Genomic DNA, 104,324 nt, shown 5'->3' with positions numbered 1-104,324 from the left:
GGCCGCCATTGCCTCACTGAACTCCCAAGGCCAGAGCCACCTCACACTCTCTTGTTCTTTATGCTCACCCCATCAGGTTGCTAGAAAACTGATCCTAGGACAGTTTTCCTAGGAAATAAAATTTGAAGCCTACTAAATTTCCAACTTAAATTTGAAGCCCACTAACCTTGGGAGCGGAGAAGGCGATGGCACCCCACTCCAGTACTCTTGCTTAGAAAATCCCATGGACGGAGGAGCCTGGTAGGCTGCAGTCCATGGGGTCTCGAAGAGTTGGACATGACTGAGCGACTTCACTTTCACTTTTCACTTTCATGCATTGGAGAAGGAAATGGCAACCCACTCCAGTGTTCTTGCCTGGAGAATCCCAGGGATGGGGGAGCCTGGTGGGCTGCCGTCTATGGGGTCGCAGAGTTGGACACGACTGAAGCGACTTAGCAGCAGCAGCAGCAACCTTGGGATGTTAGTTCTACTTCCAGATACCATGGACTCAAACCTCAAGGTAAGCGGATCTCAGACCCAAGTTTCCCTGAGGACAAAGGTAAGGTAGTTTATGCTGACTTTACACAATTTCAAGTAAGCAGGCTATGTTCGATGCTTTAAGGAACACCGTGGCACACCCTGGGCACCTCTGAAGATGGCATATTAGTTACCTACGGCTGCCTTAACATGTAACTCCAAACACAGACAGTTATCTGTGAGGATCAGGCATTCGGGAGCGGCTTAGCTGGCTGGTTCTGGGTCTGTCATGAGGCTGCCATCAAGGCGTCACCTGAGAGTCTGACTGGGGTTGGAGGATGTCTTCCGAGCTGGCTCACTTGCTGGCAGATCTGAGAGTCCTCTCCAGGCACTGCCCGATGTCCCCACGAACGGCACTGGTCTCCCAGGGAAGGGATCCCAGACACGGTGAAGAGGAGGTGGGGCCTCTGACTATCTCCTGAGAGGGACACACAGCACTGCCATATTCTACTTGTTGGAAGAGAATCCCTGAATTCAACCCAAACTCACAGGGAGAATGAAGCTCCACCTCTCAGAGGCAAGAGTATCAGAGAATCTGCAGACAGATTTTAAAACCACACAGACACAAAGCATTACTTCCCTATTTGTTAAGAGCAGTACCTTCTGTTATCTTCAAATTATTTTTTTTTAAAGCAGCAAGATAAACACCTGTCAAGTATCCAGGCAGAGAATTAAAAGTACACCAATTTGAAGAAGCTCAGTGGTAAAGAATCCACCTGCCAATGCAGGAGAAGTGGGTTGGATCCCTGAATCGGGAAGATCCCCTGGAGAAGGAAACGGCAACTCACTCCAGTATCCTTGCCTGGAAAATCCCATGGACAGAAGAGCCTGGAGAGCTACAGTTCATGGGGTCTCAAAGAGTCGGATATGACTTAGCAACACAACAACATTTGTGAAAAATAATGTGCTTATTAGTTTTCTACACTAATAAACTTCACATTATTAACAACCACAATAATATCCACCCCACCTTGAGACCCCCTCTATTAAAAAAACGCTCAAAACATTTCTTAGGCAAGAGGCTAAAATAATAATTAATGAAGAAATAAAATATAACCACTATGCCAACTATACTTTCCCCCAAATATCTTTTTATATGTTTATTTCTTTCTTATGCAGAAGCCAACTGATGGTTAAATACTTAATTTCATCCTTATTTAAGGGATATATACTGAGTTATAAAACCTATGTCTTCAGTATAACGTGAGTCACTCAGTCATGTCCGGCTCTTTGCAAGCCCATGGACTGTAGCCTGCCAGGCTCCTCTGTCCATAGAATTCTCCAGACAAGGATACTGGAGTGGGTAGCCATTTCCTTCTCCAGGGGGCCTTCCCACCCAGGGATTGAACCCAGGTCTCCCGCATTGCAGGCAGATTCTTGACCATCCAAGCCACCAGATGCTTGTCTTCCATAAAGGCCGTACTGTGATTGTTTCCATCTAGTGGATAAACATGGTACTAAAAGGGTATGAAAAATAAAACTGGCTTCATAGCTACTTCATGAGATACATCTTTCTGTAGTTATAACTTTTTACATTTATATAACAGACTTGAGGGTCTATGGGTAGCTTCCATCTCAACAAATCCTGCAGAAATCCTTTGTTTCCAAAATATTTTTTTTTCATGTCTGCTAGCCACTTCTGGAATTCTCTAGGTTAACAACCTGGTATATTGCTAAGAACCAGGAATTAATCCAAAAAGTCTCCTAGGAGCCAACAGGTGTCCCAGGTCCACACCCTGAGAACCCCGTTAGACTGACAACTAAGAGCAAAGAGGAGTCAGGAGCCTGGCTCGTGGGCCTCAGTGGGGTTTGTTACAGGAACCAATTAAGCCCAAGCATTTTATTCCAAAGGGGAGTCCTTCTTGTAGAACCTCCTTCCTCTTTCCTACCTTAAACACTGCCCTCAAAACTTCCAATCTAAATTCTAATCTTACACATCTGAAAAGGCAAAAAAAACTGATCCAGCAAGTTCATTTCTGTCAGGCTACTGAGACTGACAGCAAGCAAGAAAAATGCAGGCAAAGAGACAAACCACATTTTTCTTAGGGTTAGTGCAGGAACAAGCAATGCAGCACAAGTTGTGATAGTTAACTGTCAAGTTATAAAGACAAAAAGTTACCAAGTTATTAAGAAAAAAGTTGTAAAGAAATGGTTATGTTCCTATACACTGTTTAAGAATGAAACGTATTTTGGAAATATTTCTGATAAGACATTTTGTAAAGTTTTGTGACCTAAAAGGATGTCCTTAATCATTTGGAAAACATAGCTATTCAGAAAAATTTATTTTCTAAGGGTTCCAAACAATTAAAGCTTAATAGATACTTCAAGCAGACATTAACTAAAAACATAATTTTACAACTGTCACTCACATTAAACAGTAAGTGTCCTCAATTTGTTGTGTTACTTCCTCTTTATTTTTGTAGCTTATTTCTAAGAGCTCAAGGCAGATTCCTCCCCAGCCGCATCCCACCATCCACATATTCTCTGTTGGCATGAAATAAATGAAAGTTAATACCCTTGGCAAGAAATCTCAAAATTTACAGAAAGATTAAAAAGTGGAAGTAGCAGCCTCCCTCCTTGCTTCTGCCCACTTCATGCACCTCTGACAGGTGTTCAAACACTGGGACAGGTGCAGACACATCCGGTTCCGCAGCCCCTGTCCTCAGCACGCACAATCCTGCACGCATTCTTCCACAGCAACCAGTAAGCGTATAAACGTGCGTCATTTAGGACCAGACACTGCGGAATGGATCCTTTCCTCAGGCATCTGTTTACAATTTAATATGCAGGGGGGTTTCACTGTTCTCTTCTCCCTTCAAATCTGAAAACTGAACTTAAAAAAAAACAACTCAACAAACAAACAAACAAAAACTTCCCCAAGTTCTGCTTCCTAGGTATTCTTTTCCTCTTATTAAAAAAAAAAAAAAGGTTATCAAGAGTATCCCAATTTCTAATATCAATGAATGTCCCAGCTAAAGAGAGCAAGAACCATAATTTCTTTTTCTCCTACAAAATTCTGCTTTTATTTGTAACTCAGTCTATGAAAGGGCACATTATTCACACAGTTGTGTTTTTTTAATTAATTTAATTGGAGGCTAATTACTTTACAATATTGTATTGGTTTTACCATACATTGATATGAATCCGCCAGGGGTGTACACGTGTTCCCCATCCTGAACCCACCCCCCACCTCCCTCCCCATCCCATTCCTCTGGGTCATCCCAGTGCACCAGCTCCAAGCACCCGTCTCATGCATCAAACCTGGACTGGCGATCTGTTTCACATATGATAATATACATGTTTCAATGCCATTCTCCCAAATCACCCCACCCTCGCCCTCTCCCACAGAGTCCAGCAGACTGTTCCTTGGGGAGGGAGGTGGGAGGGGGGTTCTGGATGAGGAACACATGTGCACCCGTGGCTGATTCATGTCAATGTATGGCAAAAACCACTACAATACTGTAAAGTAATTAGCCTCCAATTAAAATACATTAATTAGAAAAAAAAGTCTGTTCTTAATCTGTGTCTCTTTTGCTGTCTTGTATATAGGGTCATAGTTAGCATCTTTCTAAATTCCATATATATGCGTTAGTATACTGTTTTGGTGTTTTTCTTTCTGACTTCACTTAGTTTAATTTGACTCAAAATGGAGTTGAATACCCACCGTGTGAGACCCAGCCCTGACTGAGGGAGAGCCTGGTGCTTACTGGTAGAGTGAGGGCAGGCAGGAGGGGAGAGAGACACAGAGAAGCAAAGCCTGTAATAACCCCCCAAGGCTGAGGAAGGTGCGCCCTGCCCCGGAATGAAAAGCGCGGCAAACGACTTGGCAGCAACTGGTGACAACACACGTGACGTCACTCCCGGGCACCTCCCAGCATCGCCCCCCCCAACCCCCGCCCCGCCCCGCGGGCAAGTGCCTTCCTGCACCTGTTCTACGCTGCTTCCGATCATTTGGATCATGACCACAGGATGGTGGGCTTAGATCAGAATGCGGTGCCAGAGGCCCGAAACGGCAAAGTCAGACAGCACTGGTCCTCACTGTGCAGGTACCTGACACGTGATTCAAAAATCCTCTAAAAAAGGACTTAGTTAAGTTCTCCTCTTAACTACCTCGGTAGAGTGTGAAATGATGGGACTCTCACCCAAATGGTGGAGGTGAAAAACAAACAAGATCAGAATTCTGATGGCTATAAAAAGGCAAGGAAGGATTCAAGAAGACACTATTCCAAACTACAAAACTACTCAATAGCTCTAAAGAGGTTCATCATCCTCTGTTTCTCTTTAAAGAGCAAGGAAGACAGTACACAAATAATTCTAGCTTAAGTATCTTAGAGTAGTTGTTATAAAAGTCTACAATTTTATGCCAAAGAACCAGAATACTAAAGAATCTACCAACTTGTCCTTCCTCTCATCCCCTCATCTCCATTGCTAATGTCCTCTCAAAGAAATAACAAAAATTCAGACAGAGGGAAAGGTACAAAATGTTAGCGCGAGTGGTGTTTTTCTATCAGGTCAAGCATTTATATACATGAACATCTTTGGATTTTTCAGAGATACCTTCTTGCTTTTAGGCTGATTCTGCAAACAAGTCTCTCAAATTACTAGATAATAATATCCATATTAAAATAGAAAACATGTGAAATTGAAATCACTACTAAATATAGATGGAGTATCAGGTGATTCTAATTATGAGAAAAATCTGATGGTAAATAGCTTATATATTGCTTCTTGCTTCAGAATGCAGTAATTTTAGATATGAAAGTTACCAATCACTGATGAGAAGTCTGGACTACATTAACATTGAATAAAATATTTATTGTGACTTCTTCCCTTGTGACATAAGATCGTTTATTTTTCCGAGCTCTCCAAACGATACTGTTGCCGAACCTCTTTCAGCTGGTCTCGCCTGAAAATAATAAACAGGAAGGATGTTACGAATACGTACCTATAGCTCTAATTAAACCCTTTAATGCTGTCTTATATTAAAAAAAAAAAAAAATCCCCCACCCTAAGTAAATAAATAAAAAGAAAATGGAAACATCAACCCAGGAAGAAAAGTGATCAATATTAATACCTGTGAATCATGATATTTCCATCCTATCATGTAATAGATCTGATATGTGGCAGGCACAGAACCATCCTCATTTCTGTACATTTCTATAAAAACAAATCACGGTTACAGTCTGAAAAAAATGCAAGTAGGAAAAAAAAAATCTATTCAAAAAAAGTATGTTCTCCAAAGAGAAATGAATATTAGAATACTCATGGGATTCTGAGAAAGGCTTTTGTGAAAAAATCCTCAACACTGAGAAGCTGACAGTAAAGAAGCACGGCTTTGGGGGAAAAGGATACACAGCCACAGGATCTGTGTTTTGAGAGAAGGACAAGAAATCTGAAGGTGCCTTAAAAAGGACAATGCGATTTTAGGGGATAAGGATGACAGGGACGGTCAGCGAGCCTGGCTGGGAGAACGGGCAGCCTCCTTACCTTGGTACACTGCTGCAGCTGCCAGCATCGTGTCTCGGTGCAGGAGGGCTTTTCTATTCCAAGCACAGTTACTCTCACCCATCCCTAAAAACACACTAGAGGTTTGAAATGATTCAGCAACACCCGAGCAGCTCAATGGCCCAGATTTAATCTTCTCTCATCCAACGGAATACCTGTCCCCCCATCTCTGACAGTCACGTAAGATAAATAATCTCCTTTTGCTCTCAGATCATAGTCAGTGACCTGCAGGCAAAGCTACTTGGAGCTTCTGGGTAGTGAGACAAGTCAAATTCCAGGAGGCAAGCCCCATAAGCACACTTTTTTTGGCAGCAGGGGACTATGGGAAGTCAGCTGGGCCAAAGCAAGGCCACAGGCCCTGCACGCGAGTCATCAGGAGCTGGCAAGGGTCTTTCTAGTGATGCCACGTTTCACGCCCTTTTCAGTGGCTCTTTGAAGGACAGGACATTGGCGAAACACCTCACTCCTTCTAAGCCATAAATCTAAGAATGAACGTGAAATCTGCAAGGGGGTTTGAAGACTCATTGCACTGGGGTCTTCTGCGTTGCAGGTGGATTCTTTTCCAGCTGAGCTACCAAGGAAGCCTGAAGACTCATTAGGTTGTACCAAAACTACAACGTGTTTTCAGATTTTACAACGTTTTACTGATCCCAGATTAGGAAAGAATTATGTGCATTCTCTTCAGGGGCACTTTTCTTAATGTTTTAAAAAAAGAAATTTTTAGATTTCTTTCCTTCAAACTGATAGCTAAAAGCTAGGATTATGTTATCTTCTTGTTCACTAAAATTTAATGTTATATATTTAATATTTTTAATGCATACAGTCAAATGAAATTACTTTGAAAGCCCACATTTTAAACTAGCTTGCAAAATTAAAAGAATCAAAATTAAAAACCCTTTACATTTAGTCTCTATATATGATCAAAAATCAGTTTCTTAGTTTGGTTTTTCTACTTTTAGAAGAGATACCAATAAAATTCCCAATGTCAATGTTCTTTAGTTTTTTAAAAGTAATAATCTCCCAGGTTTCCAATGGCCTTATGAAAAACAATCAACAAATTAGATGGAATGAGTAAATCTGTTTGCTTTCTCCAATCCCAAAAGGTCCTTATTATTCCCTAAAATAATGAAACTCTGATACTAAAAGCAATGTGCCATATCCTGTGAGTAAAACAGTCCCAATTCATTAACAACAAGAGACATATTATACAAACTAGTATCAAGAGATGAATCAACGTGAAGAGGGTGGATCTTATTCTTGCAGTCATGAAGTAGCTAGATGACCTTAGGTCCATCGCTCTGGGGCCTCAAGGTGGCCAGGCTAGATGATCTCTGAAGGCTTCCAACACTAAAATTTTAACCCATTACACAATCCAATATAAAAAAAACCTCCCACATAATGACTATCAACTGCAACAAGAGACCAGAGGCAAACCGGGACTCGTACTGGAAGGATTTATTGCTGATGACAATAAATGGTGCAGTGGTGCTTTCATTTAACTTCCCATTTGCTATGACTTACACAGGAGAGGCAACACCAGTGAAAAAAGGGTTTAATTTTTTTACTGGAAATACTTAATGCACCAGAAATTCTAAATGCCTTCTACATAACTGGTATCGTGCTGTGCTAAGTCACTTCAGTCATGTCCAACCTCTTTGTGACCCTATGGACTGCAGCCTGCCAGGCTCCTCCGTCCATGGGGATTCTCTAGGCAAGAATACTAGAATGGGTTGCTCTGCCTTCCTCCAGGGAATCTTCCAAACCCAGGGATAGAACCCAGGTCTCTCGCATTGCAGGCGGATTCTTTACTGTCTGAGCTACCAGGGAAGCCCAAGAATACTGGAGTGGGTTGCCATGCCCTCCTCCAGGGATCTTCCTGACCCAGCGATCGAACCCACGTCTCTTACATCTCCGGCATTGGCAGGTGGGTTCTTGACCACTAGTGCCACCTGGGAAGCACGAAGAACCGATATACGGATATACTAATTAAGATTATTAGGCACATTGATTTCGGATACAGAAACCCAAAGACACTAATGCGCTACTAACTGTTGCTAGGGACACCTACCCTTCCCTCACATGAGAACCTTCTCCTTTGAGAAGCAGTGTCATGTGGCACACAAAGTCTAGTCTTTGGGATCATAATTCCAGCTCTGGCCCTTAAATAACCTGGGGCAAAGTCATTTTTGCTCTATTAAACTCAAGTTTTAACACCTTTATAACATAGCCTGGTAGACCTTTCCTGGAGACCACCTGGGAAACACATCTGGGGACTTCTGACCAGCTCTGGGCTTTGAGATAACAGAAGGATTTGGGTAACTGTTTAGACTCTCACAGTGTTTTTAAGGTTAAGTTCAATTGCTTATTTAAAAAAAAAAAGGTCTAATTTATTATGGTTTACTAGGAACAATACTGAGTATTGTCTAAAAAAATAACAACTGAACTTACCTTAAAACTACTGTGAAAGCCTCCAAAACTTCTCATGTGTTCCTCAGCTGATACGCAACTTGTTTTGCAAAATTAGGTCAATGTTCTGGACTTTCTTCTGTGAATGAATAATAGCAGCTTAAATGAGAAACACCACCACCATCAAGAAAAAAGTGTAACATGATGTAAAATGCCGAAAACCTTAGGGACAGTAGCACCGTCTTCCAGTCTGCAGAGCAGCACCTCCGGGAGTCTGCCAAGCGTCCCCTCGGGCACTCGCCCCTCGACCACCCTCCTTCCCCCGCCAGCTGCCTCAGGGCTCTCCAGGGGACAGTGGCCGACATCTCAGAATGTGAGTGAGGCTGCGACCCTGGGCTTAACCCCTGGCTCTAGCACTTACCCAAGCACTGCACCTTGGGCTAGTCACTCCTCTGTGCCCAGTCTCCTCACGCAAAACAGGAGAGGTGAACCGTGCTAGCCGGTCTCCCCTTCCTCACGAACAGGCCTCATAAACGATGCTGGAGGGTGAGCCTGCTCTCACATCAATCTGACTGTCCCTCCTCCGCACGAAATTCTCCCAACAGACTGCAGGGCTCCCCTGATAAAGTCTAGAAAAGCCTCTGATGGACCCGCCTACATCACTTCCCATCATCCTCCTGTTCTACCTATTTGAGCAATGCTGAATTACAATGCAGTTTCCCAGTTAGGAAAGTGGAGGCTGAGTGTCCCCTCTGGAGTCTCCGTGAGTTTACACAGGCCTTTCCCTTGGCCTGGAATGCAAGGCCCGGCCCTCAGAGGGGCACCCACCCCTTCCTTCTTCCAGCATGAACTCACTTCAGCTTAGGTGCTGCCTTTTCTGCAGAAGCATCCCTGATTCCCTAAGCAGACTTAGGGATTTTTCTCTGTGTTTCTGCCTGCACTTTTTAAAAAGAATTATCTCACTTTACAGTTAAAAGCATATGTCTATCTGTGCGTGTCTCTTTCTCCACTAGAGCATATGTTCCTTATGATCAGAAACTGTTATTTCCACACTGGCTCAGCTGGCTGTACATGGTAGATGCTCAATAAACAGTAAGTGAATGAATATAAAATCAACCAGTTAATGTTTCTATCAATGTTGATAAACATTAGTTTTACAAGTTATCTTTAGATAATTCCTCTTAATCCTCTTAAGAATAAGAAACTTTATTAAAGACTAAAAGACATGATTTGTGTAAAAGGCTTTACAGTAAAGACAAACACTGGCAAAGCCGCTTACAGGTGAATATTAGGCAACAGTTCCTCAAAATATGACTGACTGAAACCAGCAGGGGGAGGGAAGGCGGGGTTATCAACTGGAAAGGGGCATGACGCAATCTTCGAGGGGCTGAAAAGGTACTAGTCTGTGGTTTATATAATATCTGAAAATACAAGCAGCTGTACAGTTACAATTAGTGCATTTTACTGAACACCTAGGGTAATGCCTATGCTCCATGAAGACCCAGATCATCTGGCTGACACCCTCTCCCACTCCCGCTGTCAGACACCAGGCTCCCAGGCCCTCCTCTGATTGAGCGAAGGGTTTGGCACCTGGCACAGCTTCCCTCTGTACCCCAGGTGGTGCCACCATCCTGGAGGACTTAAAGGTTAATAACTGGCAAGCACCAGGGCCTCTAAGACTTCTGAGGCTCCTTACGACCCGTGGGATTCTCCGTCACGCCACCTGCCATCACACCTGTAACGTGTCCTGGATGAGTCAGCACTTGTAACTGCTTCACTTCTAAAATCACCAATCCAAACGTCCCATTTTCTGACCATATCCTCCTTCCTTCAAGCGTGTTCATATATTTCAACTACGATCATCCTCTGACCTCCTCTACTTTCTCCCAGTCCATCAGCTCCTCCTCCCCCTTCTTTTTTTTATTACTTATTTTTTCTTCCAGCTTAGATTTTTGCCCTGTTATCTCAGTTACACTCTTGGAATTCTCTTTTGCCTATGTCTTCTTGTTACTCTCAATTAGTAAAGCCCCAAGCCAGACTGATGCAACTGTGTTTTGTGCCAGGTCCCCAACTGCCAACTATTGTCAGAGAAAGTCACACATGCATCTGACCAACTTCAAATGTGTCCTTCAAATTTGATAACTCTCCCTGATCCATTCACCTTCCTATTCTCTACAGTGACTATATCAAATCTCTATGCTATGCTAAGTCACTTCAGTTGTGTCTGACTCTGTGTGACCCCACAGACGGCAGCCCAACAGGCTCCCCCGTCCCTGGGATTCTCCAGGCAAGAACACTGGAGTGGGTTGCCATTTCCTTCTCCAATGCATGAAAGTGAAAAGTGAAAGTGAAGTCGCTCAGTCATGTCCCACTCCTAGCGACCCCATCGACTGCAGCCTACCAGGCTCCTCCGTCCATGGGATTTTCCAGGCAAGAGTACTGGAGTGGGATGCCATTGCCTTCTCATTTGCAAACCTCTTACCTTTTGAGTCTCACTCTGCTTGAAGGAGAGCATTGATCCATCAGACGGGAACCTCCTGCTATCAAACCAAACACCCATGACCACTGCACCGTCCCTCTTCCCTTCCATGTGGGCCTGTCTGCTCTTGTCCAAGGGCAACCGTCCTCCTCTTATCTCATCCCCTTCCACCTTCTCGGGTACCTGACCTGATTAATTGTCCTCTCTCTTCTAGAATCACTTCTTCTATGGAAGCACTTAGGTTCTAATCAACTGTTCAATAAATTCAAGTCTTGAGATGAAACATAATAAAAAACTTCAGCCCATCTCCCATTCCTCTCCCTGACTCACACCTGTAGCCTTGCCGTCTCTCCCCTCTTCTTCATAGTCAAGTTTCTTGAGAAGACGGATGCCTGCCGCCCTAGCCACCCCCTCCATAGGCGTCAACCTACTCCCCTTCCCTCCGCCTCTCCCACCAAGCCCATGCCAACAGCAGAGCGCTCTCTGTGGTCACCAAAGCCTCCTCATCCTCCGTCAGTGGGCTTTCCTCCAGTCCACATCGTGCTTCTGAGCAGCATTTGACGCTCCCTCTGCTTTGAACTCTTTAGGGTCTCTTAGTCTAGGTAATACGATCCCGTTCTGCTGTTTCTCCTTAGCACCCTGCTAGCTACACATCCTCAGTCTCTGCAGGCTCCTCCTCTTCTTACGCACTCACCGCGCGTTAGGTTCCTAAAGGCTCCGGACCAGGCCACTTTCTCTTCTCACTTCAGGCCGCTGCTTCTCATACCACCTATTGCCAGTGACTCACAATGTTTACCTGGGCCACTTGCCTCCTCCGAGCTGCACAGCCACACACTCAACCCCTACCTCATGTCTCACCTCGGGGATTTCAGAAGCACTTCCCACCCAACATGCGCAGGTGTGAATTCAAGAGCTGTCCCTGCTCATACTTGGCTGTCTTCCACTGTTTCTCTATCAGTGAAGGGCACCATCTATCTGGCTGTGAGAGCTAGAAACTCAGTGCCAGGCTGGAAACGCCTCTCTCCTTATCAGCCCACATGTAATCCATCAGCAGGAACTGTCACATTTCTCTCCTAAATGTCTCCTGAATCCAAACCATTCACTTCTCACCATCTCTACTGTCACCACCTTAGTCCAAACCACCGTCACTTCTCAGTAAGCTTTACAGCAACGTCTCCCTACTAATTTATCTGCCAATCCACCTAAAGATACAAAATCTGACATCATGACCCCTCCCCCATTAAAATATCTCAAGGGGCATTTTAAGAAAAAAGACAAACAATCTTAACAAAGGCTACAAGGCCCCCATCTACCCGCCCATTTAATCAGTCCTCTCTTCTTTCCACTCCCGATATTCCAGCCACAATGCCCCTCTTTGGGTTCTCGCCATGTTCTTTCCCGCAACAGGGCCTTTGCACACGTTGCTCTTCCTGCTTCACCCAGTGGCCTCACCTCATTTTTCAGGGCACAGCCATCGCTTCCTCAGACAGGACTTCACTGACTCTCCCAGACCAGGACCTAGCCCACCTAACCCTCTGGCAACCCCCAGTCCTACAGTAAGCCAGCTACTTGCTGTCTTGTGCCTGGATCCGAGCTGCCCAGCACTGCTTGAGAAAGTCACTGAGGTGTCCTACCATCCTCACACGCTCCTTCAAGATAGTCCTGCTGGCCTTTCGTGGGCAGTCACCAAGTTCCCCTACTGCACAGCGCCTACCACAAGCCTAGTTTAACATTTATCGTTGTGGCTGCTGCCTCATGTCGGCTGCACCCAGCTTGTATTAAAAACTCCATCAAGACAGTCTACTTTCTCCTTACCCAGTGTATCTCCAGGGCTTGGCCCCAGTGCCTGCACAGTCAGCTCGCAAAATATGACTCTTAAAAGGGGTCTACAAATTCCTTAAAGTGTCTTACCTTGTAAATCTTCCATCAATTCAAACATCCCAGGATAGTTAACTTGAATTTCATCAGTGTCCTATTTAAAAAGAAAGCAGAATCTTCATTTGGCGTTCATTACCAAGGATCCAGATCAGAGAAGAAGTCGCAGAAATGCCCCAGACTGATCTCTCACAGTAAGCAGGAACCTTCTTTGCAATCCTCTTTGCAGGTATTATCTCCCTTACACTTGATTTACAAAGATTTCAAATTGCAGGGTACATGCTTGCCATTTTAACAGTAACCTTCCTATAACGCCATCAACTGTTTCTAATTCTCTCCTTGGGATTCACACAAATAAAGTCTGTTCTGTACTCTGTAAACTATCCTTTTCTTCCAGTCTTTGAAAAGTCTTCTAGGACACTGTAACTTTCTAGGGGGAGGGTTAGGCTTCTAGACAAAATCCTTACACATGCCAACTTTATTTTTCTCTACATAGTCAATATTAATCTCTCTCTCTTTAAATGTGACACCCAGAGTCAAATAGGGTCATCTCCCAAGATGCTTCCATCCTACTCCCAGTGCTGCAGCAACCTCCATGGACTAGTTTAGGAACGGACACACAGCTGGACAGACACAGTTTATTTCTTGAGTGACCTGGTGAGCAATGTGTCCCACTCTTTCTCAAGTTCGATACAGGAGTTCACTGTTGGGACAGTGGCAGAGAGCACTGATGCTCCCCAAATATCCAGGTACTCCTGGACATTTCACAGCCCCACACATGTCTTTTGGCAAAAGAAAAATGAGGTGGAGGCAGGTAATAAATAGCTAGGGAGCCTTTTCCAGGGCATGTCTGGGGCAGTGACCTTAGGGGACACAAGGCCCAGATGGCACAACTACAGGATGGAGATGAGCTGCCCAGCCAGAATGGCTGGGATTGATAAAAATTGTGTGTTAGCCACACAGATGTAGGAGTTTTTCTACAATGGAAACTAACCCTGAATATAAAACACTTCCTTTTTTCCCCGTGATATCAAAATCCTGCACATAAGTCAAACTTCATCACATTGGCACTACTTTTGAAGCATCCAGATCTTTTTGTGTTCTGTAGCTTTATCTAATATCTGTCCAATTTTGGACTTAATCTTGCACAGAATCAAGTACAAAACCCTAAAGAACAGTTATCGAAAATATCCATTTTAATTCCTAAAGAAACGTAAAACAAAATGACCAATTACCTTTTTTTTTAAACATTAGAGACACAGAATTACTTAGAAGCAGGAAATTAACATGTACTGTTGATGAGGCATGTCAATTAATGCTACCTTATAGATAGTAATTATACATGTCAAAATCTGAAATGCATAGATTCTTTGACTCAGCAATTTGACAGACGTGCAGAGATTATGTGTAAAAGAAAATTCATGGCAACACTGTTTGAAAGAATATAATAAACAAACTGAAAACAATCTAAATGTCCATTAACAAAGAAAAGGTTAAATAAAGTGTACCTGTTCAATGAAATACTATTTGAAAAGTGAAAGTGAAAGTCGCTCAGTCATGTCCGACTCTTTGCAACCCCATGGACTACACAGTCTGTGGGATTCTCCAGGCCAGAATACTGGAGTGGGGAGCCTTTCCCTTCTCCAGGGGATCTTCCCAACCCAGGGATCGAACCCAGGTCTCCTGCATTGCAGGTGGATTCTTTACCAGCCGAGCCACAAGGGAAGCCCACAATACTATATAGCTGTCAAAAAAAAAAGAACGTGGTGGGTGTATGTTTGTAGCGGAAGATCTCTAAGACAAGCTATTGACTGGGGGAAAAAAGACTATGCATATAAAAAAAAGGAAAAGAGTATATATATTGTTGTACATGTATGTTTAAGCAATATAACTGCACTCCAATCTGTGAGGAAGAAAGTCTGAAAGGACATACATGACAGCTGACAGAAGGCATCCTTGTGGAGAGGGACGGGGGCGGGGAGGGGAGGTGTCAGAAGGCAGGAGACAGCGGCTCATCTTAGACCTGCAAGTTACTCTCTCTCTCTGTCTGGTTTTCTTTTCTTTTTTTTTAAACATATGCGTGGATTAAGACCATCTCTGGATAGTCCATTTCTTCTATATATTTTTCTACATTGGGAAACTATTTTTAAAAAGAGATTTTAAGATGAAAAAAAAAAAAGGATTCCTTCTAGGCTGATGCCTACCATTACACAATACCCTGTGAAAACATTTCAATGAAACCAACTAAAAGCACCATCTCCTTCTCAATCAAAAGAGCACCAAAATAGCCTTGTCAAAGGTCTTATTCAAATCAAGATGAAGGACAATATTCACAGTTTTCTCCTAATATACTAGTCTGGAAATGATTCTGAAAGGAAATGAGTTTCACTTAGAATGGCAACTAATTAAAAAAATAATTCATTAAGAGGGTCAAATGTGTAAATATATGATATTAATTTAACTTGATTTCACTTTAAAAATAAAAATCCATTGCAATATAAAAGTAGTATACTAACGTTATATGCAACATAAACCTGCATAATTGATTATATAAAAGCTTTTTTGCATAGGAGTTTTTGAAAATTATTCAGGATGCAATGTTAAAATAGCACTTTGGAGACAATGTATATGTCTCCAGGAACAAATCTGCATAAATTTATTATTAAATTACCCTCTAATTTTATAAACTATAGAGAAGATCATACACCAATGGGAATCTTTCTGGAACACATAACCCACTTTACAACTTAGAAAACTGCATGTTGTTAACATAATTTAGCTTTCTTTTGATGACTCAGGATAGAAGTTTCATCTTTTCCCTCACGGGCAACAACCTTTGAGTCCCTAACATTCCTGTTGAGCTGTCTGACCAGGCACGAGCTCCTCACACGCCCTGAGGGCTGTGTCACCTCCTGTCTAGTGTCTCTCCCCTTCCCTCCCAGCCCCTTCCCAACATCAGAGGCCCTGCTAGTCTGCGCCCCTTGCTTTCTGTCAGATCGTGGACGGACATGACCAGCCATTTTGGTGGGCTGATTTTATGACGTATACTCACACTACACCTCCTTAAAAAGTTATTTTAATTTTAAGCCTGTCTAACCTGATCTAACCCTGGGCCTCATGAAGGCACATTCTCTCACCTCCAGCTCACATGACATCACTTTCCTTGAGAGCTGGTGGGAGAGGCTGTGCTGTGAACACTCCTGACACCTCCTTCCTTCCCGTCAGGGATGCTCTGTCTCTCGTGGTACACCCAACTCTGGATTTGAAGGGTGTGATGGACAAGCAGGTCTTAGAAAATAGCCTCCCTGCTAAATGAGGTACTTTTCTTTTTGAGTTACTCATTTAGGTAACAAATAACTAAAAATTTTACATTCCTACCTTGTGTCAATCAAGATAAAAAGAGAGAGAGATTATTTCTGAAAGGTGTGATTAATGGGTTACTCGATTCTCTTGATAGTTACCACAGTCAGAGTATTAAAGCCAGCTCTCCCAAGCAGATGTCCTAAGTCATTGACAGCAGTGAAAGGGGAGACGTGCGGAGAAAAGCCCCCTTCCCTCTCTGTTTCCGCTAACTGTAAGGAACACCGGAGTTCAAAGAGCGTGTCACCTCCAAACATTGCACCAATGAACACGCCATCTGGTTTTAAAACATAATGAATCTGTAATAAATACAAACAACAACACGATTCAAAATTTCAGACACAAAACTGTTAAAAGAATAAATACATGGAATCAGTATTTCATGATTACCATTCTTATTCTGTCAAGTTAAAAACCACATGATTTAATAAATAATACGTAGACAACCAACTATCAGAAAGGCTCTGCAGGATATTATTGTAAAGACAGATAAACATTTACTGATAGTGTTAATATCTATAAGATACGTTACATGCTTTCAAACTTTTTAATAATAGACAAAACTTACTTTTTCAATCAGTGAAACACTGAAAGAACAAGATTTTTGATGTGGTAGGTTACAGAAATCGCTGTCCTCCCTGCATCTGTGCCCTTAGACATGTCACTTTGTAACAGCCCCCACTGGGAGAATCTGGAGCAGCCCCACGACTTGCTCTGACCAAAGAGTGCAGAGCGAGTGACAGTACGGCAGTGCTGAGGGCTCGATGGCCCTGCTGCTTCCGCCTGCTCTCTAGGGGCCCTGTGTACGGGCCACGCTGTGAACAAGCCTGAGCTGGTCTGCTGAAGGATGACAGGAGGAGACGTGGGGATCAGCCAGGAGTCCAGCTGCAGCCATCTGACAGCTCTGGGGCAAGCCACCCCCAGGTCAGACATGTGGGTGAACCAAGCCAGACCCAGAAGAATCTCCTAAGTCCGGCCCAAATCCCTAACTTACAAAATCGTGACTTACTTTTTTAAAACACAAAGTTGAGGTGGCTTATTAAGCAGAAAAATCTAATTTATAGGGAAGCCATGATGACTCACAACTAAAATGTCTAGTAATATCTTAGTTAAATATTAACATATCAATTAGTTTAGTTACACACAGAATTAAGGAGAAGTAACCAACTTATTTTTCAGCTGTAAAACAAAAACCATTTTTAATTGGTAACTTAAAACAGCAGCGACGATCAATTCCAGAATCATAAATGTTTTATTCAATGACTCTTGGAACTACGTCTGTAACTAGTTTGACTCTACTTTCATATAGGGCAAGGTGAACTCCGAAGTAAATCCGAACCCACATCACGGTAGGCTACTCTAATTCAAGTGTACATCTTGAATGCGTATTTAAAATATTATGAAGCAATTTTATATAAAACAGTATATAAGCAAACTGACTGTACAAATCTTTTTCCTTCAGTCCCTTCAGTGTTACTTCCTTCTCTTGCCACCAAACTCTCATAGAACTAAAGTACCTAAAATTATCAGTTTGTTTCTACCTTAGAGGGCTTATCAGTTCCTGTGGATTTCACAAGAATGACTTCCCAGTCTCTACCTTGAGCCTGGACAGCTTCCCAGGATCCTATATTTATCTTTTGGCTGCTGGTGCCATAGACATTTGTCTCTTGGCAAACGTAACCCCCATCCTTCCCCACGGCATCCAACATACACAGAACACATATTCTCAAACCAACTCCCCTTTCCAACTGCTATACTTCTGTTAATCACCATCTTCTAGTCCCTTTATCTGATCATTACCATTCTTTCCCCTACTCTGACTAATTATCTCCAGTCACCTAGACTCAAAACTTGAAGGCAAGCTTTCACTCCTGACTGTCTTCAATCTTCAGTGCTAACCAGCCACCAGGCTGTTGACTCTTACTTTGCAGAGTCCTGAAGACCTCTCTCTTCCTTTTATCTCCACAGTCCATGGGGTCGCAGAGAGTCAGGCACGACTGAGCGACTGAACAACAACTGCCACCTAGGTTCAGTTTATTTCATGCCTGGACCACGGACACAGTCTCTCTTCAACTTAACTGACTTTCCGCATCAGTTTTCTATTTAGCAAGATGCAGCTGTCTTGCAGAGTTATTTCACACATACATAAAAGAGAGCAGAGTGGCTGGCAAACAGTACGTGCGTAAGATACGGTAGTTATTCTCCTGCCCAGCAGCTTCTTAATCATGTCACTTTCCTCTTCAAAATGCGCTAGTGGCTCTGGATCGCATAAAGAATAAACTCCCAGTTGCTCACCCTGTCACTGAGTCCTCTAACGTTGGTCCCGATACCCCTCATCTACACCTGGCACTATCCCCTCCTCCCCCAGGCTTCCTCTCTGTCCTTGTGGGCTTCCCAGTCGCTCACACTTCCCATCTATCCCAGGATCCGGCCTTCCTGGAATGCATGCCCACTCCAAATACGACCTGTCCTTTGAGGCCCTGTTCAAGAAATTTCTTCCTCTTGAAGCTTTCCTAGGCCACTCCAAGCCACAGTGATCTCCTTCTCTCCTCTGAACATAACTCACCCCTTCCTTACCTGTTTGCTGATAAATATCAACCAACAAACATTTATCAGCCCTGTCTTAGTACAAAGCATGGGTGAAGTACAGACGGGTTCCTACCCAGAAAAAATTTATAGACAATTAAGGAAGAAAAGAAAGCCACACATAAAATTTCTCACGATAGCAATACTATTTTGAATAAGTTTTAAATATTTATGAAAACTTTAGTAACATCTCCATAATTATGTTTATAGAATTCTCTGGGAGCGGGGAGTCACTCATATACTTCCTAATATGGCAAAGGGGTACCAAGTGTGTCCAGCCCACAGAAGATAATATATTTTTTATTTGCTTCCATTTCCAATTGTCAAAAATGTAAAACAGAAACCATCTATCAGTTTCTGTGTAAAAACAGGCACATCTATAATTTGCTAACGATAAACAAAATAACACAGGCTATTAGAAACAGCACTAAGTTTCTTACCTGTTCAAGTGCTCTAGGAAGGTCATTCACCCAGTGCAAACTAAAATACGAAAACACATATCTGTTTTAGCTTAATCTGTATAATTAATTAGTACAAGAATCACTAACATAGCAAGCCACAGAGAAGGTGTAACTGTGGGTGTTTGAAAGTGCACATCAAAATTCACTGCTTGTTCGGATTTCCCTGGTAGTCCAGTGGTTAGGGCTCTATGCTTCCAATGCAGGGGGCCTGGGTTCAATCTCTGGTCAGGGAACTAAGATTCTGAATGCAGTGGCCAAAAAATAAATTCCTTAAGGAAAATAATTCACTGTTTTCATATAAGTTTTAAAATAAAAATATTAGGGGATAACCTTCCTTTTGTCACAGGATAAGCCTTTAATATTACCTTATAACTTTAGAGCATAACATACCTATTTTGGGGGCTTCCCAGGTGGCACTAGTGGTAAAGAGCCCACCTGCCAATGCAGAAGACTTAAGAGATGCGGGTTCGATCCCTGAGTCAGAAGAACTCCTGAAGGAGGGCATGGCAGCCCACTCCAGTATTCTTGCCTGGAGAATCCCATGGACAGAGGAGCCTGGTGGGCTACTGTCCGTGGGGTCCCACAGAGTCAGACATGACTGAGGCGACTTGGCACACACACATGCATACTATTTTTAACACACATATATTTTTTTAAGTACAAATGGATTACCAACCTTAAACTGCTAACCACCAGGTCAAACGTATTTTCTCTGAAGGGAAGAAATTCTTCGTCAGCTAAAACACTGACAGTAGGAATTTCTGTTTCTAAGGCATTTTTCTAAAGGTTAAAAATAAAAGTTCAAAAACACATTTATATAACACCTTAATTATTAACACAATCATTGTTTGCTAAACATAAGTCATGTTATATTTACTTGACAGTGTCTAGTTCTTAAAAATTAAAAAAGCAGCCAAAGAGAAAGCACTAAAAAAGTATATCTTAAATGACACCTAAGACTGGCCAGAAAAAATGGCTAGCTGGTTGGAAAAACAAATGGGATGACCACATCACACCAAACCAAACCTCAGAAAGCTGAGAGTCTCAGTGGAATAATCAAAGCCAAAAAAAGTACTAGGAAAATATGGGTGCACGCTTTAGACTCTTAGATGAAAACGCCAAAGTAAGTATGACTCAAAAACCAGAAACTACAAAAGGAAAGATCGATACACTTAATATAAACTGATCAAAACTTCTAAAAAGCAATAAACAATGTAAACAACATGTCTGAGAGAAAATTTATAAAATACGTGAAGAAAAATTAATATCCCTAGAAGACACGTTCTTACAAACCACCTAGAATAAGAACAGCCAATAGAGGACCAAGAGACAGGCACGTCACAAAATTACTGACAAAAGTCACAGATGAAAAAGCACTCACAGCCAAAAGGTATCAACAGCTACCTGGTTGCTCTAGCAATCGGAGAAATGAAAATAAAAAGGACGAAACTCTACTTTCCACCTATTGGACTGACGAAGACAAAATAACTGGCCTACTGTTGCCAACAAGGGGGAGGAAAGAGGGCTTTCGTTTAACACTGTTGTTCAGTCTTCAAAGGGCAGGCTAGAGACGGATGTTAAAAACTGAAAGGTGAACATCAATGAATCCAAATACTCCACTCTTGGGAGTGGAGTAAATGTAACTGTCAAGTAAATATTCCCAGGGAGAAAAATAAATCAAGCTCAGAAAGTTGCTTTATACAAAGATGCTCACTGCAGTGTTGGTTATTGAGAAGCTAGAAATTTAGTAAATAAAGCTTGGAATATTCCCACACTGGAATACTACATGTGTGTGTGCACCCATCACTCACTGATACCAAAGAATGGCATGTCAGCATAATACTGTTTGTACAAAGCTGTGATGGGGAGACAGCTATATGTCTACAAAGACACAGATGAAAATGTCACCAGCAGTTGCCTGAGTGGTGGGATTAATGGTGATTTTTCCTTTCCCTTTAGATTTCCCCTACTGTTTAATTCTTCTTTATTTGTAGTATAATCAGAAAAAAAAAAGAGCTCATTTCATTCTGAAGGAAATAATGATAAAAAGTACAGAACTAAAAACCAAACCAGGAGGTCAGAAATTAATAGCACTGAAAAGCTACCTACCAAAGCATTTTCTGCAATGTCTGTTTGGAAAAACTTTCCAACAGTTTCCTGCAATGCAATAAAGTTGATCAGAACCCAGTAACAAAACAACTGCTGAAACTGCTGAAGGAAAAAGTGATAATTTGATTAATTTTCAGCTCTGTAAGGGTATTTTTCTGCATATAATTAGTATGGTACACAAACACCTTTAATAACACATATTATGTTACATAGAATTAAATGTATGTAGCCAACCATATATGTAATATATTTAACAGTATTTAATAAAATAGAGAACATAGGTGTGAATAATCAGCATCTTCAGTTTACTCCACTGGGCTAAGGTCTTACGTGTTAACTTTTCCATAATGCGCTAAGAGCTAGTCCTCATTCTTGTGACACAGAAGATCTGGAATGGTTTTCCTGCCTTTAGTTGTTATTCAAAGAGATTGCAAAGAGTAAAGACAGACCTAACAAACACAGATGCGTGGGAGGGCCTCAGTGGTTTCTCCCCTCTGTTTCACGCATCCTTTCTTCCTTCCCAAAGCAAAGGGCATCCCGATACTTCCTGCCCAGAGGGCACTTTCCACCGTGCCCTCTCTTCTCCAGGAGCCTGCTCTTCCGTCCACTACCTCTCTAGTCTTCAGTCTCTACCTTCTGCTGCTTCTTCCCTCACCTTACAACTCCTCTCCTCTACCCACCTTACGGCTGTCTTGTTTGTAATCCACAGCACTCCTTCTCGCAGAGTTCCCCTCGATTCTTGGTGCTCTATTTCCACCCTCACTGCTCTACTCACATGCTTTATAAAAATCACTCATAACCGACTCATCAGCTGCAGCCGTCTGTTCCCCCTGCTCTCGGTCCTACGTCACTTGACCTCTTAGAAGCTCGGCGCTGATGACGAGCTCCTAGAAACCTCCTCAGTACCGTTCTGCCCTGCTTTCCCTTCTCTGTGAGAAACCCCAGTCCTCTCTCCTTCACCCTGACTACTTCGTGAAGAAGGTGCCTGCCCACAACATGGAAAGGCTACCTTCCCTCAACACCCTACCACTCTCTGGAGGCTGCTGCTGACCACAGGGCAACTGGTATGCGGTACGTGTTTAACTACAGCCCTCAAAAAACAAAAACGTGCCCTGAGCTGCAGGGTTTGATGATTTCCACAGTGTAACCACCCCAACAGTGGTGGGTTTCATGCAAGCAACACAGTGCTGTCCAGCAGAGCACTGGGAAGAGAGGCGCACAACCATCTCTCTCGAAAGCCAGCTCCAGCACATCAGTGCGAGGGGTGAACGCTAGGTGGGTCAGATCATCTCTCCTCGTCTCTCACTTGAAAATGTCAACTAAGAGACTGGGAGATGGGGCGGCCGCTCCCAGGCTTGGAGGAGTGTGTAGACTTCAGGGAAAGGCTGGCGAATGCGTAACAACTGGCTTTTGGCGGGCCCTGCTTTGTAGCGTTTGCCAACTTCCATAAAGTATAACTCCCACCATGGCTGAGTTTAGGCTGTTGAAACAACGTCACTAACACAGAGTTGGGAAAAGATGCTATCAGCCAGTGCTCATGAGTCAGGAGGAGGCAGCTGCAGCACACTCAGAGTCCGGTTCTCACATGCGCATCTCATGCTCTGACTGAAGAACACCAGGGTCAGCCCTGGGGTCGGGGGGCGGGCAGAGGGAGAAGCCAGCCATGTAGTATGTGAGCAGGACCTCCATTCTGATGTGTCAGAGTCCCCACCCTCGGGAGGCCTGGATGTGCTTCCAGATCCTTGAGTAGTGTAATAGCCTCTAAGCAATGAATGTCCTAGTGTTTGAACTGGCTCAGGGGATTTCGTCTTACAATCCACTGTCTTATTTAGGCACTTGACATCTTACTTACTGGGCGTCCCAGCTGGCGCTAGTGGTAAAGAACTCGACTGCCAATGCAGGAGATATAAGAGATGTGTGTTCGATCCCTGGGTCGGGAAGATCCCCTGGAGGTGGACATGGCAACCCACTCCAGTATTCCTGCCTGGAGAGTCTCATGGACAGAGAAGTCTGGCGGGCTACAGTCCGTAAGGTCGTAAAGAGTCAGACGCCCTGAGGCAACATAGCGTGCACGCCTATCTTACTTTCTTCCAATACAAGTGTGGAAGATTCCTTTCTATACACTGGCCCCGAGAGCTTACCTATCACCAAGGTCTGTAGATTCTACCAGGTCTCCTGTACACCCTGGCTTTATATCCTGCTGTCTCCACACTGGCAGCTGGCCTTTCTCTCTCACGCCCACACTTGCCTTTGACACAACCCTCTAACTGGTCTGTTTCTCTATACTCTGTCTTCTTCAATCCCTCCTACACACCATCCCCAAACTAACCTTCCTTAAGCATCACTGATCACACCCTACAGCTTGCCACTTCTGCCTTCCCTCCAGCCATGCCTTACATTCCAATCGCTATAAGCACCAGTCCAGAGTCTATCAAATCTCGGGTCAGATGCTATGCCTTTCAGAAGTCTCTGGTCATATGAACTCCACTGATTTTCCTTTCCCTTAACTACTGTTGCAGTTTAATGACTGTATCAATTCCATGGCATTTATTATTATCAATGACAGTGTTTTCAGAGACTTATCACATACCCCTCCCCTGTCTTGGCACAAGTGTACACTTTTTCGTTAAGTAGATTTGATATAGAAATCCCACTTTGATCTGTGTCCAGCATAGTGTCTATTTAGAGAGGCTAAAACAATTAATGAATATTTTTTGATCTGAATTACAAAATGAAAAATAAAATAGTATATACATTAATAAAGACTATTTATACTTAATCACACACAAAAGTTTCTAACCAAATGATAAACTGAATACGTTCCATAGATTAAAAAAAAAAGCTTAATCACACGTCCCAGATGAATGTCAATGTGATTTTGACTGTGATTTATAAAAAATATTTGAACAAAGTGGAAATAACACACAACATATCGTATATAGACTTAGAGAAACTACCAGTGGGAACGCTGTATAAAATGGATTCAAAGAAAAAATCATTGAAGAAAAAACACAGGAGTAGACATAAAACCTTTGGTTCTATCACTTAAAAAATAACAAATGAGCAATTCTGATGTCATCAAAATCTAAATATGATACAGACTGAATTAAGAAACTTTTTCTTTAAAACTGGCCAATTTTATCTCTCTAAGTTAAGTCATTCAATAAATATACCTTATTCAAGTGTTCTGCTACGTAACCTCGTCCACAACCAACATCCAACGCAAGACGAAAGTCTCTGAAAAACAGACACAGAAATTATGCTTTGTCTATAATAATACAGCCCCCATAAAGTGATTATTAAAAACAAATTTTTCTTAAGAAAAAAGATTCTCGTGAATACAACTTTCAAACAAGTCCTATCATCTGCCTGCTCCCTCACATCACCAGATGTCTCCATCAGAGAACACACCGGGCATGGCAAGGCTGTTCGGCCAAGCCACTCCCAGGGCCTCCCAACCAAAGGCTTTCCACAGGGCTGCTCCACGACATGGATCTGAAGCACTGATTTAGTGCAGGTACTTAAACAGATAGGGAAACAATGGGAACAGTGACAGACTCTATTTTCTTGGGCTCCAAAATCACTGAAGGTGGTGACTGCAGCCATGAAATTAAAAGATGCTTCCTCCTTGGAAGAAAAGCTATGACCAATCTAGACAGCATATTACAAAGCAGAGACATTACTTTGGCAACAAAGGTCCATCTAGTCAAAGCTATGGTTTTTCCAGTGATCATATATGGATGTGAGAGTTGGACCATAAAGAAGGCTGAATGCTGAAGAACTGATGCTTTTGAGCTGTGGTGTTGGAGAAAGACTCTTGAGAGTCCCTTGGACTGCAAAGAGATAAAACCAGTCAATCCTAAAGGAAATCAATCCTGAATATTCATTAGAAGGACTGATGCTGAAGCTGAAGCTCCAATACTTTGGCCACCTGATGTGAAGAGCTGACTCACTGAAAAAGACCCAGATGCTGGGAAAGCCTGAAGGCGGGAGGAGAAGGGAACAACAGAGGATGAGATGGTTGGATGGCATGACTGACTCAATGGACATGAGTTTGAGTAAGCTCCGGGAGATGATGAAGAGAGGGAAGCCTGGCGTGCTGCAGTCCATGGGGTTGCAAAGAGTCGGACATGACTGAGTGACTGAACAATTTTAATCTGATAATATACTCAGACAAAGAATGAAGAGAAGTTAATGTAATTAACCTGAAAATATGTGGCATACCTATCAGGAACTTACTACTTATCCCTATTTCTCAAATTTGTTGTGGCAGCAGATAACTTAGAAATTACTATGTGAAATACTATGAAATATAACATGATAAACTAAAACCCAAATAAACCATCAACTAAATAACAGCTTTTACTGAAATCTTATCAGGTTCAAATCACTGGGCTAAGTGTACAGTTAAGTATGTCAATCCAAGGTCATTCAGCTAATAAGCAGCAGTCAGACTTGAATTCAGTCAGAAAGAATCCTGACCAGAACTCCTATCCACTATGCTATGCTGTCTCCTCCAAACGTATCGTCTCATACTAAATCACTTTACACATCCAACTGTGGATCACAGGTTTATGAAAAATTTGTGACAATTTTTAAAGAAACTTCATGCACTAGTAAATTTTTTCCTATTGGAACTGAGAGTCCCTTTGTAATTTCTGTTAAAAACCTATGTCACAAATATAGAACACCAGTACACAGCTGGAGAACCACTGGGGAGAGAACGTCTAGTATACCCAATGCCCTGTGTCTTGACTGTGCACACAGGCAGTGTGGCCTGGGAAAGCATACAGCCTTTGCAATCACAAAGACATGAGTCAGAATTCTAGGCTTGCAATTTACTAGCTCTGTGAACACAGACAAGAGATTTAATCTTGCTGGATCTCAGTTTTCCCATCTATAAAATGGGTTGGTATGAGAATTTTATCCAGCACGTAAAGTATTTAGCACAGTACAAATGTTCAACAATAGTTAGGAGTTATTAATATTATTACCATGGATTCTAACAGTATTAAGTGAGCCTCAGATAGCACAAATAAGACATCTAATAATCTGTTGTGTTTGTTTTAAAATATAAACATAAGATCAGCATTGACAATTCTTGCTAATAATAGAAGATCAGTGTAAGACATTTTAGATTGGTATTTTTAATAATTTAATTCCAAAGAGTTAACTGTTATTTTAAGACATGATTTTGTAGCTGCAATCACAGTTTTCTCCACAGACTTGTGTTTTGCTGAGTATAATGACATAGAAAGATTACAAAATTCAATCTGATTTGGAAAATTTAATGTTTCATTTATTAAATCGCAAATGATCTAAAATCCAGGCAAATGAATGACTATATCACAAAGAATTAGCTACTTTTCAGATTTTTAAAATAATGAAACTAATGAAGTAGATGAAATGAAGGTGGCTTTCGCAACAATGAAGAATTTTCTTTAATTTTATGAAACTGATTCACCTCATGACTCTTTCAAGTAGCCAGGATATATCTAAAATAAGATTTTAAGAGTTTGTGATTTTACAAAATTTTCCTTTTTTAACACAGACAAATGTAATAAATTCATCCCATATTGGTCTAATGTAATGGATGTCTTTTACACAGAAGAGCACAAAAAGTGATCTGCTAATATCACAGAGCAGTTCTATAGCAAAGCCATTATTTAACTGGGGTTCCTGATACCTGTGCAAGTGAAAGCACTTAACTTTTTAAGTCTCCAAAAGTTGTGTTGAAAGTGAAAGTGTTAGTCGCTTAGTCATGTCAGACTCTTTGTGACCCCATGGACTGCAACCCACCAGGCTCTCCTGCCCATGGGATTCTCTTGGCAAGAATACTGGAGTGGGTTGCCATGCCCTTCTCCGGGGGATATTCCCAACCCAGGGATCCAACCCCGGTCTCCCACATTGTAGGCAGATTCTTTACCATTTGAGCCACCAGGGAAATTGATTGTGTATTTTATTATGACAGTCATCACTTACCTGGCTATGTCATACACTCGATCTGCAATCCGACTTCCAACCTGACAGATTACAAGAGGCAATGATGTACAAAAGTAAAGATGAGTATGTTTAACAGAGAAATAACACTTTTCCGAGTAATCAACAATCCATAGGTTACTTATATTTCAACATGTTGAGTTCCCTTTATCCCTTTTTCAATTTGACCTCAGCAACTTTAAAAATTCTGAATAGGAACATCATAAATAAAAATAATCAAGGAAACACATTGAGTTAATTACCTCAGAAGTCAATTTAAGGAAAGAAGACTAAATTCTGTATATCTATGACTTTATATTTCATGTGCTGCAAGAGTGCAAAGACAAAAAGCAACAGGATACCCTAATTCAAAAAAAAAAAGGCAACAGAAACATAACAAGTATATCATCCACAGATATTAGTGTGAGGTACGTGAAAGTGAAAAATTAGTTAGCTGGGGATTATTACAGATCAATGTATAAGTGATCATTTAATAAAAACTAATTATTTGTTAACTATTAACAAATTTTGTGGAACTCCTAAATGAATAAATAACTTTTCTGAGCAACATCTGAAAATTAGAAGTCAGCCACATTTAAAGAAACCTCCTCAATCCCAATCCAATTTAAAAGAGGTCATAAGGCAGGTGCCTCCTTTTGCTCTGCTAGGCTTCATACAGCAGGAATAAAGATGTGGGATACTAATATTCCCCACATTCCACTCATTCCCTGGTAAACATCACATAGTTTCTACTGGGACTTGAAAGCTCAGAACAGAATATATGTGTATTTTCTTTGGGAGGTGAGGTGGGGAGGAAGAGTAAGGCAGAAGGGACAGCAGAAGTCTTTTCCCAGAGGAGTCCACTCTGTGCATCGTTACTGATATGAATACCTTTTGTTTATTATTTTAAAAGACTGTCGTATACTTTATCTTATTTATTCTAGTCTTAAAGAATGGTGAGGCCTCAGTCAAGTTGTAATCCAGGTGCCTTTCCTGGAAGAGAGTGTCTGAAAACTCACATCTTCTAAATATTTATATGTGTCACCCTGAGAACAGAGTCAGTCATCTGATCTAGCCAGGACCTCCACAAAGTTCTGCCCAGAGTAGGAGCTCAGTAAGTGTTGGCTGCAATCATCACACTTGATTTCAATTTTGGTCTATCCCTGAACAAGCACTTACACAGGCCTGAGCTCTGTGCTGCCTATTCAGAGAGTAGAACTGGCTCAAGTCCCTAGTCCACCTGGGTAAAGAGAAGAGGTCTTTCAAACCAGCACAGATAAATCAGAGATCTTAATTCATCTTAATGAATCTTCCTAAAAGATGAATCAGATCCCATCACTTCACTGCTGAAAACCATTCAACAGCCTCCCATTCCTCTAGACTTTAGAGCCATGTTGGCCAATAAAAAACAATCAGAGCCACATGAGCAGTTTAAGATTTTCTGGTGCAAGTGTTGAAAGCGTTAGTCACTCAGTCGTGTCCGACTCTTTGTGACCCCATGGACTGCAGCTCACCAGGCTCCTCTGTCCATGGATTTCTCCAGGCAAGTAGATTGCTATGCCCTTCTCCAAAGATTTTCTAGTAGCCATTTTAAAAAGAGTAAAGAAGTTGATTTTCACCCAAAATATCAAAATAGAGTTTCAACGTGTAATTAATATAAAAATATATTAAGGAAATATTTTACATCCTTTTTCCATATTAATTCACTGAAACCCACTGTATTTTACACTTACTGCACATCTCAAAGGGACATTTCAAGTGCTCAAAAGCTGCATGTGGCCAGAAATTACCACATAGAATGTACAGCTGAGATAGAGAAGAAAATCCAAAGTTCTTACCCATTAAGGCCCTCCTGACTTAGGCACTCCCTTACCTCCCACTGGAGCTTTCCTGGAGGCCTTGACAAGGTCCTTTTGACTTCAGGGCCTCTGGGTTCGTCTTCCCTTTTACCTGCAAAGCCTCGCCCCGACATCCCCCAGATCCCAGCTTGATTAATTTCTTGCCTCGTCGTCTGCCCCCGACCAGCGCAATGACTTTACTACTTCACTTCACTACCTGGCCTTACTTCATTAGCTGAAATTACCTTTTCGGTTCACTGTCTCGTCTCTCAAAAGAATGAAATCTCTTGAGGGCAGCGGTCTTGCTTTGCCCCAGGTACGCCTGTAACTCAAGTATTAATGCTATCCGCCGAGGACATGAATGAATGAATGAATCGCACCTTGCAACCACCGGCGCCCGGCCCCCGCGCGATTACAGCAGAGGCCCAGACAGGCAGGGCGGCCTCTCAAGGTTACACGGCGAGGTGGGGGCGTTCGGGTCCTGGCCGGAGATCCGACACCCGAAGTCAAGGCGCTGAGCCACCCTCCGCGCCGTCTCGCAGACTCACCTCCTCCTTCAAGTAGTCGAACTTCATCGGCTCCGGCTGCCGGGCCGCCCAGTTCTTTTGCTTTCTCTTCAAATCCCGATCGAAGATGTTGAAGGCTTTGGGCGAGGCACCACTTGGGGAAGAGGCGCCAGAGGCCACCGTCCTGAGGCCGAGGTTCTTCACGGGGACACCTGCCGCCGGCAGCCGCCGCCACGAGAACCGAAGCGGGGTAAGCAGAGGCATCTCCAGCGCATACACCCGCGGCCGGCTCGGCTATCGAGCGCATGCGCCGAGGCTACGGCAAGGACGCCGGAGCACTTCGCGGAGGGAAAGCGGAGGAAGTTTGGCCCAGTTCGCGTGCCTTCACGGCGGTGTGTCTCGCAGAGGATTGTGGGTGTGGGGCCCCATGTGACGCCGTGAGAGGATTCGGAGTCGGTGAGTGGAGTCGGGCTCCAGGAGAAGAGGGACAGAGCTAGCGTACGACAGATTGTCTTTCGGGTTTACGAGCGCCGCGCTCTTCCTCCTTGCTTTTCCGACCCCTCTCTTCAAGCTTCTTTGCTCCTCCTCCAGGTCGTGTTGAGGGACTTGAGCCCCAAAGTGGCTCTCTGAGGTTTGGGAGCTGGGAAGGAGGTCCTAGTTCCCTGGTGTTCCCGGCGTTACCCGGTGGGTAGGAGGGGCAGGTGGGCACCGGAGATGAGGGCGGGCGACCGAGGTGAGGTTAGGTCGCCTTCCTGTCTCCGAATATCTGGCGTAGATCAAGTGCTTTCGTTCTAAACATCTATACGCTTTACCTCTGATAGTTGAATGAAATATTGTTTACCCCACAAAGCTGTTCTGAGGGTCAGATGTTTAATGGTGCGTCATGGTCAAGCCTTGCTTTTGAAACAAAGCAGTGCTTTGTATTTGTTAACTCGAGAGAGGCTTTACCTGGTTCTCGAAGGGTGGTCAGATACAAAGAGGGGGAACTTTGTAAGCTAAACCTGAATTCATTTTGTTCTGTTACAGCCTGGTCGAAGTAAAGGCTGTTCGAATAAAACGAAGTCAGGGTTAACGGAGATAATAGGACCAGAATGTGAAAAAACAAGTAAGACCGACAGAGACTTAAGGATATTTTAATCATATTAGCTTTTACTTGTAACACATACAAATATAAAGTAGAAATATGGGATATCTAAGTGAGGGCAGTTGGCTAGTAATCATTTGCCTCCCTTCATAAAGACCTGGAATTCTGCTTGGTTTTGCCTTAAGTTTATTTCTTCAAATGCTGTACTCAAAAGAAAATATTCTGATAGTTTTTCTTTTCTGCATGTGACTCAAGATTCGTTCGGGAAATGAAATTAGACCTCTTTTATTTTACTTAATGTAGCTTAGAATATAGTATTGTGAATTAATATTTTCCCAAAGCATCTTACTTAATTCTGTTACTAACCTTTCATTATGATTTTATTTTTTAGTATTTGATTTCGTCAGGCATTTGTCCAGTTACACATTTAAAAATGGCATCTAAACAAGAAATCATGAGTGACCAACGGTTTAGGCGGGTTGCAAAGGACCCAAGATTCTGGGAAATGCCAGAAAAGGATCGAAAAGTCAAAATTGACAAGAGATTTCGAGCAATGTTTCATGACAAAAAGTTCAAATTGAATTATGCTGTGGATAAAAGAGGACGTCCCATCAAACACAGCACTACAGAGGACTTGAAACGTTTTTACGACCTTTCAGATTCTGATTCCGATCTCTCTGATGAGAATAATAAAACATTAAGTCAAAAGAAAATGAAGAAGAAAAAACCCCAGACTATAAATGAAGTAGAATCAAAAAATCTTGTTGAAGATAAAAAGAAAAAAAACAAGAAAATTCATCAAAAGGATTCTGGAAATAATGATTTAGATAACTCAGAGAGAATTCAGAAAATGAAAACCTCATGCAAATCTAAGAAGATCAACTTAGTAAGTCTTGAGAAAGATAGCAAAGAATTTACACAAAAAAGTACAAAAGGGGAAAAAAACACTGTTCAACAGAGCACAGACTTGTTTCCCAAAGAACAACTAAGAATGGTAGCCTCAGGCACCTCTGAGATTGTTCAGTCTCCCAAGGTCAAGTATTCTGAGACAAGAAGAAGAAAAATGCAATCAGGTTGGTTTGAAAGAACTAAGGAATCTTTGGTATTACTTATTCTTATACTGGTCTTTTAAAAAGGAAATATGTATAATAAGTGTTTTCATAGTATCATAGGAGTGGTCAAATACTTATTTAGAAGTATAAAGCTATGAAGGATAGTACACCATAGCTATGAAGGATAGTACACCATAAGATAATTTTTGATTTGAAGCCATAATGGCTAGAAGAAAGACAAATAAAAGTATGAGTCTTGAGGCTAAACCAGTGATTTTGATTTATGGTGAGCACTAGAGACAGCTGTGTTCTCTAACTAGATAAAGTGTCACGTGATCTCATGACGGGGTAAGAAGAGATGTATCTGAAGAAAGAAAGTAGAGTTGGGTACTCAGGCATTGCTTCATTTATTCAACTACTTTTAGTAACAAATATGTGGCAGATAGAACATCAAGACATGATTCCTCCCATCTTAGGGCTACTGCTAGTTTAAATGATGCCTGTACAAAAATTAGAAAAACATACGCCCTTCTGGACCCACAGGGCTTCCAGAGCTCACAGTGTGGTGAGGACAGTACCTTTGAGGGAGGCACAGACTGTTTTCCCCGAAAAGACACACTGTTCCTGCAAGGTATGTGGCTTGGTGATTGAAGTTTGGTTTTGATTGTAGCCCTTCTTGACCCTTTGAAAATCAGCTTTTGCAAATAATGGCTTGCAACACTATGCAATAGCCCTGATCTGAAGCACTACTGTCCAATAGAAGTCTGTAACTTTGAATTTTCTATTGGACACATTAAAAAGTAAGAAACCAGTGATTAATAGATACATGAATGTATTCTGCTGCTGCAAAGTCGCTTCAGTCGTGTCCGACTCTGTGCGACCCCATGGACTGCAGCCTACCAAGCTCCCCAGTCCATGGGATCCTCCAGGCAAGAACGCTGGAGTGGATTGCCATTGCTTTGTCCTATGAATATATATTCTATTTAACCTAATATATCAAAAACTATTTCAATATGTAATCAATATGAAAATGTAATAGGATATTTTACATTCTGTTTTCTTAGTATATCTAGTTGGACGAGCTGTTTTTCAGGTGCTGTTACCGTATGTGGTTGCTGGCTACCATATTGGATAGTGCAGATACAAAGTGGAAGAAATCAGAACCATAATACATAATAGAGTAATTTTAAGTGCCGTAGAAGAAAAGGCCTCTGAGACTTTGGAGGAAGAGGTCACTCAAGATACAGTAATCAGTAAAATTCATAGGTGAAGTGCTATCTTGGTTGGAGTTTAGAAGAATTAAACTTGGAATCCAAAGTATCCTAAATGGAGAGAACTTTTTGAGCAGACGTTTAGTTGGGCTTGTTCAGAAGAGATCAGTATTCCTATTTGATTAGATAATAAGATGTCTGAAGGAGTGAGTGAAGAATAAAGCTAGAAATGATTATTTGATACGAAGTAAGAAATGTCTGATTCTAGTTCACGTTTACAAGTTTTCTAAGCTAATTAGAATTGTCCTGTCCAGCAGCAGGAAATTTTGAGTATTGGTGTTGCTGATCATTGGTGTTGTAATTGAAAACTGGTGATGTTCAGATAACCCAGACAAAGGGTGGTTATGGTTACAGTACCCTAGCAGGGTAGGCATCCATAAAAGACAGAGAAACGTCTTGACAGGCCATGGTCACATTGGGCAGGTAGGAAGTATCAGGCAGTGGACAGAATTCTAAATAACAGGGACTAAGGGGTTAGGGGTGAGATCTCATTCCATTTGTAGAGGAACCAGGCAGCAAACTGAGGTATAGGGAGAACGGATGCAAGTCTCGTTACTGAAAATGGAAAATAAAATCAGATTGAAACAGTAGCAAGGTTGGCCTGATGCTACATTTGTGAGCTACGTTAGTCTAGCTTCCTTTAAATTTCAGTAGATTTAGGGTACTGGGTTAATATTAATATGTCCAGTAATCCTTTGAATTTATTTTACATTATCTTAAGTTTCTCAATAACCATGAGAAATTAGGTTACATAGGAAACAAGGTTAAAGTGATTTCTGTGAGGATACACAGACCTCTAACTCAAGTCTTTTGAGTCTTTCTACCCCACCTTGTTGCTTGCTGTAATTTTCATTGGTTCCTCAATCCAGAAAAAGCATTATCTCTTAGAGATTAAGTGACTCCACATATCACCATCTTTTGCTCACTAGTATTCATCACTCACCATTCCAGCAACTACTGTGTACAAGGGGCTTTTTAAGTGCTGTGAGGTAAAGGTGATGTGAGGAGCTGCAGTTTGATATTACATGTCATTTTAAAATGTTGCCCAGCACTGTGTGCTTAAGAACTTAAGTAAATAATTAGACACGTGTGCAAAGAACGTGGACTGTAACCCTGTTTTGAAATTTTAAAATGGTAACATAAGTCATTAGTGAAAGACCATGAAAGTGAGAGTCTCTCAGTCATGTCTGACTCTCTGTGACCCTATGGACTGTATAATTCTCCAGGCCAGAGTACCAGAGTGGGTAGCCTTTCCCTTCATGGGATCTTCCCAACCCAGGGATAGAACCCGGGTCTCCCACACTGTAGGCAGATTCTTTACCAGCTGAGCCACAAGGGAAGCACAAGAATACTGGAGTGGGTAGCCTATCCCTTCTCCAGTGGATCTTCCCAAACCAGGAAGTGGGGTCTCCTGCATTGCAGGCAGATTCTTTACCAACTGAGCTGTCAAGGAATCCCTTAAATGAGTTCCGATATCTCCAAATATGTCTGTGACATATGAAGTTTTAAAAATAGATTATAAAATTGAGTACATAGTATAATTTAAGTAGACCAGCTACTTAAATTAGTGGGCATGTCATAGAAAACAAATTTACAGAGTTACATACCAAAATAACCACCCAGTTACTTCTAAATGAAAAGTTATTGGTCATCTTTATTTTCTTCATTAAACCATATTTTTTTGTTTTTCTTTTGCAATGAGCAGTCATTACTTTTGTAATCAGAGGAAAAATAATATAAGCATTTTTTAAAAATAGGTAAGTAAGTAGTAGTATTTGCAGTCACCACCAGAGCATTGCCATCTAGAAACAGAGGCAGTTAACTTATTTTTGTATTCCCTCATTGTTTATTAGCTTATTTTTGTTTGTTTCTTTGTATTTTCTCATTATTTAAAATAAGGTTTTGTACACAGTGGGCCTTGAACAAATATTTAATGAATGAATAAATGTTATGAGTATAGTTGATATTGTCAAAAATATTAAAATTTGTTCAGTTTGTTATACAACTGCAAATGTGATATGTGTACCACTGTTAACTGTGAGACGATGTCTTATCAGGTGATATTTAAACTTTTTTTATATTAATAATTATGTGGTTCAACATTTTAGAGGGAAAAAGTAACCACCACATCACAGACATATGAAATCTGTGACTTCAGGGATAGTGTTTAGAACAAGCTGCTAATTTTAATTAAAAAAACAGCTTCATGAAAAATGTCAGTGATAGGCAAAAATCATGAACATTGTGTGATAATAACTGATGCTTAAGAATTATTGCAATACTAGATAGAAATGTGTCCCCAAGGTGTTATTTTAAGCAAGTTGTTTAAAAATGAATTCTGATGCTTATCTCGTACTAATTTACTTTCATAATGGTGGTAGTTTTCTGATCCCATTTATAGAACTTAGGTTAATGCCCTTTTTTGGCTTTTTCACATCTGCTGGTTAGTTATCTTTTATTACACCCCACTCTTGTGATACTGAAATAAAGCTTAGTTCCTACTCTTTCTCCTAACAAAACTTCATTTGGTTAGGCATGAATTGTGTTGAATTTATATTTTCCTTTAGTCTGCTTCATGGAAATTAGATTTTTACTGGATTTGAGGTCAAAATAACTTGGATTTAATTTAATACATCGTTTACATTTTCTTAATTTCTCCTTTGACCTTTCTGCAGTGGTTCCATTCATAATGGCAAGAGACAGCGATGGTCATGAAGACTCAACAGGTGGTAAAAGGTTTGACAAAGATGCTCTGGAGGAAGATTCAGAAAGTGCTAGTGAAACAGGAAGTGATGAAGAATCTGAAGATGAAATTACAGGCATTTGTAGGGCTGCTGCTGCTGATCTTCATGATGAAGAAGATGATGATGATGATGATGGAGGAATTGGAAATGATGAGGAAGATGATAGTGAGGATGATGATGAAAGCGACAGTGGCCCTGATCTTGCGAGGGGCAAAGGAAATATAGAAACCAGTTCTGAAGATGAAGACGATATGACAGATTTACTTCCAGAGGAATCTGGTTTTGAGCATGCTTGGAGAGAATTAGATAAAGATGCTCCTCGGGCTGATGAGGTAACCTTTTGATCAAATAAGATTATTTTGTCAAGAGTACAAGTAGCTGTTATGGATGGTAGGATTAATGTAATTAAATTAATAAGGAAAAGCTTTATTGGTAAATAATAAGTCTTGATGGTGATTCTGATTAAAACTTCTTGATACAGAATATACCTATATAAAGTTAATATCTGTTCCAGCAGTTGGGGGTGAATTTCTATATAAATGATTAGAAGTCATGTGAAATTTTAAAAAAATTGTTGTTTTAACTAGAAGTGTGTATCAGTTCCTACTGTACCTATTAGAAATGCTATAGATTAATATATTAAACTTTCCTACTCACTCATGGGTGGCAAAATAGCTTAATAAACTTGGTAGTTAAAGAATCAGCTCATCCTCATGCTCTGGTTCAAGAACTAAGAACCAAATAAGAGAGTGCTTTTCTGTTTACAGTTTTACTGTTGTGTTGCTTATCTGAAGTTTCCTTTTACATACTGAAATCACTTAGATAAATACTATATTAATGCTTTCAGGATAGGCATTATATTTACTATCTTAATTTTGCAAGCATTGGGAATGATGTAGATTATATAATAAGTAATTTTTGTCATTTTTTAGATTACGTGTCGATTAGCAGTTTGCAACATGGACTGGGATAGATTGAAGGCAAAAGATTTGCTGGCTTTGTTCAATTCATTTAAACCTAAAGGAGGTGTTATATTTTCTGTAAAGGTGAGAATTTACTTCAATTTCATTTTGAAGTATTTCTAAGCATTCTAAGTTAAATCCCTTTTTTTTATAGTCATAGTTTTCCTTTTAAGGAAAATAATTAATCTGAAAGTTGTTCCAATACAGTTAGACACAAAACTGATGAAACAAGTGTGAAGGTAAGAAAGGAACAGGTAAAATTATTGATTGGTTATATGATTGTGTTTAATTATGAAAACCAAAGTAATCAGTTGAAAAGCTATTATAATAAAGCTCAGTAAAGGGACAGGGTATAAGATAAATATTTAAAAAAAAAGTTTCATTACTAACATTAACAAGTAACATTCTATTTTTACTAACAGCAGAAATACATAAAAATCTTACAAATTACCTTATAAACACAACCTATATGAAGTAAGCTATAACACTTGATAAATAATATATGAAAAATTGTGAGATACCGTATTTCTAGAAAGCCCACATAGTGATTAAGACTCTAGACTTTGCAGTGTGACAGACCTGTATTCAAATCTTGATTCTGACACATGCTATATGATCTTGTGCATTTTATTGATTATTTCTCAAATGTGTTTTCTCCTCTAAGTAGATATAACAGTAGTATTTCTTAAGGTAGTGGTAAGGATTCAACGAAAAGCAGATCATACGAAGTATCTACTACAGTGCCTGAAGCAACTCTAAATTACTGTTGTTCAGTTTAAATATTTAAGATATCAGTTCTATAGTTTTAGTATAGTTTCAGTCAAAATCTCAGTGCAAATGAAAGTTAAGAAAAAGGTTGCCATTAGTTATCTAAAAGAATAAACAAGTGAGAATGACTCGTAAGTCTTTGAGAAATCATAGCAGTATAAAAGGATTTACCCTACCAGTTACAACATCACAACATTTTATAATGTTGCAGAAGTTTTCAGGTTTGGGTAGAGCATAGGGACAACTAAGGCTTCCCTCATAGCCCAGTTCGTAAAGAATCCACCTGCAATATAGGAGACCCCGGTTCAATTCCTGGGTCGGGAAGATCCCCTGAAGAAGGGATAGGCTACCCACTCCAGTATTCTTGTGCTTTCCTTGTGGCTCAGCTGGTAAAGAATCCGCCTGCAGTGTGGGAGACTTGGGTTCGATCCTTGGGTTGGGAAGATCCCGTGGAGAAGGGAAAGACTACCCGCTCCTATTCTGGCCTGGAGAATTCCATGGACGGTATAGTCCATGGGGTTACAAAGAGTCGGACACGACTGAGCGACTTTCACTTTCACGTCTCCCAAATGATAGCCAGATGAAGTAAAGAAAAAAATTAAAAGTCAAACTGTAGGCAGAATTGAAATAGAATGGTGTTTTTGTTAAATCTTATATTTTAGGAGATGGACAGTAGGAATCACTGGACTTATAAAGAGGAAAAACCACAAAGAATCAACATGTGACTGCATATATGCTAAAAACTTCTACATTGAAACCTATTATGGTTTACATCTGTTGCCCTGCATCATCCTGTCTCACATGCATTGCGGATTAATTATTTTTAAATATAGTATTATTATTTATAGTTATAGTATTATTATTTATAGACATATTAGAGTAAACCTGGCTTGGCTTCATAGAAAAAAACAAAACCAAACCTGTTTTATGCAACTTAGATTAGTGAGAAAAACTTGGATTCCCTAGTCGATAAATTACATATTTCAGACAACTGAAAAAAGCATACATTAGTTAATAAATGAATATTAAGCCTGGTAGTAACAAAACACTGCAGGTTAATACGATTATATTTCCTGACTCTCAAAAGTAGCCGGGATAAAAAAAATACCAAAGATTTAATTCAGATTATTTTATCCAGTCATTTTTCACACATGGGAGCGTGTATGTATGTGCCATTCTTGCTGTTTGCATTCTGTCCAGTTGTCTAGAGTTCCTGACTTTCAAAGATCTGTATATTTTGAGAAAAGGGAAGTATAAATTACTTTGATCTTATTTTTTTGTTTGTTTAGATATATCCTTCAGAGTTTGGAAAGGAGAGGATGAAGGAAGAGCACGTTCAAGGACCAGTGGAGTTATTAAGCATTCCTGAAGATGCTCCTGAAAAGGACTGGTATTAAAACACTCCAGAAAATAAAACTAAACCTCATATGAGTTTGTGTCACTAACTCAGAATTCTGGTCACTTTGATAATTGAAACTAAAGTTTATATTTGTGCCATTCATGGTTAAAATAGATTGCAAAGAAAGTTAAAGTCTGCCAGAAGTGACACAGTATTCCAAACACATTTTCTGTATATATTTATATTTCTGTATTCGTGAAAGTAATTATTGCAGTTTTGAAAAACATTTCATGGTTAAACCTGAATCAATAAATTTTGCTTTTTTTCTTAGATGTTGATTTCTATGTAAAGGGAATTGAAACTATTTACCTCCAAATTATATAATTTATCTTAGTTAAATAGAAAAATATAAGAATGCAAGAATAATAAAGTTCTTAATCATCATAATGTAGAGAAATAAATTTTAAGTACTTTTGAATCCACTAGGTGGAGCTGTATGTGCACTTAATAAAAATTGGTGGCAAATTTTTATTTGCCAGATGAAGACCCTCCAAGAATAAGCTATAGTTAAGTAAGTTGAACTTAAATACCATTTAGTCTTGACAACACATGAATAAAGTTTTATAAGATCAGGTATTTGTTTATAATAAAAGCTAGTGCTTTCCTAGCATATGTTATACTGCAGTGGTCCTCCTCAGTGGATTTACTTGAGAAAGCTGTATATGGTAATCAAACAAACAAAAAATAATCTCTTCTAAAAATTAAAATTATAGGTAGCCACGTGTAATTCTTGCTTTCCTTTTTCTAAATACAAAATTCCAGTCAAAATCCCTAGTCTGTACCTTGTCAAAATAATAAATTGTGTGTAAGTATTTAATGTTAGGGAAGAAGGCTATTCATAAAGGAAGATGGATTATAATAAAAGCCAGTTTGTAATATGTTTTTCTTGGAACAGTTACATTTCTTTTTTACAAGGAGAGAGGTATTTGTGTTCCTGTTTAAGTAAACCTAATGATTTTTTCCCCCTTTTTAGGGCCTCTAGAGAAAAACTGAGAGATTATCAATTCAAACGACTGAAATACTATTATGCAGTAGTAGACTGTGATTCTCCTGAAACAGCTGCTAAAATTTATGAGGATTGTGATGGCCTGGAATTCGAAAGTAGTTGTTCGTTTGTAGATCTAAGGTAATTTGTGTGTGTGGTACCAGTTTATTCTTGTAGCACAATGTAACTGTAAGAACTGAGATATTAGAATTGGTAGTGCTCTCTGTTGCTTCATTTTCTAAGAGGATTTCTCCCTTTTAGTAGAATGCTCTTGTAGCACATCACTCTTAAGAAAGAAAACTGAAATGAGAAAATGCTAAAGTGTTAGAAGTCACCTCACATTTATGTGCTTTCAGGTATGTCAGATGTGTTTTTAGGATGGCAGGTTTTACGCAATGATATTTCTTGGCAGCTGTCTTTTAGAACTAGGGAACCAGAGTGAAGTAACTTTACCAAAAGCATTGAGGTGGAGGCAAAGGCATTTGCTAATAGACTAGTGTCTCTTGATCCGTGCTGTCTGGTACAGTAGCCAGCAATCATAGCTGGCTTATTTACATTTAATTAAAAACTTAAAAAATTTAAAATTCATCTGCTTAGTCACACTGGACACATTTCAAGTACTTAATGGCCACATGTTGGGCAGAAAAGAAACAGAACTTTGATGACATCATCATAGAAAGTTCTGTTGGACAGTGCTTAAGAGTAGATGGTCTTGCTGGCCTTGTCTTCAGACTTGGGCATTATTTCCACCATGTGCTCAGGATCACTGACCCAAGCTGAAAAACCTTATGTGGTTGGGAATGTCTGTTCTAAGGAAACCAGGAAGCTAAACTGTCGTACCATTTTATCATTAGCCTAGTTCCTTGAACCCAGTAAACCATTCTACTGTGACACTGTCAATAGAAATCACTTTTTTTTTTTTAAGATTTTTAATTTTAAATTATCAGTATATTAAGGCTTCTCTGGTGGCTCAGACAGTAAGGAGTCTGCTTGCAGTCCAGGAGACCTGGGTTCAATCCCTGCATCGGGAATATCCCCTGGAGTAGGAAATGGCAACCCACTCCAGTATTCTTGCCTGGAGAATTGCATGGACAGAAGATCCTGGCAGCTTACAGCCCATGGGGTCACAAAGAGTTGCACACAACTAAGCGACTAATACCGGAGAAGGCAATGGCACCCCACTCCAGTGTTCTTGCCTGGAGAATCCCAGGGACGGGGGAGCCTGGTAGGCTGCTATCTATGGGGTCACACAGAGTCAGACACGACTGAAGTGACTTAGCAGCAGCAGGTGACTAATACATAGACACATCAGTATATTAAGATCATGCTTCACAATCATTGGTTCTTTTTTTTTTCTTTTTTTATCTTCTACCTCTTGAACCTCCCTCCTGCTATCCAAGTTTGTTAGAGACTTTCTTGTCAAGATGAAATATTTTAGGGGAAAAAAAAAATGCATCAGTTGATAGTCACTGGCTTTCATACTTCAAAAGCATTCTGACTCATGGATGGGGAACACATGTATACCTGTGGCGGATTCATTTTGATATTTGGCAAAACTAATACAATTATGTAAAGTTTAAAAATAAAATAAAATTAGAAAAAAAAAATACAAATAAAATTTTTTGCATTGATAGTTTGGGGTAAGATTTTAGCATGCTTAAGTATATAGCAAGAAAAACCTAACTCATCAAACAAGCTGTTTCCTTCTCTTTTTAATAATTTCAAAAGGAGGTGCTTGTTTTAAATGTATTAATTGTAGTTACTAAACATTAGAATGTCAGACCGCCTGTCATGAGTTCACGTTTACATATTCTTCTCAGGATCATTTTGTTCTTTCTTTTCCTTTTTGGGACACTTCCATGCAGTGTTAGAATAACCTCTGGCAGTACCTAGAAAACAAGATCAATGACCATGGGAAAAACTTACATCCCCTGTTTTGTCATATATTTTCTTCATAAAAGAAAATTGAGTTTTCTGCTGCTATCCTACTATCTAGGGAACTCTTTATTCATCTACCTCAAAATCATGCCTATTGACAATGTTTAAAATATTGATCTCAGATGGTTATGTTTCTTCTACTAAGTCTGTGCAAAAGTGTATGCGGTAGAGGATATTCTGTAGACCTAATGAACCTTGATTTTTCATTCCTTCCCTCAAATATCATTTTTGGTGCAATATATAGCTCATGCTTTTTTGTGTGTGTGAAAATAAAATTTATGAAAATGATAGAACCTAAATATAATAACCATGGATCATTTCTCTTTGCTTTTTTCCTCCCGTTCATTAGCCTGATGGCTAAGAATTGTCAAACAGTTACAGTAGCTAATTTACATTTAACTGCTATTATTTGTGACAGAAATTATAAGATAATATTAAAATTTTTAGTGTTGAAGAATCAGCCTTAAGCTTTTCATTATTTCAGTGATATCTTGTTCGTATGATACTTTATTTTCAGAGTACTTCCCCTTTGATAATTCTGTCTGATCTTCAGAATATCATGAAGCAAGTCAGTGACTGTGTTATCAGGAATCTAGGTCTTTTTGAAGCATGAGGGACTCGTGTGTGTTTACACCAGACTCACATTAACTGAACTCCTAATGCAGGGTTTCTACCTACAGAGTTCACTTAGATTTAGTGGAATTACAGATTTATAGCTTATGAATTTCAAAAGTTTTGTGCCAAGATTATTTCTAACATTGTTTACTTCATCTGCATGTGTGTTCTGTAGAACCTCTATGTGGTATATATGTATAAACTATACTTAATTAGAAGACAATCTAAACTCTGGTTGTTTATCACTGCAGCATGTGTTTAAATGAATTCTTTTTTTTCCTTTGTTTCTTAGGTTTATACCAGATGATATTACTTTTGATGATGAGCCCAAGGATGTAGCCTCAGAAGTGGATTTAACAGCATATAAACCAAAATATTTCACATCTGCTGCAATGGGAACATCAACGGTATTTCTTCACTTTAGAAAGTATATAGCTGGACTCTGTTGTTGCTTTAAGAAAAGACTTTGTTATTTACTTATAGCATCTTTAGAAATGGAAAGTATTCAAAGTTTTAATGCATAAGTACAAATAGAAGTGAAACACAAGTGTATTTGCATTTTTATCTACCCCATCTATTTGAACCTGTTTCCAGATTTTTGTTATGCCTTTAAGCCTGAGTCAATTATCTGCAAATGTTTCTTTTTTCTCTTCTATCTTTCCCATACAGTCTTACTTAACTAAATTCTTTAATGTAATATGTCAGTTATTAGTATCCTAGGGAGTAGGGGCAAGGAGCTAACACTACTTCAAATCACAGTTAGAAGCAGTGCAAATTTAAAATAGGGACACATTTTTTTCTGCAGATATGACCCCAGATTGTAAAAACAATTGAAGTAGAATAATTCTACTTCAGTGTCACAGTAATGCTTAATAATAAACAGCCAAAAGATTTTTATTGAATTAGTTTGTTACTTAGCTGCCTAGCTTGTCTGCTCTCCTGCCCCATGTACCTTTTACCCACAGCTGAACTCTGCAGCAGCCACACAGGCTTCTCATTGCCTTTCTTGTGACAAACCAGCGTGCTCTTCTGAGGCCAGCCCGGTGGCAGAGAGCTGCTGTATCTGCCACCTGCAGCCTGCGGACACTGTGTGGCCATGATTAGTTACTGAGTATAGGGAAACCCCACCAGTGTGCAGTAAGTGAAGTCTGAAAGATTCAGTCACACAAAACCTAGGATCATGTTATTTTCAAGCCTAAAAACTAGGCAGGCCTATCTGGTCAGCCAGTCTTGAGTTCCTATGGCCTAGCTGTATCATCCATGTCTGTCTCAGTTCAGAAGTGATTTTGTGGTCCTCAGCTCAGTCTTAATGATCAGAATAGGAATAATTCTGAATTGTGGAACTAGCAGTAATTTCTCCAACAATGGCAGTTATTTTAAGGATTGGATCTCTTATGTTCTGATTTGGGGAGATTAGCTTGAGGGGGAAAAAAAGTAAGGATGTGGAACCTGCCCTGTGATGGAGATTAAATCTCTAACAAGACTCAGAATGGGGGCTTCGTAGAGGACAGGAACATGTCACCAGACCGATCATGTTATAGATAAATTCCTGTGTCATGAGGGTTTCCTGTGCTTTCAACCAGTAAATGCCTTTCTAATCAGTGGCTTTTAATCTCTTTTGGAAAAAGGACCACACTGAGATTGTTCTAAAAGCTTTATCAGGAAATTTCAGTTTGTAGACCTCTTGAAATGCCTAGAACTCCAGGTGAAAAACATGTTTTGACTCATTCATAATAATGTTAACTTTTTCACTAGTGCAGTTTCCTGTTTTCACCACAGTCAGTCCATACTGATGAATTTTTACTCCCAGCAATGAAGTGCCTTGTATATAGTAGAGAGTTAGGATACAGGCACAGGTTAACTGAAATGCTTCCCTTTCCACAGGTAGAGACTTTTGCCCTAAGCATGTTATATATTATTGATTTTAGTATGTCTTTTTACTGTTTACTGTTAAACATCCACATTAACAATAAGTATTCTTTACAAGTTTGGGTTGCTGACATTTCCATTTTTATATGTTATTTTTTCTTACTTGGTGGAAGGTGGAGATCACTTGGGATGAGACTGATCATGAAAGAATTACAACACTCAACAGGAGATTTAAAAAGGAAGAACTTTTGGACATGGATTTTCAAGCCTATTTAGCTTCTTCTAGTGAAGATGAAGAGGAAATGGAGGAAGCACAAGGTATTTGTCTGCTTTTGTAAGCATTTGAATACTTAGCCTAGACTTACGAATGACAATATGTCTTTGTCAGTAGCTTGAAAGAGAATATCTAATCCTTAAATTGCCTGTGAAGTATGCTCACATGTACAGTATTATATATACTTATAGATAGTAATTGAAGTTTTTTATTTAGAGATATTTTCTTAGCCTGAATTTCTTCAACCAAAGACACTTTTTTTAAAACCCTATCCTCAACAAAAAAAGGGTCTGGTCTTTTAGACGACACATGATTCTTACAGTTATGCAATCACCTAAACAAGTAAAATGCTTTATTACCATACCTTTTTTAAACTAAGAGCTTTTGGGTTATCTTTTACATACCATTTTTCTGCTCAGTTAGTTTACAAAGTAGACTCTTCCTGTTCTTTTAGTGATTATCCTAGAAATTGTGACTTGCATCCTTATTAAAGTTGAATACTAATTAATATTTTTACCCTCCTAGAGAATACAAGGAATCTTAAAAGAGCTTTCATGCTATTCTGTGTGCTTTACTTCTTAAGTACCGTAGGATATTAATATTATTGTTTTCTTTACATTTACTCACATTTTCCCTACTTCTTTTGCTCCTTGTTCTTTTCTAAATCTCATACTTCTGTTTGGGATCATTTTCTTTCTACCTTAAGTATATTTGTTGTAATTTCCAAAATTGAATTTTAGTTTGGTCTAAATATGTCCTTATTTTGCCTTTGTTTGTGAATATATTTTCTTGATTAAAAAAAAATTCTAGGTGGACAGTCCTCTTGTTCCCACATTGATGATAATATTCCCCTGGCTTCTGATTTGTTGTTTTTGAGACGTCAGCTGTCAGTCTACTTTCTTCAGTCTTTTGAAGGTTGTCTGGATTTTATTCTTTGCATTTAAAAGTTTTCTCTTTCTGTCTTTCTGCAATTTTAATATGAACTAAGAATAGATTTTTAAAATTTATTATGCTTGAGGTTTGTTGGGTTTCTTGAATTTGTGGCATGGTATCTTTCAGCCATTATCTCTTCAGGTATTTCTTCCCCCTTCCCTGGACTTCAATTAAATACATATTGAATCTTTTCACTGTAACTTCCATGTTGTTTCTCTCCTGTATTTTTTTAATCCACTGTCTTTCTATGCTAGTCTACTTCTGGTTGATCCTTGCCCTGGAGTGTATCTTTCGGGGTCCCTACTTATTTAAATATGGGGTACTAGTTGGTTTTTTAACTTTTGTCTTACTGGCCTGTGAGACTGCCAAAACTGTCGGTTAGTCTCAGGGCTATTTGTTTGGTAGACTAGTACGTGCATTCAGGGCAATGGGGTCCTCTCGATAATGATCATCTTCTCCTTAATTTTGATTTGGTAATTCTTCACTAATTTGTCCGTTCTTTGAAGTTTTCTTCTTTCTTTTTAAAATAACTTTGAGGCTTGGGTTAGATTTTCTTTGCCCCAGTGCCTTTCTTTTCGTAGCTATGAAATGGGGATCATAATAGTACCTGCTCGTGGTTGAAAAGATTGGGATAACATATGTAAAGTCTTAGCATACTACCTCATATCGTATATTTTTACTTCTAAAACTTTAAGGATTAATGGCTTTTTGTTTGAAATGTACTAATTAAGTTTTTAAAAACATGCATTTTTCTTCAGTATTTTAATTGATTGCAAGCTTACTATAATCTATAATTTAGTATCTCTGATAGATACATTAGTATATTTGAATGCTTTGAAGTTACTGGATGTTCCTATTGTAGTTTATAAGAGATCATACCAGGGCTTCTTACTGTTACAGTTTTTTTTCACTCGTTATATAGAATTAAGTCTTTCACAAAGTATTGTCCTTGAATTGGGAGAAAACAGACTTACATGAGTTAACCCACATTTTAGAGCTTCAGAAAGTAAAATTTTAGTACTGGAAAAAATCAATTTAAAGTAGGCCATCAGAGACTTACCACTAAAATCTCAACCTGGAAGCAGCTTGCTTCTAATTATGTTTTCAGAAGTAAGCTTTTAATAGAAAGAAATACATTGCCATTTTGTTAATGCGTTCCTGATGTTTTATCCATTGAATTACGGGATACATGACAGAATTCCATCCAACATTATTATTGTGGCATAAAGCACAAACAGGAAAAAAATGAATTTCAGCTGTTCAAGTGAAAATGTAAAAGTGTGATAGGATGGAAAGAATGTTGTGGACTATTTTTTATTCATTCAGAGGAAAAAAACCTATAAAAACATTTATTTAACCAATTTTTTTCACGTCACCTTTTGAAGATGTAAGGACAATCTATTAACATTGATGTTTCAAGCTAAATGCTTAATAATATCGGATGTATTTAGTGACCAGTTAGTTATAGCTCATAGAAGAGAGGGTCTTCTGTAAAATTTCCCTTTACTGAGGGCATTTACTCAATTCAGTTAGTCTGTATGTTTTGCATTAAAACCTAGGTTCTTAATTTCTGTTTTGACGTGGAGAATTACAGTGGAAATACATAGCAAACAAACTTTTCACGTATTAGTTTCTTTGGTATTTGTTGCCCGTGAATTTTACACTGTTCCTTTGTATTATGATTATTTTTATAAAATTGGGAAATGGAAATGTGAAGCTTTTTCCACATGGGAAAATTAAATCACAAGCTTCTAATTTGTTCATTTTTATTCTTTGTGTGCTAATGAGACCCTGAGAGTAAGTATGCTTGCTCATTATCACGTGGAAAGGACTCGTTACTCTTTGTTTTAGATAACAGGCAGCTTCCTTTATCTGTGTCATTGAACAGCTAAGTCCATGTATCAGATGCATCCCAGCACTACTGAGACTCCTTTTATTGACCATATATGTGTTAGATGGTAGGAGACATAAAGGGGGAAAAAATGCCATCCCTGCTATCTTGCTTATAGGGTGGAGAAGTTCAAGGGTGTTACATGACTACACGATTATTTTGAGATACGAATTTTAGTAAAAACAGAGATTCCCAAGTATACTGTTATCACTGTACTAATATTGCAGCTGATCTTTTATTGTAAATAAGAGTTAAGTCACTTAATTCATTTTGTGTTAAGTTTAAGTCTGATTTTGATATTCTGCTGTTATAGTGTATCTGACAGCTTTGAGAAGATTGCTGCAGTGGCTGAGATTGAACAGTGAAGTTAGAAGTGAAATTATTTCTGTATATTCAGTTAAATTGATTTTTTTTGTTAGGTGATGATGGAGTCAGTGTAGAAGAAGATGGGAAAACAAAAAAAAGTCAGAAGGATGATGAAGAACAAATTGCTAAATATAGGCAACTCTTACAAGTTATTCAAGACAAAGAAAAGAAAAGCAAAGAAAATGATATGGAAATGGAAATTAAGTGGGTTCCAGGTAAGAATTAGATACTAACCAAATGTTCACTGTTTTCCTTCATTTGGGGACATCAAATAGAAAAGAAGATCAATTCTTTGGAAAAATTAACTTAAAAAAAATCACATTTTCAGGAAACGTTTTTGTGAGGAAGTTAATATAATATTTGCATACATCATTTAATTCACTTTGGGGCTACTGTTTTAGACTCTTACTGGCTTATTCTTGGTTTCTTTAATTTACTCACTATAAATTACCCATTTATGAAAGTAGGCCTTTCCTAGGCTTGATTCCAGTGTTCTCAGAATGTAGAAACTTGATTCCAGGCACCATGTATTCTAAAGTCATTAAACTTCTTTTCAAAATATGTAATTCATAAGTGAATTTTTCTCTAGTAACCACTAGTAGACTTTACTTAGTGAAGATTCACTAACACAAAATATGTAATACGTAGTTTTCCATCTCAATTAACACAATTTTTAAATATTCTTGGATAGTCCAAGAAGTATATATAGCATTATGAATTTTATAACTGCCTTGAAGGATTCAGGAACTTTTTAGAGTAGTAAAATACTACTACAATAATAATTAAAACCTTGTCAATGCTAAACCAAGGTAAGAGGATAAATGAGGGTAATTTTCTAACATAGATATTTTTTCTTAACAGTCCTGGGCAAATCAGCATGTATCTTTGTGAATAATACTGTGTTTGCGAATTATTGATTTTTATGTATATCTTAAAGATAAATATGATTTTTGGCAATATTTCAATTATTTTAGCCTCAGTTTGTCTCTAGATGAAAGAATACTGTTAATAACACCATTGCTTAAAAGTTAAGTGTTCTGTATTCATTTAGTTCTGTTTCTTACAACTCATTTGTTTTTGCACTGAGAGTAAAATATGTGTTTTCATAGATTGTTTTTATGGAGGGGGGAGACTAGCATAATTCGATATTTGAGGATAGGTTCTTACAGTAAATTTATCAGGATGTCCATATGTCTCCTACATGTTCTCTAAGAATTCGGTGCTGTGTTTTAACCCATTTGTTTTAAATGTTTGGCTTTTGCGAGAAGTGGTGAAAAGAAAAAATGAAGTTTAGTAGTATTAGCATATGAACAGTGGCTAAGGGACCACAATTAATGTAGCCTGGAGAGGAAGAATCTAAAGTGACTTAATATTTTCAAGTACTTGCATGATAAGTATATAAATGAAGACTTAATCTCAGTTACTACCTCAGAAGTCAGTGTTTCACAAGTGGATAAAAGTTGAATGAAAGGTTTCAAGGTAGTATAAAGGAATTCTCTGTGTTGTTAGAATTGTTCAGTAAAGGCTGCATTAAGGGATTGAGTATCCTTTGTCAGTAAATTTCACAGTAAGGCAGTTTGAACCTACCACTCAGAGATGTGTGAAGAAATTTTTTTACTTGAGGTCCTTGGGTTAATGATTCTAAGAAATGTTGGAGTCTGTCTTTTAAATCAAATATGTTGAAATTGTAGCTTAATTCTAATCTTAGGATGAGCTTACTGAATGAAGATATTTTAAATGAATATGTTTTAAATTGAGATACCCAGGTGATAATATAAGAAAGAAGATGTAAAATAAATTTGATTGAAAGTTTTCTATTAAATATTTTAGAGAGATAAAATATTTAATATAGTTTATATAGTGAAAAATACCAAAAAGTGATGCATAGGAAGATTTAAGCAATACAGTTTTCCTAGGATAAACCTCACTTAGTCATGGTGCATTATCCTTCTTTTTATTCCTAGACTCAGTTTAATAAAGTTTTGTTAAAGATTTTTGCACCTGTATTAATGAGGAATACTTGCCTATAGTTTCCATTTCTTGCAGTGTCCTTAGCTTAGTGTTATCAGGGCAATGCTGGTAATAAATTAGCAACTGTTCCCTCTGATATGTAGCAGTACATTTTTATCTTGACTTTGCTATTTGTGGATGTGATATTAATGTCATGTAAAATATTTTGAAATATAAAATGAAAATTATCATCTGTAATTCCATTTCCCTTATTCAGCCACTGAGTGATTAGATAGATTGTGGTTTAATTTATCATTTCTCTACTGGTGAATATTAAATAATATTTCTAATATTAATCATATTTTAATATTTCTAATCTTTCACTTCAGTAGGCCCATGACGTTGAAAAGAAATGTGATCTAAGGCTGTTACAAATCCCAAAGCCAAAAATATCAGTACTTTCTTAGATCTCTTTACTTTCATCACCAGCCAAGTAATAGGCTTACTCTTTTAGGGTCTTTTACTTATAAAAACAATTTTTTAACAAAGATGCTCCTCCTCCCTCCCCAGCCCCCTATTTTAGAAATGTCAGTGCATGTGAGAACCTGCAAAGACCACAAGGAGAAGCTAATGGCAGTCAGACTCACTCACCAGTCAGTAACATGACTTCCTCACTCACATAGCAACTTGACATATGCTGTGGATCAACCTGTGGTTCTCTCACAAACTGTTGAAACTACCAGTGTCCAAGCCTCAAAATTTAAATCTCAGATGCCAAGCATCTAGAATGTTATAAATAATCTATAGCTTTTTCCATATTTTGAATTATTTTCATAGGATAGCTTCCCAGAAATGGAATTACTAGGAAAGGACACAGACACTTTTTGTGTCTTGAGATTATTACCAAATGCTTTCCAAAGGGGTTGTACCAGTTTTTAGTGCCTTCAACAATGATGAAAGTGCCAGGTTCATGGAATTATCATCAACATTCACAATATAATTTTTGCTCTTAGTTGAACGAATGAAAATTGATATTCTGCTGTATAATGCATTTTTTTAAAGTCTGTAACCGCAGTATTTTTTGAAGGCCCCATATGGGGTATTATTAACCTGTAGATCCTTGGTGTGGTTGTGCACATGAGTAAGTGTGTGCATTTTCTGTGTGTGTGTGAATGTAAGGGGTCTGTTACACACTGACATGTTAGATGAGACAAATGAACTTCTCTTTCAGGATCTCGGTTTACTTATTTGGAAAGGGGGACTAATAATACCTTTCTAGCTTTACGAGGCAGAGAAGGCAATGGCACCCCACTCCAGTACTCTTGCCTGGAAAAATCCCATGGACGGAGAAGCCTGGTAGGCTGCAGTCCATGGAGTCGCTAAGAGTCGGACACGACTGAGCGACTTCACTTTCACTTTTCACTTTCATGCATTGGAGAAGGAAATGGCAACCCACTCCAGTGTTCTTGCCTGGAGAATCCCAGGGATGGGGGAGCCTGGTGGGCTGCCGTCTGTGGGGTCACACAGAGTCGGACACGACTGAAGTGACTTAGCAGCAGCAGTAGCTTTACGAGGTATTATAAGTGTACTTTCATAGTACAGAGTACTATTCATGTCATAGGTGTATTTTGTTGAATTTGTGTCTTAAGGAATGTATGTTCCCGGTAACAATTATCGTGAACCACAGAACTTTTTTGATGTTATACTTCGGTAAACCACAGAGGGTCAGTATAAGATTGTACTTTATCACACATCAGTTTTCTGTGACTTGAATTTCCCAAATGTTAAACTCTTTAGAAAAATAATAAGTACTCTTAATAATTACTAACACTTGTTGGACTATGGCTTAGCTTGATTAAAAAAAAATTTAGACTTTAAACTTTCTGTTTTTTTACCTTGGATTGCACCATATAGTGTGCTTCCCAGGTGGCGCTAGTGGTAAAGAACCCACATGCCAGTGCAGGAGACGCACTAGTTCAGGAAGATCCCCTGGAGGAGGGCGTGGCAACCCACTCCATCATTCTTGCCTGGAGAATCCCATGGGCAGAAGAGCATGGTGGGCTACTGTGCATAGGGTTGCAAAGAATTGGACACAACTGAATTGACTTAGCACGCATGCAGTATAATAACATTAGGAGTTTTAATTCCTTAAGAGTAAGTATTAAGAGAGGCAGATAACAGGTACATGGTGTAATAACTAGAATGAACTATATTTTCTGTTGATATTTTAGTTCCTCATGGAAATGTGAGAATACAATGTTATTAATGTTATAAATAATTTAAAATGTTAAATTATAAGATTTTTAAGGAAAGCTGTAATTCATTGTTTTGATGTGGGGTATTGTTTCCCATCTCAGTGTGTCACTATTAATAGAAAAGTATCCTATCTGACTCATTTTGATGAGTAGATAAGATGGCACATGTAATTAGCATATTAAGCCTTCGTTAATGAACTTGCCTCATTGGGAAATTTGTGATATACATAAAAGTGAAGCATAATGAGTTTTATCTCATATAAATATATAATAACCTCTCCGGTATTAATAGTTCAGTTAATCCCTGTGATAATTTTTTGTTGTAGATAATGCAAGCTGTATATTTTGACCTATGACATTTCATCCAGAATATGAACAGACGTGTCATAATGACATGTTTCTTTGTCTGTCATCTTAAAGGAGATTGTTACTGTTGAATCGCTGAGTCATGTCAAACTTTTTTTGCAACCCCAGGTGCCTGTAGCCTGCCAGGCACCTCTGTCCATGGGATTTCCCAGGCAAGAATACTGGCAAGTTCCAGGTGCCATTTCCTTCTCCAAGGTATCTTCGCGACCTGGGAATCGAACTCATGTATGTTGCATTGGCAGGCAGCTTCTTTACCACCGAGCCACCTGGGAAGCCAGTATATTAATGCTCACCTGTTGCTAAGCATTCACTTTTACTTGGCCTAGATTGACAGGGAAATAGATGTTTGCAAGACTAGGCATGTGTGTGTGCTCAGTCACTGAGTCATGTCCGACTCTTTGCAGCCCCATGGACCGTAGCCCGCCAGGCTCCTCCGTCTATGGAATTTTCTAGGCGAGAAATACTGAAGTGGGTTGACATTTCCTCCTTCAGTCTTCCCAAACAAGGGATTGAACCTGTGTTTCTGTGTCTCTTGAATTGACAGGTGGAGTCTTCACCACTGAGCCACCTGGGAATCCCTAAAGGAGATTAGATATGATTAAATGTCCTCTGTTTCTTAGTTACCTGCTGATTAATAGACACTGGTGAAAGGACATCTAGTCTTTTTTCTATTCAGCTTTTTCAGTGCCTAAGCTTTCCTTCAAATACTTACTAAGCATATGCCAAGAACCATTCTAGATACCATTTGTATGAGCAAAACATACAAATCCTTGACTTCTTAAAGCTTATATTCTGGTTAAGGGGAGACAGATAAGTCTTTGGTAGGAAAATATTTAGAAAGTAGAAGGCTTCCCAGGTGGCTCCATGGTAAAGAATCTGCTGGCCAATGCAGGAGACACAGGTTTGATGTTTTGGTTGGGAAGATCCTTTGGAGAAGGAAATGGCAACCCACTCCAATATTTCTTGCCTGGAAAATTCCATAGACAGAGGAGCCTGGTGGGCTACATACCATGGGGTCACAAAGAGTCAAAAATGACTGAGCAACTAAACAGCAGCAAAAGGAAGTAGAGGTCAGGGGTGAACCATGAGAGAAGAGTGTGCAAGCAGAGGGGTGACAAGTGACTGGCTTTGACGCTGTTTGAGGAGCACATGGAGAGCAGTGTGACCACAGGGAGGGCGTGAAGGAGAGAACAGTGGACGCGGTCAGAGGTAACAGGGCCAAGTGAGAAGGTCTTGCAGGCCAGTTTTAGGCCTTGGATGTCTTCACTGAGTGAGATGAGAAGCAATTGGAGTGTTTGAACTAAGGAGCAGTAAAATCTGACTTGGGTTTTTTTTCCAACTTTATTGAGATATAATAGACATATGTTACTTTGTGAGTTTAAGGTATACAGCATAAATCTTTGTTTCTGGTATCTGTTCTTTATCCTTCGTACTTCCTTTTCCCCATCTTTATCCTGTCTCCCTTTCTGTATTCAGTGACCCAGTGGGAAGTGTAAACAGACTGTGGCTATGGTATTATTCATTATTTAGAAATAAAATGTTTTTGAATTAGTTGGGCATTCATTTTACTAGGCAGCCCGGCTTCAAACAGTTTAATTTTCAGACTTCTCAAAACCTGTTCACTATTTACTTTTGGCTATGTGTCTATTTCCATTTATTGCCAGTATATCCATTATTTGAGATATAGTCACAAAAAAATGTTTTTTTGGTCAGAACTTTTAAAATAACCAGATGTTTAAAATTTTGAGTTCATTGTAGAGGAGAGCATTAAACGGAAAACTGAACTTCAAATAAGCTGAAAAGAGTTTGCATTTTGCTTCATACTTTGGTCAGGGGGAGGAAACCAGTTTGCAGTGCACTATTGTTACTTGGCCACAGCTAGTAGATGGCTCAAATTTTAAAACTTAGGTGTATACTCCTTCTGTAAATCATCTAGTTAACAGATTGACTGTAAGGGCCTTGTAAGGTAATAAGCTGAAACTTCTTGCTGTGCAAAAAGAAAAAAGAAACCAATAAACATTTGAATCATTTGTGGAATGTGTTGTAAAAATGAGAAGCAGCTAGAGTTTATCTGAAAAAACAGTGCTAGCACATTTTCTCTGTAGAGTTGCCAGTAAATTTCTTAGAATTTCCTGGATTATTTTAAAGATAATTTTCTCTGTTGAGATTTAAGTTTTTAAAAAGTTTTCCAGGAAGCTTTAAAAAAAAATGTAAAGCAAAACTGAAGATATTTTTATAATAACACTATTTTCAGAAAGTGCTCAAGATTCTCATACGTTTAGAAGTTTTAGGTTAAGTGGTCTGCTATTTTAGGATCCCAGTTAAGTATGTAAATCAATAAGGGCCTCTGGTTGCCAGCAGCTAGGCCATTGCTCTTCATGTGGTCCTTCCCTCTGCATGTGTATCACGCCAGCTGCGCTGTTTGCATCTGCAGCCACGAGTTCCAGACAGTAGTACTTTTTTGGACTTTGCCTTAGATTTATAATCTGCCTGAAGTTGGTTCAAGAGCAGAAAGTGTGTTTCATGTATTGTTTTCCCACAGCTATGCTGATTTGTTTGAAGTTGTGAATTCTTTGGTCTTTAAAGCAGAGCTTTTGCTTTTTCTGTTTGAGGTTGTCCCACGTCATCATTCTATATCCTAACTGCTTGGCTAGCAAACTGTCGTTTTTCTCACACATGTTCCATATGTTATTTTGACAGAATTCACTCAGACTGCTTTCAGCAGTTTCATTATTGCTCTTCTTCTTTTTTTTTTTTTTGTCCCCCTAAAATTGAAAAGCCATATATCCTTATGCTACTTTAACACATTCGGGTTTTTCCCCAATTTTTTTGTGATAAAATACACATAGCATAAGCTTTACCATCTTAGGTGTGTTTAAGTGTATAGTTCAGTGATATTAAGAACATTCATACTATTGTGCAGCCATCATGACCATCCATTTCCAGAAGCATTTATGAAACTACATCTCTGTATCCATTAAACAACTCTTCAATGGCCCTCCCCCAACCCCTGGAAACCACCATTCTACTTTCTGTCTCTCTGATTTTGGCTTCTCTCTGATTTTGGCTTCTGTAAATATCTCATATAAATGGAATCCTAAAGTATTTATCTTTCTGTCACTGGCTTATTTCAGTTAGCAGAATGTCCTCAAGATTCATCTGTGCTGTGGTGTAAGTCTGAATTTCCTTCCTTCCTTCTTAAGGCTGAATAACATCCCATGGCATGTATGTATGTGCATACACTTTGCTTCTCCAGTTCATCCATTGATGGACTGGAGGCCATCCAACAGAGGCCTCTGTCACCCCTTTTCCCTCCTGCTGTCAATCTTTCCCAGCATCAGGGTCTTTTCCAATGAATCGGCTCTTCACGTCAGGTGGCCAGAATATTGAAACTTCAGCATCAATCCTTCCAATGAATATTTAGGGTTGATTTCCTTTAGGATTGACTGATTTGATCTCCTTGCAGTCCAAGGGACTCTCAACGGTCTTCTCCACCACAATTCACCGAGATCTAAGCATCATCAGCTTAGATTGTCATAAAGTATATTTCACTATAGGTTACTGTTACTCCTTCTTTCTGTGGAGGCATAGAGAAATTTAAAAATATTTTTAAAGTAATTTATTTGGATGCATAATTTTGAGCCAGAAGCACAGACTTCTCAGCGTGAGGGAACATTTTGGTCCATGGCCAGGATCACATGTGTGACGATGTCTAAGAAGCCTGTCTTCTGAGAAGCCTTCTTCTGTTTAGTAAGGTTTCTGTTCTGAAGGTTTCAAAAAAAAAAAAAAGGGCAAGGAAAAGCTTTTGTGTATTTGCTGTTGAACACTGCAGGTTTCTAGGCATGTGTTGTTAATTAGTGTTACAAAATTCTGATATCTTTTTGGACACAAAGAATGCTTGACCTGTCATAAATTAGTAGATTTCTGTCAATAGAGAATCCCTAAGAATTGCAACAACAGTGGCTTATAAAAGCAGCCATGGATATAAATCGAAGTCCTAAATTTTCTAAATTTCAATGTTACTTTCATTCTCTATTAACTCTTATTCTATAATTTTTTCAATGTTGCAGTAGAAGACATTGCCAGTGAAATAAGATCTGGGGTAATTGCAAATATTAGAAACGTTGAAAGAGTAAACCTTCAGTGATACTCTGCTTCAGAGATTCCCACCCAGCATACCGCCTGTGAGTTACTGATTTGCTCAAGGATTGATGCCGTTCTCCTTGAGGCCACCCAGAGACCCCAGCTTCGTTTCCTCCTCTGGTTGTCACTCTCGTTTACTCCATTGTGCCCTACAGCATTATTCTTTGTATCTGTCATCATTGGAAAAAGGTTAGGAATACACTGCTTTCCTAATAGTTATTTGGGAAGTCTTTTTAACAGTAGTCTAGTCAGAATTACAGTTTACTTACATAAACTCATCCCAGTAAAGGTAGAAGAAAATGCTTAAGAGTGCAGCAGCAAGAAAAATCTAGCTTATTAAAAGCTAGTGAAGCCAAAGTGCTTTTCATTTCTTTTCATTTTTCTTAAAGATGGGGTTTTTTGGTTTAATTGATTTAGAAATGCTATTTTGGTTGTACTGCAGCCTCAAAATGCCCTTATGTTAGTAGCTTCTGTAGTCTCTCCCAGGGAGGAAAACAGACACCTGAGTTTCAGGCCATTAGTTTATAGGTGAATTTTTAAAACAGTGTATAGATTGGGACCTTCTTATAATGAAGTTTGGGATAACATTAGTAGTTTACTGTGATCATGGAAAGATCACAGAGGGCTTACATCAGAAAATCTGAGTGTAAGTACCTATTATTTTGATGGGAATTAAATGAGAGAGGTTAGTGAAAGCCAGTTTATCAGCACGTAGTTGTCAAAGAGTGAACATTCACACACACACACCCTTTTTTTTTTACACTTTAATGTGGGGAAGAAGAACGTAGACACAAAAGGTAAACAGTGTATGTATACAGTTAAAGGAAAAAAGTTAAATGAATACCTGTGTATCCAGCTTAAGAAAGAACATCACCAATGTCTGCAGTCCCTGTTACACCCTCCTCCTTCTCCCAGAAGAAAATATGAAACTGCATTCCACGTTAACCATTCCCCTTTTCTATATAGTAGTTTTACCACTCATGCATGTATCCTAAAGTCTTTACTCAGTTTTATTAATTTTGAAGTTTATAAAAGCATCCTCTGTGTATTTTTCTGTCATTTCTTTTTGCTGTTAATATTTTATTTTTGAGAGTTATCCATAATCCATATGTGAGGACTGCTGCTGCATCACTTCAGTCGTGTCCGACTCTGTGCGACCCCATAGACGGCAGCCCACCAGGCTCCCCGTCCCTGGGATTCTCCAGGCAAGAACACTGGAGTGGGTTGCCATTTCCTTCTCCAGTGCATGAAAGTGAAAAGTGAAAGTGAAGTCTCTCAGTCCTGTCCGACCCTCAGCGACCCCATGGACTGAAGCCTTCCAGGCTCCTCCGTCCATGGGATTTTCCAGGCACGAGTACTGGAGTGGGGTGCCATTGCCTTCTCCGTATGTGAGGACATGGTCCATTAATTTTCACTGCTATATAGAATTCCTTTATAGATATATCGTATCTATTCTGTTGCTGGCTGTTGCAGTATTTTGCCCTTAAAAGCAGTGTCTTTGTGAATATTCTTGGACTTGTCACCAAGGTATATATAGAACTTGTTGGATATGTGTCAGATTTCTTGGTTGTATAGCATACTCACAATTACCTTAACAAGGTCATGGGCTGGATTGTTTTCCTGGGTGCTTATAGCATTTTACTCTAACTGGTAGTGTGAGATTGCACAGCTCTTTATTCTCACTGTTAATTGATAATTGTCAGGTGATTTTTTTCCAATTGAGTATATAAGTAATGGTGTTTCATTATGGTTTTAATTTGTGTATTAGGCTCAAAAATTAGTTGAGCTCCTGCCGTGTGTGCCAAACTCTTCTCTAATAGCACGAAACAAAACAGACGAAGATCTAGGCCGTTGTGGAGTCCTCCATTTTAGTGTGTGCGTTGAGGGAGAGCAGGGAGGAATGGAATTAGTAAACTAGTAAATGGGTAAAATAATCAGATGATGGTTAAGGGCTGTGGAAGTAAAAGGATAAGACCTGGATAGGGCATAGGAAGTTCAGGGGTGGGAGTGGGTAACAATGTGAACAGGACAGTCAGGGAAGGCTTCACTGAGAAAGTGACATTTGTACAAAGAGCTAATGGAAAGTATGTTGTACCTTATGTGTTATCCTGGGAAAGGACATTTCAGGCAGAGGAAGCAATAAGTGCAAAAACCCTGAGGGGAAAGCATTTCTGATTTGTTCAGGAATAATGAGGCAGAATGAGCCAGGGAGTGGATAGTAGTAGAAGGTGAGGGCAGAGAGGTGGCCAGATCACAAAGGGCCTCTGATGGTCTTTTTTTTTTTTTTTTTTTGCTTTTTATTTATTTTTTTTATTTTATTTTATTTTTAAACTTTACATAATTGTATTAGTTTTGCCAAATATCAAAATGAATCCGCCACAGGTATACATGTGTTCCCCATCCTGAACCCTCCTCCCTCCTCCCTCCCCATACCATCCCTCTGGGTCGTCCCAGTGCACTAGCCCCAAGCATCCAGTATCGTGCATTGAACCTGGACTGGCATCTCGTTTCATACATGATATTTTACATGTTTCAATGCCATTCTCCCAAATCTTCCCACCCTCTCCCTTTCCCACAGAGTCCATAAGACTGTTCCATTCATCAGTGTCTCTTTTGCTGTCTCGTACACAGGGTTATTGTTATCATCTTTCTAAATTCCATATATATGCGTTAGTATACTGTATTGGTGTTTTTCCTTCTGGCTTCCTTCTGGCTTACTTCACTCTGTATAATAGGCTCCAGTTTCATCCACCTCATTAGAACTGATTCAAATGAATTCTTTTTAATGGCTGAGTAATACTCCATTGTGTATATGTACCACAGCTTTCTTATCCATTCATCTGCTGATGGACATCTAGGTTGCTTCCATGTCCTGGCTATTATAAACAGTGCTGCGATGAACATTGGGGTACACGTGTCTCTTTCCCTTCTGGTTTCCTCAGTGTGTATGCCCAGCAGTGGGGTTGCTGGATCATAAGGCAGTTCTATTTCCAGTTTTTTAAGGAATCTCCACACTGTTCTCCGTAGTGGCTGATGGTCTTTCTCTTGTACTGGAAAGGCAATGGGAAATGGAGGTGATATGGCCTGACATGTTTTTAAAGGATTGCTCAGACATTTGCCTAATTACTGATGAAGAAACCATTTTTTTCCTGCTTTCTTACCTGTGAAATATCTATTCATATCTTTTGATACCATTTTTAGTGTCGTGTTCTTTGTGCTTTCGTGATTCTTAGGAGTTCTTCCTGTATTTGGCGTTCTTCTATATTTTGGGCTCATCGTTTATCAGTTGTATATTTTGTGCATAACGTTTTCTAGTTGGTTTATTCCTTTTTATTTCCTCTATAATGTTCTTTGAAGAACAAAAGTGGTATAGGCAAATATACTAAATGTGTCCTTTTATTCCTATGAACCTCTAGTTCATGTGAGTTCATTAATTACAGTCTTTGGATTCAGTTCAGTTCAGTCGCTCAGTCGTGTCTGACTCTTTGCGACCCCATGAATCACAGCACGCCAGGCCTCCCTGTCCATCACCAACTCCCGGAGTTCATTCAAACTCATGTCCATCGAGTTGGTGATGCCATCTAGCCATCTTATCCTCTGTCGTCCCCTTCTCCTCCTGCCCCCAATCCCTCCCAGCATCTGAGTCTTTTCCAATGAGTCAACTCTTCGCATGAGGTGGCCAAAGTACTGGAGTTTCAGCTTTAGCATCATTCCTTCCAAAGAAATCCCAGGGCTGATCTCCTTTAGAATGGACTGGTTGGATCTCCTTGCAGTCCACGGGACTCTCAAGAGTCTTCTCCAACACCACAGTTCAAAAGCATCAATTCTTCTGCACTCAGCCTTCTTCACAGTCCAACTCTCACATCCATACATGACCTCTGGAAAAACCATAGCCTTGACTAGCCGGACCTTTATTGGCAAACTAATGTCTCTGCTTTTCAGTGTGCTGTCTAGGTTGGTCATAACTTTTCTTCCAAGGAGTAAGCGTCTTTTAATTTCATGGCTGCAGTCACCATCTGCAGTGATTTTGGAGCCCAAAAAAGTAAAGTCTGACACTATTTCCACTGTTTCCCCATCTATTTCCCATGAAGTGATGGGACCGGATGCCATGATCTTCATTTTCTGAATGTTGAGCTTTAAGCCAACTTTTTCACTCTCTTCTTTCACCTTCATCAAGAGGCTTTTTAGTTCCTCTTCACTTTCTGCCATAAGGGTGGTGTCATCTGCATATCTGAGGTTATTGATATTTCTCCCGGCAATCTTGATTCCAGCTTGTGCTTCTTCCAGCCCAGCATTTCTCATGATGTACTCTGCATATAAGTTAAATAAGCAGGGTGACAATATACAGCCTTGATGTACTCCTTTTCCTATTTGGAAGCAGTCTGTTGTTCCATGTCCAGTTCTGACTGTTGCTTCCTGACCTGCATATAGGTTTCTCAAGAGGCAGGTCAGGTGGTCTGGTATTCCCATCTCTTGAAGAATTTTCCACAGTTTATTGTGATCCACACAGTCAAAGGCTTTGGCATAGTCAATAAAGCAGAAATAGATGTTTTTCTGGAACTCTCTTGCTTTTTCCATGATCCAGCGGATGTTGGCAGTTTGATCTCTGGTTCCTCTGCCTTTTCTGAAACCAGCTTGAACATCTGGAAGTTTATGGTTCACTTATTGCTGAAGCCTGGCTTGGAGAATTTTAAGCATTACTTTATTAGCGTGTGAAATGAGTGCAATTGTGCAGTAGTTTGAGCATTCTTTGGCATTGCCTTTCTTTGGGGTTGGAATGAAAACTGACCTTTTCCAGTTCTGTGGCCACTGCTGAGTTTTCCAAATTTGCTGGCATATTGAGTGCAGCACTTTCACAGCATCATCTTTCACAATTTGAAATAGCTCAACTGGAATTCCATCACCTCCACTAGCTTTGTTCATAGTGATGCTTTCTAAGGCCCACTTGACTTCACATTCCAGGATGTCTGGCTCTAGGTGAGTGATCACACCATCGTGCTTATCTGGGTCGTGAAGATCTTTTTTGTACAGTTCTTCTGTGTATTCCTGCCACCTCTTCTTAATATCTTCTGCTTCTGTTAGGTCCATTTCTGTCTTTTATGGAGCCCATCTTTGGATTAGGACACTCTTATCATTGATCCAGCATGACTCTCTTTTATTTATTTTTAGTAAATAATAAGTGAAAACACTACAAAAACTAGAATTGTGCAACAACTTAAATCCATCCATTTGATCTCTCCTGCTTCTTATTACCTAAGAATAACCATCATCCAGATTTCAGCATTCACTCCTTTGCTCTCCATTGTATATGTTTTCATCTCATTAAGAAGCACAAGCTGCAATCAAGATTGCTGGGAGAAATATCAATAAACTCAGATATGCAGATGATAACACCCTTATGGCAGAAAGTGAAGAGGAACTAAAAAGCCTCTTGAGGAGACTGAAAAAGTTGGCTTAAAGCTCAACTTTCCGAAAACTAAGATCATGGCATCCAGTCCCATCACTTCATGGCAAATAGATGGGGAAACAGTGGAAATAGTGTCAGACTTTACTTTTTTGGGCTCCAAAATCACTGCAGATGGTGATTGCAGCCATGAAATTAAAAGACGCTTACTCCTTGGAAGGAAAGTTATGACCAACCTAGATAGCATATTCAAAAGCAGAGACATTACTTTGCCAACAGAGGTTTGTCTAGTCAAGGCTATGGTTTTTCCTGTGGTCATGTATGGATGTGAGAGTTGGACTGTGAAGAAGGCTGAGCACCAAAGAATGGATGCTTTTGAACTGTGGTGTTGGAGAAGACTCTCGAGAGTCCCTTGGACTGCAAGGAGATCCAACCAGTCCATCCTAAAGGAGATTGGTCCTGGGTGTTCTTTGCTAAAGCTGAAACTCCAGTACTTTGGCCACCTCATGCGAAGAGTTGACTCATTGGAAAAGATTCTGATGCTGGGAGGGATTGGGGGCAGGAGGAGAAGGGGACGACAGAGGATGAGATGGCTGGATGGCATCACCGACTCGATGGACATGAGTTTGAATGAACTCCGGGAGTTGGTGATGGACAGGGAGGCCTGGCGTGCTGCGATTCATGGGGTCGCAAAGAGTCGGACACGACTGAGAGACTGAACTAACTAACTAAAAAGTATGGGTGCATATAAAGAATGAAGTACTGATGCATGCTATAAAGTGAATGAACCTTGAAAGTACTATGCTGAGTGAAAGAAGCCAGTCACAAAGTGGCATAGATTTTGTATTAAATATCCAGCACAAACCATAGAGATTAGTGGTTGAGGGGTGGGCAGTGTTGAAGTGTCTTGTATGCTTCAACCTGAAGAGAGGGACTTGAACTCTCAACCTGATGGAACCTGAAGAAAGAAAGGTTCCTTTTTGAGAAGAATTAGATGTTCTAAAATTGACCGTGGTGGTGGTTCTGCATATCTGTCAATGCACTAAAAACCACTGAATTATATTCTTTAAATGGCTGAATTCTGTGGTAAAGCTCTTAAGTTTATTAATATTGGTGTGGAGGGTGGATTTGTATCATTTGGGACTGATTTTTGACTTAAGTGCTTGATTCATCAAGAGTTGGTTTTTTGTTTTTTGTTTTTTTTTTATGATATAAGGTAGGAATTCAATTTCAACTTCTTCTGCATGGCAGATCTTTTAAATTCTTTTTATAGAATAAATCTCTCCTTACCCCCAGAACTCAGACATACCACCTCTTTCAGGTACCAGAGTTTCAAACCTGTAAGGATCTATTGATTGGGTCCCTGATTTATATTGGTCAGTAAGTTACTCTGCCTAAGCCTGGGCCACTAACACTTCCTAAAACTAGATAGAGAGCTTTACTGATTCACACACCCGCCTTTGCCCTAGGCCAGTTGGTGACTGCTCTGTGAGGAAACCAAATGCCCCCACCACCATGAGCAGCGAGTGCTGGAAAGTGCTGCCCTGTGCAGACCCTTCAGGGGAGAGCCAGGCTGCAGTTAGAGCAAGAAGATGCAGAAAACCTGCAGAGATGCAGTGTTTGGGTTTTTGCTGATGATGTACCACAAATTCCGGAGAACTCAGTGATAGAGAATTGAAGGGAGAGGGAGATGTGACAGATGAGTGGGTGTGTGGGTAACTTCTGAGAATTAGACTGTGGTGAGGCTGTGAGTGTTGAGAATTAGGGAGGGAAGAGTATCTGCTGTTGCCATGGATGCACCAACCTTGTTGTTCTGTCGCTCAGTCATGTCTGACTCTTTGAGACCCCTTGGACTGCAGCAGGCCAGGCTTCCCTGTCCTTCACCATCTCCTGAGTTTGCTTAAATTCATGTCCATCAAGTCAGTGATGCCATCCAAACATCTCATCCTCTGTTGTCCCCTTCTCCTGCCTTCAGTCTTTCCCAGCATCAGGGCTTTTTCCAGTGAGTCGGCTCTTTGCATCAGTTGGCCAAAGAGTTGGAGCTTCAGCTTCAGCCTCAGACCTTCCAATGAATATTCAGGGTTGGTTTGCTTTAGGATTGACTGGTTTGGTGTCCTTGAAGTCCAAGGGACTCTCAAGAGTCTTCTCCAACACCACAGTTCGAAGGCATCAATTCTTCAGTGCTTAGCCTTTTTTATTGCCCAGCTCTCACATCCATACATGATTACTGGAAAACCATAGCTTTGACAATATGCCAACCTGCGGCCGCTGCTGCTAAGTTGCTTCAGTCGTGTCTGACTTTGTGTGACCCCATAGACGGCAGGCAGCCCACCAGGCTCCGCCGTCCCTGGGATTCTCCAGGCAAGAACACTGGAGTGGGTTGCCATTTCCTTCTCCAGTGCATGAAAGTGAAAAGTGAAAGTGAAGTCGCTCAGTCATGTCCGACTCTTGGCGAGCCCATGGACTGCAGTCTACTAGGCTCCTCTGTCCATGGGATTTTCCAGGCAAGAGTACTGGAGTGGGGTGCCATTGCCTTCTCCATATGCCAACCTAGTCACCTCCTTATCCTTTTCTAGGGAGGGGCATATTTACTTTACATTCAAGGCTTCCCCTTGACTCCTCTTGATGTGAGGATGCCTTTACAAGTGAGGCCAGTTTAACTAAAGAATATACTGTTTTAATCCCAGGGCCCAGGGGCCCGCTTCTGAACCCTTGTCATGGAAAGAGTTGACTGTATTCCACAGTGCTATCTTTGTTTCTGGCTTTTAAAATACTTTAGTATTCTAGAGTTTCACTATGGTATGTATCTAAGTCATTTTTTGCTTGGTAGCTTTAATCTTGCTTAGAATTAATTGGATAACCAGAATTATTCCAAAAACTTCTCAGCCCTTTTCTCTTAAAATATCCGTCATCTTTATTTTCTCCTTCTGAGAATCCCATTTGATTTGTGTGGTATGTTCTCATTCTGAATCTAACTCATGGCTTCCATACCTTTGAGTCTGTTGTGCAGCGTGCTAGGTAATTTCTTCAGTTCTTTCTTTCAGTTCATTAATTTTTTCTTTACCTCTGTCTGCTGTTTATCTTGGTTGACTTTATAATTTCAGTTGTTTTTCATTTCTGGAAATTTTTTCCTTCTCTAATCTGTCTTATACCTTTAATAATCTTATCTTTTAATTTCTTTTGTTTCTCTAAACTGTGCTGACTTTATATTCTGTATAATTCCAAAATCTTTAGCCTTTGTAGGTCTGACTTGTTTCCGTTTACTCTGGTTCATATTGAATTTTTATTATGATCTCATTGTTCCTGAATCTTTTTTTACCTATGGGAATTCTCAGAGGCCTGAGTCAAAAAAACATGCTTCTTTTAGAGAGTATTTGCCAGGTACCTAAGGGCACTCCCAATCCTGGACCAATTGAAACCAAATTTTTGGATTAGGGTTTTGGAGCCACACAAATAGTGTGAATCCTAGCCACAAACCCATGGATGTGGGGGCCTGTGGTTATAAATTTTCTGAGGGAGAAAATATGTTTTTACTTCTTTAGTTCTGCCCGTGGCCAAAGCCAAGAAAGGCATGTATTCCTTCTAAACCATTGGAGGAGGAGCATCATCTCCTAAAGGACCCTGGCCTCGTGGTGGTGGTCTCTGCTGAGGCCTGCAATTAGATCGAGCTCCAAACTCAGTCCCCTGCCTCCTTGGCTAGCAGCCCATTAAAACCCAAGATCCATGCTGAACCAGAGCAAATTAGTGTATGTCCCCAAGGAAAATCCCTGCGTCTAAGCTAGTTAAACATTTCCCTTTGAGCTTTCTTATTTTGACTAGATTCCAAAAAATTCCCTTAGCTTCCTTATGTCTTAGCCATTCATTTAAGTTTTCATTTATTTTCTACTTTGTCTGTAAACATTATGGATAAAAAGTGACAATAGAAAAGTAGTTCTTCAGTCTTCTTTGCCACAAATTAAAGAGCAGAATGGCTTCATCAGACTTGGCCAGAGTTTTACTCTGTGAGTATTAAGGACAGCTTACTATTATGTACATTATGATCACAAGCTACTTGAAAGGCAAAGACAACATACAAATAAAGTACAGACAAATACAGGAAACAATAGCTTCCTAATGAAGCCCAAATGTCTTGTATTTGAAGTCAGCTTTGTAAGAACATTTGATTCTAAGAAGCAGGGACAGCTTAGTTCACAGTGAAATGAATATACTTGCAAATGGAAGACATCCTTCTATAGGAGGGTAAAAGGGGTTTCAGAAGAGGGTAGAGGATGATAAGCCCAAATTCAAGGCAAATGTAAACCAGTTGCTACCCACTGAAATGGCTTCTGGACAGTGAACAACAATAAAAAGCCTTAACATTTATTCATTTAGTGCATATTTTGGGATGTCTTCTTTGAATACCTCATTGACTTTTTTAGGAGAAACAGAATTAAGTGTTACATGAGAAGCCTTCCCAGTCGAAGTAGCTTACCTGTACTACTCTCTTCTCTTTATTATAACTGTCTGTGTTGTTCCCATGTAGTAGATATAACAGTATTCTGACAGTGTTAAGTGCATACAGAGAGCTTTTGTTGGCTCTGTCTGGCTGATTGGTAAATTCTGTTATTTACTATTGTTCCCAGAGCTAGTTGTTATTTTACTTTTTAATTTCATGAATTTATTGCCCCCTGTCTATAAGGTTGGGAACAAAGTTGACTTATGTATCCCTTCAACTGCACTTGGATTCATTCAACAGAGCGTGTGCTATGTAGTAGGCCCTCCACTAGCATAGGGTTACCTTTGTTGGGGTTTAAAAAAAAGCAAGCTGTAGCCTCTACCATCATGGAGCTTGCAACCTAGTAAGGGAGATAGCCATTAATAATAGTTTAAAAAAAGATCACACAAATAAGTGTAAAGTTGCAACTGTATTAAATAGAGCAGAATAAAAGAATATATACCGTAAGAGTTTAGGAAAAAAAGAGTTACAGAAGTTCAGATTATGAACCAAATTGTGAACAATGTTCTAAACAACTTTTTATGAACAAATCTTGAACCAAGTTGAAAACATTTCAAATCTTCATCTTTCTCATTACGAAGATTTGTAGTTTTGCATATCTGATATGCTTGAAGGAAGGATAAGTTAATCTCTCTCTCCCCCCACCATTGGAGAAAACTGACCAGTTTGAAGGGGTATTTTTGATGTCAGTGTTCCTCAGGGCATGGTTGGTTATTTTCCTCTAAAAACCCTTAGAGCCAGAGTGAATTCCTTGTTGGGAGTTCAGTTGGTGATGGTAGTTAGTTACATTTTACAAGCTACTTTTGGAATTGAGTGTTACCATGGCCTCATTTAAACATAAAACATACATAAATAAAGATTGAACCATAAGTGTTCATAAATATTTTCAGTGGATCCTGAGTTCTTACATACATTTTTAAAAAGTGCCAGTTTCAGCCTATATCAGAAATCTTAAAATATTTATTTTATTTTTATAAACAAAACCAACTATAGTACCTAGTTGAGTTATTATAAGTTATTATTCATGTCCTGCCCTTTGAAGACTTTTCAAAATTTGAAATGAGCTAGGTCAGAAGAAATGTATATTCTTATTTTAGTGGCTTTTGAAAGAATATTTGAAAGTATTTTTGTGTGTATGCAAACTGCCAAAATAATTCTGAATAAATTGCACTTAAATTATTATTGTTAAAATTGAGTCATCTAAGTTCATGGTTAGTTTTAAAGAGTTTCTCACCCCTTATTTGTAGGATTATTAATGTTATTTTTAACTAATTCAACAGCCCTTGAATATATGCTTAAAATTTTTAAAAAACAAACGCACAAAACTAGACATTTATAATGAAGTTGTTTTTCAGTCACATAGTGGCTACTCTCAAATAAGGCTAAAACTGTTTGAAGAATGTTCTTGTGCTTATGCCAAGAAGCTTCTGGGATGGGCATATTTTTAAGAATTTAGAATATAAACAGCTGTGATCTGTGGCAGAGATTTAAATGACCTCATGATGACAGCAAGAACAAAGCATTTTTAAGCTATCGTGGTGGTGTATTAATTCATTGCAATGTGTTTGTCATTCTACTATTTTGGTGTATTAAGTGAGAGCCAAGCAAAAAATTTCAGACTGGATTTAACTGAAGATGCTATTTCTTTAGTTATAAACAAATTAAATACTAGGAAAATATTTCCCAAGAATGATATTTTATGAATTATTCTAGAGCTGTAGTTCCTTAAAAAAAAAAAAAAAAATTGCATGAACCACTTCGGGATGAAGGCCATTTATTTAGATCCTAAAGTTTTGATTCATTTTCTGTTGGAAAGACTATGTTCCAAACATGAAAGATCAAACACTTGGCTTAAAATAAGAATTCTTTCTTCAAGACAGATCAATTAAGTGCTTATTAAGTACTTACTATGTGTCTGGCGCTATGCTAAGTATTATGGGATACAAAAGAAGGTGACTTTAGCTGCCTTTGTTCTGGTTGAAAGAAAAGGCATACTCAGTTGAAATTGCTAAAGTAGGAAAGACATTATTATAATCAAGTACCAAATAAAATAATACATAGTTTATGTGACACAAATATTGAAATACAGCCCTTCTTTTCAGAATTGACTTCTAATCATTGTCAAGAACAGTGGTTCTCTGAGTTGAGATTTTTCTCCCCAAGAGGACACTGGCAACTCTGGAGAAATTTTTGATTTTCGTGACTGGGGCTACTGGCAGCTAGTATGATAGACCAGATAACATTGCTTAACATCCTACAGTGCACAGGATAGTCCTTCACAACAGAGAATCATCTGGTCCAAAATGACAGGCATACTGCAATAAGAAACCTTCGTGTAGCGCCTGCAAATGTCAGGACCAGTAAGTCTTGAAATTGGGAGACAGACTCCCACCTTCCTCGAGACCTCTGTTGCCCCATAATGCTGTTTGCCTGAGGCCCTTTGGGTCCTTCCACAGAAATGAGTGTTGAAGATCTATAAACTTTTGAACATTGTAGACAAGTTTTTCTAGTACAGTGTTTCAGAGAGAGATTCCATAGTTCTTATCAAGTTATAAGGATATCCATGTCCTTCCACAGAAATGAGTGTTGAAGATCTATAAACTTTTGAACATTGTAGACAAGTTTTTCTAGTACAGTGTTTCAGAGAGAGATTCCATAGTTCTTATCAAGTTATAAGGATATCCATGCATGTCCCCCCAAAAATGTCAGGACCCAGTCATCACATTGGAGTAGTTCTTAGAGATTGAAACCCATTAAACCAGTGGTCTAGTCGTGTAAAAGAAACACCTTTCTTAACATCATGCCAAGATAGGAGTAGAGTTTATGTTTCAAGGATTAAAATTAACCATAGAAGACATTTTGGTGGGGTGGGGGTGGGGGACTCTAAATATATTGCTTAATTTAGTATTTTGGAGTAGTAAATCTTTCATGTTTGAGGAAACTGTAGTAGAATACCTTAAAGATTATTATTTAAACATATTTAATAACAATACTGTGCATTTAGAATTTGAGACTGGACTGTGTGCTGACCTACAGGCATAATATATAAATTATTTTATTTTCCTGCTTGAAATCAACTTGTTTTGTCAGGATTTGCTGCTTTCTCCCAAGTGAGTACCAGTGTTTACGTTTCCTAAGGTGCTATGTATCTGTTGCTTCAGTCAGAGATCTGGACATGTTTTCTACAGTTCACATTTCTCCTGAAAACTGCTTAGTAAAGTGAACTGTGTTTTTTTTACAAGAAACATTTTTGAATTGAGAGTTGAGTTTCTGATTTGGCATCCCATAAATCAGAGTATTCTCATAAACCAGACATAGCAGTAGTGTGTCATAAAAACTAATCTAAGTAACCTTGAGTATGCATATACTTTAATGCTTTTCTAAGTTATAGAAATTTAGAGATTAAGTCTTGGTTTATAAGCCAAAGAGGGGATCTTTGAAATCATCTGTTCCAGCTATTTCATGCTATTCTTTGGGGCTAAGGACCCAAAGTATGACTTTCAGTTCTTTTGTGCATTTGGACTTTTACCAGATATTTTCTTTTAAGAGGGAAAACAGTGTATGTGGGAGGAGGAAGTTGTATGCTTCTGATCCAGCCCAGCCTCACTTTGCAGATAAGGAACCTGAGACCCAAAGCTTTAGATTTTACTCGTGGACTATGCATTTCTTTATTCTCGACCAAACCAGCATTTTAGATGGATCTGGTAATGGTATAGAGGATAATTAGGAGTTAAAAGTCTAACTGTATATAGCTTCCTTATTCTGTGTTCTTAGGCAAGTTCCTGAATATCCTCAGTCTCAGTATACTCATCAGGGAAGAAGGGAATTATATCCTTAGAATGGTTTTCACTTTCTTAGAATTTAGAATGTATCTGGAAAGATGATCTGGATTGACCTTGTCTCTCGAATCATTCCATTAATTTCATAATGGATTTTGTGTTCTCCAAATATTAAAGACCCCTCTTCCCAAACTGAACATGATCTCCCAAAAATACTCCAGAATAAACATTTTTTTTATCAAAGGTGATAACACAGTCATTGCATTTCCTTTACTGTGGCAGTAGTAAGGTCTTCATGAACTGATAGATCAGCCTTGGGGCTTTTTCTTTCTTCTCACCCCTCTCTAGTTATTGCATTAGCCACCAATAAACATTTCAGGAACCACAGAATATAAGGAGCAAGAAACCTATAAGAGCGAATAACATCACTGAAAGAACTTAAACCATACAAAGTGGAATCTGAACATGATGGCCCTTTTGATCTTAAAGATGTATACTCACAGAATGAGTCCTTGATAAGAAATTACAAGAATTCTTTCCTCCTGGGTTATTTCCACAGAGATTGTCTTACTAATTTTTGTTAATTTTTGTTAGTCGCCTATAGTTTCCAGGGTATATAAGCTTTTACTTGGGCAACAGAAGCAAGTAGAAATAACTGTGTTAAAGGCCAGTTACCTTTAGAGTCTCAAGTGGTTAAATTACATACCAAGAAATAAAGTTTGAGCCTAAGTAAAGGAGTTTTCTTTAGTAGCTTGACCATATATTTAGCTGCTGGGTTGGTTTGTTTATCTATTTTGGTTTGGTTAGGTTTATAGTTGTTTGTTTTTAGTAAATAGCTTTGATGTAAGTTGATACTATGTTACTCTGTGACATTGGAGTATTCATTTTTTCTTGTTTATCTAGTAAATATATTAAAATAATCTTTTTTGGTTAATTACATTTTAAAGTGAGTGAAGATATAACATTTTAAACTAAACTATTTGTGTTTTCCCTTAGGCCTTAAAGAAAGTGCAGAAGAGATGGTCAAAAACAAATTGGAAGGAAAGGATAAACTGACCCCTTGGGAACAATTTTTAGAGAAGAAGAAAGAGAAAAAAAGGCTGAAAAAGAAACAGAAGGTATCAATAATTATGATTGAGTAATTATCAAACAGCCACTAAGTATCAGAAGGTACCAGTGCTTGGCACCCATTGTCTTGTAACATAACCACTCACTGGGGTAGGTTAAGTGTTTTCTGCAAGGCTACACAATGATGCATAAAACCTGTAAAAGCCCAGAGCCACTGTAAATGCTGTGCTCTAATATTTTACATTTATGTGCTACCTCAATAAAATGCATAGTTTAGTACATTTCTAAATGTAAGACAGTTTGATTCTGTTCTGTGTTTGTGAGAAAGAGAGGTACAGACAGACATTTTTACTTGAGCATATATAGAGAGAAACATTTTCAAAATGAATGAAATTTTTTCTGTATATTTCTCAAGATGCTTTTTTCACTATTTGTGAAATTTTTCAGTATTTGTGTATAGATCTTTTAACATATTGTCATTAGACCCCTTTTTTGAAGATATTTTGTCTGTGCTAATATGTTGTCTGTGAAAAATCAATTTGACTCCCATGATTCAGAAATAACATCTTTCCAGAGTTAGAGTCCTTAATAATAACAGAGACACTTAGGGTTCCTGCCAATAAAAATATTCTGTCTTGTCAATGAAATGCAGCATCCTAGCAGTTCATTCATTATCTTAAGATTATATCACTAGTCAGAGAATTTTACAACCTGAGGAATCTTAAATGATTACTTTTAGTCCAACCCTGATGTTTTATATTGATAGTTGTAGAAAATGAAGTGCTTCCTCTAGGAATACGCACCTCGTTAATTGCCAGGCTGGTGCCAGAATCCAGTCTCTTGCTCCAGTGCTTTCTGCTGTACTGGAGTGTTTCTCTGTGCTATGCAAGAACTGCAGTATTGAAAGAGGGCTTCGGAGTTGAATGATGCAGTGGACTGACTTTTGTACTCCTGTTATACTCCATGTTTCTGGAAATGGATAGAAAAATGAGGAAATGAGGTCAGAGCCCTGCCTGCATTGATATTCTGCCTCTCCCAGGCAGTAAAATATCTTTAAAATGGAATAATTCCACAAGTTATTAAGCCATCATTTACTGGAAGACTTACAAGTAGGTCTGCATGGGGTCAGTAAAGTAGTCACTCTTCTGTGAGACATTTAGCAGCTGTTTGATTTTCATTTGATTGGTACTTTGATATTATCTTGTGCTTTTACCTTTTCCCTTTAATGAGCTTAGACTGGACTAGTTTTATCAACGATATTAAAAATAGGTTTGTTGAGTGCTCAGTTTGTTCTAGACTGAGTGTTAGACTTGGTGATTCAGCAGACCTCTTCCACCTCATGACATTCTCCACATAAAGGAGAATCTGAAGAATTCAGGTTAAAAATATTTTTCCCCCAACTCTTTGTCACTTCAATTTGATACTAAGAGATTATTACTGAAGAAATGAATATATGTTTATTTGCCATAGTTGATACAGCTGTACTTTAGATATAAAAGAACAGTTTTAAAAATATGTAAATATATATGTAGTTAGATATATAAGTATTTTAGAATCTTTGCTATAGACATCATATTACTGCTAAACCGATTATAATAATTTGGTGAAAAATTCTTAGTAGTCCTTGTTCTCAAAAGGATAGTAATACCAAAATGAACATTCCTTAGGGTTTGGCAAGTCTTCTTCAGCATGTAGGATAATGTTTAGCAATGTGCATTCTAAACGTTTTTCTTTTTTTTTTAATATAAATTTACTTATTTTAATTAGAGGCTAATTACTTTACAATATTGTATTGGTTTTGCCATACATTGACATGAATCATCCACGAGTGTACACGTGTTCCCCATCCTGAACCCCCCTCCCACCTTGCTCCCCATCCCATCCCTCAGGGTCATCCCAGTGCACCAGTCCTGAGCACCCTGTCTCATGCATCAAACCTGGACTGGCGATCCATTTCACATATGATAATGTACATGTTTCAATGCCATTCTCCCGAATCATCCCACCCTCGCCCTCTCCCACAGAGTCCAAAAGACTGTTCTATACATCTGTGTCTCTTTTGCTGTCTTGCATACAGGGTTATCGTTAGCATCTTTCTAAATTCCATATATACGCATTAGTATACTGTATTGGTGTTTTTCTTTCTGACTCACTTCACTCTGTATAATAGGCTCCAGTTTCATCCACCTCATTAGAACTGACTCAAATGTATTCTTTTTAATGGTTGAGTAATATTCCATTGTGTATATGTACCACAGCTTTCTTATCCATTCATCTGCTGATGGACATCTAGGTTGCTTCCATGTCCTGGCTATTATAGACAGTGCTGCGATGAACATTGGGGTACACGTGTCTCTTTCAATTCTGGTTGCCTCGTTGTGTATGCCCAGCAGTGGGATTTCTGGGTCCTATGGCAGTTCTGTTTCTAGTTTTTTAAGAAATCTCCACACTGTTCTCCATAGTGGCTGTACTAGTTTGCATTCCCACCAACAGTGTAAAAGGGTTCCCTTTTCTCCACACTCTCTCCAGCATTTATTGCTTGTGGACATTTGGATAGCAGGCATTCTGACTGGCGTGAAATGGTACCTCATTGTGGTTTTGATTTGCATTTCTCTGATAATGAGTGATGTTGAGCCTCTTTTCATATGTTTGTTAGCCATCCGTATGTCTTCTTTGGAGAAATGTCTATTTAGTTCTTTGGCCCATTTTTTAATTGGGTCGTTTATTTTTCTGGAATTGAGCTGCAGGAGTTGCTTGTATATTTTTGAGATTAATTCTTTGTCAAGTGCTTCATTTGCTATTATTTTCTCCCATTCTGAAGGTTGTCTTTTCACCTTGCTTATAGTTTCCTTTGTTGTGCAAAAGCTTTTAATTTTAATTAGGTCCCATTTGTTTACTTTTGCTTTTATTTCCAATATTCTAGGAGGTGGGTCATAGAGGATCCTGCTGTGATTTATGTCGGAGAGTGTTTTGCCTATGTTCTCCTCTAGGAGTTTTATAGTTTCTGGTCTTATGTTTAGATCTTTAATCCATTTTGAGTTTATTTTTATAGTGTATGGTGTTAGAAAGTGTTCTAGTTTCATTCTTTTACAAGTGGTTGACCAGATTTCCCACCACCACTTGTTAAAGAGATTGTCTTTTCTCCATTGCATATTCCTGCCTCCTTTGTCGAAGATAAGGTATCCATAGGTGCATGGATTTATCTAAATATTTTTCTTAAAATGACACATATTGTAAATTCCTGGGGATAAACTCCATCTGGTTAGTCTGATCTTAGTTTGCATATATTCTATTTACTTTATAGACTTGATTTTTTTTTTAACTTAAATACACTAATTTAGTAAACTGTTCAAATTTGATTAGGGAAAATGTAAACAATTGATGTGCCTAAAATTAGTGCAGAAGTTTTCTTGAATGGATTATAGATTAAGTAATTGTTGAAATTGGGTGATGAGAACAGGAGGTTCATTATACCTTGCTTACGCTTTTGTATTTTTGAAATTTCATAACATTTTCTTTAATTAACCAGCAGATAAATTGCATTAAATAATGATTTGAAAGATAACCCACAATGCACTTGTTCAGTCGCTAAGTCATCTCTGATTCTTTGTGACCCCGTGGACTGCAGCCTGCCAGGCTTCCACAGTGAACTACTTCATGTTATTGTTAATCACTGCCATTTCTCAATTTTGTGAGAGATTAAGGCTACCTGACTTCACTGATCACCCATCTAAAAGTATTCTTTTCCTTGAACGTGTTTTATTTTTGTCTCTTCTGGAACTTCCTATCTTTAATTATTATTGCTATATACCTTTGTTGTTTAGGGCTTCCCTCGTAGTTCAGTCAGTAAAGAATCTGCCTGCAATGCAGGAGACCCAGGTTCAGTCCCTGGGTCGGGAAGATCCCCTGGAGAAGGGAATGGCAACCCACTCCAGTGTTATTGCCTGGAGAATCCCATGGACAGAGGAGCCTGGCAGGCTACCATCCGTGGGATTGCATAGAGTTGGACACAACTTAGCAACTAAACCACCACCATACCTTTGTTTATGTGGCTAATTTCTTTTAATAGATCATAAAATTTTTGAAGACAGAAACCATATATCTGATAACTCTTGTCTCTCTCAAAAGCCCTGTATAGTTCCTGCATTTATGAAGTATTCCATAAGTATTTGTTGAACAAACAAAAGAGTTAATTAGAAGTTATTTTGTAAACTTAGCCATTTTTGAAAACCAGTTTAATTTTAGATTGAACTGCTTGATTTAAAAGAAATTAGGTTTTTCTTCACATTTATTTGTTTTGGTCCTTACAATAAACTGTATTTATTTTTTATATTCATCTTTAAGGCTCTTGCTGAAGAGGCCAGTGAAGATGATGTTCCCTCTGATGTTGATATGAATGACCCATACTTTGCCGAAGAAGCTAAAAAAATAGGTAAGCCAACCCATATTTGTAATCTTCAGTTGGAATCTAAAGCAAAAAAGGTGACATGGGTAGAAACAATGTAAACTATGCATTCTTTCAGAATCCCCAGAATTTGTGTAGCTCCCTAGTGGCTTATAAGCAAGTTTGTCCTGTTAGATGTAACCACTGATCAGATAGGAGGGTCAGCATGTTCCCTGTACGTACAAGAAGTAATTTCATTATAGGAGGCTTTGGGTGAACATGATTAATTTCATAGTTTACTAGGGATTCCTTTCTAGGTAGATTGATTATAAAAGGATGAGGAAAAAAGGAAGTCATATCTTTGTGTGCTTTCACTGCTTTTTTATAACACATCCACTCCAGGTGTCTCTTTGCAAAGTCTGTGAAGAATTGAAAGTATGAAATAAATCCATTTGTGTTTATGTGGATATGTTAAAATTTTTACATGGCTTGCATGTGTGAAACGTGTACATAGTGTGAAAACTTTTGGCTCCAGTTGACCCAGCATCTATGTTTCATTTTATCCCATTTCATTTATTCTGCTTCATAATTAGCTTTCATGTAGCTGAAAAGCCAGCTTCCTCCCCTTTTTCCTTGAATCCCTAAATAAACTCTCAGGTATCTGATTTCCAATTTCCAAGGAGCCTTGTTTCCATTGCACATGCACCAGTCAATTCTCTCCTGAATGCATTCATTCTTACCTTTTTCGTACATGTAAGTGTGTGTGTGTATAAATATGTGTGGTAAGGTTCAGACCATACTTGGACAAGTCAGTATGGGACCACTGTAAGGTTTTTCCATTTGTTCTCATGCATTTTGCCCTTCCCTGCTCTGCATACCACACACATGAACCCCAAAGGCTTGCTCCTGGAGCAACTCCAAGCTGGCATTGTAAAGAGAAGGATTTTATGAAGTTTCCCTGCTTCTCGTCCCTTGTGACTAGTGGGCCAAAATAGTTCTCTACAGGAAAGTCAGAATTGCTCAAAATTATTTCCTGGTTGTTATAGCCTTTTAGTACTGATGTTTTATTGATGAAAAGGGGATCAAGATGAATGAAGTCTGTATTATAGGATGTGAGATTCTTAGGAATTGGAAAGAGAAATGGAAACTTTGCATATTCTTCTTCTTATCATACCTGAGCAGTCATTTCTAAAAGATGATGGATTTTAGCTTTATCCTCGCATTTCAGGAAACCAAGTTTATAATGGAGAAATGTGAAGCATTATCGTTTCCTTGTTCTCATTCCAAAGTGCTTCATTTGGCTTGTGAAATCTGGTCAAACTGCAGAACTCAGAGTAGGATTCAAAGAGTAAGTTATGTAGCTTGGTGGCTTAGGGTAGCTTGTTTCTTGGAATCAGCACATTTAAATTGTGAATAGTTTCCTTGAAAGTTAGTATCAGAAGTTCCAAAGGAAAATACAGATAAAGTTTGCTTGTTTTCAATATACTTTTGATTTCAGAATACTTCCTAGGAATAATAATTTATGTCTTGTTTTCGTTTAAGGAAAAAGTGATTTTTTTTTTATTTACATAAAAATTAGACCAAGAAATGGTCTTACCATATGTTTGTTTATTCATTCTGTCAATAAATATTTTTGAGTACCTGCCAGGTGCTAAGCACTCTGGTATGCTAGAGATACAGTACTAATAATACAAGCAGAGTTACATCCCTCAGAGTTTATGGTTTTAGGGAAGGGAAGACATGAAGTGGTAGTTTAGTCACGAAGTCATGTCCAACTCTTGTGATCCCATGGACTGTAACCCACCAGGCTCCTCTATCCATAGGATTTTCCAGGTAGGGCTACTGGGTTGCCATTTCCTTCTCTAGGGGATCTTCCCAACCCAGGGATTAAACCTGGGTCTCTTGCACTGCAGGCAGATTCTTTACAGGTAAACAAATAAGAATGGTATGAGAATATGATCAGCGTTCTAAAGGAACTAATAAATAGGATAATACAGAGCATGTACCTGGGAAGAAGAAGGAGAGTGGCTTTCTTATATAGGGTGGGTGAAGCAAGCTTCTTTCCGATGGTAACATTTGAGCTGAGACCTGCAGAATGAGGAGGAGTCAGGCAGGGAGAGCTGGGGGAAGGAGCATTGCAAATGAGGGGAAAGTGGGTAGAACAGCTGTGAGGTGAGAAAGAATGTGTGATGGAATTGAAGGACACCATTGTGCCTGGAATGTGGGCAGAAGGGCAGTTTAGTATGAGGCAGGGCCTTGGGTCCAGCAACAAATTTGGATTTTACTCACTGACAATGGGAGGCCATTAAAGGGTCTTAAAAGATGCTTGCTCCTTGGAAGGAAAGTTATGACCAACCTAGACAGCATATTAAAAAGCAGAGACATTACTTTGTCAACAAAGGTCCATCTAGTCAAGGCTATGGTTTTTCTAGTAGTCATGTATGGATGTGAGAGTTGGACTATAAAGAAAGCTGAGCACAGAAGAATTGATGCTTTTGAACTGTGGTGTTGGAGAAGACTCTTGAGAGTCCCTGGGACTGCAAGGAGATCCAACCAGTCCATCCTAAAGGAGATCAGTCCTGGGTGTGCATTGGAAGGACTGATATTGAAGCTGAAACTTCAATACTTTGGCCACCGGATGCAAAGAGTTGACTCATTTGAAAAGACCCTGATGTTTGGAAAGATTGAGGGCAGGAGGAGAAGGGGACGACAAAGGATGAGATGGTTGGATGGCATCACCAACACAATGGACATGGGTTTGGGTGGACTCCAGGAGTTGGTGATGGACAGGGAGGCCTGGCGTGCTGCGGTTCATGGGGTCGCAAAGAGTCGGACACGACTGAGCGACTAAACTGAACTGAAAGGGTCTTAAAGCAAAAATGTGACATGGTATGGTGTGTATGTAAGCCTACTCCTCTGAGTCCTGCAAAGAGAACAGACTGAAGAAAGCATGGTGAGAGCTGAGAGACCAGGCCTTTGCAGAGGTCTAGACAAGAGGTGATGGTTAGTCTAGACAGCTTACTAGTAATAATATTGGAAGAAGGAAACTGAATGGGATTCTAGATATATTTTGGAGGTAGACTTACCAATTTTTTATTTGGATAAGGAAGAAATTTAGCATAACTCCTAGATTCTTGTTTTGAATCTCTGCAGTTGTTGTTCAGTCGCTCAGTCATGTCCGAATGTTTGTGACCCCCATAGACTGCAGTGTGCCAGGCTTCCCTGTCCTTTACCATCTCCCAGAGCTTGCTCACGGTCATGTTTATTGAGTTGGTGATGCCATCCAACTATCTCGTCCTCTGTTGTCCCCTTCTCCTCCCGCCTTCAGTCTTTCCCAGCATCAGGGTCTTTTCCAGTGAATCAGCTCTTCACATCAGGTGGCCAAAGAGTTGGAGCTTCAGCTTCAACATCAGTCCTTCCAGTGAATTTTCAGGGTTAATTTCCTTTAGGATTGACTGGTTTGATCTTGCAGTCCAAGAGACTCATGAGTCTTCTCCAATACCACAGTTCAAAAGCATCAATTCTTTGGTACTCAGCCTTCTTTATAGTCCAACTCTCACATCCATACATGACTACTGGGAAAACCATAGCTTTGACTAAACCCACCTTTGTCAGTAAAGTGATATCTCTGTTTTTTAATATGCTGTCTAGGTTTGTCATAGCTTTTCTTCCAAGGAGCAAACATCTTTTAATTTCACCATCCTCAGTGATTTTGGAGCCCAAGAAAATAAAGTGTCACTGTTTCCATTGTTTCCCAGTCTGTTTGCCATGAAGTGATGGGACCAATGCCATGATCTTAGTTTTTTGAATGTTGAGTTTTAATACAGCTTTTTCACTCTCCTCTTTTAACCTTCATCAAGAGGCTCTTTAGTCCCTCTTCACTTTGTGCCATAAGGGTGGTGTCATGCATATCTGAGGTTATTAATATTTTTCCCAGCAGTCTTTGATTTTAACTTGTACTTCATCCAGCCCAGTATTTCTCATGATGCACTTTGCATACAAGGTAAATAAGCAGGGTGACAATATACAGCCTTGATGCATTCCTTTCCCAATTTGGAACCAGTTTGTTGTCCCATGTCTGGTTCTTACTGTTGGTTCTTGACCTGTATACAGGTTTCTCAGGAGGCAGGTAAGGTGGTCTGGTATTCCCATCTCTTTAAGAGTTTTCCAGAGTTTTTTGTGATCCACACAGTCAAAGGCTTTGGCATAGTCAATGAAGCAGAAGTAGGTGTTTTTCTGGAATTCTCTTGCTTTTTCCTGTGATCCAACAGATGTTGGCAATTTGATCTCTGGTTCCTCTGCCTTTTTTAAATTCACCTTGAACATCTGGAAGTTCTTGATTCACGTACAGTTGAAGCCTAGCTTGGAGGATTTTGAGCATGATCTTTCTAGCATGTGAAATGAGTGCAATTGTGCAGTAGTTTGAACATTCTTTGGTATTGCCATTCTTTGGGATTGGAATGAAAACTGACCTTTTCCAGTCCTGTGGCTGTGATAATGTTCTTCTATTTACTGAATTAAGGAGAATCTTAGGAAAGGATCAGTAGGATACAATTGGTCTAAGATGTCAATCAGATGGCTACATGGAGGTATTAGGTTAGCATTCATATATGAGCTTTGGAGATCAGCTGAAAAGTCAGATTGCAAGTATATACTTAGGAATTGTTAGCTTATAAATAGTATTTCAAACCACAGAATGAAAGGTAGGAAGCGCTGGTGAGAGAGGAAGATGCAGGTTTGGGCTCTGAAGTCAAGAGCCTACATAAAGTACCCTGTCCTGGAGAAGGTGTGCCTGGAAGGTAGGAAAGTTTAAGAAGCTGAGAAGGAACAGCTGTGAGATAGGAAAAGCATTTGTGTCTGGAAGGGTATATAGTTCAGTTCCCACAGTTGAGCAGGACAGAGACATTCTAAGCCAGATGGACTTGGGTGTGTTTATAACACCTTTATCCTAGGCAGTCCCAGGGCTAACTTACACACCGTTCAAAAAATACGGAGAAATCGAGTTCACTGACTGATGCCAGACCTGGTATTTGGCTCGAGTTAGGAGCCAATATGGAGAAGGCAATGGCAAGCCACTCCAGTACTCTTGCCTGGAAAATCCCATGGATGGAGGAGCCTGGTAGGCTGCAGTCCATGGGGTTGCTAAGAGTCGGATGCAACTGAGCAACTTCACTTTCACTTTTCACTTTCACGCATTGGAGAAGGAAATGGCAACCCACTCCAGTGTTCTTGCCTGGAGAATCCCAGGGACAGGGGGGCCTGGTGGGCTGCCGTCTATGGGGTCTCACAGAGTTGGACACGACTGACGCGACTTAGCAGCAGCAGCAGGAGCCAATATGAGTACCAGAAATCTTTTTTAGTTCTTCCTTCTGTTTGTTCCCCATACACTGTAAATTTGCTGTATTCTTTCTATTTTATTCTAAGCCGCAAACTCAATATTAGATGAAAGTTTTGAAAATGTACTTCTAGAATGAGTTAAAACATTTTTTTTTTAGAAGTGAGATGGTGAGATAATGTGCTTATTGCTATCTAACTGCATAAACTCTAATAAGATTTTGTTTTTTAAGAAGTAGGAGTGAATTAAAGTATATCACATGTAAATATAGCCTATTAGAGTGTATCCTTTGTCTTGAAAACTTTAGATATCTGATAAAATACCAAGAAAATCTAATAAGGTGAGACTTCCTGGCAGTCCGTTGGTTAAGACTTCATACTTGGAGTGCAGGGGGCACAGGTTCAATCCCTGGATGGGAACTAAGGGGGAACTAAGATCTCACAGACCACACAACGTGATGGGAAAAAAAAATCAGTAAAGTAAACGTATTTGGTTCATCCAGCCACTATGGTGAGTGGCTTATGGTATACTACTCATGTATTGTTTTATAGTTTACAAATGCTTTTATAAGCATTTTGTAACTCTTCAAGTGCATTGTAAAGACCAGACCCAGGATCCATATGTGTCAGAGCTGGACACAAGGACTTGCTGGCTTTCCAGGCAAGGCCGAATGCCTTGGTTCAGAGGAAGATACACAGGCTGCATATTGAATCTGGTTATGAATCAGCACTCTTGGGTGCAGTAGCTTGCTGCTAAGTGTGAATCATTACGGGACTTAACACTCCCAGCTGGTCAGTACGGAGACCAGTCTGCCCTCCAGTGAGTTCTCTTAACTGCTGTCCCACAGGAAATGCTCAACTGAACACTCTGAAAGAACTTTTTTATAGGAACAGTTCTCTAACATTACAAGTAATGGAAAATGAAATTATAAAGATAACATTTCAGAACAGGGACTTTCATTTCCCCAGTAGTCTTCATCTAAATTAGATCTGAAAACTTTCCAAAGGGAAAATGCTTTTTTTTTTTTTTTAATAAATAAATAAAGATGTGCCCACTTACAACAATCTTGTTAACAGTGCAGAAAGGGTATCTACACGTTATTTATCTTCAGACTAAAGAGTTTGGTTTAGCACACAGTAAATTCTTCTTGAGCAAAGAAATTTTCATCATGTAAAATTAGATATCATTTTTAGTCCCAACCATCTTGGAGATTTTTTTCCTCCCTTACTGAAGTCTTCCTTTCAAGTTTATTTTTATGGCTTTTCACCAGGTTGTTATAAAAATCTGAAACAGTTCATTGTGGGCTCTTTGAAATGATTTCCCACAGCTGTATGTGAAGATCTTTATCTCCTTCATGTATTAATCATGGACAGCCTGATTTTTTCCCGTGCAACAGAGAGAGCTTCTGCATGTGTCACTTGTCTGTTCACTTCAAAAGGAGCCCTGGCCTTAAGAGGGGATAGGAGCAGAGGCAAACTGAGGGTGTGGGAGTCAGACCCTAAGAAAGTGGAACCTTGAGGATACTTTTCTATATGTGTGTATGTGTGTATATATACACACGTACGTGCATGTACTTTACAGCAGAGAAAAGGCTATAATCTCAAAACAGATCATTCCCTGAAAAACATTTGAAATAAGGAACACAGTCTGACTTAGAGATAGAGAAAGGACTACATACAATAATGTTTCTCCTTGAAAGTGCAGACAGGTAGATGCCTTAGCGGCAGTGAGGAGTGAACCTGGCCACACTTTATACACCATCATCTTCTCTCAGCTGGGCAGGGCTGCCCCCATGCAGAGGGCTAGTGCCCACAAGGCAGCTTCTAAAGTGGTTCCAGAGGGAGGGGACATATGTATTGCTATGGCTGATTTATGTTGATGTATGGCAGAAACCAAAAATGTAACAGTGTTTATAACAATATAATAAAGTGATTGTCCTCCAATTAAAAATAAATAAATTTTTAAAAAACGAAGCTTCTCTTGACTTCCTGTTATCCCCCACTGGATGTGGTTATTCAGCCATCATATGTTCTCTGAAATTTATTATTTCACAACAAAGTGCTTTTTAAATGTAAAGAACTACTCAAGGGAGAGTGACATTTGGTAGTGAAGTGTAGAGTGTGGGGGTTACCAGAGCCTGAACTGGAGTGCTAGGGTTTGACTCATGGTTCCTTTGCTTACTCAACTTGAGACAAATCACTCAGTCTCTCTCTGTTTCAGTTTTGTCAACAACAGAGTGAAAATTGTAATAAATAATAGAATCTACCTCATAGGGTTATTGTGAGGATTAAAGTAGTTCGTATATAAAAGGAAGTAAATAGCACTATTTCCTGGTGCATGGTAAGTGCTGTAGCAGTATTAAATTGTTACTATTTTCTAAAGTAGTAACCATTGGTTTCTCTGCATTGGAAGGACAAAACTGAGCTCATCCAAATACAAATAAGACAGTGTCCAGTAGCTCAGAGAAGGTTGACATGGTGTAATAACATTCTGAAAGGTGGCTTTGTGGATTCTGAACCTTCTTACTCTTCAGACTGGTTCTTCATACTTTGACACCAAATTCTCTTTGAACTCTTCCCAACAGACACACAAAAAGAAGAAAAAAAAACAGAGCATCTGTGTGATCACAAGGAACCCAGAACATCATATATATGTAGTCAGAATGTTATCACAATAATAGCAGGTAGTTCATAGCACCATGTGCCTGACATTAACTAAGCTCTTCACATTTATTAGTTTATTTAGTCCTCACAGTAACCCTAGATGCTAGGTGCAATTAGTTGTTATAATCCCCACTTTACAAAGAAGGACACAAAACACGAATGCTATAGCTTGAGTAAACTTGAGCCAGAGTTTAAACCCAAGTCAGTCACTGCAGACTCAAGTGCTCTTAGCTGCCATTGGTTACTCCCTCTCCTTCAGGAACATCTCATCTAACATCTTGTGGTCTCCAGAAGTCCCTGCATCCTTGGAAGTTTTTCTAATCAGGAGCCACTTTTACCATAAGTAATTTTGTCTAATAATACTAGACACAGGAAGTTAAACAAAGATCAGCTTTGTCTTTGGAGAAGGAGAAAGGATTTTGTTAAACGTTTACTTCCAGGTAGTTATTGTCAAATTGTCACTAAACAGATTAGTTTTTCATTTTGCTGATGAGTTTTAAGAGTTTACATATTTAAATTACTTTTTTTTCCCTTTGATCTCTTCTATTGTTCTTATGCTAAGAGAACGTTTCTTCTACTTAAGATCAGGTAGCTGTTCCCCTGTATTTTCTCATAGGTTTTTTAGTGTTTAATTCTTTAATACATCTGCATTTTGTTTTTCTGTACATTATGCAGTATGACTCCTAGGTTGGGAAGATCCCTTGGAATAGGAAATGGCAGCCCACTTCCAATATTCTTGCCTGGGAAATCCCATGGACAGAGGAGCCTGGTGGGCTATAGTGAATGGGGTCGCAAAGACTCAGATACGAATGAGTGACTGAGCACATGCACACAGCTATAGCTCAAGGATTATTTTGCAGAATAGAACAAATTGCCCAGCACCAGTTATTGAATAATCCCTTCTTTTTCCAGTGATGTATGATGTTACATTTTATTATATACTAAGCCATACTGTTCTGTTTTTCTCATTGTATAGTTACAGCATTTTTGGTTTTTTTCACTTTGTAGTACACTTTAGCATACTGTATCACTAGTAAATCAGATCTATCTCATTCTTTGCAAAGATTTCCTTGAATAAAATTTTATTTAGAATTTTATTAAATGTATATATATTATGAGAGGATACTGAATTTTATCTAGTGTTTATTCTGTTTCTGCTAAAATGATCTTATAAGTTTTCTTTTTAATTGATGTAGAATTATACATTACTTTCAGAAGAAATTCCTTTATAATATTCACTCATCATGTACAGACTTTTATTATTCTATTCATACCCATAGTCATCTCAGTAATACTTTTTTTTTTTTTTTAGTTTCTTTAGTTTCTATATATTTATTGGTAAGATTATTTCTAGATACCTTGCATTTTTGTTACAAACAAAATTTTTTAAATAAATAGTATAAGCAAATTGTTGTGATAGTCATAATTTTTAACCCTTCTATGTTGGTTTGTTGTGCCAGGTATAAAAGAAAAGAAAAAATCAACAAAATCTGCAAAAGATGACATATCTCCAGAGGAAGAAGCTGAAATAGAAAGACAAAAGGTAATGGTCATGTTTACATTTTTAATGGACAAGTGATATGTACACTTTAAGTGAAGGTGTCCATGTGAGTTTCCAGTATGTCTAATAAAAAAATAACTGATTTTAACAATGAAATTTATAAATATTTTAGCAGCATAATTTTAAAATATCTCCTTTTCACCAAATATTTCTCCAAGTACAGAGTTAAAGTTTAATTCACACCCAAGGCATGTCCCTTTGTGATTAAGAGGAAAATATCTTTTAAAACCCTTATTATAACTGACAATAAAGGGCAAAACTGACAGTAAGAGACAAAAATACTAAATTAAAACCTCAAAATAATATTGACATGGTTTTAATTCAGTCTGAATCTGTCCTGTAATACAGAGTTTGCTTTATGGCTTCTTAAATGCTCCTGTCTCTCTTTTTATTGTTGAAAATTAATGTGCAGAATTAAAGCCTTTCTTGGAAGTGTAGTGAATATTATCCTTAAGCACCTCCACATAATCCACGGCACAAAATAGCGTGTTTTTGCTGAGACAGGAATTGGAGTCAGCAGCGTTCCTGAGTCTGATGTTCCTAGCACTGTCTACGAGGGAGCCAGACTGGTCACCTAAACTCTGCATCTTAATGCATCTTTTATTGCATATGCAGTAGTGTTTATAGAGTTAAGGAACACAAAGAAAATCTTTGTTTGTAGGAAATCATTCTAAAAAGAAAGCCAACTGTAGGTACCAGTCATAGAAAGGAGAGGAAATTAAAGCAGTCTAAGTGGGTGGAGGAAGATTGTATTTTCTGTAGCATGCATGGTGGTTTACTTGATTCTTGAAGATTTACATTTAATCCCATGGTCAGTAGAAAATACCTGTTGAGTGGAAACAGGCATTAGATTTCAGAAGCAAATATTAAGATCTTGCCTTCATATATCAATATTGGAAAAGTAGAGGCAAAAACAGCACAAGAAAAAAGGAATTCATTGTTCATAAAGCACATGTTTGGAAAGTCTAGTCTGTATCACAAACTACTACATGTTTATGAGATTTAGTGTCTGCTTAAAAAGACCAAAGTGAAAATGAGGAATTTTTATTTGGGGAACTTGAGGACTTTTGTTTCTACCACCTACTGATCAGTTACATAATGTGAAATATGGTCTGGTTTTTAGATAAAGTGTTCACCCCTCTCCTGTTGTCAGTGATATTGCTCCAAAAAATTATACCTGTTGCTCTACAGCAGTCTGTGAATTTCTTTATGAGTTCACTGATCCACAGTCTGTGATGGAAGACAGGTGTCATCCCAGAGCACTGACGACTGGCTTCTCCTTTTCTGAGGGGATTTCTGTGCTCCATACTCCTGTTTGAGGAAAGAAAAACACTGTCGTATATTTGAACTCTTTTTTTCTCTCCACAGGCTGAAATGGCTTTGCTTGTGATGGATGAGGAGGAAGAGAGCAAGAAACACTTCAATTATAACAAGATTGTGGAGCACCAGAATCTGAGCAAAAAGAAGAAAAAACAGCTCATGAAGAAGAAGGAATTATTGGAGGATGACTTTGAGGTAACCAGCGACAAAAATCATTATTCTATTAAAAGCTGGCGTTGAATCTAAAGTCAGCTCTTTAGATAAAAATTGAGCTTGGCCCCTTGATCTCAGGAAGGACCCATTGTGGAGCCAAAGCTACCATCTTTTAGTCCAGTATAACCAGTTCATCCTCAGGGTGGTTCTTGGAGCATCAGGTGAAGTAGTAGGCTTCTATTTTGGTAGCTATGCTGCACCAAAATATGTAGCTTTTAGCATTAGAATCACATGTAGTGTGATGCTCACACTGGGAAGGTTCTGCATCGTTAAGCCTGACTGCAGAGTAGCAGATTCACGTCACACTCTGTGCAAGGGCCAGGCAGTAGGCGTGTTTTTTTTTTTTTTTGGTTGTGCTGGGTCTGCGTTTCGCTGTGTGGGCTCTTTGTTGCTCTGCACAGGCTTTCTTTAGCTCTGGTGAGCAGGGGCTGCCCTGTAGCTGTGGTACCCAGGCTTCTTGTTGTGATGGGTTCTCTTGAAGAATATGAACTCTAGGGTGCATGGGCTCGACAGTTGATGCAGGTAGGCTCAGTTGTCCAGTTTGTGCCATCTCTCTGGACCAGGGATCAAACCCACATCCCCTGCATTGGTCTTTTTTTTTTTTTTTTCATACATGACATTTCACATGTTTTAATGCCATTCTCCCAAATCTTCCCACCCTCTCCCTCTCCCACAGAGTCCATAAGCCTGTTCTATACATCAGTGTCTCTTTTGCTGTCTCGTATACAGGGTTATCGTTACCATCTTTCTAAATTCCATATATATGCGTTAGTATACTGTATTGGTGTTTTTCCTTCTGGCTTACTTCACTCTGTATAATAGGCTCCAGTTTCATCCACCTCATTAGAACTGATTCAAATGTATTCTTTTTAATGGCTGAGTAATACTCCATTGTGTATATGTACCACAGCTTTCTTATCCATTCATCTGCTGATGGACATCTAGGTTGCTTCCATGTCCTGGCTATTATAAACAGTGCTGCGATGAACATTGGGGTACACGTGTCTCTTTCCCTTCTGGTTTCCTCAGTGTGTATGCCCAGCAGTGGGATTGCTGGATCATAAGGCAGTTCTATTTCCAGTTTTTTAAGGAATCTCCACACTGTTCTCCATAGTGGCTGTACTAGTTTGCATTCCCACCAACAGTGTAAGAGGGTTCCCTTTTCTCCACACCCTCTCCAGCATTTATTATTTGTAGACTTTTGGATCACAGCCATTCTGACTGGTGTGAAATGGTATCTCATAGTGGTTTTGATTTGCATTTCTCTGATAATGAGTGATGTTGAGCATCTTTTCATGTGTTTGTTAGCCATCTGTATGTCTTCTTTGGAGAAATGTCTATTTAGATCTTTGGCCCATTTTTTGATTGGGTCATTTATTTTTCTGGAGTTGAGCTGTAGGAGTTGCTTGTATATTTTTGAGATTAGTTGTTTGTCGGTTGCTTCATTTGCTATTATTTTCTCCCATTCTGAAGGCTGTCTTTTCACCTTGCTAATAGTTTCCTTTGATGTGCAGAAGCTTTTAAGTTTAATTAGGTCCCATTTGTTTATTTTTGCTTTTATTTCCAATATTCTGGGAGGTGGGTCATAGAGGATCCTGCTGTGATGTATGTGGGAGAGTGTTTTGCCTATGTTCTCCTCTAGGAGTTTTATAGTTTCTGGTCTTATGTTTAGATCTTTAATCCATTTCGAGTTTATTTTTATAGTGTATGGTGTTAGAAAGTGTTCTAGTTTCATTCTTTTACAAGTGGTTGACCAGATTTCCCAGCACCACTTGTTAAAGAGATTGTCTTTAATCCATTGTATATTCTTGCCTCCTTTGTCAAAGATAAGGTGTCCATATGTGCGTGGATTTATCTCTGGGCTTTCTATTTTGTTCCATTGATCTATATTTCTGTCTTTGTGCCAGTACCATACTGTCTTGATAACTGTGGCTTTGTAGTAGAGCCTGAAGTCAGGTAGGTTGATTCCTCCAGTTCCATTTTTCTTTCTCAAGATCGCTTTGGCTATTCGAGGTTTTTTGTATTTCCATACAAATTGTGAAATTATTTGTTCTAGCTCTGTGAAGAATACTGTTGGTAGCTTGATAGGGATTGCATTGAATCTATAAATTGCTTTGGGTAGTATACTCATTTTCACTATATTGATTCTTCCAATCCATGAACATGGTATATTTCTCCATCTATTAGTGTCCTCTTTGATTTCTTTCACCAGTGTTTTATAGTTTTCTATATATAGGTCTTTAGTTTCTTTAGGTAGATATATTCCTAAGTATTTTATTCTTTTCGTTGCAATGGTGAATGGAATTGTTTCCTTAATTTCTCTTTCTGTTTTCTCATTATTAGTGTATAGGAATGCAAGGGATTTCTGTGTGTTGATTTTATATCCTGCAACTTTACTGTAATCATTGATTAGTTCTAGTAATTTTCTGGTGGAATCTTTAGGGTTTTCTATGTAGAGGATCATGTCATCTGCAAATAGTGAGAGTTTTACTTCTTCTTTTCCAATTTGGATTCCTTTTATTTCTTTTTCTGCTCTGATTGCTGTGGCCAAAACTTCCAAAACTATGTTGAATAGTAATGGTGAAAGTGGGCACCCTTGTCTTGTTCCTGACTTTAGAGGAAATGCTTTCAATTTTTCACCATTGAGGATAATGTTTGCTGTGGGTTTGTCATATATAGCTTTTATTATGTTGAGGTATGTTCCTTCTATTCCTGCTTTCTGGAGAGTTTTTATCATAAATGGGTGTTGAATTTTGTCAAAGGCTTTCTCTGCATCTATTGAGATAATCATATGGTTTTTGTTTTTCAATTTGTTAATGTGGTGTATTACATTGATTGATTTGCGGATATTGAAGAATCCTTGCATCCCTGGGATAAAGCCCACTTGGTCATGGTGTATGATCTTTTTAATGTGTTGTTGGATTCTGATTGCTAGAATTTTGTTTAGGATTTTTGCATCTATATTCATCAGTGATATTGGCCTGTAGTTTTCTTTTTTTGTGGGATCTTTGTCAGGTTTTGGTATTAGGGTGATATAGAATGAGTTTGGAAGTTTACCTTCCTCTGCAATTTTCTGGAAGAGTTTGAGCAGGATAGGTGTTAGCTCTTCTCTAAATTTTTGGTAGAATTCAGCTGTGAAGCGGTCTGGACCTGGGCTTTTGTTGGCTGGAAGATTTTTGATTACAGTTTCGATTTCCGTGCTTGTGATGGGTCTGTTAAGGTTTTCTATTTCTTCCTGGTCGAGTTTTGGAAAGTTGTACTTTTCTAAGAATTTGTCCATTTCTTCCTCGTTGTCCATTTTATTGGCATATAATTGTTGATAATAGTCTCTTATGATCCTTTGTATTTCTGTGTTGTCTGTTGTGATCTCTCCATTTTCGTTTCTAATTTTATTGATTTGATTTTTCTCCCTTTGTTTCTTGATGAGTCTGGCTAATGGTTTATCAATTTTATTTATCCTTTCAAGGAACCAGCTTTTGGCTTTGTTGATTTTTGCTATGGTCTCTTTTGTTTCTTTTGCATTTATTTCTGCTCTAATTTTTAAGATTTCTTTCCTTTTACTAACCCTGTGGTTCTTCATTTCTTCCTTTTCTAGTTGCTTTAGGTGTAGAGTTAGGTTATTTATTTGACTTTTTTCTTGTTTCTTGAGGTGTGCCTGTATTGCTATGAACTTTCCCCTTAGGACTGCTTTTACTGTGTCCCACAGGTTTTGGGTTGTTGTGTTTTCATTTTCATTCGTTTCTATGCAAATTTTGATTTCTTTTTTGATTTCTTCTGTGATTTGTTGGTTATTCAGCAGGGTGTTGTTCATCCTCCATATGTTGGAATTTTTAATAGTTTTTCTCCTGTAATTGAGATCTAATCTTACTGCATTGTGGTCAGAAAAGATGCTTGGAATGATTTCTATTTTTTTGAATTTACCAAGGCTAGCTTTATGGCCCAGGATGTGATCTATCCTGGAGAAGGTTCCATGTGCGCTTGAGAAAAAGGTGAAATTCATTGTTTTGGGATGAAATGTCTACAGATATCAATTAGGTCTAACTGGTCTATTGTATCGTTTAAAGTTTGTGTTTCCTTGTTAATTTTCTGTTTAGTTGATCTATCCATAGGTGTGAGTGGGGTATTAAAGTCTCCCACTATTATTGTGTTATTGTTAATTTCTCCTTTCATACTTGTTAGCATTTGTCTTACATACTGCGGTGCTCCCGTGTTGGGTGCATATATATTTATAATTGTTATATCTTCTTCTTGGATTGATCCTTTGATCATTATGTAGTGACCTTCTTTGTCTCTTTTCACAGCCTTTGTTTTAAAGTCTATTTTATCTGATATGAGTATTGCTACTCCTGCTTTCTTTTGGTCCCTATTTGCATGGAAAATCTTTTTCCAGCCCTTCACTTTCAGTCTGTATGTGTCCCCTGTTTTGAGGTGGGTCTCCTGTAGACAACATATGTAGGGGTCTTGTTTTTGTATCCATTCAGCCAGTCTTTGTCTTTTGGTTGGGGCATTCAACCCATTTACGTTTAAGGTAATTACTGATAAGTATGATCCCGTTGCCATTTACTTTATTGTTTGGGGTTCGAATTTATACACCGTTTTTGTGTTTCCTGTCTAGAGAATATCCTTTAGTATTTGTTGGAGAGCTGGTTTGGTGGTGCAGAATTCTCTCAGCTTTTGCTTGTCTGAGAAGCTTTTGATTTCTCCTTCATACTTGAATGAAATCTTTGCTGGGTACAATAATCTGGGCTGTAGGTTATTTTCTTTCATCATTTTAAGTATGTCTTGCCATTCCCTCCTGGCTTGAAGAGTTTCTATTGAAAGATCAGCTGTTATCCTTATGGGAATTCCCTTGTGTGTTACTTGTTGTTTTTCCCTTGCTGCTTTTAATATTTGTTCTTTGTGTTTGATCTTTGTTAATTTGATTAATATGTGTCTTGGGGTGTTTCTCCTTGGGTTTATCCTGTTTGGGATTCTCTGGGTTTCTTGGACTTGGGTGATTATTTCCTTCCCCAGTTTAGGGAAGTTTTCAACTATTATCTCCTCAAGTATTTTCTCATGGTCTTTCTTTTTGTCTTCTTCTTCTGGAACCCCTATGATTCGAATGTTGTAGCGTTTAATATTGTCCTGGAGGTCTCTGAGATTGTCCTCATTTCTTTTAATTCGTTTTTCTTTTATTCTCTCTGATTGATTTATTTCTACCATTCTATCTTCTAATTCACTAATCCTGTCTTCTGCCTCTGTTATTCTACTATTTGTTGCCTCCAGAGTGTTTTTAATTTCATTTATTGCATTATTCATTATATATTGACTCTTTTTTATTTCTTCTAGGTCCTTGTTAAACCTTTCTTGCATCTTCTCAATCCTTGTCTCCAAGCTATTTATCTGTGATTCCATTTGAATTTCAAGATTTTGGGTCAATTTCACTATCATTATTCGGAATTCTTTATCAAGTAGATTCCCTATCTCTTCCTCTTTTGTTTGGTTTGGTGGGCATTTATGCTGTTCCTTTATCTGCTGGCTATTCCTCTGTCTCTTCATCTTGTTTAAATTGCTGAGTTTGGGGTGTCCTTTCTGTATTCTGGCAGTTTGTGGAGTTCTCTTTATTACGGCTTTTCCTCGCTGTGTGTGGGTTTGTACAGGTGGCTTGTGAAGGTTTCCTGGTTAGGGAAGCTTGTGTCGGTGTTCTGATGGGTGGAGCTGTATTTCTTCTCTTTGTTCAGTCACGCTGTGGGGAGGGAGGGAGGGATGCTGCAAACAAATAACACTGGCGTGCGCTCACAGTGCCTCAGCCACACTGGGTCTGCCCCCGCTCACGACGCGTGTAGCCTCCCTGCCCACACTGCTCGGGCTCTAGGTTGTTCCGCGGGGAACAATCCGAGGCTGGCCCTGGGTTGCATGTACCTCCCAGGTCCAAGCCGCTCAGGTTCAGGCACTCGGGTAGTCCTCAGAGGCGCAGACTCAGTTGGGCCCGAGTTTTGTGCTCTTCCCAGGTCCGAGCAGCTCAAGTGATGAGGTGTTTGGCGAGCGCCAATGCTGCGACTTATCGCCTCCCCGCCACTCGGTTATCTGGGTGTAAAACCGGCGCACCTTCTCAGGCAGATGTTAACCGTCCAGACCCCCAAAAAGTTTTAGTTAGCAAAGAAGCCTGCTTACAGTTTTATAGATAATGTCTCTCTGGGGCTGCGATTGCCCCCTTCCGGCTCTGGCTGCCTGTCACCGGAGGGGGAAGGTCTGCAGCCGGCTATCTCTGTTCAATTCTTTGTTCCGTGCGCAGGCCTGGCGGTCTTAGGTTAGGGCTGGCTTTTCGCGTGGTAGATATCCCACAGTCTGGTTTGCTAGCCCAAATTATTTCGCTCAGATAGTGCTCAGGGTATTCAGGCCAGATTCTTACTCTAAGCGATGCAGCCCGCGCTGCGCCTCCCTGCCCAGCCCCCGCTTGCTAATGGCGCGTGCAGGCTCTGCGCTGCTTCTCCGCTGGGGGAGTTACCGTAGGACTCGCAATCTTCGAGTTTTAATTGTTTATTTATTTTTTCTTCCTGTTATGTTGCTCTCTGTGCTTCCAAAGCTCGGCACAGATTCGGCAGTGAGAAGGTTTCCTGGTGTTTGGAAACTTCTCTCTTTTTAAGACTCCCTTCCCGGGACGGAACTCCGTCCCTCCCTCTTTTGTCTCTTTTTTTGTCTTTTATGTTTTTTCCTACCTCCTTTCGAAGAGTTGGAATGCTTTTCTGGGTGCCTGGTGTCCTCTGCCGGCATTCAGAAGTTGTTTTGTGGAATGTACTCGACGTTTAAATGCTCTTTTGATGAATTTGTGGGGGAGAAAGTGTTCTCCCTGTCCTACTCCTCCACCATCTTGGCTCCTCCCGCTCGGCAGTCAGTTTCTTAACCACTGGACCACCGGGAAAGTCCCAGGCCACAATTTTTTAATTGCTCTGTTTCTTGTTTCCACTGTTCCCTCTTTCCCCTCTTTTTTTTGCTAAAATACATATTTCTAGTGGCCACACAGTCCCCATGCATGAGTTTGAGCCCTGTACAGAAAACCTACAGACAGCTATCAGGAACTATTTGATGACTTCCATCCATTAGCATGGAAGAATAGACTCAGAAGAAGATGGGAGAGATTTTGAAATTGTTTGGAGAATTGAGAGAAGCATACAAATAACTTCTAAGCGGCATTGAGAGGGACTTTGAGACCACTGTGTAACTCTGGTTTCTGTAAGTCAGCTCCAAGTATGGTGCTGTTCCACTGAATCAATTTTTGGTAAATTAGTTTTCTTAGAAAAAGTTAAAAGCAGAGAATGATATATAGTCAAATCTTCTATTATGATAACTAATCATCATGCAGAAAATGATGTCTTATGCATGATGACCATCACCTATAAAAACATTTTTTGTGAGTGTGGTAGTAGTATCATGCCTGTGGTCCTTATTGCAAATAACTCTACAGTCCATCTCTGGGTGGGCTCTTTTTCACAGGGCAATGATGAGTGGCAGTCAGGAAGTCATGCTCACTTTCTGTCTGGTCACTCCTGTGCCCGGCAATACTTGAAGGCCTGGCTGGAGTTAAGAGTATTCTCTTAAAATGTGGGAATGCAGTGTTTTTGTAGAACGATAAAGGATACATTTGGAGCTTGTATCTGATCAGATCTTAGTCTTGGGGGTACCATCTTTCCCATCATGGTCTTTAAATCTGCTGTATGATTCACTCTCAGTAGCTGCTCATTTTAGCACCAAGGTTGAAAAAAAAATTTATTGTACTAAGAAGGCAGTGACTTCGCCTAAAATTCCAACAGGAGATGCCATCACTGGCTTAATTATCTCAGCCAGAAAGAGATTTCACACTGTAAGCATAGGTGAGCCTGCATCTCCTGTGGTCACTCCTGCAGACAGTCTAAGAGGCTGAGGTAGTAACAGGCCACAGTGTAACATATAGACTACGATAATTCCCTTCCAAGGATATTGTCATTGTGTGATAAGAACAGTGTGCCCTGCACATGTGGTTCAAGAATAAACCTAAAGACTTCATTGAAGATCTGTGGAGGAATGGCTTTCTAATGAGTCAGTGCAAAATACATTTGTATTTTTTATCATCAACTCACTGACTTTTTGAACTCTGGTCTCATTTCTAGGCCTTTTGGTTTACTAATTTTATGTATTTGTACTTTCCTTTTGGGTTTGCAGGTCAATGTTAAGGATGCAAGGTTTCAGGCAATGTATACTTCCCACTTGTTCAATTTGGATCCTTCAGATCCTAATTTCAAGAAAACAAAAGCTATGGAAAGAATCCTTGAGGAGAAAGCTCGTCAGAGAGAACAAAAAGAACAGGGGCTGACTCAGGCAACGAGTGAAAAGGAGGGTGAGGTTCAGAAGGAATCACACAAGAGGTCCATTGATCCTGCCTTGTCAATGTTGATTAAATCTGTAAAAAACAAAACAGAGCAGTTTCAAGCAAGAAAAAAACAAAAAGTCAAATAATTGTATGTTGTTTCTTTTTGAATTGAGAATGTAGAAAGTATACAGAAGTGGTGGAAGGATTACTTATTGGGAACAGTCAACCTTTCAAGAATATAAGTAAAATCTGACAGTCATAAAATTTATTTTCCATGTATAAACTGAATGGTTGAAAGATTTGTATATTTCCACAAATTAATCATAATCAATCCAGACTATAAGGTTTATAAAATTTTAATATTTTTTACTCTGTTAGCTTTTGTAAAGTCTGTTTACAATTCCTATATAAAAAATAGAGTACTACCCAAGTCTTGAGTTGGAATAAGAGTTGGGAACAATTTGAAAATATGTACATGCAATACATTTATTTCTCTGGAAGCAGGAGGCAGATTTAGATACTTGTTTAAATAATTTATTTTTCTAGCCATAATGAATAGAAGCCAGTAACTTTCTTTGTTGTTTGGTCATGTTTATTATAGTTTGTTTATTAATTTATAAATAAAAGTTTTTATTATTTTGTGAACACTGATTTATTTCATCTTATTCACCTCAAATTACCCTCTGGAAAACTATCTAAAAACCTAACTAACTCTTTAAGAGTACATCTCCATAAAAGGCAGTTCCAGGTTTGCATTACTCATAATTGTATTTGAAATATTTGTGAACTCTGTGATGATTTTTCTAACTATCAGATCAGATCAGATCAGTCGCTATAGTAGCAGGAAATCTTTCTGTCTGCCCTTCAGATTTTTGGAATGCCTGGAATGGTAGATATGCTGCTGTAGAATTTAAGGAATCTTAATTTTTTTAATTAAATTAAAACACACTTTTGAGGCCTTAATACTCCTGGATCTCATCTGATCTAGATTTTATAAACTGTTAACTGACCACTTAGAAGAAGTAGGTGTGCTATATAGGTAAATGAAAATTAAAAAATCCAAAATGATCACTTGGGGGAAAAAAAGGCAGTAGGAATTTGGCCAAGTTTTTGATTAACAGTAAACTTGACATTATCGGTATAAAAACTCAAGCCCGCCAATGTACTATATATTTTCGAGAATAAAAAGGTATAAGACACAGAATGATGTCAAGATAATAAGGGCATATAAACAGTCTCTGAAAGGGGAAGGGAAAAAGAAGATATCTAAAATTGCTCATAATAACAGAAAAATGCAGAGTATGTGCAGGGCATGGTATTCTTACCATAAAGTGCTGACATGGTTAGGTGGTTCAGCCAAATAAAGCAGTATTTACATACTCATCACTAAAAGATCATGAATCTTAATGTATTTTTGAATATTGTCTATAAACAGTTGTATATATTTCATTATGCAAGGAAAAAGACTTTTTTCCTTTAAACTTTAATCATAGTGTGGGGATTACTCAGTTTGATTTTTAAATTACTGTGAAATTTAGCTCTTTGGTTTTTGGGGGTTTTTTTAGCCCTTTGGTTTTTTAATTGGTTTGGTTTGGGTTTTTGTTTTTGAGCCCTTTGTTCTTAAGTCACTATATTTAATTGTAAGTCTCATTTTACTAGTCAGGCACACACTTGATTATAACAAATAAATAGAACATATGCACAGCCCTGGCTCATTTTCTCAGAAAGTTGATATTTTTTTAAGTAGAAAAAAAAGAATAGCATTATCAGGTACTTTGTTAAACATTCTACACCAAAAATATTAGATTCTCAATAATTCCTGATAGTAAAACTCAGGATAAAAAAGTGGCCACTGTCACTTCAGTACACAATGTGAGGGTAGTTTGGGTGACTCTTAAGGTCACATTCATTTTGATTGTCGTTTGTGGTATCCTTAATACAAAGACCAAAGACAGTACAAATAATACCTGCACACTGGTGTTTATTGTTAATATGTAGAAATGAGATTGCTTCTGGAGAATCCATCTGTCTCTAAAACTTAAGCATAAAAATCCTCAACAAAGTATTAGCATATTAAATCTAACAATGTATAAAAAGAATTATACACCAAGAGGGTTTAATTATATGGCCTGCTGCTGCTGCTAAGTTGCTTTAGTCGTGTCCAACTGTGTGCAATCCCATAGACGGCAGCCCACCAGGCTCACCCGTCCCTGGGATTGTCCAGGCAAGAACACTGGAGTGGGTTGCCATTTCCTTCTCCAATGCATAAAAGTGAAAGTGAAGTCACTCAGTCTTGTCTGACTCTTTGCGACCCCGTGGACTGCAGCCTACCAGGCTCCTCCATCCATGGGATTTTCCAGGCAAGAGTATTGGAGTGGGGTGCTATCGCCTTCTCCAATTAAATGGCCTAGGAGGTTTAATTCCAGGTATGCAAAACTGATTCTTTCACAACCAACCAAAGTAATCCACTGTATTAACAGGTTTAAGAAGAGAGAAAGTATTTGACAAAATTTAATACTCATTCGACTCGATGGACATAAGTTTGAGTAAACTCTGGGAATTGGTGATGGACAGGGAGGCCTGGCGTGTGTGATTCATGGGGTCGCAAAGAGTCGGACTCGACTGAGTGACTGAACTGAACTGAACACTCATTCATTAAAAAAAAAGTTTGGAATAGAGGGAAACAGACTCTTCAGAGTCCCTTGGACCTCAAGGTGATGCAACCAGCCCATCCTAAAGGAAATAAGTCCTGAGTATTCATTGGAAGGACTGATGCTGAAGCTGAAACTCCAGTACTTTGGCCACCTGATGAAAAGAACTGATTCATTGGGAAAGACCCTGATGCTGGGAAAGATTGAAGGCAGGAGGAGAATGGGATGACAGAGGATGAGATGGTTGGATAGCATCACTGACTTGAGGGGCATGAGTTTGAGCAAGCTCCAGGAGTTGGTGATGAACAGGGTAGCCTGGCATATTGAAGTTCATGGGCTCACAAAGAATTGGACACGACTGAGCAACTGAACTGAACTGAAATCACTGTCAAGCAGGAGCCAAGTGTTCAATCCCCAGGATGGGAAGATCCCCTGGAGAAGGAAATGGCAAGCCACTCCAGTATTCTTGCCTGGGAAATCCTACGGACAGAGGAGCCTGGCGGCCACAGTCCATGAAGTTGCAAAAGAGTCAAACATGACTTAGCAACTAAACAACAACTGGTTCCTCTAATACCCTGTTAAAATGATTATTTAAACTTTGTTCTTCAAATTTTTTCTTTCTCCTGATTGGATGCTGACACTCAAGGATACAAAATAATCTCACCTGAACAATATTGGGTTCTGAATGATCCTTCTATTCCTTTTTCTTTTTTTAACCACACTTGTGGGATCTCAGTTACATGACCATTGGTTGGGGCCTCACCCTTGGCAGTGAAAGCAAAAGCGTGGAGTCCTAATCATTGGACCACCAGGGAATTCCCAGTCCTCCCATTCCTAAGTCTACATTCCCATGCTCATGAGGCCTAACTTTCACTGTCCAAGATCATGCAAGTTTCCTTGATTCCTGACCATGGTGGTGCTGGTTTAGTCATGAAGTCATGTTCGACTCTTGTGACTGCATGGACTATGGCCTGCCAGGCTCCTCTGTCCATGGGATTCTCCAGGTAAGAATACTGGAGTGAGTTACCATTTCCTTTTCCAGGGGATCTTCCTGACCCAGGAATCGAACCCAGGTCTCCTGCATTGCAGGCAGATTCTTTACCGACTGAGCTACAAGGGAAGATCCTGACCATCCTGGTGACCTATTGCTTTATAACAAACCACCCTCAAACTCTGCAATTTAAAACAACCATAATCATTTATTTTCTTAAAATACTCAGTTTCCAGATGGCTCAGTGGAGAAGGCTCATGTATTCTCCACTTGGCCTTAGCTGAGAACTAGAGGATTTGCTTCCAAAATGCCTCCTTCAGTGACTTGCAAGTTAGTGCCAGCGGTTGATTAGGAGCATGGGAGCTGGGTTCCAAAGGTGATCAAGATGGAGGCTCTCATTTTTTTTTGGTCTAGACTCCGATGTCACAGTGTCACTCCTGCCATCCATACTTAACTCACTGAGGTGGTTGAAAAGGTCTTCCCACATAGGGGATATAAACTCCACCTCTTAAAGAAGAGAGTGGCAAAGTCCTTGAAGAGTATGCATGTCCAAAAATATGGTTGCAGCCATTTTTGGAAAATGAGGCTTGGCTCACCATCCACTTCATGAAAATCTTCCCCTGCACATTAATATAATTGTAATATATAATTGTATTAATTGTAATATATATTACAATTACAGTAAGTGCTCTGTTATTTGATCACCTGAGTCTGTAGCTTTTGCAATCATGAGTATAAGCAACAGCCCATAAGTGAAGAAAACTCTATACCAGCAGTTAGACCATAGTTGATAGGATGATTAAGAAGATTAGACCAATAAAAAAGGTTATACATGCTCCTCAAGGGACCTTCAGTGACTGTGGGTGAAACTAATGGTTATTTCTCAATATGTGTTCTTTCCGTCTTCCATGTTAAACATAGGACTTTCCAGAATAAAACAATTTTACCCAACCTTCTTCACAGTGTTTTGTGGAAGCAGATGACAGCTTCTAGGGACCTTCCTTTGATGTTAGCACACTAGTAAATTTTGCCTCTTCTTCTCTCCTATCTGATTGCCTGGAATGCAGATGTAATGCCTTAAGTTCCAGCAGCCATATTGGATCCTGAGCACAAAACTCCATTTTGTAGAAATAATATTAAATTGATTATGTAGAAATAATGTAATCATAATAATAAAATCACGTACTACTAGTAATTTCATTATGTAGACTGATGACTACTGAATAGTTAGCTGGAAGGAGCCAGGATCCCTGAGGACTTTGTGGCGCACAGCCACCGTATCATCCATGGACTTTTTTGAGATAACTATGTGACAGAATGGATGTGAGAGTTGGACCATAAAGAAGTCTGAGTGATGAAGAATTGACACTTTCGAACTGTGATGTTGGAGAAGCCTCTTGAGAATCTTTTGGACGGCAAGGCGATCAAAGCACTCAATCCAAAATGAAATCAGTCCTAAATATTCATTGAAAGGACTGATGCTAAAGCTGAAACTCCAATACTTTGGCCACTTGATGTGAAGAGCCAACTCATTGGAGAAGACCCTGATGCTGGAAAAAGATTGAAGGCGGGAGAAGGGGACAGCAGAGGATGAGATGGCATCATCAACTCAATGGACATAAGTTTGAGCAAACTCCGGGAGATAGTTAAGGACAGGGAAGCCAATATGTTGCAGTCCATGGGCTCACAAAGAGTCAGACACAACTGATCAATTAAACAACTATGTGACAGAAAAAGAAAATACTGTTTAAGCCACTATTTTCTCAAGTCTATTACTTGCAGTTCTACCTTTATCTTAAGAGAACAATAAGCAGTCCTGGGCCATAGTCTTTATGGACTATTTTGCCCTGCTTTGCAGATCATTTCTCCATATTCTTAAGGAAACTTGATATTAAATTATAGTTAGAGTAATTACAGCTTGAGAGGGCCAAAACAGGATGCTCAATCATGTAAGTTTCCAAGATTTCTGGATATGGACATGAGTCAAGAGAAGTTAGACAAACCTCTTGGATGGCAACTGAGAACCTTTGTTCCACAAACCCCACTGACATTAGAGTTACAAACTCTATATTCAGCATCTCTGGGTTCACATTATCACTTCCTTGAAAAGTTTATGAAAAAGGAGTTGCCAAGAGTAACCAGAATCAGGCACATGGGAAAGTGAAAGAGTGTGAATGAGAGTCTGTGCTCAGCCTAAAGTATGGATTATGCATTACCCAAAATTTGCAAAAATGTAGAGATGAGAACTTCATGCTATATGACAATGCCAAAGCAAATAGACTAAGATTATATTGTGTTGAGGAAAGTTGTGAGAAATGCCAGCTTTGGGGTTATGAGCTGTTTCCATGAATTTTTTAAAATTAAAATTGAGTCATTATCCTTCATACTACACATGATCTTGTCTTGAGTAGCCGGTCATGAGTTTTTTAACCCTTTTTACTAAAATCTGAAATTAATCAGAAGTATCTTTTCTCTCATACTAGTAAGAAATAATGTACTGTATCATGTTTCAAGAAGCTCATCTGATGAATAAGGCAAGAAATGGCCAATAAAGTACATTAAATTTTTTAAATCCTTTTGGAAAAATCAATAAACCAAGAATTAGGAAAGACATTTAAGTTACAGTGGAATGACTCTAAAAGAAAAAGTTTCATCTGGCAGCAGCTCATTATTTGATGAAAGAAAAACTCTGAAAATGATTGGATTTGTGTATGTTCTTCTATTTGGATCTGTTATAAAGCTTTGTTTAGAACAATTTTATAGTTCTTCCAGAGGGCCCCAGCAGTATCAGAAACCACCTAGGTACTGTGATCCTTCAGATTTCTTTGGATTCAAATGAACCTCAATCCCCTGACCATTGCCTTAGGAATGTTGCAAGAAACATAAAACAATTCAAACTACCTCAAGCAAAAACTTTAAAAGATGTGAGGGTAGATTTTTATGATAAAGGCCCTGTGGGATCTCACGGCACTGAATCCAAAGCAAAAGGCAGTCAGTCCTCAGGAAGAAGCTGAGAGCAGGAACTACGCAATGTCCTCAGAAACTGCTTTACTCCTCTGTTTTCTTCTGTTAGCCTTGTTTTACTCACATTGACACCAATAGGCCAATCTCCTCAGCCCACTGAACAAGAAGAGTAAGATGACACCATCAACGTTTCCACATTTTAAGTTATAGGTCCACTTTTTATGTAATTAGAAGAAGAGATTTTTGCCTTATGTTTAAGATTCAGGAATGAATTTGGAACTTTTTGTCCTGATACTATTAAAATGAAGGTAACTTGTCTGTTCGATTATATGAAAGTGTTAGAGGTCAGTTGTGTCCAACTCTTTGTGACCCTATGTATTGTACCCCACCATGCTCCTCTGTCCATGGGATTTTCCAGGTAAGAAGACTGGAGCTGGTTGCCATGCCCTCCTCCAGGGGATCTTCCCAATCCAGAGATCAAACCAGGGTTGCTGGCAGATTCTGAGCCACCAGGGAAGCCCTGGTTATATACAATTTATATAATTATAATTTTAAAAATATATATATACAGTTATGTAAGGTAAAATATTAAGAAAAGCTTGGTAAATTTCCTTGTGAATATTATATACCAACAAATGTATATAACTAAACAAAACTAATCACAGTCACAGAAAACTAATCATACTAATCACATGGACCACAGCCTTGTCTAACTCAATGAAACTATGAAGCATATTTTACTTATATGCAGAATACATCATGTGAAATGCTGGGCTGGAAGAAGCACAAGCTGGAATCAAGATTGCTGGGAGAAATATCAATAACCTCAGATATGCAGATAACAACACCTTTTTTGCAGAAAGTGAAGAGGAACTAAAGAGCCTCTTGATGAAAGTGAAAGAGGAGAGTGAAAAAGCTCACTTAAACCTCAACATTCAAAAAACTATGATCATAAAAAAAAAAAAAAGATCATGGCATCCGGTCCCATCACCTCATGGTAAATAGATGGGGAAACAGTGACAGATTTTGTTTTCTTGAGCTCCAAAATCACCTCAGATGGTGACTGCAGCCATGAAATTAAGACACTTGCTCCTTGGAAGAAAAGCTATGACCAGCCTAGACATCATACTAAAAAGCAGAGACATTACTTTGTCAACAAAGGTCTGTCTCGTCAAGGCTATGGTTTTTCCAGTGGTCATGTATGGATGTGAGAGTTGGACTGTGAAGAAAACTGAGTGCCAAAGAACTGATGTTTTTGAACTGTGGTGTTGGAGAAGACTCTTGAGAGTCCCTTGGACTGCAAGGAGATCCAACCAGTCCATCCTAAAGGAAATCAGTCCTGAATGTTCATTGGAAGGACTGATGCTGAAGCTGAAACTCCAATACTCTGGCCACCTGATGCAAAGGACTGACTCACTGGAAAAGACTCTAATGCTGGGAAAGTCTGAAGTCAGTAGGATGACAGAGGATGAGATGGTTGGATGGCATCACCTACTCGATGGACATGAGTTTGAGCAAGCTCTGGGAGATGGTGATGGACAGGGAGGCCTGGCATGCTGCAGTCTGTGGGGTTGCAGAGAGTCAGATGTGACTGAGCGACTGAACTGAACTGAAGACAGAAGCAATTTTACAGAATTATGACTTATATGATAATCTAAAAATGTTCTAGGCATTTTAAAGCACTAAACAACAAAGGATCCTTAATGTCTATAAAGAGGGAAGGAAAACGGAAATCTCCTTTTCTTTAACCTTTGTCTTGATGTAAAGTTCTAACAGATATTCAACATTCTTAAAGGGCTGGAGTTCCCTGGCAGTCTGGTGGTTAGGGCTGTGCACTTCTGCACTTCCTCTGCAGGGAACCCAGGTTCAGTCCCTGGTTAGGACAGTAAGTTTCCACAAGCCATGAGACAAGGCCAAAAACAAACAAATAACGTTCTTAATGGAGGAACTTCAACACCTGATCTTAGTTTTTCAGGCGCTAAGAGGAACTTAGTAGACTGAAAGAAGTACGCACAAGATGCTGATAACGGAGTACCTCTGGGAAGGCTTTCCTCTGGAAACCTTTGTATATGGCTTTGTGTTACTAGATGTCACTTTCGTTGTTCTTCAGTTGTTCAGTCTGTCCACCTCTTTTGCATCCCCATGAACTGTAGCCCGCCAAGCTCCTCTGTCCATGGGATTTCCCAGGCAAGAACGCTAGAGTGGGTAGCCATTTCCTTCTCCAGGGAAGTTTCCCAATCCAAGGATTGAACCTGGGTCTCCTGCATTGCAGATGGATTCTTTACCACTGAGCCACCTGGGAAGGCCATATATCACTTTTTAAATTCCAAGCGCTAATAAAGGGAAATGTCATAATTCTTAACTGGACCCTTAACTATAAAGAACATGGAAGAACTTGAATGGCCTGAGGATGAACTGGTAGCCGTTATCAGTGTTAATTTCCTGCTTTTGATGACTGAAATTCAGTGAAAAGTATGTCTTTGGGTGATGAGGCATCATGTCAGGAGCTTGCTCTCACAAAATTTAGGAAGCAACAAATATCTTTGTACTGTCTTGCAAATTTTCTGTAAGTTTGAGATTGTTTCAAATAAAGATTCTTTTCAAAATTATTTTTTATATAGTCTAAGTTCTAAATTTCCAGAGACACAATGTGATTGGCCCAGCTTGTGTTCACTGCTCACCCAT

The 104,324-nt window shown here is 39.1% G+C and overlaps 2 protein-coding genes across 5 annotated transcripts; one reads left to right on the top strand and one right to left on the bottom strand.

Annotated features, from left to right (window-relative positions):
- Positions 1 to 5,310: 5,310 nt before the first annotated feature.
- On the bottom strand, positions 5,311 to 29,942 carry NDUFAF5 (NADH:ubiquinone oxidoreductase complex assembly factor 5). Of its 2 annotated transcripts, XM_061435645.1 has the most exons (11): positions 29,663 to 29,941; positions 27,280 to 27,320; positions 24,471 to 24,534; positions 21,298 to 21,345; positions 19,865 to 19,968; positions 19,168 to 19,207; positions 16,243 to 16,440; positions 12,818 to 12,878; positions 6,004 to 6,087; positions 5,591 to 5,673; positions 5,311 to 5,422 (listed from the first exon to the last, which is right to left on the bottom strand). In XM_061435645.1, exons 1-11 carry the CDS (start codon positions 29,882 to 29,884, stop codon positions 5,330 to 5,332), a joined length of 1,038 nt encoding a protein of 345 aa, XP_061291629.1. In that variant the 5' UTR covers positions 29,885 to 29,941; the 3' UTR covers positions 5,311 to 5,329. The 2 variants fall into 2 exon arrangements, with proteins under 2 accessions (XP_061291629.1, XP_061291630.1); XM_061435646.1 differs by lacking the exon at positions 16,243 to 16,440 and having other exon boundaries at positions 29,663 to 29,942.
- A 39-nt stretch (positions 29,943 to 29,981) lies between these two features.
- Positions 29,982 to 95,678, top strand: ESF1 (ESF1 nucleolar pre-rRNA processing protein homolog). 3 transcript variants are annotated; one of them, XM_061435635.1, is made up of 14 exons: positions 29,982 to 30,076; positions 31,096 to 31,777; positions 35,703 to 36,103; positions 36,704 to 36,817; positions 38,791 to 38,891; positions 39,874 to 40,026; positions 42,731 to 42,845; positions 44,481 to 44,625; positions 47,825 to 47,986; positions 71,160 to 71,281; positions 75,576 to 75,663; positions 85,074 to 85,156; positions 86,543 to 86,689; positions 94,886 to 95,678. In XM_061435635.1, the coding sequence occupies exons 2-14, from the start codon at positions 31,138 to 31,140 to the stop codon at positions 95,177 to 95,179; spliced, it is 2,565 nt and encodes an 854-aa protein (XP_061291619.1). In that variant the 5' UTR covers positions 29,982 to 30,076; positions 31,096 to 31,137; the 3' UTR covers positions 95,180 to 95,678. The 3 variants fall into 3 exon arrangements, with proteins under 3 accessions (XP_061291619.1, XP_061291621.1, XP_061291620.1); XM_061435637.1 differs by having other exon boundaries at positions 30,042 to 30,118; XM_061435636.1 differs by lacking the exon at positions 29,982 to 30,076 and adding an exon at positions 30,083 to 30,304.
- The last annotated feature ends 8,646 nt before the right edge of the window (positions 95,679 to 104,324 follow it).

The sequence above is a fragment of the Bos javanicus genome, chromosome 13 (assembly GCF_032452875.1).
Source record: "Bos javanicus breed banteng chromosome 13, ARS-OSU_banteng_1.0, whole genome shotgun sequence".
In the NCBI taxonomy this organism is placed as follows: domain Eukaryota; kingdom Metazoa; phylum Chordata; class Mammalia; order Artiodactyla; family Bovidae; genus Bos; species Bos javanicus.
The sequence above is the reverse complement of the archived record's forward strand: the minus strand, read 5'-3'. Positions and strand labels throughout refer to the sequence as shown.

Coding starts and splice junctions, on each gene's coding strand:
- ESF1 (XM_061435635.1), top strand. CDS start 31,138: ATGGCATCTAAACAAGAAATCATGAGTGACCAACGGTTTAGGCGGGTT. Junction 42,846..44,480: donor CTGCAATGGGAACATCAACG/GTATTTCTTCAC, acceptor ACTTGGTGGAAG/GTGGAGATCACTTGGGATGA. Junction 75,664..85,073: donor CGAAGAAGCTAAAAAAATAG/GTAAGCCAACCC, acceptor TTGTTGTGCCAG/GTATAAAAGAAAAGAAAAAA.
- NDUFAF5 (XM_061435645.1), bottom strand. CDS start 29,884: ATGCCTCTGCTTACCCCGCTTCGGTTCTCGTGGCGGCGGCTGCCGGCG. Junction 27,321..29,662: donor TCGACTACTTGAAGGAGGAG/GTGAGTCTGCGA, acceptor GTAATCTGTCAG/GTTGGAAGTCGGATTGCAGA. Junction 19,969..21,297: donor ACATTGCAGAAAATGCTTTG/GTAGGTAGCTTT, acceptor TTTAACCTTTAG/AAAAATGCCTTAGAAACAGA.